Source organism: Ranitomeya imitator, chromosome 4, assembly GCF_032444005.1.
Source record: "Ranitomeya imitator isolate aRanImi1 chromosome 4, aRanImi1.pri, whole genome shotgun sequence".
Taxonomy (NCBI): domain Eukaryota; kingdom Metazoa; phylum Chordata; class Amphibia; order Anura; family Dendrobatidae; genus Ranitomeya; species Ranitomeya imitator.
In genome coordinates, this window is record NC_091285.1 from 505,413,707 (window position 1) to 505,535,602 (window position 121,896).

The following is a 121,896-nucleotide window of genomic DNA, read 5'->3' on the forward strand; positions in this document are numbered from 1 at the left end:
TCGCCATCACCACCTCCTCAGGCAAGCAATTCCAGATTCTCACTGCCCTAACAGTAAAGAATCCTCTTCTATGTTGGTGGAAAAACCTTTTCTCCTCCAGACGCAAAGAATGCCCCCTTGTGCCCGTCACCTTCCTTGGTATAAACAAATCCTCAGCGAGATATTTGTATTGTCCCCTTATATACTTATACATGGTTATTAGATCGCCCCTCAGTCATCTTTTTTCTAGACTAAATAATCCTAATTTCGCTAATCTATCTAGGTATTGTAGTTCTCCCATCCCCTTTATTAATTTTGTTGCCCTCCTTTGTACTCTCTCTAGTTCCATTATATCCTTCCTAAGCACCGGTGCCCAAAACTGGACACAGTACTCCATGTGCGGTCTAACTAGGGATTTGTACAGAGGCAGTATAATGCTCTCATCATGTGTATCCAGACCTATTTTAATGCACCCCATGATCCTGTTTGCCTTGGCAGCTGCTGCCTGGCACTGGCTGCTCCAGGTAAGTTTATCATTAACTAGGATCCCCAAGTCCTTCTCCCTGTCAGATTTACCCAGTGGTTTCCCGTTCAGTGTGTAATGGTGATATTGATTCCTACTTCCCATGTGCATAACCTTACATTTATCATTGTTAAACCTCATCTGCCACCATTCAGCCCAAGTTTCCAACCTATCCAGATCCATCTGTAGCAGAATACTATCTTCTCTTGTATTAACTGATTTACATAGTTTTGTATCATCTGCAAATATCGATATTTTACTGTGTAAACCTTCTACCAGATCATTAATGAATATGTTGAAGAGAACAGGTCCCAATACCGACCCCTGCGGTACCCCACTGGTCACAGCGACCCAGTTAGAGACTATACCATTTATAACCACCCTCTGCTTTCTATCACTAAGCCAGTTACTAACCCATTTACACACATTTTCCCCCAGGCCAAGCATTCTCATTTTGTGTACCAACCTCTTGTGCGGCACGGTATCAAACGCTTTGGAAAAATCGAGATATACCACGTCCAATGACTCACCGTTGTCCAGTCTATAGCTTACCTCTTCATAAAAACTGATTAGATTGGTTTGACAGGAGCGATTTCTCATAAACCCATGCTGATATGGAGTTAAACAGTTATTCTCATTGAGATAATCCAGAATAACATCCCTCAGAAACCCTTCAAATATTTTACCAACAATAGAGGTTAGACTTACTGGCCTATAATTTCCAGGTTCACTTTTAGAGCCCTTTTTTTAATATTGGCACCACATTTGCTATGCGCCAGTCCTGCGGAACAGACCCCGTCGCTATAGAGTCCCTAAAAATAAGAAATAATGGTTTATCTATTACATTACTTAGTTCTCTTAGTACTCGTGGGTGTATGCCATCCGGAGCCGGAGATTTATCTATTTTGATCTTATTTAGCTGGTTTCGCACCTCTTCTTGGGTTAGATTGGTGACCCTTAATATAGGGTTTTCATTGTTTCTTGGGATTTCACCTAGCATTTCATTTTCCACCGTGAATACCGTGGAGAAAAAGGTGTTTAATATGTTAGCTTTTTCCTCGTCATCTACTACCATTCTTTCCTCACTATTTTTTAAGGGGCCTACATTTTCAGTTTTTATTCTTTTACTATTGATATAGTTGAAGAACAGTTTGGGATTAGTTTTACTCTCCTTAGCAATGTGCTTCTCTGTTTCCTTTTTGGCAGCTTTAATTAGTTTTTAGATAAAGTATTTTTCTCCCTATAGTTTTTTAGAGCTTCAATGGTGCCATCCTGCTTTAGTAGTGCAAATGCTTTCTTTTTACTGTTAATTGCCTGTCTTACTTCTTTGTTTAGCCACATTGGGTTTTTCCTATTTCTAGTCCTTTTACTCCCACAAGGTATAAACCGCTTACAGTGCCTATTTAGGATGTTCTTAAACATTTTCCATTTAATATCTGTATTCTTATTTCTGAGGATATTGTCCCAGTCTACCAGATTAAGGGCATCTCTAAGCTGGTCAAACTTTGCCTTCCTAAAGTTCAGTGTTTTTGTGACTCCCTGACAAGTCCCCCTAGTGAAAGACAGGTGAAACTGTACAATATTGTGGTCGCTATTTCCTAGATGCCCGACCACCTGCACATTTGTTATTCTGTCAGGTCTATTAGATAGTATTAGGTTTAAAAGTGCTGCTCCTCTGGTTGGATTCTGCACCAATTGTGAAAGATAATTTTTCTTGGTTATTAGCAGAAACCTGTTGCCTTTATGGGTTTCACAGGTTTCTGTTTCCCAGTTAATATCCGGGTAGTTAAAGTCCCCCATAACCAGGACCTCATTATGGGTTGCAGCTTCATCTATCTGCTTTAGAAGTAGACTTTCCATGATTTCTGTTATATTTGGGGGTTTGTAACAGACCCCAATGAGAATTTTGTTACCATTTTTCCCTCCATGAATTTCAACCCATATGGACTCGACATCCTCATTCCCTTCGCTAATATCCTCCCTTAAAGTGGACTTTAGACAAGACTTTACATAGAGACAAACCCCTCCTCTCCGATTTTTACGATCCTTTCTAAACAGACTGTAACCCTGTAAGTTAACTGCCCAGTCATAGCTTTCATCTAACCATGTCTCGGTTATTGCCACTATGTCAAAGTTACCTGTAGATATTTCTGCTTCTAGTTCTTCCATCTTGTTTGTCAGGCTTCTGGCGTTTGCGAGCATGCAGTTTAGAGGATTTTGTTTTGTTCCAATCTCCTCACTGTGGATTGTTTTAGAAATGTTCTTACCTCCCTTCTGAGTATGTTTTCCTGGGTCTTCTTTGTTCGAGTCTAATGTTTTTCTTCCCGTCCCCTCTTCTTCTAGGAAAAACGCAAGCGTTTTTTTGTGCAAAAAACGCTGGAGGCAAAAACGCAAGTGTGAAACCACCCTCAGTAGCCCATTTTCGTAGCCCCTTGGTGCCATTGCCCATTATTGAGGATTTGTTTGATCGAATAGCTATGGATCTAGTGGGACCCCTGGTCAAGTCTGCAGAGGGCATCAGTACATCCTGGTGATACTGGACTATGCTACGTGATACCCAGGGGCCATTCCACTACATAACTCCGCCAAGTGTATCGCCTGAGATGGTCCAGGTCTTCTCTAGAACGGGGTTGCCGAAAGAGATCCTGACGGACCAAGGGACCCCGTTTATGTCAAAGGTGATGAAGGAGTTATCCAAAACCCTGCAAATCACACAACTCCAGACCTCAGTCTATCATCCACAGACAGATGGCTTGGTAGAAAGGTTAAACAAAACCATAAAGGCCATGTTGAAAAAGGTAATGTAGAAGGACGGTCAGGACTGGGACTGTCTTCCACTGCACCTTCTATTCTCCATCAGAGAAGTCCCGCAGGCCTCTATGGGGTTCTCTCCTTTTGAACTGTTGTATGGCCAACACCCATGTGGACTTCTCGATGTAGCAAAACATACTTGGGAGATGGAGTCTACACCCCACCGGAGTGTGATCGAACATGTGGCCCAGATGCAAGAGAGGATTGCTAAGGTGTCCTTAGTGAGAGAACACCTCCTTAAAGCACAAGAGGCTCAGTTGAGGATGAACAATAGGTTGGCAAGGGTGAGACAGTTCAACCCAAGGGATCGAGTACTGGTGCTGGTGCCCACAGTGGAGACCAAATTCCTGGCCAAGTGGCAGGGTTCCTATGAGGTAGTAGAGAAAATTGGGGAGGTCAACTACAAAATCCACTAACTGGGGAAGCGGAAGCCCTACCAGGTATACCATGTGAACCTAATCAAACCGTGGCAGGACAAAGAACCTGAGGAAACCCTTTGTTTGCTGGCCGAGTCCAAGGTCAGTGCAGAGGATGTCAAGGTGGCAGACACCTTATCCCGCTCGCAGAAGCAGCAGTGCCGGGAGTTACTGCAGTGGAACAGAGACCTGTTCTCAGAACTCCCGAGTTGTACGAATAATATAGAACATGAGGTTCTGATGGAGCCTCATGTCTGGGTCAGCATAAAACCATATCGGATTCCTGAAGCTCGTCAAGAGGTAATCTCGAAGGAGGTAAAGCAGATGCTGTGCCTGGGAGCCATCGAAGAGTCCAAAAGTGGCTGGTCCAGTCCAATAGTCTTGGTGCCAAAACCAGATAGGGAATGGCAGTTTTGAAATGACTATAGGAAGCTGAATGAAGTCTCTAAGGGTGATACTTACCCAATGCCCTGGGTTAATGAACTAATTGAGAGGTATTGGCAAATCCCTATGTCCCAAGATGCCAAGGAGAAGACTGCCTTCTCAATGCCAGATAAGTGCTTCCATTACACAAGGATGCTGTTTGGGTTACAAGTCGCTCCAGCTACATTCCAGAGAGCCATGGACCGGATCCTGGCCCCCCACAAAAGGTACGTGGTGGCCTACCTGGACAACATTGTGATCTTCAGCCAGGATTGGGGGAGCCATCTGAGCAAAGTCCAGGTGGTACTGGATACTCAACAAAAGGTGGGGTTTTCGATAAACCCGAAAAATGTGCCTTGGAAATGGGGGAAGGCATCAAATAGGCTTTGGACTCTTTAAGGTACTACCTCTTGGGCAGGATGTTCAGACTGGTGTCAGACTATGCCCCACTGAAATGGATGAGGGAAAAAAAGGGAACAATGCCCTAGTGACCAGGTGGTTCCTAGCACTTCAGGATTTTAACTTCCACGTGGAGCATAGGTTAGGGAACGTGCATGGCAATGCGAACACTCTGTCGAGAGTTCACTGTCTATTGGCAGAAGGTGCCAAGCCCCCCGGCTTTGGGTAGAGGGGGAGGGTATGTAAGACGGCCGCTGGTCAAGTCCTGGAGGGGAGATATGTGTCATTGTGGCTGTTAGCTGCGGTGATGTGAGCTTGGATGTATGCTCCCGCACCTATAGTGCGTCGAGAGTTGTTTTGGGGCCATTCCAGGGCCAGGTTTTACGAGCATATATGAATAATCAGGATCACTTTGCACTCAATACAAGTAGGTGCTTAGGAGGAAAAAAATAAAGTCAATAGAATAGAACAACCTCCAGCACACATAAAAAAGGTGAGAAAAGTCTTGTCTTCAATTCACAATGATGCAATTTTATTCATTAATTCTGGGGGTTCACAGCCATGAAACAAAGTATAATGAGAGATTTTCCCAACGTTTCGACCGTGAAAAGGTCTTTATCAAGGGTACAATCTATACAAATAAAAACAAAAAATACAACATAAATAAATTGTATACTATGAAAATACAGATAATAAATCAAGAACTGTTATTACATAACATCAACAAAAATACTGGTAGTCCATATATGTATCTGAACTCTCAAAATCAACACCATGGAAAAAAGTAAATATGATATCCATTTATCAAATTAATCATAAAACCAGGTGTTCACATAATATAGGCCTTGAAGGCAGGACAATAAATGATGCATGGTTCCAAATGAACCTAAAGAGAAAATAATGGGTAAATAAATCAATAAATAACTAAATGTCTATAATCACCCCAATAGAGGTCAGAGCCGTGAAAAAATAAGAATGGGGAGGTACAAATGTATATAGTCGCTCTATAATATACAAATCCTGCACAAAATGTATAGCACATAAGCTATAAGGATATAAATAAACACACGAAAGTTAGTAGCGATGTATCCCCATAATGAGCCAGAGGTCCCCGGGAGAAAAAAAGAAAAAGACCACCAACAATGAACAAATAAACAAGCCTCAGCGTGCTGTGAAAGATAAATACCTTTAGTGGTGAACAAGATAAGAAAAGGCCTCCCCGAGCAGTAATGGAGCAGTGTGTAGAAGGACCTTATATAGGGCACTGATGTAATCTCCGGTCAGTCACATGTGGTGAAGCCGAGTCATCCCGGAAAAAGCCGAACAAGAGAGAGGAGAAGTACTCATGTGTCGTAACCATGGCACCGGGAGAAGCCGAGTGATATAGTAAAGCAGAAGGGAGAGAAAGCCACGCAGGCACAGACATATAAAGCGTCGCTCATATAGTACCGGAATCAAAAGAACTAGGAGAATAAAAGATAAAATGCTGACGCTAAGTAGTGCAAAACTATATGAGAGGAAAGGAAACAAAGAATATTAACAGGAAAATAAAAAGAGAAGAAGGGAAGAAAAAAACCAAAGAAGAGGAGATAAGCGCTCATTTAGGGGATACATACCTATACATCAAGGAACCTATGAAAAAGAAAAGATAAAAAAGAAAAAATAAATGACTCAAATATATATACATATACATACAGCCTACTTATTAAACACTGTGACGTATAATCAAAATATATTCAATAACTGATCTCATACTCCCTATTCAGTCCCCACGGTTCCAGTGTTTGTAATGTGAAAATCCAAAAAGATTCCCTGGATTTAAGTCTCTTGATCCTATCACCTCCCCGTCTAGGTAATGCTACACTCTCTATGACCTGATATTTAAGTTGAGACACATTATGTCCAGCAGCAGCAAAGTGTGCTGGAATAGGTAGCATTAGCTTTTGACACCTGATGGTAGACTTGTGTTGGGATATGCGGTCCCGGATATGCTGGGAAGTCTCCCCAACATACCCGAGACCGCATGGACACTTAATCAAATATATGACATAAGAGGAATTGCATGTGAAAAAGCCATTTATATTGAAAATTTTTCCGGATCGGGGGTGTGAGAAGGTCTCTCCCTTCGTGATGTTAGAACATTGAAAACAATGAAGACAAGGAAACGTACCTCGCTTCTGTGTAGAAAGAGTCCTTTGTGTGTAATGGGGTTTATCGGACCCAATGTCAGCCTTAACCAAAAGATTTCTGAGATTCGAGGGTTTTTTGTAACACATGATGGGAGTGTCATTAAATTCCGGGATGCCCGGATATGCTTTACCCAACAAATCCCAGTGACGTAAGACACAGTTTTTTATCTTATAAAGATATGGATGAAACGTGCTGACAAAAGGTATTCTTTGTCTCCCCAAATTCACCCTGTTGTTCCTAATATTATTTGTCGCCTTTTGAAGTGTTCTTAAAGGATACCCACGCTGTAGGAATTTAACTGACATTTCATGATGTCGTATCGCCTGCTTCTCCTCATTAGAGACAATCCGTGATAACCGATGATATTGAGAAATAGGTAAAGACTGCTTGACATGTCGAGGGTGACAGCTACTATAATGCAACAAACTGTTCTTATCAGTTGGTTTACAGTACAGGTCCACATCAAGATTTCCGTCAGCTTCTAATGTAATCATTGTGTCCAAAAAATTAATGGATACATTACTTTTTTGCATGGAAAATGACAAATTAGGAACACAGGTGTTAATGTCACTTACGAACCGAAGGAGAAGATCCTCTCCCCCCCTCCAAATCATAAAAACATCATCTATATACCGTTTCCAGTATACAGAATGTGTTTGAAATAACGGATGTGTATAAACATAAGTTTCCTCAAAAGCTGCCATAAAAATGTTTGCATATGGCGGTGCCATGTTCGAACCCATGGCTGTCCCAGTTCTTTGTATGTAATACTGATCGCCAAACATAAAGAAGTTTTTGTGTAACACAAAGGATAGTAAATCCACACAAAACTGAAGCTGATCAGGGGAAAAATCAGTATGTTCTGTCAAAAACCATTGAACCGCTGCAATACCTCTTTGATGATCGATACACGTATATAAACTGTTCACGTCTAACGTGACGAGTGTGCACCCAGAAACCACGGGAGTGATGGCGTGCAATTTAGATAGAAAATCTGTTGTGTCTTTGAGATATGAAGAAATATTATGTAACAGGGGAGTAAGAATACGATCCAATGTGATGGCCAGGGGAGAAAGAAGGGAATTAGTTGACGCCACAATAGGTCGTCCTGGTGGATTCATTAAGTCCTTATGCACCTTTGGCAATACGTAAAATACAGGTATCATCGGTTGGGTATTGATGAGATATTGACTTAATTTGGCGTCAATCGTACCTTTTTCTTTATATGTTTTTATAATCAAACGTATCTCCCTTGCTACATCAAAAGTAGGATCTCGATCAATTGACTGATATGTGGTTCTATCATTCAACTGTGACTGTATGATAGATGTGTAATGTGATTTATCCATGACCACTATGGACCCCCCCTTATCGGCGGGTTTAATCACTATCCGCTTGTTCTCTTTCAAATTTCTCAATGCATCTTTTTCTATAACAGACAAATTTCTATGTATACGTATGGAGCCTTTTTGAATGGATTTCAGGTCTGCTTCAACATCCCTCTTAACTAGTGAAATATAGGTCTCAACAGGATGATAAGTGCGTGGTGGATTGTAATTGCTAGAGACTCTGAGGCCTAATTGTTTAAGTTGAAATGATGTTACAGACTGACTCGAGTTGTTAACATCAGCAGTCCTTTCCTCAGTAGGATTGCTATTAAAATGTACTTTTAATCTTAAAGACCTAAAAAAACGATGTAGCTCTTGATCTAGTATGAAGCCGTTGAAGGAGGGGGTGGGGCAAAACGATAGTCCCTTTTGTAGGACGTTGTATTCAGTGGGTGAGAGATTATAGGATGATATGTTGTAGACAATCTGGTTGTCCCTACCTGAGATCGTGTGCGTATCCGTGAACTCTCGAGCACTGTGTTGTCTACGGCCCCTCCTCGTCGGCCTTTTGTACTTCTCCCCCACTGAATACAACGTCCTACAAAAGGGACTATCGTTTTGCCCCACCCCCTCCTTCAACGGCTTCATACTAGATCAAGAGCTACATCGTTTTTTTAGGTCTTTAAGATTAAAAGTACATTTTAATAGCAATCCTACTGAGGAAAGGACTGCTGATGTTAACAACTCGAGTCAGTCTGTAACATCATTTCAACTTAAACAATTAGGCCTCAGAGTCTCTAGCAATTACAATCCACCACGCACTTATCATCCTGTTGAGACCTATATTTCACTAGTTAAGAGGGATGTTGAAGCAGACCTGAAATCCATTCAAAAAGGCTCCATACGTATACATAGAAATTTGTCTGTTATAGAAAAAGATGCATTGAGAAATTTGAAAGAGAACAAGCGGATAGTGATTAAACCCGCCGATAAGGGGGGGTCCATAGTGGTCATGGATAAATCACATTACACATCTATCATACAGTCACAGTTGAATGATAGAACCACATATCAGTCAATTGATCGAGATCCTACTTTTGATGTAGCAAGGGAGATACGTTTGATTATAAAAACATATAAAGAAAAAGGTACGATTGACGCCAAATTAAGTCAATATCTCATCAATACCCAACCGATGATACCTGTATTTTACGTATTGCCAAAGGTGCATAAGGACTTAATGAATCCACCAGGACGACCTATTGTGGCGTCAACTAATTCCCTTCTTTCTCCCCTGGCCATCACATTGGATCGTATTCTTACTCCCCTGTTACATAATATTTCTTCATATCTCAAAGACACAACAGATTTTCTATCTAAATTGCACGCCATCACTCCCGTGGTTTCTGGGTGCACACTCGTCACGTTAGACGTGAACAGTTTATATACGTGTATCGATCATCAAAGAGGTATTGCAGCGGTTCAATGGTTTTTGACAGAACATACTGATTTTTCCCCTGATCAGCTTCAGTTTTGTGTGGATTTACTATCCTTTGTGTTACACAAAAACTTCTTTATGTTTGGCGATCAGTATTACATACAAAGAACTGGGACAGCCATGGGTTCGAACATGGCACCGCCATATGCAAACATTTTTATGGCAGCTTTTGAGGAAACTTATGTTTATACACATCCGTTATTTCAAACACATTCTGTATACTGGAAACGGTATATAGATGATGTTTTTATGATTTGGAGGGGGGGAGAGGATCTTCTCCTTCGGTTCGTAAGTGACATTAACACCTGTGTTCCTAATTTGTCATTTTCCATGCAAAAAAGTAATGTATCCATTAATTTTTTGGACACAATGATTACATTAGAAGCTGACGGAAATCTTGATGTGGACCTGTACTGTAAACCAACTGATAAGAACAGTTTGTTGCATTATAGTAGCTGTCACCCTCGACATGTCAAGCAGTCTTTACCTATTTCTCAATATCATCGGTTATCACGGATTGTCTCTAATGAGGAGAAGCAGGCGATACGACATCATGAAATGTCAGTTAAATTCCTACAGCGTGGGTATCCTTTAAGAACACTTCAAAAGGCGACAAATAATATTAGGAACAACAGGGTGAATTTGGGGAGACAAAGAATACCTTTTGTCAGCACGTTTCATCCATATCTTTATAAGATAAAAAACTGTGTCTTACGTCACTGGGATTTGTTGGGTAAAGCATATCCGGGCATCCCGGAATTTAATGACACTCCCATCATGTGTTACAAAAAACCCTCGAATCTCAGAAATCTTTTGGTTAAGGCTGACATTGGGTCCGATAAACCCCATTACACACAAAGGACTCTTTCTACACAGAAGCGAGGTACGTTTCCTTGTCTTCATTGTTTTCAATGTTCTAACATCACGAAGGGAGAGACCTTCTCACACCCCCGATCCGGAAAAATTTTCAATATAAATGGCTTTTTCACATGCAATTCCTCTTATGTCATATATTTGATTAAGTGTCCATGCGGTCTCGGGTATGTTGGGGAGACTTCCCAGCATATCCGGGACCGCATATCCCAACACAAGTCTACCATCAGGTGTCAAAAGCTAATGCTACCTATTCCAGCACACTTTGCTGCTGCTGGACATAATGTGTCTCAACTTAAATATCAGGTCATAGAGAGTGTAGCATTACCTAGACGGGGAGGTGATAGGATCAAGAGACTTAAATCCAGGGAATCTTTTTGGATTTTCACATTACAAACACTGGAACCGTGGGGACTGAATAGGGAGTATGAGATCAGTTATTGAATATATTTTGATTATACGTCACAGTGTTTAATAAGTAGGCTGTATGTATATGTATATATATTTGAGTCATTTATTTTTTCTTTTTTATCTTTTCTTTTTCATAGGTTCCTTGATGTATAGGTATGTATCCCCTAAATGAGCGCTTATCTCCTCTTCTTTGGTTTTTTTCTTCCCTTCTTCTCTTTTTATTTTCCTGTTAATATTCTTTGTTTCCTTTCCTCTCATATAGTTTTGCACTACTTAGCGTCAGCATTTTATCTTTTATTCTCCTAGTTCTTTTGATTCCGGTACTATATGAGCGACGCTTTATATGTCTGTGCCTGCGTGGCTTTCTCTCCCTTCTGCTTTACTATATCACTCGGCTTCTCCCGGTGCCATGGTTACGACACATGAGTACTTCTCCTCTCTCTTGTTCGGCTTTTTCCGGGATGACTCGGCTTCACCACATGTGACTGACCGGAGATTACATCAGTGCCCTATATAAGGTCCTTCTACACACTGCTCCATTACTGCTCGGGGAGGCCTTTTCTTATCTTGTTCACCACTAAAGGTATTTATCTTTCACAGCACGCTGAGGCTTGTTTATTTGTTCATTGTTGGTGGTCTTTTTCTTTTTTTCTCCCGGGGACCTCTGGCTCATTATGGGGATACATCGCTACTAACTTTCGTGTGTTTATTTATATCCTTATAGCTTATGTGCTATACATTTTGTGCAGGATTTGTATATTATAGAGCGACTATATACATTTGTACCTCCCCATTCTTATTTTTTCACGGCTCTGACCTCTATTGGGGTGATTATAGACATTTAGTTATTTATTGATTTATTTACCCATTATTTTCTCTTTAGGTTCATTTGGAACCATGCATCATTTATTGTCCTGCCTTCAAGGCCTATATTATGTGAACACCTGGTTTTATGATTAATTTGATAAATGGATATCATATTTACTTTTTTCCATGGTGTTGATTTTGAGAGTTCAGATACATATATGGACTACCAGTATTTTTGTTGATGTTATGTAATAACAGTTCTTGATTTATTATCTGTATTTTCATAGTATACAATTTATTTATGTTGTATTTTTTGTTTTTATTTGTATAGATTGTACCCTTGATAAAGACCTTTTCACGGTCGAAACGTTGGGAAAATCTCTCATTATACTTTGTTTCATGGCTGTGAACCCCCAGAATTAATGAATAAAATTGCATCATTGTGAATTGAAGACAAGACTTTTCTCACCTTTTTTATGTGTGCTGGAGGTTGTTCTATTCTACAGGTTTTACGAGCAGTCATAAGAGATGGGTGGGAATGACCGCTCAACATATCCCAACCCCAGGGGTGTGGTTTGGCAGATAAAATGGAGGCCGAGTCTCTCATTCAGGGTCTGTGGCTGGAGATGAGGAGACCTCCAGTGTGTGTTGCTAAAGGCACTGACCTGAGCGGGCGGACCCGCAATACTACATGGACTATCTGTTTTCAATTTCGGTTTCACTTTGTGCCAGAAAAGGCTCTGTTTTGTTTTGCCTCACGGAAGTGAAATAAACTTGCCTGGACTATTGCATGAAAAACCGTCTCCTCTGCCTACCTCAAGAGCTGAGCGATTACAGATCCCTACAAGGGATAGATACCATTAAAATCTTTCCAAGAACATGTAAAACATGCAAAACTCTGGATGAGCAATATAATACGGATACATTTTTTTAAATTTTTTTTTAAAAGGTAGATGCCACTGAAATATACCCAAGAACATGGATAATTCTACAGATGAGCAATATAATACTGAGAAAAAATGTGAACAATTTTTGGAGGGTTAGATACCACCGAAATTAACCCAAGAACTCACTTGCAATACTCTATGTAAGAGCAATATAATATCAATACATTTTTATACAATTTTTTGGAGGGTAAGATACCACCAAAATGCACCCAAGAACATGTAATGCTCTATGGATGAGCAATATAATACTGAAAAAATTTGTAACAATTTTTTGGAAGATTAGATATCACCATAATGTAGCCAAGAACACCTATATGTTCTTGGGTACATTTTGGTGATATCTAATCCTCCAAATATAATACCAATACATTTCTGAACAATTTTTTGAGGGTTATATAACATCAAGATGTACCCAAGAAAACGTAATACTGTATGGATGGGCAATATAATACTGATACATTTATGAACATTTTTTTGGAGGGTTAGATAGCACCAACATGTACCAAGGAACACGTAATACTGTGTGGATGAGCAATATAATACCGATACACTTTTAAACCATTTTTTGGAAGGTTAGATACCACCTAAATGTACCCAAGAACACATAATGCTCTATGGGTGAACAATATTACATATATATATATATATATATATATATATATATACAGTGGGGCAAAAAAGTATTTAGTCAGTCAGCAATAGTGCAAGTTCCACCACTTAAAAAGATGAGAGGCATCTGTAATTTACATCATAGGTAGACCTCAACTATGGGAGACAAACTGAGAAAAAAAAATCCAGAAAATCACATTGTCTGTTTTTTTAACATTTTTTTTGCATATTATGGTGGAAAATAAGTATTTGGTCAGAAACAAACAATCAAGATTTCTGGCTCTCACAGACCTGTAACTTCTTCTTTAAGAGTCTCCTCTTTCCTCCACTCATTACCTGTAGTAATGGCACCTGTTTAAACTTGTTATCAGTATAAAAAGACACCTGTGCACACCCTCAAACAGTCTGACTCCAAACTCCACTATGGTGAAGACCAAAGAGCTGTCAAAGGACACCAGAAACAAAATTGTAGCCCTGCACCAGGCTGGGAAGACTGAATCTGCAATAGCCAACCAGCTTGGAGTGAAGAAATCAACAGTGGGAGCAATAATTAGAAAATGGAAGACATACAAGACCACTGATAATCTCCCTCGATCTGGGGCTCCACGCAAAATCCCACCCCATGGGGTCAGAATGATCACAAGAGCGGTGAGCAAAAATCCCAGAACCACGCGGGGGGACCTAGTGAATGAACTGCAGAGAGCTGGGACCAATGTAACAAGGCCTACCATAAGTAACACACTACGCCACCATGGACTCAGATCCTGCAGTGCCAGACGTGTCCCACTGCTTAAGCCAGTACATGTCCGGGCCTGTCTGAAGTTTGCTAGAGAGCATTTGGATGATCCAGAGGAGTTTTGGGGGAATGTCCTATGGTCTGATGAAACCAAACTGGAACTGTTTGGTAGAAACACAACTTGTCGTGTTTGGAGGAAAAAGAATACTGAGTTGCATCCATCAAACACCATACCTACTGTAAAGCATGGTGGTGGAAACATCATGCTTTGGGGCTTTTTCTCTGTAAAGGGGCCAGGACGACTGATCCGGGTACATGAAAGAATGAATGGGGCCATGTATCGTGAGATTTTGAGTGCAAACCTCCTTCCATCAGCAAGGGCATTGAAGATGAAACGTGGCTGGGTCTTTCAACATGACAATGATCCAAAGCACACCGCCAGGGCAACGAAGGAGTGGCTTCGTAAGAAGCATTTCAAGGTCCTGGAGTGGCCTAGCCAGTCTCCAGATCTCAACCCTATAGAAAACCTTTGGAGGGAGTTGAAAGTCCGTGTTGCCAAGCGAAAAGCCAAAAACATCACTGCTCTAGAGGAGATCTGCATGGAGGAATGGGCCAACATACCAACAACAGTGTGTGGCAACCTTGTGAAGACTTACAGAAAACGTTTGACCTCTGTCATTGCCAACAAAGGATATATTACAAAGTATTGAGATGAAATTTTGTTTCTGACCAAATACTTATTTTCCACCATAATATGCAAATAAAATGTTAAAAAAACAGACAATGTGATTTTCTGGATTTTTTTTTCTCAGTTTGTCTCCCATAGTTGAGGTCTACCTATGATGTAAATTACAGACGACTCTCATCTTTTTAAGTGGTGGAACTTGCACTATTGCTGACTGACTAAATACTTTTTTGCCCCACTGTATATATATCACTTTTTTTGGAGGGCTACATGCCAATGAAATGTACCCCAGAACGTGTTATACTCTATGGAAGACAAATTTAAGCCACATGCATTTTTGAACACTTTTTTGGAGTGTTAGATATCACAAAAATTTACCCCAGACTATGGAATAGTGTATGAGTGAAAAATTTAACCCAGCCACATTTTTGAGATTCACATACCACTGTAATGTACCAATAACCATGTTAAACTGTATGGATGACTGAATCCAAAAATAAATTTTGAACATAAATATTTTTAAAGTGTAGTCTTCTTCTCCTTCCTCAAGAGGTTGAGGTGACTGCCTCAACATGCTTCCTGGAACCAAATCCCTTTGATTGGGCTGTAAGTGACGCAGTTTCCAGTAGTGCCAGAGCACCCGACATATAGAAATGGGCAACAATCCTGTGTCACCTGCACCATCGGCTGGGGAACCCCAAAGACAGTACCCTCTCTAGGGGGTGGTAGTCCTGTCTCAAGACACCTCAAGAAATCTCTCCCAGGCCCTTTCATTCCTCAAGAAGGGTTCCTTCTGGGATCATACCCACTGCCTGCCAGCGATGTTGCCCCTCCATTTTGAGGAACGTGACCCTGGTTCCAGCCATCAGCTTTTACATCCTTTGAGGCAAGTGTTCAGTTTCTATTGTCTGATGGTTGAACGAGATGTGATGATGGGTTCCAAACTCTTCAATGGACCCCTATCCCTGCTGACGTTTGTAAGTAACGACCACATCCCAAGATGCCAATTCTTGGTATCTTACTGATATCGGGCCTGATAACATTTCTCCAGACCTGATCCTGGCTTGCCTCCTTATCTCTTGTGACCAGCCTAAACCCCGCAGTCCACTGACCAATTCCTGGAACCTCGCGCTCCTGTCCGCAGTCCACAAGAACCTCAGCAGTAAAAAATATGGCCTGGGTTCGGGCCTTGGTGGTTCTTGGTATTTGCCCGGATCCGGACCATAGGCTCCTTCCACCTCTGCTCTTGCGACAGCTTCCTCTGGCTCCAATATTTCTCCGGTCACTCCCTTGGGCATCTCGCGTGGTTCTGCCATCCTTGTTGCCCACTAAGCACGTGTGGATGACTAATTGAATACAGCAAAAAAAATGTTAACACTTTTTTTTGGAGTGCTTTGTAGCGCAGAAATCTACTCCAGATCATTGAATAGTGTATGGCTGAGAAATTTCACCCAGAAAAATTTAAAAATGCATTTTTGGAGTGATAGATATCACAGTAAAGTTCCCCAGATCACAGAATACTGTATGGGTGAGAAATTTAACCCAGCAAATTTTTTGAACACTTTTTTGGAGTGACAGATATTACAGTAATGTACCCCAGACAGTGGTGGGAAATGTACGTTAACCCAACAAAATTTTTAATCGTTTTTTTTTTTGAGTGATACTGTATATATCACAAAAATATACCCCAGACCACGGAATACTGTATGGGTGAGAAATGTAAACCAGTAAAATTTTTGAATACTTTTTTGGATTATAGATATCACAGTAATGAACACCAGACCACGGAACACTGTATGGGTGTGCAATTTAACCCAGAAAAAAAAATTAAAATGAATTGTGAAAGTGTTAGACATCACATAAATGTGCCCCAGACCACGGAATACTGTATGGCTGAGAAATTTAAACCAGCAAAAAAAATTATGCTTTTTATGAATGTTATAGATCATAAAAATGTACCCTATACCACAGAATACTTTATGGGTAAGAAATTTAACCCAAGAAAATATTTAAACACTTTATTTGGAGTGCTATATATCACAGAAATGTACTTCAGATCACAGAATACCGCACGGCTTAAGGCCCCTTCACATTAAGCGACGCTGCAGCGATACCGACAACGATCCGGATCGCTGCAGCGTCGCTGTTTGGTCGCTGGAGAGCTGTCACACAGACCGCTCCCCAGCGACCAACGATGCCGGTAACCAGGGCAAACATCGGGTAACTAAGCGCAGGGCCGCGCTTAGTAACCCGATGTTTACCCTGGTTACCATGCTAAAAGTAAAAAAAAACAAACACTACATACTTACCTACAGCCGTCTGTCCTCCAGCGCTGCGCTCTCTGCTTCTCTGCTCTCCTCCTGTACTGTCTGTGAGCCGGAAAGCAGAGCGGTGACGTCACCGCTCTGCTTTCCGGCTCACAGACAGTACAGGAGGAGAGCAGAGCACAGCGCTGGAGGACAGACAGCAGTAGGTAAGTATGTAGTGTTTGTTTTTTTTTACTTTTAGCATGGTAACCAGGGTAAACATCGGGTTACTAAGCGCGGCCCTGCGCTTAGTTACCCGATGTTTACCCTGGTTACCAGTGAAGACATCGCTGGATCGGTGTCACACACGCCGATCCAGCGATGTCTCCAGGGAGTCCAGCGCCGAAATAAAGTTCTGGACTTTATTCAGCGACCTCCCAGCAGGGGCCTGATCGTTGGTCGCTGTCACACATAACGATTTCATTAACGATATCGTTGCTACGTCACAAATAGCAACGATATCGTTAACAATATCGTTATGTGTGAAGGTACCTTTAGAAATGTAACCCAGCCACATTTTTGTAATGCTTTTTGGAGTGATAGATATCACAGTACTGTACCTCAAACAATGGAATACTGTATGGGTGAGAAATATAACCCAACAACATTTTTAAATGCTTTTTTTGGAGTGTTAGATATCACAAAAATGTACCCCAGGTAATGGAATACCCTATGGGTCAGTAATTCAATCCAGAAATAACTTCAACACTTTTTTGGAGTGTTGCATAACACAAAAATGTACCACAAAGCACGTAATACTCAATGGAACGCACAATATATTCAATTTTTTCACAAAAAAAGCCTCAGCTATATGATGTTCATCCTTCATTTTCGAAGATGACCATGACTTCAGGGTTGAAACAGAATTAGTAGTTATGGGTCCGGAGGTGGCTGATGAGTCCAATCCGGGCCCTGAAGGTTCGCCCACATACTTGACATAAGGAAGCAGATGTGGTCAGTACACCAGATTCTACTTGTGCCTTGCGTACAGCGCGCTTTCTTTTTGCATCAAAGATTTTCCTATCTTCAGCTGCACGTGCTCCTGAGATGATCCTGCCCCGCCAACCTGGACAATCCAGGGCAAGCTCTTCCCATTCATTGGTGTTGTCTTCCAGGTTTTTGAGAGACACCTTAAGGCAGTCTTTATAGCGCTTCTTCTGCCCCCCCAACTGCTCTCTTTCCTTGGCACAGTTCTCCATACAGCAGTTGTTTCGGTAGTCGGCTGTTAGGCATTCTGACCACATGTCCAGCCCACCTGGCTTGGACTTTCAGCAGGAGAGTCTAAACGCTGCAGAGCCCAGTTTGTTCCAGAATTGCCGTGTCCGGGACATTGTCTTGCCACCTGATGTGGAGGAGTCTGCGGAGGCAACTCATGTGGAAATGATTAAGCTGTTTAGCATGTCGGCTGTACACTGTCCAGGTCTCGCTAGCATAGAGAAGTGTGGTGAGGACCACCGTGCAGTAGACCTTCAGCTTGGTGGTAAGGCTGAGTCCCCTTCGTTCCCAGACGTTCTTACGCAGTCTCCCGAAGGCGGCACTGGCTTTGGCGATTCTGTTATTAACCTCAACGTCTATGTTTACTTCACGGGAAAGTGTGCTGCCTAAGTAGGTGAAGTTATCGACTGCTTTGAGGTTTTGCTCCTTCACCGTGATACGTGGCTCCTTGTACAGTTTTTCTGGAACCGGTTGATACATGACTTCGGTTTTTCTAATGTTGATCTCGAGACCAAAACTGTTGCAAGCTTGCGAAAAACAGTCCATTTCATGCTGCATCTGCTGTTCCGTGCTAGCGTTAAGGGCACAGTCATCAGCAAATAATAATTAACGGATAACAGTCTCATGCACTTTCGTAACCGCCATCAGGCGTTTTGGGTTGAATAGCTTGCCATCAGTCCTGTACCTAACCTGGATTCCACCTTCACAGTTGTTAAAGGCATCACTTAACATTGCAGAGAACAGCATACTGAACAGGGTTGGAGCAAGCACACAGCCTTGTTTTACGCAGTTTGTTACTGGGAAAGCCTCAGATACGTCTCCATCGTTCAGAACCTTCACCATCATGCCATCATGGAACTGCCGGATGACTGAGATGAACTTGCTCGGGCAGCCGAATTTTGCAATGAGCTTCCACAGGCCGTCTATACTGACTGTGTCGAAAGCCTTGGTCAAATCAACAAAAGTTACATAAAGGTCACGGTGTTGCTCCTGGCATTTTTCCTGAAGTTGACGTACTGAAAAGACCATATCTACTGTTCCACGTTTAGCACGGAAACCACACTGGCTTTCGGGTAATAGTCCTTGCTCAAGGTGATGTAAGAGGCGGTTGAGCAAGAGCCGAGCCAATATCTTGCCTGCAGTGGACAGAAGGGAGATGCCTCGATGGTTGTCACAAGATTGGCGATTACCTTTCCTCTTGTATATATGAATTATGCTGGCATCTTTCATCTGTTGTGGAACCTGTTCCTTTGTCCACATATATTTGAATAGTTTGGTCACTGTTTGCATCAGAACAGGGCTGCCAGCTTTATATACCTCAGCAGGTATAGCATCATTTCCGGGTGCTTTTCCACAAGAAAGTTGTTTTACCACTTTCCTGACTTCATCTCCACTTGGAAGAACATCAAGCTCCTTGTTGATTTCTACCTGGGGCAGGCGAGCAATAGCCTCATCATTGATATTGTCAGGGCGATTAAGAATATTATTAAAGTGCTCAGCCCACCGTTCCAGAATTTGTTTCTTTTCTGTCAGCAGCTTAGTTCCATCTGCGTTAAGCAGAGATGAAGAGCTTGATGACTGGGGTCCATATACAGCTTTGAGCGCATCGTAGAAGCGTTTCTGGTCATGGATATCTGCATAGCCCTGAATTTCGTCGGCCTTCTTGCTAAACCAGATATCCTGCATCTCGCGTAGCTTGATTTGTACCTTTCTTTTTATGTTGGTAAAGGCACCTTTCTTAGCTAACGACGTGGGGTCATTTTGATACACCTTATACCGCTGATGTTTCTCTTCTAGGAGTGTCTTTATTTCCTTGTCGTTTTCATCGAACCAGTCTTCATTATTTCTGGCTGCTGATCCGAGATGCTCCAGAGCAGTATTATAAACAGCATCTCTCAGAATTGTCCACTGTTCCTCAACGCCAATCTCCTCTGCCTGTAGTATATTTAACAGTCTGCCACCAAGGTCATTGGCAAATTCCCTTGCAATTCTTTTATTTTGCAGCTTATAGATATTCAGCCTCTTTGTCGTTTTCTGCCCTTGGGGTCTCCTCGCAGGCAGGATGCGGAGCCTGCACTTAGACACAATGAGACGATCATCAGTCCAGCAGTCTGCACCGCACATGGCCCTTGTCACTCTAAAGTCCATCACATCCCTTTTCCTGGCAATGATGTAATCAATGAGATGCCAATGCCTCGAGCGTGGGTGCATCCATGATGTCTTCTTGCGTGTGGGTAAGCGGAATAGTGTTGGTGATGACAAGGTCATGTGTGGCACACATCTTGAGGAGCAGCAGGCCACTACTGTTACACTTGCCAGTGCCGTGTCTCCCAATGACCCCTTCCCAGTTTTGATGGTCTGTTCCCACTCTGGCATTAAAGTCTCCAAGTATAATGAGCTTGTCTGCCTGTGGGATTGCTGAAATAAGTGTGTCAAGTTCATCGTAGAACTTATCTTTAATGTCATCCGGATTAGTCATCGTGGGAGCATAGGCACTGATCAGAGTCGCGTGTTTCTTGTTTGTAAGTGGGAGCTGAAATGTCATCAGACGGACATTGATGCCCTCCGGTAGCCAGGTAAGTTTACGAGCAAGATGAGTTTTGATAGCAAATCCCATACCTGCTTTTCGTTTTTCAGTGCTGCCTCGACCACTCCAGAAGAATGTATATCCACCACTATGCTCTGTCAATTGACCCTTGTCTGACAGGCGTGTTTCGCTGAGAGCTGCTGTATCAACCTTGTAACGAGCTAGCTCCCGAGCAACCAATGCCGTTCTTCTAAGGTTGTTTTTTCACCAAGAAGTGGAGTGTTGCTGCTTTTTTCTTGTTTTATTGGACAATGCCGTTCTTCTCTCTGGTCTGTCTGCCTTGGTATTATCCAGCAGAGTTCTCACATTCCATGTGCCAAGGTGGAGTACCATCATTTTCTTTTTCTTTATTGTGTGTCGACCGCTGTATGGGAAACCCGCCAGCTGCGGTAGGCTGGCCAGGTGAAATGAAGCAGACTATGTTTGAGGCACCTTTTCTAGCCCCGTCCTCGATTGAGGTGAGCAGAGTGATCCTGAACAGGACTGCTCAGACACCCAGGAGGCTGTCGAACTCCACTGCTGCTTCGGTCCAGTGGAGAGCGACCATATGGCCTGGGCCGCCTGCGTGCAGGTTCGTGACTACAGCTTCCAGTGACTCCACACCTGCTGCTTTGCCACTCTCCCATCGCCACAGGACTTTAGATATGCAGTGGTTGAAGTCATGACTTGCGCTTGACTTGGATTAAAGTGATGAAGAGTTGCGCAGTCATCAACCTCACTCTCTCACCCGTACCTATCGAGTCCCAGTGGCAAGAACTAGGCGAGACAACTGGAGATAGGTCAGGGTGCAGTGAATGGCCAGCAGTGTCCTATATGTGCCTCGCTTATCCCTCTCAGCGCTCCACAACGCTGTGCTGGAAATCGCTTGTCTGTCCGTTGAATCTTGGTTTCTTCCACACAGTCTGCCATATCCAGTCTTCACATGCAAGTGTAGGCAAACCCTTGAAAATCACTGTAGGTCTCAAAGAAACCCAACAGCTACCCTCACCTGGTTTGGCCCGCCTGCCGAGGCGATGTTCCGGGGTGTACCCGCTGCCGCATGCTAGCAGCTACTTGGAGGTACAGGTGAGAGTTGAGCATCAGATGAGGACCAAAGATGGAAGAGCTGTCCAAAAAGGACACGGCAAGCACTCCACCAGAGGTGCTACCTCTATCTAGATACCCCATATACCCCAATACTCAATGGAACGCACAATGTATTCAATTTTTTCACAAAAAAAGCCTCAGCTATATATTTTGCAAAGGACTGCACAGCCGTAGTCCTGGTCTACAGACTGTATTCTACGACTGTACCTGCTCCTGCAACTCTCCCTCCATAGACTAAATACAAATGATTAGCCCTTAACGACCAGAGGTATTTTGGATTTTTCACTTTCATTTTTTGCTCCCCTTCCTCCCAGGGCCATAACTTTTATTTTTGTCCAAAATGACCATGTGAGGGTTTGTTTTTGCGGGACGAGTTGTACTTTTGAATGACACCATTGGTTTTAACATATCGTGTACTGGAAAATGGGAAAAAAATTCCAAGTGCTGTGAAATTGTAAAAAAAAGTGCAGTCCCACAATTGGTATTTTTTTTACCATGTTCACTAAATGCTAAAACTGACCCGCCATTATGATTCTCCAGATCATTACGAGTTCATAGACACCAAACATGTCTAGGTTCTTCTTCATTTAAGTGGTAAAAAAAAATTCGAAAGTTTGATAAAAAATGACCCATTTTCCGATACCCGTAGCGTCTCCAATTTTCATGATCTCGGGATGGGTGAAGGCTTGTTTTTTGCCCGCCGAGCTGATGTTTTTAGAGATACCATTTTGGTGCAGATATGATCTGTTCATCACCCGTTATTGCATTTTAATGCAATGTTGCGGCAACTAAAAAAATGTAATTCTGGCGCTTTTGCTTTTTTTTTCTCCTTACGCCGTTTAACGATCGGGTTAATTTTTTTTTATATTGATAGATCGGGCAGTTTTGAAAGCGGCAATACCAAATACGTGTATGTTTGATTTTTTAAAATTGTTTTATTTTGAATGGGGCAAAAGGGGGGTGATTTGAACTTTTATATATATATATTTATTTATTTATTTTTTTTAAATACATTTTTTTTTTTATAACTTTTTGCATGATTCAATAGTCTAGAAGCTGCCATAACCCGATCGGCTCTGCTACATATAGGCGATGATCATGTCGCCTGTATGTAGAAGAAATGCTCACTTGCTATGAGTGCTGACCACCGGGCGGTGCTCATAGCAATCTGGCTATGATAACCATAGAGGTCTGCTGGAGACCTCTGGTTGCCATGCCAACCCATCGGTGACCCGCGATCACGTGATGGGTCACCGATGGGCAGGATTTCCGGCGCGCTTGCCGAAGATTGAGAGATTGACAGCGGCATTAAACAGGTTAACATCCGCGGGTGGATCATGATTCCACCCGTGGCTGTTAGAGGCTCATGTCAGTTGTGTAAAACAGCTGACATGAGCCGAGAAAGATGTGGGCTCAGTGCCAGAGCCCACATCAAAAGGAGGGAGTCCGACATCGGTGTACTATTACGCTCGATATCGGAAAGGGGTTAAAAAGGACTGTTACTATGATGGTTCAGCTACAGCACTAGTATCACTACAGGCCTCTGATTTGTTTTACCTTCAACACAGGCCTGGACAAGCACTCTCCCTCTCCAATATGAACTGTCACAGAGCTGTGCAATGGCATCATGGTGCACAGACGGGCAGCGCCTGTCCTTTTATTATCCCTGATTATATCATACTGCCAGCTAATCACAGTAATTCCACAACCAAGATGGCTACGGCATTACAGTGACGCGCAAGCAATCTCTGTATGCTTATTGGCTGTGTAACAGGTGCCAAACATGCGGGGCTGGAATTAGAATTTTACATCGAGGACCACCCAATGCTTGCTAAGTAACTAGTACAATCGAGCACCTAGATGCTCAAGTGATATCCGAGGATCACCGAGCACGTTCGCTTATCCCTAGTGATAAGCACTGTAAATGGCATAAATAAAGAGTCATTTGCATGGGGCACAGCAATAACCAGTACTCCTATTCATGCACACTGTTAACTTGATTGTGTGAATGTGTGAATGAGTAGGACGTCAAAGTAAAGAGGTACCTACTCACGATCCTGTGCCCCAGCTACGGTGGTCCCTACTGAGTCTGTAAATTATGATTTGAAAACATATCTTCTACCAGGGCAAGGACCACCAGACACATGATGCTGGAGCGACAGGAGATTTTTAGGGGTGAGGAATGCAGTGGCAGGAGATTTAAGGGGTGAGGAATGCTTTGTATATTTTCAACATCCCTCATCCTATGGCAGTATTATTAAAATCTTGGAAACCCTTTTAAGTATTTAAGAAAAATAATATTCTAGCTTTTTAGTGGTTTATTTGGCTATACATAACATCTTATATTTGACACTCTGCGTTGTCCCCACGAGTGTAACACCCCAGGTAACCGGTTGTTACAGTGGTATTGCCTTCCTCACGGGGAGGGTGATGCCATGCTTGGAAGCGAGGATGATCCCTTTAGCAGGTAAGCAGTACATGCACACTGTTCTGCCTCCATTGCAGAAGGGGGAGCTCGAGACCCAGATTCAGGGGAACTTCCCTATATATTCTGGCTGGAGGAGGAGTTAGAGTCAGTCTGTGAGAGGAGTCAGACAGAGAGCAGAGAGAAAGCTGGGGCCGAGAGGAACAGACCAGTCTGTAGGAGACTGATGGGGAAGAGAAGCGAAGGAGAGGAAAGAGCTGGAAGGGAGCGGCAACTGAGCTTCCTCCACACTGATGCGCAGAATACCAGAGGCTGGAAGTCCGAGGTTGTGGGGGTAACTGTATGCCCCACAGCAGAAACCGGCGGGCAGGAGATTTAAAGTCACCTGTCCACCATTAACACCCGAAGGCACAGCAGCACATAGAGCCCGGAGTCATAATTAGAGACACCTGTAAAAAGGCTCAAGTTGCTTGCCATGCGGGTAGTGTCCTACTTAAAGGGACAGAGAGAAAGTGAGGACCTTGTGTGAAGCCTAAGGCAGCAAGGGACTACAACACAGCGCAGTGAGGAAGGCTTCCAACCCCACCTGGCTAGGGGGATTTCGAAATTGCTTCCAAGCTGGTTGGATCTCACCATCACCTGTGATCCGTACTCTGGACTGTGGCTGATTCCTACAGTAAAAGGTAAAGAAACTGCAACTTTGTGTCCTCTGATTCTTTCTGTCACCACACCATCTTTGCCTATTACACCGGGAGCCCTGGGGATTCAGCTTCACCTGTGGGAAGCCATACCATCCCTTCTGCAGTGCCATCATTCCCAGTGGACCCCTTTAAGCAGCGTCGGTGATCCCTGACCGAATGCCACAGGTGGCATCACAAACATTCATTCCAAATAATCCCTTTAAAGACCTTCCCTTTTACTTAGACGCCCAGGGCCACGGACCGGGTCACTGCCACCGTGACCACCCCTTTAACGTCCACTGGACCTGATGCCGAGTACCCCAGGGCCCTAGCGGGCACTCCAAGAGCTATCGGTAACAGTGGTACTGCTGTACAGACACCCTTCTCTTGTGTACACTCGGTATGATACAGATCAGAATATGAAGTTACCTAGAGTACTACTACTGATCACCCGAACTCAACGTTTTTCCTCCTGGCACCAAGGGAAATACATTGAGCTACAGATAATGTCATAACTGGCTTGAAGACATGACAAACGCTGGTTTAGAATGTGCGACCCGTATAATCAAAAGTTGCAATTAGGATTGACTTTGACCACATTGCCTGGTTTTAATCAACAAAATTATTTCGGGTGTGTTATAGGTAGCAATAAATTTGCCAAAAGGGAATGGAAATAAAATGACATTTCAGCATAACATTTGGTAAACCAGAGGCTGATGCTTACAGTGAAGGACTAAGTGTTCAGGAAAGTGTTTCGACCTCATACTCAGCAGGAGAAAACCCAGATAGTCATGAGTCATGCTGCAAGACTAACTTTTTTCAGCAGTTCACGGTAACGGTGCCAAAAAATAGTGTAAAATATGCAATAAGTATTTTGGACTTTCTGTAATAAACAGACATGCAAATTAAAAGGATTGAAAACTCAACAATTCCACACACACAAGATGGAAGACTGTAACAACTTATTATACTTTTATTTTATTTTTTTGCCATGTTGCCAGTTCTCATAAAGAACATTATCATTTACAGAACAAAGTAGAACACTGCAGAATGTTGCCCTTCAGGGGGATTAAGAACATAGCAACAGAAGTGGCTGAGCAAAATGACACTGGAGACCAGGACAGAAAAGCCTGGGAAAAACGGCTGCTGGAAAATTCTGATTTCAGTTTTCTGGCTGTACTACAATGTTATGTCTTTGGCAGATCTTTTGTCTAAACCTCCAGTGAGGCCCGTTTCAAATGCAGTCTGTCTCACCTTAAATTGTAAAATCCTTTATAACTACAATATTTTGGAAAAAAAAAAAAAAAACAGACAATTTACGGCAACCTGTCATCTTGGAAAATGCCATTTACCTGCAGGTATCAGGTTAATCTGAAGTTAAATAATATTACAATGCTCTCTGGCCACCTTACTGAAAGTGTGAAGAAAATGAATTTATGCCCTCCTGTGAGAATGCAATTTTCAGTCATGGGAGTGTGCACAGAGCGGCTACGGTCGCCGCTGACAGCACCATTCACTATACAGGTCCTTCTCAAAAAATTAGCATATAGTGTTAAATTTCATTATTTACCATAATGTAATGATTACAATTAAACTTTCATATATTATAGATTCATTATCCACCAACTGAAATTTGTCAGGTCTTTTATTGTTTTAATACTGATGATTTTGGCATACAACTCCTGATAACCCAAAAAACCTGTCTCAATAAATTAGCATATCAAGAAAAGGTTCTCTAAACGACCTATTACCCTAATCTTCTGAATCAACTAATTAACTCTAAACATATGCAAAAGATACCTGAGGCTTTTATAAACTCCCTGCCTGGTTCATTACTCAAAACCCCCATCATGGGTAAGACTAGCGACCTGACAGATGTCAAGAAGGCCATCATTGACACCCTCAAGCAAGAGGGTAAGACCCAGAAAGAAATTTCTCAACAAATAGGCTGTTCCCAGAGTGCTGTATCAAGGCACCTCAATGGTAAGTCTGTTGGAAGGAAACAATGTGGCAGAAAACGCTGTACAACGAGAAGAGGAGACCGGACCCTGAGGAAGATTGTGGAGAAGGACCGATTCCAGACCTTGGGGAACCTGAGGAAGCAGTGGACTGAGTCTGGTGTGGAAACATCCAGAGCCACCGTGCACAGGCGTGTGCAGGAAATGGGCTACAGGTGCCGCATTCCCCAGGTAAAGCCACTTTTGAACCATAAACAGCGGCAGAGGCGCCTGACCTGGGCTACAGAGAAGCAGCACTGGACTGTTGCTAAGTGGTCCCAAGTACTTTTTTCTGATGAAAGCAAATTTTGCATGTCATTCGGAAATCAAGGTGCCAGAGTCTGGAGGAAGACTGGGGAGAAGGAAATGCCAAAATGCCTGAAGTCCAGTGTCAAGTACCCACAGTCAGCGATGGTGTGGGGTGCCATGTCAGCTGCTGGTGTTGGTCCACTGTGTTTCATCAAGGGCAGGGTCAATGCAGCTAGCTATCAGGAGATTTTGGAGCACTTCATGCTTCCATCGGCTGAAATGCTTTATGGAGATGAAGATTTCATTTTTCAGCACGACCTGGCACCTGCTCACAGTGCCAAAACCACTGGTAAATGGTTTACTGACCATGGTATTACTGTGCTCAATTGGCCTGCCAACTCTCCTGACCTGAACCCCATAGAGAATCTGTGGGATATTGTGAAGAGAAAGTTGAGAGACGCAAGACCCAACACTCTGGATGAGCTTAAGGCCGCTATTGAAGCATCCTGGGCCTCCATAACATCTCAGCAGTGTCACAGGCTGATTGCCTCCATGCCACGCCGCATTGAAGCAGTCATTTCTGCCAAAGGATTCCCGACCAAGTATTGAGTACATAACTGAACATTATTATTTGATGGTTTTTTTGTTTGTTATTAAAAAACACTTTTATTTGATTGGATGGGTGAAATATGCTAATTTATTGAGACAGGTTTTTTGGGTTATCAGGAGTTGTATGCCAAAATCATCAGTATTAAAACAATAAAAGACCTGACAAATTTCAGTTGGTGGATAATGAATCTATAATATATGAAAGTTTAATTGTAATCATTACATTATGGTAAATAATGAAATTTAACACTATATGCTAATTTTTTGAGAAGGACCTGTACAATGAGTTGTGACTGTAAGCACACCCCCGCCACACTGTGATTGACAGCCAGCTCTACATCACAACTGAGCACAGACAGCTGTCAATAAGAGTGCCGGGGTGTGCATACGGCCGCCACTCACTATATGGTGCTGTGAAAAAGGACTGTAGTCGCTTCATGCACTTCCCCATGACTAAAAACTGGCAGCTTCTGGGAGGAAAGAAGTTCATTTTCTCCCAGTAGCTGCACTTTCAGTAAGACAACCAGGCAGCATTGTAATGCTATTTACCTGCAAATTAACCCTATATCTGTATTTTCCAAGGTAACAAGTTGCCTATAAGTCATCTATACAACTGCTGTAAAAGGATGGAGTCAATAGTTCCAAAGTTTATTATGTTATACAAAAACAGGCATAAAAATATACATAACAATAAAAAGTCTCGAGCAGAGATTCAGGTATTTGCTGTGTGTGGGCCACATGCGAGTAACGTGGAAGGGCAGAGTGGATCCTCTATATATTCTGTTGCTCCCACAGCACAATGTTCCACACAGGGAGATATAGGTAGGAGATGTTTGTCTATTGATGAAGATTAGTGAATGTGCTCGGATAAGGTGCAAACAGAGTGTCTTTGGCGTGCTCGAATAATATGTTCGAGTCCCCACGGCTGCATGTCTCATGGGTGTTCAACAGCTGCAACACATGCAGGGATTCCTAACAAACAACTAACAAACCATTGTCTTCATCAGTGGCAACAGCAAACATTTTTATCTAATTCTATTTTAAAACCCTTTCCACACCAGATAATAATACCTATATATGTTGCCCTACTAACTATTCAAAAAGTAGATTTTGTAATACCGTACCTCTTAAACACATTAGAAATTTGTTAGTTAAGTGCTATTCCCAAAATCACAAAGTGTTCCGTATCTATGGATAACTCTGATATGGATAGAGGTTAATTTGCTGAACACTGGTGGTCTGACTGTTGGGGCCCCTGTAGTCCTAAGATAAGGGCTCTGGAGCCACTGCCTAAAATCAAGTGGAGGTGCACATGCTCTATGTGAGTCCTGGAAAAAGCTGTACATGGTCTCATTGACAAGGAATGGAGTGGAGGCATGTGCACCTCTGCTGTATTCAAAATGGGCTGTACAGCCCTGATTTCTGGTTCGCTGGAGGTGGAAGTGGTTAGACCCCCAACTTTCACCAAGCTAGCCAGTATCATATGTATTAGGAATAATTTATGATGGAAATAACCTTAACAAATGAAAGATCACCTTGAAGCATCTTCGATTTTGGCATGTTATTAAGAATGGGGGACAGTGCAGTACATTATAGGCCTACTGCAGTGAATGCAACATGTTGCGTTCGACGCAGTTCAGCGCAGTGTCAAAATGACAAATGCGGAGGTATCCGCATACATCCACAAGGCCTGCATACCCAATGTTAAAGATAGGGTACGCAGGATGCATAGAGACGTAGGCGGAGCTGAAGGAAGAGGTGCAGCAGTGGGCAGGGCTTACCGGAGGAAGAAGGCTGCCATCCGCAGCCATGCTGAGCGCTAGTGTGAAACCAGCGACACACACAAACAAGGATATAAATCAGACAGAACAATAAAACCAATAAAAATTATATTAAAAACAGGAAGTAGAAAACATTATTCAGCCAATTACAAGAGCACCTGTCCAGGAGGTATACACCATTAAAGGGAGTTTGTCACCCTCAAAAAAGTATTTCAGCAAAGAATAACTGTTCAATCCAAGTACAGGCGCTCGGGACATCCTTGGCGTAGCCAAATATGTAAATACATATTCTCACCTGCTTATTTTCCCTCTATTTCCACATTTATCTGGTTCTATACAGCTAGAGCTATCAATCAAAAAAGATGGGGTGCGTGGAAATAAATGTTTACCTTCAAAGTAAGAAGATGCACTTAAATGTTTGGTACTTTGCTTACAGTCATTCTGTGCCGATAGATTCCCTTTAAATCCTATTCACCTGCAGACGTAGGGTTAATCTGCAGATTAATCGGGTTATAAAGCTGCCCGGCCGCTTTACTGAAAATGCAGCTACCTGGGGCAAAATTCGTTTTATTCCTCCTGGGAGCCACCAGCTTTCAGTCATAGATGTGCACAGAGCAGATACAGTCATGCTCCAGCACTTACATTGACAGTTTTCTCAGCACAGATGCGCAGGAGCGTGGTTACAGCCACCACTTACAATGCTGTTAGCGGTGACTGGGCGAAGGGGAGCGGGTGACTGGAACCGCACCTCTATGACTGAAAGCCGACAGTTCCCAGGACGAATAAAAGTAAATTTTCTCTCGATGCCATAGTTTCAGGAAGGCGGATGGACTTCTTTCTAAGGCCGGCGTCACACTACTGTAGAATACGGACGAGTGCTATGCGATAAAACATCACATACCACTCGGCCCAGTATTCTCTATGGGGCAGCCCACATCAACCGTATTTTTTTTTTGCATACGATTGTATGCGTATATCGCCCGAGTCTAACAATGCAAGCCTATGGGTGCAAGAAAAACTCGGACACCACACGGACCATCCATGTAGCTTGCGACAAACACCCATACATTTTCCTCATTTCATCCCATTGAGACATTTAATTCAATGGGGAAAAAATTGTTGAGAAAAGTAAAGCCATACGGATGTCATACGGATACATAGGTGCGAGAAAATCGCATGATCGCATTGCAAACGCATTACACACGGATGACCATATGGAGAACACTTGTGCGACTCTCGGTAGGGAGACTTGGACAGATTTTCCATAAGTTTAGTGTGACTCCTACCTAACACTACAGATCATATAGAAAGATGGTGCAAGAAAACCATAATACAAAAAATTGTTTAAAAAGTAGAAATCTTTATTAACAAACAACATATAAATGTATTAACAAGTAAAAATTGGCCAGACCAAGATGAGAAGGCACAAGTCACAGTATAGGGTATACAAATAGATGTAGTGACATTGCTTCCATAAATGTGTACTTAGCACAAAGAATAAGTAATATTAGCTAATGACAGCTTTCATAAGTGTGCATTTAACACAAAGGATAAGTAATACCAGCTAATAGACAGAAAGGTAAGTAAGGTGCAAGTGCAATAGATGCAGGTTTAAGTGAGAGATGTATAATTAACCAAGCTGAGAGAGTGTGCCGGGTCCCCTGCGCATGTTTCGGCACTTGCCTTCTTCCGGGGGGAGTGGTTATAATGAAACAAGCATATATCTTTTATATGTAAGGATGACCAATAGTATCGGACCTATGAAGGTGTACATAAATGACGCTGACATTCATTGGCGCATGCGATGGATGGTTAAAACCCACTGATTACATCCCCAGAAGAGTCACGGTGACGAGTGAGCACCTGATCCAGAAGCACCGCCCACGTGGGTCACATGAGTGGAGCAGCGGGTCACATGCGCAGGGCAGCAAGTGGGGTAGACGTGACCAAGGATGCGAGCAGAGAGGAAATCAGCCCCCATGAGCACTGTTAGCGTGTGCGATCTCCATAGTAATCAAGGCACTGTATGTGATTTTAATGACATATATATTTAAAACCTATAGGTAGATGCATGACTATATATTGGAGTAATTCTTTGTAACACTATTAACCTGCAGATTAATCTTGTGTTTCCAGGGTAAAAATGTTTGGGGACATGACAGGTTGCCTTTAAGGTAAACCATTTCAACATTAATATAGAACAATTAGCCCCTCTAAAAATCATACTTTTATTTTACTTAAAAATAATTTTATTAGATAAGTAATTGAGGGGTCCTCTATGCATCCTTTGCGTGGCCCATGCAAAGTGCTGCCCTGTCAAAATTTCTAAAGGCACTTGCGCTGGCGTCAGTTAGGTGAAGGGAGTTCATTGGCTGTGAACTCCTAGGACCTTTCTGACGGCACCACGAGCAGGAGAACTTTCTCAAGCTCGTGGTGAAGTCACACAGGTTGTAGGAGTTCACTGCGAGACACCGAGTAGCAGCAGCAGACACTACTCTGTGTCTCTGCTAGATGGTAGGCTGTATTGTCGTATCAGAGAACAATGCAGCCTGCCATCTAGATGTAGCAGAGCTAGACCCGTCGTGGGACAAATGTATTATCTTCTCAGCAGACAGGTGAGGAATATTGTGGTTTGTTATTTTAACTCTCTTGCAGGGGACAATTGCATAACTGGAATGGGCAATGTGATAAGTATGGTTTTATTAAGATGAATTAAAAAAAAGGAGTCTGTCATTCTTTCAACTAAAGGACTTTATTCTGTGTGTGATTTTATACAATATGACTATGGGGTTAGTAATAGGAGCGTCTTATAGACGCCTCACCGTTACTAACCTCTGGGCTTGATGTCACCTAACAATACAATGGTGACATCAACCTTCCCAAATATCACCCCACTTGCCACCGCATCAGGGCAAGTGGGAAGAGAGAGGCTAAGGGCCAGAATTGGCACATCTTATAAATGTGCTTTTTTTGATGGCAGCTGAGAGCTGATGTTTTTAGCCTGGGGGGGCAATATCCATGGCCCCGTTCTAGGCTATTAATATCAGTCTGCAGCTTTTGCTGGCTATTAATTATAGAGGGACACTACGTAATTTTTTTGGGTCCCTCATTTTAACAGCCATTAATAGCTAAGTATACAGCTGTGAGCTGATAAATAGTCTGGGAAGCTCCATGGGTATTACCTCCTTCCCAGGCTATAAACATCTGCCCCCAGCTGTAGGCTTTCCCTCTGCTGGTAAAGAAAATCACGTGGGAGCCAGCGCCATTTCAGAAAGATAATCTTTTAATAATTACATGTACAGTAATCTGCACACTCTACTAATTATATAGGTCACTGACATCTTTATACCTATCTATTCTTTGTGTATTTACTATACGTAATCTATCTATACTTTCCTGTCGGGTCCCACTGTGATTTTACTGTATATGGCTGCTTTTCATCCATCTATCTATACATATGTTATGAAGAATATTTCCTTTGAAAACTGTGTTTAAGAGAGAGAGAATTGTTCTATGTAAAAGCTCGTGTTGCATTGCAATCGGATGTTAATCGAATGCTTGGTGTTAAAAATCGGATTGTACTTGCATGAAAAACACATGACACTTGTCCCACTTTGCAGGACCAAAATCGGTCCGATTTTAAAATCACTAGTGTGTCTTCAGCCTAACACTGCAGGGCCCAAACATCCTCTCATCCCGCTCACCTGTCAACATTTGCTGCCCACCACTGTGTGATCCTGTGTGCAGCAAGCAGCCACTGTACACAGGAGATAGGACTCACCTACCCACACTGGTTAATTTTCAAAGTCTCAACTGAAGTGGAAACATGATCGACTGTGTTTTTTGTCTTCTTGCAGTAGCATTTTAAAAAAAATTTTTTTTACATTGAACGTTCATGGGCTTGTTTTGCGTGTGACAAGTTGAAGTTTTCATTGAGATCATTCATTTTTATCATACAATGTAATAATAAATGGTGAAAAAAATGCCACCATTATTTCTTGGGGTTTTGCTTTTACAGCATTCTGTGTGTGGTAAAAATTACTTTCCAAAATTATTTTCTGGTCAGGGTTATAGCAGTGATAATAAATTTATCAAAATGTATTATAAAATTAGAAAAAAAGGCAAGTCTGGCATTTTTATGTAATTTCCTTTTTGGTCTTTGGCAAATGATTTATTTACGGTACATTTATATTTTGATAGACTGGACTTTAACAAATTCAATGACACCAATGGTTTTTTTTTTAGGGGAACTTGAAAAAAAATGGGAGAAATTTAAATGTTTACATATTTTATGAAAACTTTTTTTTTTTACCCCTTTCTCCCCAAGAAGACTAGAACCTACAATCATTTTACTCTAATCTTCAATACTTCCGTACAATTAAATTTACGTTCTATTGATGGGCTCCGTAGGTGAACCAACATGGCAGAGATAAAGACCTTCCTTGGGACAGGTTATCATTTTCAGATTAGAGGGGTCCAACAACTGGCCTACCCAGCACCGGAAGCTACACATTGAACAGAGGTGCAATTCACATATGAATTTACATTTAGTTGCCACTGTAGATTAGAACAGCTGTCAGTGGGTTGCCATGTGTCGGATACCCACCAATCTGATAATGATGACCAGTCCCAAGAGAACGTCATCAATATATTTTGACTGCACAACTGCTTAAAACCCACTAAAATGCTATAGAGTTGTGTTCCTAAAAAAAGTTGAGTGAAGAAGTATTGTAACTTACCCTTGATAGAAGAAAAAAAAAATGTATGCATTCATATAAGCTGATGCTCAGAGTGGAATGTTGGAAGGATTGACGACACCTCAGTTTACACTACGCACACAAGCTCCAAAGAGGCAGATTTCAGCAAAAGAGGTCACTCCAATATCATATTTAGAACAATTAAGCATGTTAATAACATCATAAAAACCTATATTCATCCACTGCCATTACCTTGTTTGACCCAGACTACTCCCTATCACAAAGGAGGAACAATATATAGCCCTATTCTACATGAATTCCTAACATGTGAAGACATTAAATGAAAACATTGCAATCCAGACTATAAATTGACAGAGTACTACCCCTATGGGTATGTTGCCACCATAGAGAAAGTCTGCACAACAAAATCGGGCTCGTGGGCCCCATGCATCCCGCGGAGGTATGTTGTGCGGTCCACGGAGAATCGGTTCTAATCCTCCTGTATTGAGATGTATACACGAATACGGTTGAGCACTTCGGCGCAGGGCACCACTCACCAGCTCCACCCTGACGTGAACCAGCAGCGTGATGATGTGCTGTGACCTCATCACACTGCTGTCGGCGCCGCAGTGCAGAGGTGCAAGGATGCGGCAGGAGACCGTAAACGTTGCAGGAGAAGCCAAAAGGTTAAATATACTCTTATAGGAGGGATTGGTGTTATTTTTGCTACGAGTGCTCCCTTATGCAGCAAAGGGAGGGAGGGAATTATGAAGGGGCACTGTATACAGAGGGGCAATGTGGGAGACATTTTGGAGAGGGTTAATGTGTAGGAGACATTACAGATAGAAGGGGGGACATACCAGAGAGGGGCAGCGTGTGGGAGACATTATGGACAGGTGCAGCATGCAGGGACATTACAGAGGGGCAACGTGTGGGTGACATTATGGACAAATGCAGCATGCAGGGACATTACAGAGAGGGGCAGCGTGTGGGTGACATTATGGACAGGTGCAGCATGCAGGGATATTACAGAGAGGGGCAGCGTGTGGGTGACATTATGGACAAATGCAGCATGCAGGGACATTACAGAGAGGGGCAGCGTGTGGGTGACATTATGGACAGGTGCAGCATGCAGGGATATTACAGAGAGGGGCAGCGTGTGGGTGACATTATGGACAGGTGCAGCATGCAGGGACATTACAGAGAGGGGCAGCGTGTGGGTGACATTATGGACAGGTGCAGCATGCAGGGACATTACAGAGAGGGGCAGCGTGTGGGTGACATTATGGACAGGTGCAGCATGCAGGGACATTACAGAGAGGGGCAGCGTGTGGGTGACATTATGGACAGGTGCAGCATGCAGGGACGTTACAAAGAGGGGCAGCGTGTGGGTGACATTATGGACAGGTGCAGCATACAGGGACATTACAGAGAGGGGCAGCGTGTGAGTGACATTATGGACAGGTGCAGCATGCAGGGACATTACAGAGAGGGGCAGTGTGTGGGTGACATTATGGACAGGTGCAGCCTGCAGGGACATTACAGAGAGGGGCAGCATGGGGGGAATATTATGGAAAGAGTGTGTGGCGGACATTACAGAGAGGGGCAGCGTGTGGGTGACATTATGGACAGGTGCAGCATGCAGGGAGATTACAATGTGAACACATGCAAGCTGCAAGCTGTATCATATGGATGATGGGCACACATGAATTGGCCAGTTTATGCGCTAAGAATCTTCATTTTATCTATAACTAAGTTTTATGAAAAAACATTTTTTGAAAAATTTATGAAAAAATATTTTTGAGAAGTATGATTCATATCGGACATTGGTCTGTGTTTTCACATGGCCTAGATTCATGTACATGTGCTGCTGTGTTCTTTTATAGCTATATGATACAGCTTGCATGTGTTCACATTGGGAATATATATATCTTCTCCAGACATACCTAGGACAGATATAAGGTGTTTGGAATTAAGATTAATGAATGGGATTGTCCAACACAGTGCCTTATTAAACAACTTGGGGAGCTAACAGGAGCGAAAAAAAAAAAAAAAAAAAAAGAAGCTCAGTGCTGAACCAATGACGTTCCTCTGGCATCAACATCTAGGAAGGGCGTCATGTGATCATTGCAGACAATCGCCAACTGCTGATCGGCTGCAGTGTATACTTTTCACTCAAGAAGCCTTCATGTGGTGCCGACGCTGGTTGTTGATCACAGGAAACCAGTGGAGGATGCAGTTCTGTAAACGAAGTAGTGGCATGGATCCAGTAGGCGACTTCTAATTTTTTTCCTTACCTCCCTCAACCCATTAACAATGGGATTCGTTAGTAGTGGGCAACTTCTTTAAAAGTCCACGCTTGTAGATACAACTCATCAAAAAGCTCTTCATGTCAGCATTTTTGAACAACTGGGTAGGTTTATTCATAAATACATTCTAATAACACCAAAATTCCCAGCATACCGTATATCATATGTATGTTAAAAAAAGCAGGCTAAATAATAAAATGATCTTTATTTAAATAACATAATTATGCAAAACCAGGCACAAATATAAAAATAAGTCTTTTGACAAACAAACACACATATACAAAAATAAAGTATAAAAAAGGCACAAAACTATAGAGGAGCCAAAAAATAAATAAGTCAATTCATTCTGTAGTAACAATGTACACGGCTAAAGAAACGGACAAGAAGGAAAAGCCTTCTGAGCATTTTTCCTGATAAATTAAAACTGTTTAAGTAAGCAAAGGACTATCAAAGCCGCTGTCTTGCTTGGGGGATACAAAATCCAGCAATAATTTCCGTGAAAGAAGCTGGCTGCCTCGACCTACATCAGAGTATGGCTTAGATTCAACAGCTGCAGAGGGGTGACCCTCGGCTTTACTAGGATGCTGTGTACCAGGAGTCTGATCTCTCTTCTTTGCAATGTGTGCCGAGTGATTCTGACCTTCGTATCTGCTGCCAAAGCCATCATGACTTGCCTCCACGAAGGGAAATAAACCTGCTGCTGAAAAATTCCCAGGAATGTTCAGATTTTGAGACAAAGCCTTTAAATGGGTTACAGAGCTTTGTGTAGTCTGTGTTAAAAAAGGTCCTTTAATGTTCATACAGGTCCAGTCATTGCTTCCATTCTCATCCCGCACTGGAGTTTCATGGAGTTCAAACCTTTGTTTATCTGGTCTAGACTTCATATTTCCGTGATCTTGAAGCCCATGGAGAACAGACGGTTCACTCTGTTTATGAAATGTCACCTGGAGAGAATCTGCATTAACATTTGGACCATTGAAAGTGAGACAGTCATCCAAAGGTGTGCTCATAGACCGTGCTATATGCCCTGCAGCTTTATGCTCAATATTGTCCTTTCCACATTGCTTTGAGTCATCAAGTCTAATGGTGGTGGGATCTTCTGTATTAGTGAATCTTCCCCCGTCCCCCTTCTCTTTTGCATGCCTCCTGATGAGCTCGTTCAGGGTCTTCTGTTCTGCGTTTCCACCACTTGATCTGTTACTTGGGAAGCTTACAACATTCCTCATTGGTTCACTTGCTTCAGAGTCACTTTCATCTTGGCTCACGGCAAATCCTAATTAAAGATCGAAAAGATATATAAAAGATACAGTGTTTAAGCCCTTGCACTGTAATCTGCCATGTCAAGACTGGTAGTGGTTTGTCAAATGATGTATACAGAAAGAACGGCGACTGCGGAATTAGAGGGCTCGGGTACAGAAAAGTGCATTACGACTGTTCGTGTGAGGCTACTGTAAACTTAATATTTCTAATAAGTGAAGTCAAATAAAACTGCACAAGTCTAAAAGCAGAAGGAACTTGCTGGATAGTCCTCCATATTTCCCAGGAGAGAATATACTAACATTTTCTCCACTTTGTTAGGTTATGTTCCCACGGTCAGTAAACGCTGCGGGTTGGACGCTGCGTACATCCGCAGCGGCCAGATGTTACAGCATAGTGGATGGGATTTCAAGAAATGCCATGTCCACTATGCATGCACAGACTTCCCTGTGGAGAAGGACATGCAGCATGTCTTTCCAGACTGCAGCATGTGTATCTATCTTGCGGTTCCACTCAGTCTCTGCAAGATAAATATCAACAGTCCAATATATTGGGCACGGTGATTCCGCATGGTTCAATTAACACCTGCGGAATCACCTGCATTCAAAAGCCGGCAGCACTTTGGACGGAGCGGACATGTGCTGCGTCCAAAGCGCTGCCTAATACTGCCGGGGGGACGTAGACTCAGGGGTACCAGTATGTTAATGTCAGGAGTAAATAATTTTGCAACACAGGACTTAATATCTGTGCACACACATGTACTGGCTCTAAAAGCCTTAAACCTGTCATGTCCCAAAACTCTATTAACCTGCATGAGGTTTATTTGCAGGTCAATAGGGTTCTAAAGCTGTGTAGCCGCCACACTGTAAGCCCAGCTTCTGGGAGGAAATTAATTTTATTCCTCTGGCTTTCAGTCATTGAGGCGATGTTTCAGTCGATGCTCAGTACATAGTGAGTAGCTGCTGTATCCACGCCCCGCCACTGACGGACAGCCGGCTCTTTGTTGATGCATTGCTGAGCCTGCTGTCAGTCACTATGTATCGAGCAATTTGGTATACAAGATAGCTTGAATATTGGTTCAAAACAAGTACTTTTTTTTATCCTTGTGCCTTCTACAATTCCTCAAAGATTTTAAGCTCTTGTGAGGAGGGCCGTCACTTTTATTTTATTGAACTGTTGATCAGTTTGTCACCATGTAATGTCTGATCTCCATTTTACATACATCTTCTGAACTGGAAAAGGCTGCAGAACATGTTTGCTTTATAGAAATACAGAGTAGAAGTCATCCCAAAACCTGGCCTACCTTCAATGATCACCAGCTCCTAACACAAAGGGCAGGCTTGTGCCCTTTATCTTTGCGCCTGTCAATTATCTATCAAGCTCGTTAGCAATTTCGAGTGATTAATCTGACATACAGGGCTATGTGCCGAACTGAATTGAACATGGTTTACTTGTTTGCTTCTTTAAATCAAGTAGGTGTATGAATGATGGTAAATATTTGCGACATACTAACTTTTACATATTCTATAACACGTTTTACTGTATTTAATGCTAAATTTCGACATCTGTGATATACAGTCCATGTACAGACAATGATGTACGGACTTGCCGCTGGTTTCACAATTCAAACTTCTCAGCCTTATATATGTCAAGGACGCTGCTGAGTTTAGGTTGTGAGGCCCAGTGCACCTTCGCAACTTGGTTATCATCCATCTTTGCCTGTTTTTGCTTAATTGACAGCTCTGACTACCACAAAGAAAGCCCGGAATAGATGATAAATATAACAAGGAGTTGCTCGACCAAGCCAATGATTTACCGAGTGTCTGTGTTTGGTTCGATCCGTCATTCTGTGCTGACAAACTTGAACTACACCTATTTTCTAAGTTTGAAATCCAAAGTGTTGTAAATGTTGCCAAACCAAATTATTTTAGGCGCAAACAAATAATATCAGGAAAAAAAAAAAAAAAAAATTGACAAGAGAGGCAGGGCTCAGACCTAAGTAACAGATGCAAACATAATAAATGTGTCCCCAAAGTTTAGATACATACCTACATGAAAGTTTCTACTTTTCGTTTTTTGGGACACTGGGGTCTCCAACACTTTTGCCATAGTTGCAAGTTTGCTTGCAGCATTCATTATTTTCTTTTCGGCTCTAACAAATCAAAGACCATTAGTAGAATAATGAGATGTAAAACAGTTATTATCCACATATGTGTATTTATACTGTACATTAGTCAAATTAAATTTCACAGAGATCATCAATGAAACCGGTTGTTTCACAGTTTTGCACTACAGTGGCTTGCAAAAGTATTCACTCCCTTGGATTTTTCCCTATTTTTTTATATTACAACTTGTGTTTAAATATTTTTGCAATCAGATTTGTGTGTGATGCATCAGTACTAAATAGTCTAAAGTTCATGAAGTGAAGTGAGAAAAATATAGAAATAAATTGAATTTATGAAATACCTAAAAATTGACATGTGCATATGTATTCAGCCCTTTTTCAATGAAGCCCATAAAAATTTCTGGTGCATGCAATTACCTTCATAAGTCGCACGTGTAGTGAAAGGAAGTCCCCCTGTGTCACATGGTCTGTCAGTGTATACACTTTACCTTTTCTGAAAGGCCACAGAGGCTGCAACACTATTAAGCAAGAGGCACCACTAACCAAACAACACCATGAAGAGCAAGGAGATCTCCAAACAAGTCAGGGTTGGGTTATAAAAAAGTATCCCAATCTCTGATGATCCCCCAGAGCACCAATAAATTCATCATCATCAAATGGAAAGAACGTGGTACCACAACTAATCTGCCAAGAGAGGGGCCGGCCACCAAAACCCTCAGCCCGGGCAAGGAGAGCATTAATCAGAGAGGCAGCACAGAAACCAAAGGTAGCCCTGAAGGAGCTGGAGAGTTCCCAAGCAGAGACTGGAGTATCTGTCCCTGCACTGACATTCTACAATGGCAATGCAGTCTAAGCAGCGAGCACTAGACTGTGAAGCTGTGGTGGAAGAAGGCTACTGTCAGATACATCCAGACTTCCCTTAGGGCTCTTTCACATGTCCTGATAATTCCGGTACCGAAAAAACAGTACCAGATATATCTGTGTCCATGTGTTTAATACGTGTGGCATACGTTTTACAATTACATCAGTATCACAAATACCAGAGGGGCCCCTGAACTGCAATGACCTCAGCACCAGGAAAAAACATCTCACAGTGCAGCTCTCAGCTCAGCGAGTTCACAATTAGAACTGTGGTGAAGTCACTGAGCTGAGCGCTGCAGCGTGAGACGTTTTCCTCACTCTACTAGCAGTGATTTTTCATTGAGGTCCCCGCAGTTCAGGGACTCGGCTGGGAACGCAGCCTCAGTGACCTGCGGTAACCTTGAGGTCACCGCTGGTCACTGATGCTGCGCTCACAGCAATTCATTCTTCCAGTTGTTCTCAGCCTGGACAGTCGCATCTTGGCACCGTCCAGGTTGAAAACTATTTTTCGCAGACATGGATTACGGCGTGGGACAGAACGACGAACAGGTGAGGGATATTGTTGCTTTTTATTTTTGTTTTATTACAGGAGATGAGGACTTCAAAGGAATGGGCGTTAGGGGAGTATAACGGTTTTTTATTTTTAAATAAAAAAGTTAAAGTCTGTTTTGTTTTTATTTCAAATACAGGACTTTATTCCTGCTGTGTGCTTATTTACAATATAACTATAGGATTAGCAATCAATAGGCGTCTTATAGATGCCTCTCCATTACTAACTCGTGGGCTTCATGTCAACTGACACTACAAAGGTGACATCAACCCCACAAATATGAACCCCTCTTGCCACTACCACAGGTCAAGTGGGAAGAACCGGGCAAAGAGCCAAAATTGGAGCAAATGCGCCTTTTCTAAGTCGGCTGCGGGCTGCTATTTTTAGCTGGAGGGAGTCAATATCCATGGCCCCTTACCAGTCTGAAAATAGCAGTCTCCAGCTATTTGCTTTAGCTTGGCTGGTTGTCAAAAATGGGGGGGGGGGAGGGAGCCCATGCTGGGTTTTTTTTGTTATTACTTTTTAAAATAATTTTTAAAAAACAGGGTGGGGACCCTTCTATTCTTGATAACCAGCCTTGCTAAAGCTGACAGCTGAGGGTTGCTGCTCTCAGGTGTCAGTTTCGCCTGGCTGGTGATAAAAAATACAGGGGAACCCACGTCAATGCTTTTTTTTCATTTATTAATAGCGCAGGCTGACGAATACTGAAACCAGCTGCCACCCGTTCGTGCTGTCATCAGTTGAATACAACGGTCCCCTGCTCGTGCTGATTGCTGCAAGTGTGCGGACGTTTTGCGGCCTGTGCTGCAGCTAAAAAACGGGCAAGTCAGCATGTTTTGCCAACGGACACATGGTCCGTGGAAACACACTAACATGAACAGACCCATTCAGTTTAATGAGTCTACATGTGTAAGTCTCTGTGGCACGTGTGAGAACTGTCACTACACGTACTGGAATCACAGACCTGTGAAAGAGGCCTTAGAGAAGATAGACATGGTTAATTACCAAGTATACCATCTCCATTTCTGTGTACACAGCACTGAACCAGCGCTCCTCTGGACTCAGCAACTATGTGATCACTGGGTGTAGGGAGAGAACAGGGCAAGTAATACAGACAGCTCTGCTTTGCGGGCAGGAGGCTGAAATCTCATCAGCAAAAACAAAAAGAAGAATAAAAATATATGGATGTTAAAATCACTCCCTCCCCACAAAGGTGTTTTAAGACCTTATGGGGAATAGAAGTAAAATAAACAAAAAAAAAAATAGCAAAAATAAATTTAAAACTAAAGAATGAAGACAGAAACAGCTGAAATCGCTGAGAAAAGGAATTGGAAAAATTGAATTAAATCGAGAAAGGGAAAAATAGACACTTTTTTTTTACATTTTCCCTTGATAAGATAAAAAGAAAAAGGACTGTAAAAAGCTCGTCAGGAAGGGGGAAATAAGTCTTGGTCCTGAACTGGTCAATGCTGGTTATAAATGTGCCAAAACTGTACTCATTTACGAAACAATCTAAGGGTGGTCATAGGGAAGAATTAATTTGTCTATGCTCCAATATCCCACAAAATTCTCCGATAAAAATCGCAGGGACACCTTGAAAAACATAAAATAAACAGCGCCAACTTTAAGAAGCACTTGTTATATTCCCACATAAAAAAAAGAGATTGCCTTTTGTCTGAATGTACAAATCCAATGACATATTTCAGAGCCTAGAATTGGCCAGTAGAACATTTTATAAGCTGCTGATTTACACTCACCCCATATTCTTTCCATCATCCTTTAGTAATTGTTGCATACAGGTCAAGTAATATTTGCGCATTTTCCTAGCCGTTTCTTGCCGTTCTCTTAGAACTTCATTTTTCAACATTTCAGCAGCTCTTCCCTTACTATCATGTATATAACGAAGCATGTCATCTGTTTAATCAATAGGGAAGAAAACTCTAGTGCATGGTCGCAGTAATGCTGGTGTAATGTCCATTAACAAGACGAATAGTAATCATTGTGCCTACAACTCCTAGAATCCTCAGTACGTCTGGGGAAAATGTACTCTATTTTTAAGTGATAACTAAATATAAAAAGGAAACTTACCATTTACAATGACTATTGACAAGCGAGCGTGCTTGCCGGTGCTCGATCGAGTACTGAGTAGTGCTCAGTAACGCATGGAGCTTGAGTCCCTCATTTTAATCGGAGTCACACAGCACTGAACCTGAGGAAAAATCTCTCTCCTTCCTTCGCTGCACTAATATTAGCAATTACCCCCAATTAGAAATGTACTACAGTTCTACTGATTCGCTATATCGCTTACCCTATGTACAGGGCATTACAGTAGCTTAGGTATCCATAGTTACGACCACTCATAGTGACAGTCAGCTGTTAGTGGTCGTAACCATGGACACCTAAGCAACTGCAATGATAACAGATCTCAGTTTACTCTCAGCAACCCCTCAGCCTTTCTATCCATAGCATCTCGGAGACACGAGTCTTCAAAAGGAAATTGAGGTCTTCTTTGCCACTTTGGCAATAGAAATGTCATTTTTTGGGGATCTCTTCCCAAACCTTGACTTCCTCTGGATCAAAGGGGAGACTAGCTTTGAAATCTCTGGGAATGAGATGCCTCTTTTCTGCATCTTCCCTTTCTTCCATAATCATGGCCTTTATATGTTTGTTGATTTGATGAATTTGAGTTGTCAACTTACTTTTTATTTTGTCCACAGCTTTGATATACTGAGCACGCATCTCGTCTAGAGCATTTCCTCTACAAAGGGAGCAGCCCTTCTCTGAACCCTCGTCTTGTTGGTTACTGCAATAAAGAAAGTTAACGAATAAAATGTTAAGTAATGGCTTTACTATCCAAACAGCCTAGATGCCATCTCCTTACTACCCTGCATCTGGTCACAAAATTAAGACCCCATGCACGAATCCAAGGCTGTCTGAACCCATGATCTAATGTGAATGGGGAGACTCCCAAATCTCACCCAACAAATAATGTTGGGGAAGATGAAGATCTGTCATATCCGATTTCGGACTGTTGATCTTTTTGTTCTCTAGGAGATAAGACATAAGAGATGTCTGGCAGTGGCTCTCAAAAGCATCTAGACGCACCTGGCAATTTGAGCGCTTCTATGTAAGGCCGGGGTCACACTTGTGAGTGGAGTGCGAGAAACTTGCACGAGTCTCTTGCCTCAGTACCCGGCACTGCCACCGGCACTCGGGACCAGAGCGCTCAGCTGCATAGAAACACATGCAGCCGCACACTCCGGTCCGAGTGCTGGCGGCAGTGCCGGGTATTGAGGCAAGAGACTCGTGCAAGTTTCTCGCACTCCACTCACAAGTGTGACACCGGCCTAAGGGAGAGTTTTGGGGGAGATAGGTGCCAGCCGAACAATTGGCTGAAGCACTGTATGGCAGACAGCCATCTACAGTGTATGGGAGGGCTTTAGATGAGGCAAGTAGTACTGATAAAAGAGGTTTTTGAGTCCAGGTTCTGTAAAAAAGCATGGGATTCACCATAGAACCTAACAAAGTGTAGCAATTCTAAGTTAGAGTTAAAATGCTAAATGTCTGCTGATAGACATGGGCATCAGAAATAAAATATTAAAAAAACAAACAAAAACAAAACAAAAAAAAAAACTACCTAGATCCTCACCTTTGTGACGTGCGGTTACTGTTCACTTCTTCAAGAGTTTTATGAAGTTCAGCATTTTCTTGCCTTAGATTTTGGGTAACAATTTCATTGCCTGGAATTAAACTATAACTGGTCAGGAATTACTTATACAGCGCCATCCTGAAACAGAATATGGTAACACTCACAGACATCATTTTATAAATTCTATTATTATGATATCCATCATTAACGAGAACCCATCATGTCCCCCGTGCCCTCCAACCCAGCAGCATTAGTATATGTATTTCCTGCCTAACCAGCCCTGTATAATGTTAGTCACTTAAATCCATGTTTAAAAATGTATCTATAACCTCAGCTTTTTAAAAAGAATTATGCCTTTGACTCGTCAATGTGGCGTTAGTTTCCCCAGATTAGTCGGCTCTCTCCACATGTTATCACGCCCTTAAAGGCGATTTGCAAGAGTCGGCATCATCACCGGCTCCCTGCAAATCTCACGTATGTGTGCGGCTCTATTCAACAGCGTCATTGCGGCTCTGAAGTCGAGAGTATGCTTCCTGGCTTCAAAGGCGCACTACGCATGAGCGAAAATGCAGAAGATGTACGTGAGCCATTTCTGACAGATCCTTTACTAAAGAGCAGAGCATGGTGGAAGTGGAGATGACACATCTATAGCTATATCTAAGGAGGAGATACAAACATCATAGTTTACCGCTTGGACCCTCCTCTATTAACTAAAGTAGGTATCCCCAGAAAGAGCCGCTACCGGACTGGAGGATTCCATGTAGCCTCGTATTACAGTATACACATTTGAATGGGTGGATCCACGGTGTAGGGACGCAACACCATACAGTCTCCATACAAGATGAAGTCAACAAACCCTGAGGGGCAGTTAGCAAATGCTGTATTAGCGGGGGGTGAGGAATCTCGCGTGCTAGTCATAATATATGCTCAATAAAGAACCCATCTCAAGCTGTCGCTACAGGTAAGGCATCATGTACCAAATATATGTGTTCTGCCATTTTATAATGTGGAACTACTTGGGAAAATGAGAAGACCTTTTATCTTACCCTACATTTCACTCTAGAAGTACTGAAAAGAAGGGCTCCGAAAGGAAGAGCACATAGTCCAAAGTATTTCACCAAATGGACTGCACATTAACCCTTTAATGACCATGACAATTTTGTTTTTAATCCTCCCCTTCTTCCAGGAGGCATAGTGTTTATCCTTTTGTCGACATAGACGTATGATGGTTTGTCCTCTACAGCCTGTGATGGGGCTTCACAGGAGGACCAACATGGCAGTTACGTGGCCTCTATCAGGCCCCCCCCCCGGCTCCCATAGTAACCCATTGTTTCCCCACAAGCACATCATATGTGGCCAACAGGTGCCAGTGTATACACACCCCGGCCATGAAGTAATTTAAAGGGGTATTCCCATCTCCAAAATCCTATCGCAATATGTAGTAGGTGTAATAATATTAGAAGATACCTCCAATTAGAAATGTAGTTAGTTCTTTTTATTCACTATGTCGCTTTCCTCATGTGCACACATTGCAGGACCTTAGGTATCCATGGTTACTAATAAAGCGACAGCTAGCTAGTTTCTAGTGGTCCTAAGCATGGATGCTGCAGGTCCTGCAATGCCTTCACATGAGGAAAGCGATATAGTGAATAAAAAAACTATACTACATTTCTAATTGGAGGAATTCGCTAATATTATTATTATTATTGTTAATATTATTACACCTACTACATATTTGAGTAGGTTCTTGGAGATGGGAATACCCCTTTAAATGCTGCTGTCATTTAGCAGCATTTAAATGGTTAAACTGCAGCGATCGGAGCTGGTCGCTGCACTTACAGGCAGAGGATGGCTACCTAACACAGCCGGCATATGCCTGGTAAGAAGCAGGCTCCGCTTCTGAGCCCACTTCATACCTTGCCTCGCAGCCTATTGCGAAAATGCACATCATAGGTTGTTAGGCAGTGAAAAAGAAAAAAAAAAAAAGCACAGCTCTAAATCTCGATCCCATCTCTGCCTCTCGCTCATGTTGTTCCCTCTCTTTAGGAGTGAGCTTACAATGCTGTGCACGCCTCTACGGAAATGCATTACCACCATCTTCAGGATCTGTGGAATACTGGCTCTGAGTAAGAAGCATGCGTGAGCTTTATTGGGCCATGTTGTCACTTAGTAAGAATGGCATTAAAATACCTTTCAGAGTCACTTCCCTGTGGAAGACAGAGGTCATTACAGTTTATCTAGGCAAATCTACTAATATTTCAGTTCTTCATCATTTTTATTGTTAAATAATCTACATATTGGTCATTCACATCAATTCTTGGACACAGTTTTGTAACTAGTATTCACCAGGACTGAGATCTGCAGAACTCAGCGCTAGCTAAGGCCGGGACTACGTGGTGACTTTGGCCACATGACCTGCGTCAAGGCCAAAGATTGCTCTATGCCACTGCAGTACCGCAGCGTAATGCAGGAGAATGCACTGTGACCGGCATGTACCGTGACGGTAAGTAGCAAAAAGCCAGAAACAGTTGGATTTTTTAGAAGTTGCTCATCAAGGTTGCTGTATCTTGCGTGTTGAGATACAGCCCCATTCACCTGCAGTTAGCTATGATGATGTAGTGGTATACAGTGATCTTTCGCTGCTGGATAGGTGTTGTGGCCAAAGTGGCCACATAGCCTCAACCCAACGCTGGCACCTCTACAGAAGAGGTGGAAAAGGATTCAGGTTACCTATCGATGTTATGATTGATTGTTTGTTATTTATCAACAGCATAGAATATAGAAAATAAAATTGCCATATCACAGATGATGCGACATTTAAGAGAAAAACACAATTTTTAAAAGTCAGGGAACCAAGCCGTATGAGAGACTAGTCAGGTGGGCAGGGAAAAGTTGCCAGGGTCCCACCTACCACCCTGGAGTGACAGGTCTCTCCATATACATGCACGCAAGGAGCAATAGGATAGCACTAGGTGTCAGTAGGGAGAAGGAGCCGAGGAGCCACCTGTCCTACTATTTTCACCCTTCAACTTGGTCCCCAGCAGCTTTTAAGCCAGTATCTGATACATGCTGACCCTGGATCAGTCCGCAAGTATCCGCTTCCAGGTTCCCTTTAACATTACTGATCTAATCAGATCACAGAGAACAAAATGAAAAGGATGCAAATGTAGCAAATTCTGAGAAGGGGAAAGAATTAGGTCTGAGTAGAACAGTACCTTGTACTTGCAGTACTACATGATGTGAATCACGGGATCTTCAGGGGTTAAAATACTCATGCCCCACAACTTTGGCATTTTTGGCTGCCACAGAGACGCTGGAGGCTAAGAAATGAGGCCTAAGTGCGATTTCAGGAACTATTACTCACTTTTGAACTGCTCTGCTTTCAATTTCTGGTCTTTCACGGCTTGTTGGAGATGGCGACACGCTTTATCCAGTTTGCTTCGTAGTTCTTGACAGTCTTTCTTGTATTTCTCAAGGTGCTGCAAGCAGTTTTCACAGCAGCAGAATGCTGAATTATCAGTTTTCCGTTTCAACTGTTCACCTACAGGAAGAAAATACAAAGCAACGATTTGGAGGTTATTATTAACTTTCACAAAGACGTCTACATGCAAAGCATCGAGCCGATACACTTATGTTTTATTTATGTGTAATACAAGACAGATCACACGCTCCTCAAAGCGGAAAGGATCCTGACTATCTGCCATTGTCAGAGGCATTTCCTGCTCAAACATTCAAGTACACACAATTTTGGCAAGAATGGGATAAACAATACACCGTCGTAAAAGAATAAAAAAAGCTTGGAGATGAAGCCTTTGTGAATGTGAATTATCTTTACATTATAGGTAATTAAAATGGGTACAAAAAACAATCAATACATCACTGCTAGACGTAAGGGCACAACATAATTAGGCCACACGCACAGCACAGTCTGTTAGGTTCCATATGGAAGGAGTCAGCTTCCTTAGAAGTAATGCTTTCAGGAAAAAAACCTCTAAATCCAAAACTTTGTACAGCATGCCATGACTTACTGTCTAGAAGATTTGTATATTGTCGTACAGAAAAAACTCCAAATGAAACCAAGCACACAGAACTAGTGCTGCCCCTATTACTGCCGAATACACGGAGCCCTCTGTCCTATTCTTGGCTGGGAGGCAGGAGGAGCACATTCGGCCTCAATAGCGAAGACAAAAATTGTCGACCGAAACATTCATACTTAATAGTAACATAGTTAGTAAGGCCGAAAAAAGACATTTGTCCATCCAGTTCAGCCTATATTCCATCATAATAAATCCCCAGATCTACGTCCTTCTACAGAACCTAATTGTATGATACAATATTGTTCTGCTCCAGGAAGACATCCAGGCCTCTCTTGAACCCCTCGACTGAGTTCACCATCACCACCTCCTCAGGCAAGCAATTCCAGATTCACCTCTGCGAATGCTCATCCTGCTGTCCAGGAGAAAAAAAACAAAACAAACAACTAAAGGGTCCCTTGTTCTCGGCAACAGTCATCCCAGAAATTAAAATCCATAATTCTACAGGATCTATATTACCAAAGCAGGAAAAGAAAGGGAATTATCACATACTCAAAACCTAGCAACAGTCACAGATAAATCCACTAAACACCTTCTCCAATAATAACCACCAACAACCTCCAGCCATGCAGCATAAGCTGGCTCTGACAAGGAGTGGTAGCCAGGACCCGGATTATATAGGAGATGGGAGTGGCTAACAGTGCACAGCTGAGAGCCTTAAGGCAGGAAAGCTTCCAGGAGCTCTCAATTGAGCAGGTTAACTCCTGCACTGCTAAAATAAATTTACACCATTTAAAAGGAAGGTGAAGTGCTTCTAATCACTTCTAACGACTTCTCTAGTCCTCTCACAGTTCTCAACCTCAAACACACAAAGACGGTAACACCCTTGACCTGGTCTTTGTCCGCCTCTGTTCAATCTCCTACCTAGATAACTCACCACTTCCCCTCTCTGACCACAACATTCTCTCTTTTAGGCCGGGATCTCGTATGGTAATACCCGGCATTGCCACCGTCATTCAGGAGCGGAGCGTCGGCCGCATAGCAATACATGCAGCCGCACGCTCCGCTCCTGAGTGATGGCGGCAATGCCAGGTATTACCATGCAAGACTCGGACGTATTTCTCACATGTGTGATCCCGGCCTTACATTCACAATTCCTCGTCCACCCCAGCACACTCCTACCTGCCACACATTCAGAGATCTCGATGCTATTAACCCTCATACATTTTCAGACTCCCTACACTCATCATTGTCCCCAATCTCCTCTTTTTCTTGTCCTGATCTGGCTGCACGCCACTACAACGACGCTCTTAGAAGCACCCTTGACCAAGTAGCTCCCCTCACTCTCAGAACCTCTAAACACAAAGTAAAACAGCCCTGGCTCACATCGCAAACCCGATTTCTCCAGCAATGCTCTAGGTGTGCTGAACGCTTATGGAGGAAAACTCGCACACCAGAAGACTTCATAGACTTCAAATATATTAAGAATCTATAATTCTGCCCTTCACCTCGCCAAACAGACCTACTTCACCACCCTGATCTCCTCACTATCCAACAACCCCAAGAAACTTTTTGACACATTTCAGTCCCTCCTCAGGCCAAAAGCACAAGCCCCTATCACAGACATTTGTGCTGATGACCTGGCCTCCCACTTTAGAGAAAATAGATAATATCCATCAGGAAATCCGCTCCCAGCCACCAAGTGCAGTGACTCTCATCCCTCCCTGGATTTCCCCAGGCTCACTCTCCACATTCGATCCCATCACAGAAGAAGTCTCCAAGCTCCTCTCTTCTTCTCGTCTGACTACATGCACTACTGGCCCCATTCCCTCTCATCTCCTCCAGTCTCTCTCTCCAGTCTTCACAACTCACCTAACTACAATCTTAAATCTCTCCTCTGGCATTTTCCCCTCCTCCTTCAAACACTATCATTACTCCATTACTAAAGAAACCAGCCCTCGACCGACCCTGCACAAACAACTACAGACCAGTCTCCAATCTCCCATTCATCTCTAAACTCTTGGAGTTGATCTACTCCCGCCTTACCCATTACCTCTCCACTCATTCCCTCCTAGACCCTTCACAGTCCGGTTTCCGCCCCCTACATTCGACAGAAACTGCACTCATCAAGGTGACCAAAGACCTTCTGACATCAAAATGTAACGGTGACCACTCTCTGCTCATTCTTCTCAACCTTTCTGCAGCTTTCCACACTGTTGACCACCCTCTCCTACTCACTAGGCTCCTGTCACTAGGCATTAAGGATACTGATCTCTCCTGGTTCTCTTCCTATCTTTCTAACCGCTCCTTCAGTGTTCTGTTCGCTGGCTCCACTTCATCTCCTCTTTCTCTCACTGTTGGGGTACTTCAGGGCTCAGTCCTTGGCCCCCTTCTCTTCTCCCTCTACACGGCCCCAAATGGACAGATTATCATCAGATTTGGCTTTCAGTACCATCTGTATGCCGATGACACATAACTATACAAGTCATTTTCCCTGACCTTAACCCCGCTGTACTACAGAACGCCAGTGACTGACTGTCCGCAGTCTCCAACATCATGTCTGCTCTCTATCTGAAACTCAACCTCTCCAAAACTGAACTTCTTCTGCTCCCGCCATCTACTAACCTAAATCTGACATTTCCCTCTCCGTGGGTGGCACCATAATAACACCCTGGGTGTTAAGTTTGACACCAATCTCTCCTTCACGTCCCATATACAATCTCTTGCCCACTCTTGCCACTTACACCTAAAGAACATCTCTTAAATCTGCCCTTTTCTCACCATGGAAACAAAAACCCTCACTGTCGCCTTGATCCACTCCCGCGTGTACTACTGCAATGTTCTATTAATTGGCCTCCCCCTTACTCGACTTTCCCCTCTCCAGTCTATCCTTAATGCAGCAGCCAGGGTTGTCCATCTAGCTAATCAGTATTCAGACGTGTCCGCTCTTCGCCAGTCATTACACTAGCTGCCCATTCATTATAGGATCCAATTCAAAGTACCTGCTCTCACCCACAAAGCTCTCAACAGTACGGCACCCTCTTACATCTCCTCCCTCATTTCGGTCTATCGACCTTACCGACCACCGCGCTCTGCAAACGACTTTGGACTAACCTCTGTACTAATCAATACCTCCCACTCCCGACTCAAAGACTTCTCTCGTGCTGCGCCAATCCTCTGGAATGCTCTACCCCAAGATATTAGGACCATCCACAATTTGCATAGTTTTAGGCACTCACTCAAAACACATCTGTTCAGAGTGGCCTATAACGTTCACTAATCAAAGTCTTTTATATTAGCTTTATAAGTGTTTTTCATAAAAGCAATAACACAGTGTTATATCATATATAGTGGTTTCTGAAAGTATAGTAATCTGGGTAGAACTGGATAGAAAGGAATTTGACAGAATCAATAATTTACGATTTTGTTTTTCCCAACTTAAATATTTTCTGTCTTAGGTGGTTGTAATAAAAACTTGTGACTGGGCATCTCAGAGCGATCATCCCTCTGATTTGATCAAAAGTGGCAAACGTGTGAAACCTTTTGAAATGCGGAAACCTTTCCAAATATGGTAGGTTTCCACATCATGGGGTACATCAAAAGCAAAAGAAATGTTAAAAGATGCTGTAACATTTTTACAGGATGAAAAGGGTGAAATGGTAAAAAAAATGATGTTGAGCAGGCCGAACTTTTAAATTCCTTTTTTGTATCTGTGTTCTCTAAGGCTACGTTCACATTTGCTTTGTTGTGTGTTGCGTCGGCGACGCAACTCACAACGCATGCAAAAACGCATTGTTTTGTGACGCATGCATCCATTTTTGGCTTGATTTTGGACTAAAAAAAATGCAACTTGCTGCGTCCTCTGCACCCTGACGCTTGCGCCAAAAATGCCGCATGCGTCACAAAACGCAAGACAACGCATGTCCATGCGCCCCCATGTTAAATATAGGGGCGCATGACGCATGCGTCGCCGCGGCTGCGCCCGACGCAACGCTAATGTGAACGTAGCCTAAGAACGCAAATGTAACCAACTGATCTTCACTGTACTAGTGAAGGAATAGAATAATCCACACCATCTATAAATAGAGATGGTGATGGAACACTTAACTAATTTAAATGAATAAAAATTGTTAGGATTGCCACTTCCAATAGGTGGCAGTAGAGTTCTAGTACTCTTCCTCTCTGAAGAGATAATTTGCATAGTATCCTAGGATGTAATTCATCTGGACCAGGAAACTTTAACAGTTCTAGTATGTACTAAGAGAAGCAGAGTCTTGATCACGTGAAGTAATTCTCTCCCTCTATTCCTCCTTGGTCAGACCTCATCTGGAAAACTGTATCCAGTTCTGGGCACCACATTTCAGGGTGGATAAAAATCAATGTTTTTAAAAATAAAAAATCGGATTTTTTTTATTTAAATCGGATTTTTTTCAATAAACTGCTTTTTGAGGAAAATATTTTACCATCCAAAGGTTCTTCCATCATGAGATAAAGCTGAGTTGTTTAACTCAGTAGAATAAAGGCTGTATATGTGTAACATTCACAATGCCATGCTCTTCCAGAGGTTTCTGTAGGGGCAGTTTCTCTCCTATATTATCACAGACGCTCGCTTTACTTACGCAGTTCTCAAAACTGAATTTGACTCCGCAGAGGTCCCAGCCTCTTCTTCACGGTAAAAATGTTACAACATGAACAGAGTTGAGAAAAAGACCTTAATCCTATTGTTCTACAAACCTATGAATACAGAATCAACCCCTTCAGTGCCAAGTCCAAGAAGTTAGACAATATGTTTCTGATTGTTTGGAGTGGAATAGATCTGCACAACACAAGAAGAATGTGAATCTAAGTGTGAGGAGGAAGGGCAAGCAGACAAGAAAATGAAGGTGAAACTTTGAGCACAATACTGCAGCATAGCCACAGACAGACAAGTCTGGATCTGTTTGTGTGTACGATCTGAGGTTTATTACATTCTTTCCTTATAATGGCAGCAGGCCGTAAAAGAGACCCAGTTTGGGAATATTTTAATGAAGCTCCTTCGCCTATCGGTAAGGCAGGCAAGCGTGCAAAATGCAAACGATGCAACAAAGAGATGCAAGGCCTGGTGGCGCGAATGAGGCAACATCATGAGAAGTGCGGTGATGAAGATGACCAAAGAAACGCTTCTGAACAGGCAGGATCTTCAGGTTGGTAAACATTTTTATTGAATCCTATTTCTAAAGACTGAACTGTCATGTGTGAGAAAAAATTATATTTCTTATTATTACTGCATGTTACTGTCATTTGGTACAGTTATGAAGAAAAACAAATATTCTTTTTGGGGCAGGGGCAGTGATGTGTTGTGTACAATAAGCAGAAATTGTATAAACAATAAAATAACAGCATTGACTTTTTTTGTTTAGGGGAATTCATGGATTCTGGAAACTATCCACCTCCAAGATCACCATCATCCTGTTCTACAGTTTCAGAGTTATCCATCCAGAATAGTGCTTCATTAGCAGCAGCATCATCATCAGACACCCACAGCCACATATCACCATCACCCAAAAGGAAGAAAAAACCTTTACCTCCTGGAACCACCATAGATAGGTTTGTGATAAGAACTAGCAGATTAGAAAAAGAGTTGATTGATGAAAAAATTGCCCAGTTTATTTATGCAGCGAACTCTTCTTTCCGTCTGACTGAACCCACATTTCATTAATATGGTTCAGTCACTGAGACCAGGATACAGTCCACCCAGCAGAGCTGATGTTGCAGGGAAACTGCTGGATCAAGTGTATGACAGAGAAATGGAGCAATGTGCAACAGCTCTGGAGGGTAAAATTGTTAACCTAAGTATTGATGGGTGGAGTAATGTCCACAATGATCCTATTGTATGTGCTTGTATAACAACAGAAGAAGGTAAAGTCTTCCTTGCACAAACAACTGATACGTCAGGAAATGCACACACAGCAGAATACTTACAAGAAGTGGCAGTAAAAGCTATAACGACATGTGAACAAAAATTCAAATGTCTAGTACGCAGTTTGGTCACTGACAATGCTGCAAACGTATCCAAGATGAGAAGAGATTTAGAAGAGCAGGGAGGGAATACAAAGCTGCTAATAACATATGGTTGCAGTGCTCATTTGCTGCACCTCTTAGCCAAAGACTTAAGTGTTCCAGAAATAAAGGCTAATGTTGTTGAAATTGCTAAATACTTCCGTAATAATCATTTTGCTGCAGCAGCTCTGAAAAGGATGGGTGGAACCAAGCTAACGCTCCCACAAGATGTTAGATGGAACTCTGTGGTGGACTGTTTTGAGCAGTATATCAAAAACTGGCCTATTCTGATGACACTTTGTGAAGAAAATCGAGATAAAATAGATGGCACTGTCACGGCCAAAATCCTCAACATTGGGCTTAAGAGAAATGTTGAACATATGCTGAGCTTCCTGAAACCCATCTCTCAAGCTTTAAACAAAATACAGAAAAATAGCTGTTTTATTGCGGATGCTGTTGAAATTTGGAAGGAACTGAGTGAACACTTAAAAACAGAACTACACATGGACAGAATTAAATTACAAGCAGTAAACAAACGAATGGGACAAGCACTAACTCCAGCTAATTTTTTGGCAAATATTGTCAATATCCAATATCAGGGTCAAAACCTAAGAGCTGAGGAAGAGGAGTTAGCTATGACATGGGTATCCAGCAATCATCCATCTTTAATGCCAACTATAATAAACTTCAGAGCTAAGGGGGAACCATTCAAGAAATATATGTTTGCTGAAGATATTTTAAGGAAGGTCACACCAGTAAACTGGTGGAAGTCACTTAAGCGCTTGGATTTAGAGACTGTTCAAGTAATGATTTCACTTTTAACAGCAGTAGCTTCTTCTGCAGGCGTTGAAAGAATATTCTCTTCCTTTGGACTCATTCATTCTAAATTGAGAAATCGGTTGGGACCCAATAAAGCAGGAAAGCTTGTTTTTCTTTTCCAGATTATGAATAGGAACAAAGAAGAAGATGATGATGATGAAGATGACGACAAGTGAACTACAGAGGACAGCAGGGACAGTAGTATTTAAGTTTTTCATGTGTCGGCTGGGCTGACAGTCTAAGTTTCTTATAATATATATATATTTTGTTTAGCCAAATTAGTTAACAAACATGGATGTTTGTTTAAGCAAATAACTTATGCTGTAATGTTGTTATTGTTTCAGTTGAATAAATCTATTTAAATTGTTATTAAGGTCAGGATTATTTTTCTCCTTCCTAAGTACAACAGAACAGTGGTGTCCAAATATGAATGATTAACCCATTAAACTGGGGAGAAAAAAGTAATAAAAAAAGTGATTCTAAAAATCTTCATCTACTTGCATGTTAAAGTAGCAAGAACTAGTTTAGGTAGAAACTTTGATTTAAATCACTGATTTAAATCAAGCCTTACTGACTAGTGATTTAAATCGTGATTTAAATCGTGATTTAAATCAGTTAGATTTAAATCAAATCCACCGTGCCACATTTTAAAAAAGACAATTGAAAAACTGAAGCAAGTTCAGAGAAGAGCGACCAAGATGATGAGCGGACTGCAAACTATGTCCTATGAGGAACGGGTAAAGGAGCTTCAAATGTTTAGCTTGCAAAAAAGAAGGCTAAGAGGAGACTTAATAGCGGTCTACAAATATCTGAAGGGATGTCACAGTGTACAGAGATCATCCTGATTCTCATTTGCACATGGAAACACGAGAAGCAGTGAAAAGGGAGAAGATACAGATTAGATATTAGGAAAAACTTTTTGACAGTGAAGGTGACCAATGAGTGGAACTGGCTGCCATGATGTCAAGCTGTGACGGTCTTCGGTAAGGAAGGGGGCCTCAACCTGTCCCTGGTACCCCAACGATCCCTGTCCCGGGAGTACTCTTGAAGATAGAGAGGACTGAGTCTCTGACTTGGAGATCCCTTACAACGCTAACATTCTATGATTTAAAAAAAAAAAATAATAATAATACCATTTGACTGCTTCTCTGAAAGGTGGTGGTTCTTTGCAAAATTCTCATCAAGGTTCTGAAAAACATCAAGAATAAGCTTCGTCTTTATGCTGACTAACCAACTGTATATTCATCATTTACAGATTGAAATAACATACAAATAATTACCTGCTTCCACTCAGATTTTGCATTGGAAATAACCTGGTAAGCAATCCCCATGACAGACTTCTGTAAGCAAGATCGAAGCTTATCTAAAAACTGGGCATCTAAATTGCTTGATGTTTTGGAGAAACGCTCTGGAACACGTTTTTCAACCAGATTGTCATGAATGTCGGACATAAGCAGCTCGATTTCACATAAAATTTCTTCATTGTAATCTTGGATTTTCCGCGTTTCTTCACAAGTCCGTTGCTTGAGTTGCTGGTTAAATATTTCCGTCAATTCTGCCTCTTTCTGAGAAACCAGTTCATTTCTTTGCTTTTCAAAATCAGCTTTTGCTGTGGAAAGAACTTCGATGACCTTAGTCCTGTGTTCATTCAAAAATGTGCGGTAATCCTTTTCATTTTGTGCCCGAATCTGCTGAATCTCCTCCTGTCGCTCTTTGTTCCACAGCGTACGCGCCTCCCCGAGTTCTACTTTCATTCGTGCCTCACACTCATCATTCTTTCGCTCCAACTCCCTTTTCATGGAGGACACCTGCTCCAACTCTTTTTCTTTCTTGCTGCAGTCACATTTTCCAGTTTCTAACCTCCAATTTGCTTTAGCTGCAGCAACAGCATCGGATATCTACAAGGCAAATATTGATACGTTTTACAGATAATTGATGGCCAAAGGCATCTGGAAGGGGGGGGGATTAGGTGCTGTTTGGCCAGATCCCTCTCAATATAACCCTTTAAAAACAAAAGTCATACGATTAATAAAGGAGATCGTAAATGCCCTTTACTTACCTGCTTTTTCACGTTAACATCATGAAGTCTCTCCCATTTTTCTCTCTCAAGCCTCAAGTTTGCTTTGTATTCTGATAAACTTGTAAGCTCTTCTAACCACCTTTTGTGAGCTTTTGTTAACGACGCTTCCACCTGTCAAAGCAAAAACAACCCAATAAGAATTGTAGTAAAAAGATTGCTTTTTGGTAGTGTCAACAAACTCCTTAAAAAGGAGTATAACGTCCACAAGAACTGCTGACAGGTCGTTTTGGGACAAGTGCCTTAATTTTCATGTACACCTCTACGATTTGTGGAGTGAGAAAAATGTTACTGATCCTGAGAACAAAGGAGAAACCCCAAACCACCCGCTGTGCAGGGGAACAGCCAAGGTGGCCGGAGAATGATGGTATAGGGTGATGAAATAAATAACAGTGAATGAGCTGCAGCAACGATCAGCACTGAGGTCACATCACTGTCATAAATCGGTGTTGGGCACGCCATTAAAAAGGTGTCCATGAAAACAGGATTTTGTGTTACTCCCCATAAAATCTGTTTCTCAGAGCCTTCATTTGGGGACACAGGAAACCATGGGTATATGCTGCTGCCACTAAGAGGCTGACACCATGCAGAAAAAAACTGAACTCCTCCCCAGCAGTGTACAGCCCACAACTGGCACCAAGTTATTCAGTTATTGAGAAAGCAGTAGGAGAAGCAACATGTAAAAGTAGAACACACAAACCAAACTGTTAACCATGGGAGGGTGCTGTGTTCGTGTCCCCCAATAAAGGCTCCGAGAAATAGATTTTACGGTGAGTAACCTAAAATCCTGTTTTCTCTATTGCTTCAATGGGGGACAGAGGAAACCATGTGAATGGAAGTCCAGGTCGCCGCTTTACAAAGCTGTAGGGCGGATGCCCAATGACGAACTACTCAGGAGGCTCCCACCGTTCAGGTAGATTGGGCCTTAATCCCAGGGGGAGGCATTCTGTTCTGAATCGGTACAGCACCAAGATTGCTGTTCGGATCCAGTGAGCAATCACAGCCTTAGAAGCCAGAAAGATTCTACGCACACACTCGGGAATAACAAAAAGAGAATCTGTCCTCCGGAAGGGGGAGTTCCTAGCTAGGTAAATGCAAATAGCCCTAACCAGGTCGGAGTAGGAGATGGGCAAATGGAGGGGAGGACAATGTCCTCATTGAGATGAAAGGCAGCGACAAGCTTTGTGAAGACTCTGGGAGCGGTTGTGAGACCATAGGGCAGGAAAACAAAAGTAGGCACAGGTTGCAAAACCACCTTATCCTGGTGGAGAACCAGGAAGGGCGAGTGACAAGAAAGAGCGCCTGATGGAAACGATGGCCACGATAAGACCACTTTCCATGAAAGAAAAGTTAGCGAGACTTAGCGTAGCGATTCGAAGGGGGAACTCCTAAGGGCCCCCAGAACTAGGCTGAGATTGCAAATATCCACTGGTGTTCGGTACAGAAGGGCTGCATGAGCCATTCCCAGAAGAAAAGTTCTGATTTGAGAACGAGAGGCAAGACTCCTTTGGAAAAGAATCTATAGTGCAGAAATATAGCCTTTGAAAGAACAGAGGGCTAGGCCTGCATCAATCCCTGCTGAAGGAAGAAAAAATAAACAGAAGGGAGAAAACTATTAGGTGTGGCGTGATTAGCTTTACACCAACGTAAGAAAGCTTTCCAAGTCCAGTAATAAACTGGAGACGAGGCCGGCTTCCAGGCCAGGATCATGGTCTGAATCACCAACCCTGAGAACCCAGACGCTCTTACAACCACGGACTCAACAGCCACGACGTCAAATTGAGTGACAGAATTCTGGTGGAAGATTGGACCCTGCGAAAGCAGATCGTGTCTGCTGGGAGCCTCCAAGGGGCGTCTGCAAGCAGATTGACGACCTCTGCATACAAGTCCCTCCTGGGCCAATCTGGTGTTATCAGGATAACTGGTACCCCTACTGCCTTGATTTTCAACACTCTGGGCAGTAGGGGAAGAGCATGAAACAGATTGGTCACAGTTCGCTCTGCCCTGATTATCGTCGGCCCCCACCGCGAGGGGATGGATGGGCCTGGAAACGAACTGCAAGACCTTTCTGTTCAACCGGAACGCCATGAGATCTACTGTAGGCAAATCTGACGGAAGAAGTCCTGATGCAGGGACCATTCTCCTGCCGCGATACCCTCGCAAGAGAAAGTCGTTGTTTTAATGGTTTACGTCGGAATATTACCGGGACGGACCTCTCTGCCCAGAGGAGAATCTTGGAGACTTCGGTCAAGGCCAAAGGACTCCGGATTCCTCCCTGGTGGTTGACATAAGCCAATGCCGTGGCGCTGTGTGTCTGAACGTGGACTGGAAAACCTGTGAGGATGTTCTGCCAATGCAGAAGAGACAAAAGGATGGCTCAGATCTAGAGTATGTTGATTGGAAGAGACTTCCCTGCCAGTGAGAAAATCGGCCATGGACCTTGAGGTGTCGGAAAACTGCTCCCCAGCCGAGGAGACTGGCGTCCGTTGTAATCACCTGCCAGTGAATTGGAAGGAAGGACCAACCCTGAAGAATGAGAGATACGAACTGGACAGTCCAGGGAAAGAAGGGATCTGTTCCACTGGGGCAAGATGGTCTGCAGAAGTGACCTGGTGCAGAACTGTGCAAAGGTGATTGCCTCCACAACCGCCACCATCCTGCCCAGAAACACCATGACCTAGTAAAGGGAGAGAGACAGTGGGGCCTGAAAAGACCAAACCCCCGTCAAAATGCTACTTTCTTTTCCTTGGGAAGGAACACCCTTGCTTGAAGGGTGTCAAAAACCATGGCCAAGAATATAAGCCTCAGAGCAGGGACTAGACAGGACTTTGACCTGTTGATTAACCAGCCGAGTCAAAACTGGGTATCGAAAGTGATGGACAGACTTTCCTGAGCCAGGGAAAGGGACGGAGCCTTGATGAGGATATCATCAAGATAGCGGGTGACTAAAAAACCTCTGATCCAAAAGAATGGCCATCTCCGCTACCATTATCTCTGTGAAGACTCTGGGAGCGGTTGTGAGACCATAGGGCAGGGAAACAAATTGAAAGTGGTCTTGCCGGACGGCAAAAGGCAGGAATGACTGATAACCTGGAAAATCGGAACATGGAGATATAAGTCTTGGATATCCACAGAGTACAGGAACTCCTGTGGTTCCTTAGACGCTCTTATAGAGCGTAGGGATTCTATCCTGAAGTGATGTAGATAAACCCTTTTGTTCCGTATTTTGAGCTCCAGGATGAGCCAAACTGACACATCCTTTTTTGGAATCGCAAAGAGGTTGGAATAGAAACCAGAAAAGTGTTCCTGTTGTAAAATGGGGATGATGACGCCTGATCTGAGAAGACAGGTGATGGATGCGAATAAAAATTGGAACCAGAAAGGGGTCTCTGGAGGACAAGTTTGGAAGAACCGATTTGGGGGTTAAGAAATTATTTCTATTTTCTATCTTAAAGATATGACCTTTCCGACCCAGGCGTCCTCGACAGACAGGAGCCAAGCAACCTTGAAAAACAGGAGACGACTGCCCACTCTGGGAGAACTCTTGGGCTGCGGAGAAGTCATGTGGAGGAGAATCTGCCAGGTCTGTTCCTGGAAGATCTACACTGCCTGCTGAGGGGAAGCCAGGAGGGAGTCTGTTTAAAGGACGCCATTTTCCTAGCCTGTCGTGCTTGCGGCCTCTTCTGGCAAGACAACGTTAACGTGAAGTGCCAAAAGGCCTAAACCTATGCTTCAGGGGAGGACGTCGAGACTTTGCCTGAGGAAGGAGAGAACTCGTCCCACCATTAGAGTCCTTTATAATTTGGTCCATCCTGGTAGAAAACAGTCATGATCATTGAACAGTCAACTTGGTAAGAGTTTTTAGAAGACAAATCCGACTGCCAAGCATTTACCCAGATGGTTCTGCGGATGGCCACTATAATACTTGGCGCCTGAGCAGCACATGAGACAGCGTTGAGGGAGGCCGCTACTACATACTTTCCTGCATGAGAGATGTGGTGGTCTAGATCAGCTAACTCGGCAGAAGGAGATCCAGCAACGATGTCTTGCCAGAGTTGCTTAAACCATGGAGATACAGACTTTGACACCCATGTGGTGGCGAAGGCAGGGCATAAAGTGGAGCCCACTTCTTCAAAAGCTGACTTTGCAAACGAAACTATGAGTGTTATTAAGAGTCCTTGAGAGATGCCCCGTTTGTGAGAGGTGAACTGTGTTGGTGGATAGTCTGGAAACCGAGGGGTCCGCCTTAGGAGAAACTGTCCAGTTTTCAGCCAGATCAGAGGAGAAGGGATACAAGATACTGAGTCGTTTCCCTCTCTGAAAACATCTGATATTAATTTTACCGCTCTCTGGAGAGGACCTCCTGAAATTCCTTATGGGGAGCAAATACCCTAGGAGTTGGTCTTGAGCATCTGAAGGACACCAACTGTTCTGCGGGCTCTGTAGGCGAATGCTTAATATTAAAAGTCTAGTTGATCACGACAATAAGACTCTGGACCATGTCTCTCATGTTGGAGGCTTGATCATTGTCCAGATCAGAATCAGACTCAGAAACCATGTCCAAATCCGGTCTGAAAGCGAGTTTAGAGAGGACGAACGTGATGAAGCTGGCCCCCAAGAGGGACCCGGAGGGGACAGAGCGAGAAGAGGACCTGGAGCAACTCCCCTGCCTAATCATCTTACGACCATTAATGGTACACTTAGAGAGTATATCTTGAGATACAGCAGCCGCTACTGGGGAGGGGGGAATAGGCAACTTGTCCAGCACGAATACCAGAGACCAGGACACCTTGGTTGGTAAGATCCGAAATGGATTGCGACAGAGAAGTCGCCCATGCTGGGACGGGGGTGGGGGGGGCACTCTTGAGAGAAGCGGAAAAGGACTCCTGGGTAGTAAGAACAGGTGAATTATTACAGTCCTGACAGAGGGAAGAAGCTTGACCTGAGGGGGTCTGCATTTATAAGAGGAGTAAACAGTGTTTGACAAGTGTAGTAGAGGGCGGAGGGCGAAAGTGCTCTCCTTTAGGATTAGACATGACAGAGGTTGAGCAGACTCACTAATGCCAGAGCTTAGGGGACAGCAAGGAGATCCGCTGGGGAGAGTGTCAGTCTGCAGAGCACAGCTTACCCACAGGAGAGGAGGTCCTGAAAATTGTGCCAAGAGATCATGTAGAAGAGGATTCAGGTTGGCTGATTGGAGACACTCCTGGTCTTGAGAGGATCCCGTTTTGCAGCAGTATCCAGACACCAGCAAACGGCGATTGCAGAGCGGAAGAGGCGCAGAGCTCGTGCCAGTAGAGGAGAAACAAGGGGCGTGTCCACGCTGGGAGGGAGAAAGGCACGCTAGATGAGGTTGAAGAGGCGGGTGGAGTTAAGCGCCAGAGACTAGGCCAGGCTGAAGCCGGGGACTAAATTTTCAAATGAAGCTAGCAAAGGAAAGGTGAGCGGTGCGGAGCTCAAAGAACAGCCGGAAGAAAGATACTGAGATGTTTCCCTAACACACAAGCCCTCACACATAACATACTGCCCCCAGATATATGTAGATCTACAGGGATAGTGTATATGACAAACATTAAATAATGTATTTCATCCTCATCTTATCCTCATTTTTTCTTCTTCATCTTCTTCGCTCTTGCTCATGATTGAATGGGAAAAAAAAACACCGAACCTGTACAATCCTTTATACTTGTGAAGGGCCATCGGATGTCCAAGCTTCCTTGGACTGTGTGATGTCCGTTCCTCCTGAAAAACAGTCAGGCTCTGGTGGGAGAGCGGGCAGGAGAGGGGAGCCAGGACCATTCTTCGGATCACCTAAACACTTCATGTGTTAGGGGTTAGGGTCCTGCTGGCTAGACAGAAGAGGATACGGGGTTCACACCGTCTCTACGTAGGAGAACAGGGTGATTATTCACATTGTTTCCCTGCAGAGGTATGGAGAGAAGAAGCTTTTGAAAAATAAAAAAGGGAAAACACAAAACTGGAAAATAGGGATTTTTGTGTACTCACCGTAAAATCCTTTTCTCCGAGCCATTCATTGGGGGACACAGACCATGGGTGTATGCTGCTGCCACCAGGAAGCTGACACTAAGTGATACAAAGAAAGTTAGATCCTCCCCTGCAGTATACACCCTCCCAGCTAACCAGTTCGGTGCAAAAGCAGTAGGAGATCAATAACAACATATAAGCGTGTCACATTATATATGAGAGTATAACATATCAAGTGATAAAAACAAGCACAAACTAATAATAGGGAGGGAGCTGTGTCTCCCAATGAATGGCTCGGAGAAAAGGATTTTACGGCGAGTACACAAAAATCTCTATTTCTCCTTCGCCTCATTGGGGGACACAGACCATGGGACGTCCCAAAGCAGTCCCTGGGTGTGGACATCAGATCAGGCCATGTAGCCGCTACTTACAAGTGCGCCACCGCGGCCTGCAAAGTCCACCTGCCCAGACTCACATCTGTGGAAGTGTGTGAATTATAGTGCTTCAAGAATGCATGCGGACTGGAGGAATTCGCAAGCTTGCGGCCGTGCTTGCTGACGTCTGGTGCCTAGAGCCCTAAGACAGGGAGATAGGCTGACATCTAGCACGGAAGGACTCCTGGATGGAGAAAAGAATCCACCAGGCTAACATGGCCGATGAAACGGCTAAACCCTTCCTGTGACCGTCAGGAAGCCTACTTACCATCGAGAAGCCCAAGTAAAGTGTCCAACCTTCGGAAGGACGCCGTCCTCGATACGTACCCACTCGGAGCACTCACTTCTTCTAGATTATGGAGAACCCATTCCGTTTTGTGGACTGGAGCCGAAAGAGATGAGAGGACGATGCCTCTGCAACAGTGGGAATACACTACCCCATTGGCAACGAGGGAAGGGGATGGCTTGAGGGCAACCTTGCCTTGATGGTAATAATGAAAAAAGTCTGAAAGAACAGAGTGGCGAGCTCTGAAGACTCATTTTTTTTTTTTTCTGCTTTTTTGTCATCCTAATATAGTTCTTACCGATAACGGTATTTCTCTGAGCCCATGACGGCACCACGGAGAGAGGGGATCCGCCCACCAAGGACAGGAAACCTACGGATAAAAAGGCGGTACCACTCTCCTGCATCAGTTTGTTTACATATATAACGATGGGAGACTACTAAGACATTTGTAAAATTTTTAACTGTTTAGCATAAGATACCGCGTGACTTTAAACTATAAAAGGACTATGGCACTATTTCAATGTGTGCACCCATAAGTGAAGGGAGGGAATGTACGGGTGCCGTCATGGGCTCAGAGAAATACCGTTATCGGTAAGAACTATATTTTTCTCTGATCGCCCATGACGGCACCACGGAGAGAATTGCATAGATAGCACATTCAGGGGGGGACCACCGCCTCCAGAACCCTTTTACCAAAAGTAAGGTCTGAAGAGGAGATTAGGTCCAATCTATAGTGCCTATAGAATGTGGATGGTGAAGACCAGGTAGCAGCTCTACATATCTGGTCTATGGAAGCTCCAGCCTTCTCCGCCCAGGAAGTTGCTACTGCCCTCGTTGAGTGAGCCTTAACCTCCCCGGGAACGGACATCCCACTTGCTGAATATGATAGACTGATGGCGTCTGTGATCCATCTTGCTATGGTGGCTTTAGATGCTTTTTTCCCCTTCCGGGGACCCTGGAAACACACAAACAGAGAGGAATCCTCCATACTCTCTCTAGTCACTTCTAGGTAGTGTAAGAGACATCTTCTTACATCTAGTGTATGTAGTGTTTGTTCCTCCTTGTTCTTAGGGTTAGGGCAGAAGGAGGGGAGAGATATCTCTTGAGACCTGTGAAATTTTGAAGCCACTTTCGGGAGATATGCTGGGTCTGTTTTTAGGACAACCCTGTCCTCTAGAAATTGTGTGTGAGGAGGGTTGGCTGAAAGAGCCTGTAAGTCGCTGACCCTACGGGCAGAAGTGAGGGCGACTAATAGAGCTGTTTTGAGGGATAGCGTTTTTATTGTAGATTCATGTAATGGTTCGAATGGAGGACTGGTCAGGGCTTTAAGGACCAAGTTTAAGTCCCATTGAGGAACCACTTTTACTGGCAGAGGCCTTGATCTTCCTGCTGCCCTAATGAATCTAGAGACCCACCTATTTGAAGCTAGGTCAAAATTAAATAGGGCTCCTAATGCTGCCACGTGAACTTTTAGGGTACTGGTGGCTAAACCCATATCCAACCCGTTTTGTAGGAACTCTAATATGGAATTGATGGGAATCTCTTTCCCTATTTTTGCACCTGAAAATGACAGAAACTTTTTCCATATTTTGCCGTACTGTTTTGTTGTAACCGGCTTCCTACTTTTTAACAGAGTTGAGATTAACCTCGAAGAAAACCCTCTGCTTTCTAACATTTTCCTCTCAAGAGCCAGGCTGTCAAGTGCAAGTTCTTTACTTGTGGATGACAGATTGGGCCCTGTGACAACAGATTCTGGAGGTCTGGTAATACCCAAGGGTCGGATATTGACATTTTCCTCATCCATGAGAACCAAGGTCTCTTCGGCCAGAACGGGGCAATAAGAATGACCAGCGCCCCGTCCTCCCGAATCTTCCTCAGCACTGCTGGAATCAGAATGAGGGGAGGAAAGGCATAGATGGTGACCCCAAGGAATCAGGAACGCGTCCACAGCTACCGGGTTCCCCAGGGGAGATAGGGAGCAAAAGGAGGCTACTTTTTTGTTTAAATGGCTCACGAAGAGATCTATTTTGGGAACACCCCATTTTTGTGTGATCTGGGTAAATATCTCTGGATTTAGTTCCCATTCCCCCTGTTTTAGGCTGGATCGACTGAGGAAGTCTGCCTTGTAATTGTCTACCCCCTTTATGTGTAGGCTTGTCAGGGATAGAAAGTTGCTCTCGGCTAATTGAAGGATCGAGTTGGTCACTTCCATTAGGCTTTTGGAACGGGTACCCCCCTGATGGTTTATGTAGGACACTACCACCCGATTGTCCGACATCACCCTTACATGGTGAGATTGAAGGACTCCCGAGAATTCCTGAAGGGCAAATTTTACAGCCAGGAGTTCCTTCATATTGGAGGAATTGTTTACAAGGGAAGGAGACCAAATGCCCTGAGCTACCAAGTCGCCCAGATGAGCTCCCCACCCTGAGGGGCTTGCGTCCGTGGTTAGGACCTTTGATATCGGGATTACCCATGGGACTCCCTGGGAAAGATTTTCCTGCAACGTCCACCAAATCAGAGAGTGATTGGTGCGAGGAGATAATGTTAACCGCCCGTCTAAATGCTCTCCTAGGAGGATTTGCTCTGAAAGTAGCTGCCATTGGAGATCTCTTGAGTGTAGTTGGGCCCACTGGACCGCAGGAATGCAAGAGGTCATAGAGCCTAACAGGGACATGCCCTGACGGAGAGTTATAGAGGGGAGAGATTGTACTCTTAACGTTAAGCTCATTATCTTTTGTATTTTGCTCTCTGGGAGCCGGCATTCCATTTTCCTGGAGTCTAGAGTGAGACCTAGGTACTCCTGAACCTGAGAAGGCACCAATCTGGATTTCTCTAGGTTTATTAGCCAGCCCAGGTCTTTTAGAGAATGAATCACTAAATTTAGCTGATTCTTGCAATGTTGCGGGGAGGAGCCTATCACCAGAAAATCGTCCAGATATGGTACGATCAGGGTGTTTTCTTCCCTGAGGTGAGCCATTACCTCCGCGACCAGCTTTGCAAAGACCCTTGGAGCTATTGCTAGGCCAAATGGTAGGGCTGTGAATTGGAAGTGGCTTAGGACTCCCTTGATGTGAATTGCCATTCTGAGGAATCTTTGGTGATCCTTGTGTATTGGGACGTGATAATATGCGTCCTTCAGGTCCAGGACCACCATGAAGCATTGAGGAAACAGCATTTTGATTGATGATTTTATCGTTTCCATCTTGAATGCCTGAACCTCTAGGTAATTGTTTAGGTTCCTCAAATTGATAATAGTCCTGAAGGAACCGTCTGGTTTCTTTCTCAGGAACAGAGGGGAATAGTACCCTTGCCCTCTTTCTTGAGGGGGAACTTCCAGGAGTACTCCTTTTTTTACTAACCCCACAATCTCGTTCTCTAGTGTTAACTGCTCTTCTGCCGAGGATCTTATAGATGTTATCCTGAAAGAGGGACGGGGGTACCTCTTGAATGTTAATCTCAGTCCTGATTTTATGATGTTTAAGATCCATTGACTGGAGGTAATCTTTTCCCAGGCTGGGAGAAAGAGAGATAATCTCCCTCCCACCTGGGGCGAACCTTCATTGTGGAGGTTTCTTGCTGTCATTGAGGTTTTTGTTGAAGATAAACCCTTTATTCTTGTTCTTCTTATCTTCCCACTTCCCCTGGCCTCTCCCTGGGTTCTTACGGAAAAACCTCTTGTTCCGAAAGGGCTTCCTATAAGAGGGGAGACCCAGAGAGGGGAAGGACTTTTTCTTGTCCCCTGCTTTCTCCAGGATGTCGTCTAGAGTCGACCCGAACAGAAACTCTCCTTCGCAAGGGATGGTACACAGTTTCGTTTTCGTCTGCAGGTCACCTGGCCAATTCTTAAGCCAGAGGGCGCGCCTAGCCGCATTAGCAAACACTGCTGCTCTGGCGGACAGCCTGATGGAGTCGGCCGAGGCGTCAGCTAGGAAAGCCGCGGCCCCTCTCATTACGGGTAATGTGTTCAGAATTGAGTCCCGGGAAGTTTTCCCCTTTAATTGACTCTCTAGTTGGTTCAGCTAGATCATCAGCGAGCGTGAAGTGCATGCTGCTGCAACTGCCGGCTTCGGGCCTCCTCCTGCTGCCTCCCAGGACCCCTTGAGAAAGGCATCTGCCTTCTTGTCCATGGGGTCTTTTAGAACCCCCATGTCCTCAAACGGGAGGGCGAATTTCTTTGAGGCTTTAGCAATTGCTACATCTAATTTGGGGGCCTTCTCCCAAAAGGAGCACGATTCCTCCTCAAAGGGGTATTTCCTTTTTGGCGTTAAGAGAGTCTTCCTCATGGGCTTCTTCCATTCCTTCTTAATCAAGGCCGCGATTGCTTCATTAAGCGGAAAAGATCTTCTCTTTTTCTGTTCTAGGCCCCCAAACATGATGTCTTGTACTGTTTTTTTAGGATGGGAGTCTACCAACCCCATGGTACTTCTGACTGCCTTTATGAGGCCATCAGTATCCTCTAGAGGGAAACAGTTATGTCCCCCTGAGGAAGAAGTAGATGATGCAGATGAATCGGAGGAGACTGATGACATTGAACTCTCACTATCACTTTCGGATTTTGAGACTGGAGATGGGGACCTGTGTTTGGTCTTTCTCCTTTTTTTTCCACTTTTTAGTGACCTAAAGGTGTCCTCTACTTGCTCCTTAATTAGGCTTTTAAGATCTGTTGCAAACCCTGGAAGGTTTTCAGATACAGTCTGCTGAATGCAAGTATTGCATAGTCTCTTATCCCATGTAGGTGGAAGATCCTCTCTACAGATGGCGCAACTTTTGTGCTTAGTTTTAGCTACGCTTTTCCTCCCCTAAAAAGAGACAAATAACACTCTTACTGTCTCTGACATTCACGAAGATCCACTTACCACCTCCAGGACCCATAAATACCGGTTGGGGGTTCTCTGCCTCTGGCTTTCTCCCCGACGCCGTACTGGACTCCTTACTGTGTTGAGACCTTTGGCGTTCCTTGCTGGTGTCCTGGTGCCCTTTCTGCTGTCGCCTTTTTTGCTGCTGCTGCTGCTGCTGTGGCGATGCTGCAGGTGGAGGTGATTCGGGCAAAGGTGATGCCGGGTCGCTCATACTGCTGCTGGTCTGCGGATGCTGCCTCGAGCTTGGCTTAGCTGGCGCTCCTATTCTCTTGAGGCTCCTGCTTATTACTGCAGAGCCACTGGGAGGATATGGATTCTGCTATTTGAATCCTCACGCCGCTCCCCCGACCTGCGCAGTAGCGACCGCTGAACGCCGGCACATTAATCTTACATGGTGCCAAGACGCTCTAACAGCCGACCCACCGGCGCCTGCGCAGACCGCGCCAAGCGCCCGGCCGAAGTCACGCCGGCGCCTGCGCAGAGCGCACCAGGCGCCCGGCCGGAAGACACGCCGGCGCCTGCGCAAAGCTCACCAAGCGCCCGGCCGGAAGGCCCGCCGGCCAGGGGAAACACGCCGGCGCCTGCATGAAGCGCCCGGCGCATACCGGCGCACGAGCGCACCGCGAGACCAGCCTAGATCCCGGCATGCGCCGAACGGGAAGCAGAATGGCGCTGCTGACCGGCGCCCCCGGTCCTATGCAGACCCTGTAGCGCTTTCTCTGCACGCCCGGTGGCGGTGCAGCGTGCAGACTTATGCTTGCTTTAGGGAGGGTCGCGCTGCACCTCCCGCAACCACAGAGGGACACCCTGGATGTTGCCGCTGCTGCATCTTACCTGGGGAGGTGACCGCGAACTCCTTGTCACCTCCCCCGCACACCCTGTCGGCTCACTGGCTCCCAGTGGTGGCGCTTCGGGTCACCACCCTAGCCGAGGCAGAGGGACCCCAGCTGCCTGAATCGGACTGGTTGGTCCCGGAATTCCAACGACGACTGGTAAGTCCGTAGGTCTCCCATCAAGGACAGGAAACCAACTGATGCAGGAGAGTGGTACCGCCTTTTTATCCGTAGGTTTCCTGTCCTTGGTGGGCGGATCCCCTCTCTCCGTGGTGCCGTCATGGGCGATCAGAGAAAAAGGGGAGTGACCTTCCCTGATCGTAAAGTCTGTCCGGATCAAAAAAGGAGTCTACTGTAAGATCCCCAGGACCATTAAGGTCCAACAGATCTAACGGTACGCGGAAGGGAAGAACTACAGGTGAAGGGTCCCTGCGAGAAAGTCCAAAAATACTAGTACCGCAAGTGAGAAAACCTGACATGGTCAGCGCGGGTCTCCCGGGATCACTGGGGCCCTTCCTGCTTCCAAAGAGATCTCAGACATAGTGGAAGAGTTATGGGAATTGGTACCATGGAAGAACAGAGCATGCACTGCGATGGTCTTGGATCTCGAGGCCAAACCATGAACTGGAGTACATTGGCGTTCAGCTTGGACGCCATCCGCCTACATCTGGAGTACTCCAGTGAAGGCAGATCTGATGGAAGACTTCCGAGTGAAGTTCCCACTCACTCGAGGAGAAACCCTGACGGCTGAATATGTCAGCCGCCCAGTGTTCTACTCCAGGGATATGTACGGTTGAGATCACCGAATGATAGATCTCGGCCCATCAGAGAGTGCGAGGTACCTTGGCCATGGCGCTTGACTGTGGGTACTTGCTAGATGGTTGAAGTATGGCACAGCCATGGCATTATCCAATTGAAGACGGATGGTTGACCCGCCTAAAGGCAGTGGACCTGCTGTAGGATTAGCCGTACCGTTCGGATCCCCAGAGCAATGATCGGGAGAAGAAGACTGGCATTGGTATTCCCTAATAACCATTGGACCAGGAGAAGGCTCTGGATGAGGAAGGAGCTCAGAGACTACCCTTTGAAAGCCTGATTGGCTTGCTGAAAACGAGCGGAGCGAAAGAAACTGCGTCCATTGACGTCTTTTCCCTCAGAACCCTCCTAGGGAATTGAATGAATCGAGGGAATGAGTGATCAAGTGCACGAGCTCCCTGTCGAAGGGCCACGACCTTGACTCGAGAGAGAATTACCATCCTTCTTGTGTAGATCATCCTCTAAAAAGGATCTGCTGGGCTGGGAATGAGGAAAAAACTTGTCTAAGTTTAGCTGCTAGCCAAAGTGTGCAAGTGATATAGATGACTCAGCGTAGTCCTTGAAGAGCGGCTAGAAAGTCGACCAAATAGGGCAGGACGACCATGCTTCTAGGGTGCAAGAAGCACATGACAACCGCCATGACCCTTGCGACCACTCTGGTGCGGTAGCCAGGCCGAAGGGCAAGGTCGTGACTTGAGAATGCTGTTCGCGAATGGAAAGGCGAAGAGATTATTGTAGAGGGGAAAAATAGGAATGTGAGGTCTGTTGAAGTAATGGCTGAGCGGAGGAACTCCATCTGAAAAAGGAGGACCTTGTCAAAGGTTGTTAGAAGTTTGAGGTCCAGGAATGGTCTTACTTTTCATACCCTCCTTTTTGGAACCAAGATCCCTTAGATCTAGACTGTCCTGGACAACGCTTCCACTGCTGGTTGGGTCTCTAGAAAAGATATGATCCCTTGTTAGTCTCCCGCTCAGAAGATTTGATTGGCCAGCTATACTGTCTTCGGGGAAAGGCTACTTCTGTGAATCGAAGTAGTTAAGGTCTCTGACCAGGAGACTATTGGTCAAGCAACCCATGTGGCGGCTAAGGAAGAGTAGGGCGCTGAATCCGAAACCACAAGACGGAACGAACCAGATTTGCTATCCGACCGTCTGTGGTATTTTAATTGATGATACATCGGGCAGGGATACTGGTAGGTATACCACAAGAAATTCTATCCGGTTAATCTGCCAAGTGGCAGAATGCGGGGCTGCAACCAGCAGGTCTCTTGCCATCGTCGTGCAGAGAAGAAAATTAGGAGCCCTCGATCCACCATCCTCTTAACAGGGACGTGGAGAGGAATCGTCCGCTTTCTTGCATCATCCGCTAAATAGTGGTGATACAAAGGGGGGTGCTCGGATGCCAAAAATGTGTGCTTCTGTACATCCCCAGAGTTGAGGTCCCCGGGAGGACAGGGCAGGTTGTCTGGCGTTAAGCCTGGATGCAGAAGAGGATACATGGAGGCGACACTGCATGTGCTCGTCTGTTGAAGGTGTGGGGGAGAATCAGTGCCCTTTAAGGGACCCGTCGCCCATAAAAATCAGACCATGTATGGCATCCCACTTAGAGGCTTCTGTCCAGTGAATCGCTCGTCAATTTGTTGATGGTATAAATAGGAGAGTCCCTCTTTTTTCTGAAGCTCTGACAATCCAAGGCACTATCCGATCCATATTCAGTGTTGTTCTCAACAAATCATAGGGGAGAGATCAGGAAATGAAAACTTCCGTTTTCTAGACGCCTGTACGTTTTTCTAGAGTACTTGCGGCCCCTGCTAGCCGACGGCTCCCATGTAGTAGAGGGACCATGTATATCGGTCCTGTGAGCACTCCGAGCCACAGAGGGTTCACAGAGGGATTCAATCTCTTGGTCAGGGAAACCATGGGTTGCGGTTAGTGACAAAGTCCACTGAGGGGACTAGGTACTCCGAGATAAACTGGGATCAGCGGCGGAAGGCTCCAGAGCTCAGTTAGGGTGACCAGCTTCTGATTGATGATGTGCTCTTAAGACCAGTAAATAATGGTCATGCGCCTTTAAGACTAGGGAATACTGGTCGTGTGACTTTAGGAGGAGGGCATACTGTTCATGTGCCTTTAAAAGCAGGGCATACTGGTCATGTGTCTTTAAGAACCAGGGCCTACTGGTCACGTGCCTTTAAAGGGACACTGTCACCTGAATTTGGAGGGAACAATCTTCAGCCATGGAGGCGGGGTTTTTGGGTGTTTGATTCACCCTTTCCTTACCCGCTGGCTGCATGCTGGCTGCAATATTGGATTGAAGTTCATTCTCTGTCCTCCGTAGTACATGCCTGCACAAGGCAGTCTTGCCTTGCGCAGACGGGTACTATGGAGGACAGAGAATGAACTTCAATCCAATATTGCAGCCAGCAGGTAAGGAAAGGGTGAATCAAACACCCAAAAACCCTGCCTCCATGGCTGAAGATTGTTCCGTCCAAATTCAGGTGACAGTGTCCCTTTAAGAGCGGGGCATACTGGTCATGTGCCTTTAAGAGCGGGGCATACTGGTCATGTGCCTTTACGACCAGAGCATACTGGTCACGTGCCTTTAAGACCAGGGCATACTGGTCATGCGCCTTTAAGACCAGGTAAAACTGGTCATGTGCCCTTAAGACCAGGAACACTGATCATGTGCCTTTAAGACCAGGAATACTGGTCATGTGCCTTTAAGACCGGGGCATTTTTCAAGGATTACGCCAGAGGTGAAGCCCCTTCAGGGGAACTAGGTACTCTGGGAAGAGCCGGGAGCGGCGGCTCCTGAGCTCATTTGTTACGTACTCTGGGAAAGGTGACCGGCTTCTGGCAGAGCAGAGAATGCTGGTAATGTGCCCCTTTTAAACTAGGGAACCTTTAAGACCAGGGAATGCTGGTCATGTGTTTTAACAAAGCCAGGCAAAGCTGGGTGCGAGCGGGGGAGGGGTGCAGAGGGAGGATTCTCCTTACCGAGATTCTGAGTCCCCACGTCTGGAATAGCGCTGTCTTCAGCGCTGAATACCGCCGATGCGATGCAGCAGCCACTTCAGGATGAGCTTGTGTCTGGAGATGGCAGGAGGATGAAGATGGCCGCCGAGAATAGAGTTCTCGTCCTGAATGAGAGGCGCCTGAATGGGGGGGCAGAGCCTGCAGCGTGGCCTAGCATGGGCAGAGTTCCGGGTTGCGGCCTACACAAACCCGAAGCCTGGGGCTAAATTTTTGAAGGCAGCCGGCAGCGAAGGGAAAAAGCCGCCGGATGCGCAGAGCCCTCCAACCGCTCGAGTCCCGGCACTTACCCCAGTATGCAGCTTTGTTCAGCAGGTCAGAAAGGTAGAGAAAGGATCCTGTGCTGTTGCTGCTGTTTGGACGGTGCAGGGATAAGAAAAGTCCTCAATCCATCGTCCCTTTGGAGGTGGAGAGGAACCGTCCGCCTCCTTGTACCATCCGCTCTTAATAGTGGTGGTGCAGTGGGGGCTGATCGGACGCCACGCTGGAAGGTGCCTCTGTACAGCCGAGGGTAAAACCTGGTGGGCAGGGCTGAATGTCCGGCATTAGGCCTGGCTGCAGAAGAGGATACTGGAGGAGACACTACAGTGCTCGTCTGATAAGGGAGGGGGGAGATCGGTGCCCTTGAAGGGGCCCGTCGCCCCTAGAATCAGCTCAGGCAGTGGCTTCCCACGTCGCAGGAGAGGATACGGAGAGGTAAAACTCCCGTGCTCGCCTGTTGTTGATTCGGGAAGATCGGAACATGAAAGAATCCGTCGCCCCCTTCATCCGTTGTAAAAGGTAAAAAAGGTAAAAAGAGTTCTTTGGGTCTGAATAGCAGACCCGTCCGTGTGCCTCCTACGGACACTAAGCAAGAACTGGTTAGCTGGGAGCCAGCAGGAGGGTTTATACTGCAGGGGAGGAGCGAACTTTCTTTGTATCACTTAGTGTCAGCCTCCTGGTGACAGCAGCAGCATACACCCACGGTCTGTGTCCCCCAATGAGGCGAAGGAGAAATTATGAAAACTGAGGTAGCTATGGGTCTAGTGAAAGACATATGTCCACCTCCTACTGACACTAAGCTAAACTGGGTAACTTAGTGGCAGTTGGTGGGGTGTACACTGCTGGGGAGGAGTTCATTTTATTCTGCAAAGTGTTAGCCTGCTAGTGGCAGCAGCTTACACCCATGGATTCCTGTGTCCCCCAATGAAGCGATAGAAAAAAGCTAAATTATCAATGGATAAGTAATAAATGTTTAAGGCCAGAACAAAACTTTAAGGTTCCTGGAGGTACTAGTTGTACATGAGCCAATCCAACTAATCCCATTCACAATAGTGCACCCTATGTTCTCAAGCCTACATTTTAATCTTCCACATGAGCAAAGCAAAACCAACCAAGGAGTAATAAAAATACATTACCAGTATGTGAGGTTTTTAAAAGGTAAAAATATATTAGAGTAAAAAAAGCTGAATTTATTTGGTATAATCATCCCAAATCTACATAAATTGTGGCTACAAAGCATATTTCTATGGTCAACCTCTCTGAATAATCAATTAAAGTAATTCTGCCCCAGATATTGACTGGCAATTCATGTGCTTCAACCTAGACGGAGTAAGTCTGCCTGCAAGTGTTAACACTAAAGAAACCACACATCTTACTTGCTTTGCAATATCCTCTCGATGCTGTGCTTCTAGATCATTTTGGACGTTCCGGACAGCCCTCTCTTTGTCTTGCACGGCCTTCTGAAGTTGAAGTTTTACTTCATTTAGCGTCTCAGTTCCACACGCAGATTGTGAGAGGTGCGGCTCATCTGTCTGCACGGCATGATCTTCCAAGGTCTGCAGCGACTTTGCACTGGCATCCTGCACTGCTCGGTCTAGTTTATGTCTCCACTGGTTTTCCATATCCTGAATCCTTAACTCCGTTTTCTAATAAATGAGAACAAGATTTCCACTAACTAATGAAGCTGGGCGCATTTTTAAAACAAAAAAGGGAAGACAACAATCTTGTATCTTTATTTAAACATGTGCCTGTTCAGGTAATGAGCATTATAGTCCTTACATCACTGACCGCACTGCTTACTTGTACAGCAAGTATGCCCCATCAGTTTGATTGATAGTTTGCTGCAGAAAGTACCATCATGAAAATGCCGGGGTGTGTGCTTACAGCCATCACTCACAATATGGACTCTTCGTATACCCCATAACTGAAAGCTGGCTGATACCAGGAGGAAACAAGTTGATTTTCCTCCAGTAGCCAAACTTTCATTAGGCTAGCCAACCAGCATTCAAATGCTATTTACCTGCCGATAGATAGCGTTTTCCGAAGTGACAAGTTCGCTTTAACTTCTCCTTTGGTAGTACAAAAGGAAAAAACATAATGACTGGCAAATTTCCCCATAAATTTCCCCATAAATCACAGCCCGAGCAAGGAGGGTATTAATCATAGAGGCAGCACAGAGACTAAAATGTAACCCTGAAAGAGTTGCAGAGTTCCCAAGCACAGACTGGAGTAAATGTCCATATGATCACAATAAGCCGTAAACTCCATAGTGGTGGCCTTAATGGAAGAGAGGGCAGGAAAAAGCCTTTACATACACATAAAAATTGTAAGGCTCATTTTGACTTTGCCAAAAGACATGTGGGGGACTCCCCGAATATATGAAGGAAGGTGTTGTGGTCAGGTGAGACCAAAATTGAACTTTTTGGCCACTAAGGTAAACACCATATCTGGCACCAAACCAACACAGCTCATCCTCCCAAGCACACAAGCATACTCGGATAACACCTTATCCGAGCATGCTCGATCTTCACAAATGGAAATCTCATAGAGACTTTTCCAAAGCGACTTGCAGCTGTAAGTGGAACAATAGGAGGCTCTACAAAGTACTGACTTTAGGGGCTGAACAGTTATGCACACACTAGCTTTCAGTTATTTTATCCTATTTGTTGTTTGCGTCACAATAAAAAGAAAACCAAATATTTACAGTTGTAGGCATGTTCTTTACATGAACTGGTGCAAGCCCTCAAAAACAAAACAAAAAAAAACCAGCTATAACAAAGTTAGCTCATAATATCAGAATATTCCCTATATCTACAGGGCTGAATTTGGTCCACATACCTTCTGGTGCTCCTTTATCCAGCTGTCTTTTGCCAGTGTTATCTGTGCATCCAGTTGTTGCTTTATCATGCATTCCTTTTCCTTTTCCCACTGAGCCTTCGCATCAGAGAGAGACGACTGGTACTTAAACTCTAGCTCTGTTTTTAGAGCTTGCAAAGTCATTTCTTTGTCTTGCATCAGTTTTTCTCTCCACTTGCAAAAATAAAAATAAAATAAATCAAGCATCTTTTGTCATAACACATTTTATATTGAACAGATCAAAATATCCCATGTACCTTTTCTTCATTCAGCTGAAACTCTTTCTTCAGACTGTCTCGGACATTATCTTCTAGAGTATCCTTCTCTTTACAAACTGCTATATAACATTCCTGCACTGCCGTCATCTCATTGGTCAACTCAGCGATTTGGGATCTGCATGGAATTATGAAAAATGGTATGATTTAATTATTGAACACACATATTGGAGTAAAGCTAAAGTCCTATACACCGACAACCCATTAATAAGGCAAATACAGAGTCTTACTGTAAATTAGCTATTTTAGTGTCGTACGCCTGACTTAGCTGTCCCTTCTCTGCTTCAAAATTTGCACTCAGCTCCATCCTCATGTGGTTCTTAATGTCCACGTGATGCTGCTCATACATGCGCTCACACCTGGGAAGACAACGATTTATTAGTCCACATCCAATTTGAAAATGTGTCCAATAATTACAGCGCTGCACAGTTAATTTAAACCCTTTAAATTTGAACTTTCTTCCCATTCTTCCAAGACATCGTAACTTTTTTTTTTTTATTCCCTTAAGTCCCACTATTCCATTCAAAAAACTGAAATATTTGCGATTCAACTATATACAAGCTGATCAGCGGTCGTTTACTACTTTGATTAGAGAGTCTGACAAATATTCTGTGCGTACAGAACAATTGTTAATACGATCGTTCTTTGCCCGTTGATTTTTAAGCCTGCTGAAAAATCATTACACCCGATGAATGAGCATTTTGCTCGTTTGTTGTGCGACTGCCAGCCTGTTTAAAAGGGCCGATAGTTGAGAACGAGTGTTCCTACAAATGCTCGCTCCCCCATTATTGCCAAGTCTAAATAGGCCATTACAGCTGAATGTATATTTATCTCCTCAAATTAGGACAGAAGCACAATACACCAAGATTCGGCAGGCACCTTTCAATAGATTCCTTCTTATCCTTATCAAAGTCTTCCAGCATTTGTCTCATTTCACTGCAGAGTTGCTGGTTCGCAGCCTTCAATTTTGCCTCATTTGCGGTCAGTTCATTGATACACAGCAAATGTTTCTGCAGAAAATAAATGGAAACAATATTATTATTACAGTGCCTTTTATTCCATGGCGCTTTACATGTGAGGGGGGTAAACATAATAAAAAACAAGTACAATAATCTTAAACAACACAAGTCACGACTGGTACTGGAGGAGAGAGGACCCTGCCCGCGAGGGCTCACAATCTACAAGGGATGGGTGAGGATACAGTACAGTTTTTGAAGGTTTCGATGGTAGGCGAGAGTCTGATGTGCTGTGGAGTGGAGTGTTCCAGAGTAGGGGTGATACGCGGGAGAAATCTAGCATGCGATTGTGGGAAGAGGAGATAAGAGGGGACTAGAGAAGGAGATCTTGTGAGGATCGGAGGTTGCGTGTAGCAAAGTACTGGGAGACGAGGTCACAGATGTATGGAGGAGACAGGTTGTGGATGGCTTTGTAGGTTTATGGTTAGGGTTTTGAACTGGAGTCTCTGGGTAATGGGGAGCCAGTGAAGGGATTGACAGAGGGGAGAAGACGGGGAATAGCGGGGGGGGGGTATGAGAGGATTAGTCAGGCAACAGAGTTTAGAATAGATTGGAAGGGTGCAGAGTGTTAAGGCCCCGTCACACATAGCGAGATCGCTAGCGAGATCGCTGCTGAGTCACAAGTTTTGTGACGCAACAGCGATCTCAGTAGCGATCTCGCTATGTGTGACACGTACCAGCGATCAGGCCCCTGCTGTGAGATCGCTGGTCGTGTCAGAATGGCCTGGGCCATTTTTTGATCGTTGAGGTCCCGCTGACATCGCTGAATCGGCGTGTGTGACGCCGATTCAGCGATGTCTTCGCTGGTAACCAGGGTAAACATCGGGTAACTAAGCGCAGGGCCGCGCTTAGTAATCCGATGTTTACCCTGGTTACCATCCTAAAAGTAAAAAAACAAACGCTACATACTTACCTATCGCTGTCTGTCCTCGGCGCTTTGCTTCTCTGGTCTGGCTGTGAGCGCCGGTCAGCCGGAAAGCAGAGCGGTGACGTCACCGCTCTGCTTTCCGGCCGCTGTGCTCACAGCCAGACCAGAGAAGCAGAGCACTGAGGACAGACAGCGATAGGTAAGTATGTAGCGTTTGTTTTTTATTACTTTAACGATGGTAACCAGGGTAAACATCGGGTTACTAAGCGCGGCCCTGCGCTTAGTTACCCGATGTTTACCCTGGTTACCGGGGACCTCGGGATCGTTGGTCGCTGGAGAGCTGTCTGTGTGACAGCTCTCCAGTGACCAAACAGCGACGCTGCAGCGATCCGGATCGTTGTCGGTATCGCTGCAGCGTCGCTATGTGTGACGGGGCCTTTAGAAGGGTGGTCACAGAGCAGGAGGTTGCAGTAGTCAAGGCAGGAGATGATGAGGGCATGGACTAGGGTTTTTGCAGATTCATGATTGAGGAATGTACGGATCCAGGAAATATTTTTGAGTTGAAGTTGGCAGGAAGAGGAAAGGGCTTGGATATATGGTTTGAAGGAGAGATCAGAGTCAAATATTACCCCGAGGCAGCGAGCTTGTGGGACTAGGGGCGAGTGAGCAGCCATTTACTTTAATGGATAGGTCTGTTGGGGGAGTCGAGTGAGATGGGGGAAAGATGATGAGTTCGGTTTTGTCCATGTTAGAATAGACAATAAAAAAAAATTAAAAAATTCATTAGCTAGCCAGTGTGTGTTGTATTAGTTACAGACAAAAATATTTTTTCATTTATTGAGACAAATTCAAGTTTCTTCTGTATTAAAGAGGTACACTAGAAAAATTAAACATTTTTTTTTTTAATCCACATTACATCAAACACTATAAAGGCTCATATCCATATTTCTGTTTTGATTGCCACGTCAATAGCTTTTTTAGAACTACTCACTGTGAAGCTGATGCTGTTTCTGAGCGCTCCCCTCCCTTTTTTGGATGCTACTTTACTGATCAGGGGCGCAATTTTCTTCTTGCGCTTTATGGAAGATAGCCTCCTGACAACACCTCATCTCCAGTGGGTGCCTGTTTCTTTGTACAGTCATGGTTTGTTCAGCTCTGAAGCCACACTCACACTGTGCTCCCTGCTGGTTCTTCATAACTTAATATTTCACATACAAGCAGTGAAGGTGCGGGTAGGGAGCGCAGAACGCACCATGACAGTTCACAGAATGTAATGGCTTGTTCTGTGCTTCCTGGCTAAACATTCACAGCCATCTTGTATGTGATACGTAAATGTGCATATTACAAGCTAGGAAATGTCACATACAAGCTGTGAAAGAGCAGGCAGGGAGCACACGGAGAATGAAACAAGCCATGACATCAGGCTTTGTCAAGAGCGGTCTTCCATAAGGTGCAAGAATCAATCCAAGCACTCTGATCCGTGAAAGCAGGGAAGTTGGGGAGCAGCATCAGTATTACAGTAAGTAGCTCTAAAATAGGGATTTTTGTGTACTCACCGTAAAATCCTTTTCTCCGAGCCATTCATTGGGGGACACAGACCATGGGTGTATGCTGCTGCCACCAGGAGGCTGACACCAAGTAATACAAAGAAAAAGTTAGCTCCTCCCCTGCAGTATACATCCTCCTGCTGGCTCCCAGCTAACCAGTTCGGTGCAAAAGCAGTAGGAGATCAATAACGACATATAAGCGTAAAGCATGTCACATTATATATAAGAGTATAACATATCAAAAGATAAAAACAAAGCATAAGCTAATAACAGGGTGGGAGCTGTGTCCCCCAATGAATGGCTCGGAGAAAAGGATTTTACGGTGAGTACACAAAAATCCCTATTTCTCCTTCGCCTCATTGGGGGACACAGACCATGGGACGTCCCAAAGCAGTCCCTGGGTGGGGACAACATCACTTCAGGCCGTGTAGCCGCTACTTACAAGTGCGCCACCGCGGCCTGCAAAGTCCACCTGCCCAGACTCACATCTGTGGAAGTGAGTGAATTATAGTGCTTCAAGAATGCATGCGGCCTGGAGGAATTCGCAAGCCTGCGGTCGTGCTTGCCGACGTCTGGCGCCTAGAGCCCTCAGACAGGGAGATAGGCTGGCATCTAGCGCGAAAGGACTCCTGGATGGAGAAAAGAATCCAACAGGATAACGTGCCCGAAGAAAAACGGCTAAACCCTTCCTGCGACCGTCAGGAAGCCTACTTACCATCGAAAAACCCGAGTAAAATGTCCAACCTTTGGAAGGACGTCGTCCTCGATACGTACCCACTCGGAGCACTCGCTTCTTCCAGATTATGGAGAACCCATTCCGCTTTGTGGACTAGAGCCGAAGGAGATGAGAGGACGATGCCCCTGCAACAGTGGAGATATAATACCCCTTGGCAACGAGGGAAGGGGATGGCTAGAGGGCAACCTTGCCTTGAAGGTAATAAGGAAAAAAGATAAAGAACAGAGCGTCGAGATCTGAAGACTCATCAGGAGGACAAGAACGCAAAGAAAGAAGGGGAGAGACCCTCCCTGATAGAAAAGTCTATCCGGATCAGAAAAGGAGTCCACTGTAAGATGCCCAGGATCATTAAGGTCCCACGGATTTAACGGTACGCGGTAGGGAAGAACTACAGGTTAGGGCCTGCAAGAAAGACCATATTTCCAGCTTGAGACAATAAGCCGGAAAAATACTAGTACCGCAAGCGAGAAAAAAAAAAAAAAAACCTGACATGGTCAGTGCGGGTCTCCCGGGATCACTGGGGCCCTACCCGCTTCCAAAAAGGATTCAGACGTAGTGGAAGAGGGGTTATGGAAATTGGTACCATGGAAGAATAGATCATGCACTGCAATGGTCTTGGATCGCGAGGCCAAACCATGAACTGGAGTACATTGGCATTCAGTTTGGACGCCATCCGAACTACCTCTGGAGTACTCCAGTGAAGGCAGGTCCGATGGAAGATTTCCGAGTGAAGTTCCCACTCACTTGAAGAAAAGCCCGGACGGCTGAATATGTCTGCCGCCCCCAGTGTTCTACTCCAGGGAATGTACTGTTGAGATCACCGAAGATAGAACTCGGCCCATCAGAGAGTGCGAGGTACCTTAGCCATGGCACTTGACTGAGGGTACTTGCTAGATGGCTAACTTGGGGCACAGCCGAGGCATTATCCAACTGAAGACCCGCCAGAAGGCAGAGGGCCTGCTGAAGGAATAGCCGTACCGTTAGGATCTACAGAGAGATGATCGGGAGAAGAAAACTGGCAATGGTATCTCCCAATAGCCCTTGGGCCAGGAGAAGGCTCTGGAAGAGAAAGGAGCTCAGAGACTACCCTTTGAGAGCCTGATTGACTTGCAGAAAACGAGCGCAGCGAAGGAAACTGCTTCCGTAGATGTCCTTTCCCTCAGAACCCTCCTAGCGAATTGAAAGAACCGAGGGAATGAGAGATCAAGTGCGCAAGCTCCCTGTAGAAGGGCCACGACCTAGACCCGAGAGAGAATAACCATCCTTCTTGGGCAGGATCATCCTCAAAGAGGATCTGCTGGGCTGAGAATGAGGGAAAAAAAAAACTTGTCTAAGTTTAGCTGCTAGCCCAATAGAGAGGTAATTGCAAGTGATATGGACGACTCAGCGTAGTCCTAGGAGAGCGGCTACAAAGTCGACCAAATAGGGCAGGACGACCATGCTTCTAAGGTGCAAGAAGAACATGACAACCGCCATGACCCTTGCGACCACTCTGGTGTGGTAGCCAGGCAGAAGGGCCAGGTCGTGAAAATACTGTTCGCGAATGGAAAGGCGAAGAGATTATAGTAGAGAGGAGAAATAGGTATGTGAGGGTAAGAATCCCGAATGACGATGGATGCCAGAAAACAACCACGTTTCTCTGTTGAAGAAGTGGCTGAGCGGAGGAACTCCATCCGAAAAAAGAAAGGGCCCTGTCAAAGGTTGTTAGAAGTTTGGGGTCCAAGAATGGAGATACTTTTCATTCCCTCCATTTTGGAACCAAGATCCCTTAGATCTAGACTGTCCTGGCCAATGCTTCCACTGCTGGTTGAGCCTGAAGAAGAGATACGATCCCTTGCTAGTCTCCCGCTCAGAAGATTTGATTGGCCAGCTATACTGTGGAACGAAGTAGATAAGGTCTGGGACCAGGAGACTTTCATTCTCTCCCTTTGGTCAAGCAACCCATGTGGCGGCTAAGGAAGGGTAGAGCGCTGAACCCGAAACCACAAGACGGAACGAACTAGATTTGCTATCCGACCGTCTGTGGAATCTTAATTGATGATACACCGGCCAGGATACTGGTAGGAATACCGCAAGAAATTCTGCCCGGCGAGTCTGCCAAGTGACAGAATGCGGGACTGTAACCAGCAGGTCTCTGCCATCGTCGTGCAGAAAAGAAAATAAGGAAAAACCTCGATCCACCATCTTCTTAACAGGGAAGTGGAGAGGAATCGTCCACTTTCTTGCATCTGATACAAAGGGGGGAAAAACCTCCCTGTTGGGATGCCACAAATGTGGACGCCACATCCCCAGAATTGAGGTTTCCGAGTGGACAGGGCAGGTTGTGGCGATAGACCTGGATGCAGAAGAAGATACATGGAGGCGACACTCCGTGTGTTCGTCTGTTGAAGGTGTGGGGGGAAATCGGAGCCAGGGACCCGTCGCCCATAAAATTCCGACCAGGTATGGTATCCTACTTAGAGGTCTTCCAGTGCATCACCGTCAAATGTTGATGGAGATTTTCTAGAACCTGTACGTTTTTCTAGAATACTTGCGGCCCCTGCTAGCCGACGGCTCCCATTGTAGGAGAGGGAGCATGTGAGTGCTCCAGAGCTCAGTTAGGGTGACCAGCTTAGGATAGATGATGTGCCCTTAAGACCAGTAAATACTGGTCATGCGCCTTTAAGGCTAGGGGTTACTGGCCATGAGCCTTTAAGACCAGGGAATACTGGTCTTGTGCCTTTTGTAAGATGACATACTGTTCATGTGCCTTTAAAAGCAGGGCATGCTGAAATCCAGGAGATAATGGTCATGTGCCCTTAAAACCAGGGTATGCTGGTCATTTGCGTTTAAGACCAGGGTGTACTGGTCCTGAGCCTTTAAGTCCAGGGCATAATGGTCACGTGCCTTAAAGACCAGGGCATACTGGTCGTGTGCCTTTAAAAGCCAGGGCATACTGGACATGAGCCTTTAAGACCAGGGCATACTGGTCATGTGCCTTGAAAACCAGGACGTACTAGTCATGTGCCTTTAAGACCAGGGCATACTGGCTATTGCGTTTAAGACCAGGGGATACTGGTCACGTGCCTTTAAGACCAGGGCATACTGGTCATGTGCCTTGAAAACCAGGACGTACTAGTCATGTGCCTTTAAGACCAGGGCATACTGGTTATTGCGTTTAAGACCAGGGGATACTGGTCACGTGCCTTTAAGACCAGGGCATACTGGTCATGGCCTTGAAAAACCAGGACGTACTAGTCATGTGCCTTTAAGACCAGGGCATACTGGTTATAGCCTTTAAGACCAGGGCATACTGGTCATGTGCCTTTAAGACCAGGAAATACTGGTCACGTGCCTTTAAGACAAGGGCATACTGGTCACGTGCCTTTAAGACCAGGAATACTGGTCATGAAAGGAATGTTGGAACAAGTGCCTTAAAGACCAGCAAAGCTGGTAATGTGCCTTTAAGAACAAGTATGCTGGTCATGCTCCTTTAAGACCAGGGATGCTGGTCATGTGCCTTTAAGACGAGGGCATACTTGCCATGTGCCTTTAAGACCAGTGCCTACTGGCCCTGTGCCTTTAAGACCAGGGCATACTGGCCTGATTTAGTACTAAGGAAAAGGAGACCGGCTTCTGGCAGAGCAGAGAATGCTGGGGATGTGACCCTTTTAAAACTAGGGGACCCTTAAGACCAGGGAATGCTGGTCCTGGGTTTAATAAAAAGGCATGGAAAGCTGGGGATGCACCTATGGGCCCAGCGACTACCGGGCAGAGTATTAAATACCAGGGAATGAGTCACCAGGGAATGAGTCACCAGGGAATGAGTCATGAGAGCTTCATTGCTGGGAACTCACAGCTCTGTTTGCAAGCCTGCACACTGTACTATACATTCTGTAGTGTGCAGGAGCACCAGAGATTGCAGCCTTAAGTATATAAAAAACAGGGAAAGCTAGTCCCTTAATGCTGCCGGGATGCGTGCCGGGGGGGAGGGGAGATATTGGGGCGATTCACCTTACTCAGGTTCTGAGTCCCCCGTCTGGAATAGCGCTGACTTCAGCGCTGAAAAACCGCCGGCCGCAGCCCCCTCCAGAAGAAATAGTGACCGCAATGGAGGAGGAAGAAGATGGCCGCCGAGATCTCGTCTGGAACGAGAAGCGCCTGAATAGGGGGGCGGAGCCGCTAGAAGGAAGCAAGCGGTGGGCGGGGCTTCCCGGGATGCGGCCTAAACAGGGCCGAAGCCGGGGACTAAATTTATGGCTTCGGCCGGCGCGCACCCGCAGACTGAGGAGAAAAGTGCCGCGAAGCTCTGTGGGGACCCAGCCGCTATGAAGCCCTCCTCTGACCGCCGGAAAACCCAAATCTCACGGAGCACTTACCCCAATATGGAGGGGGTGGCAGATGCTGCAGGTAGGAGCTGTGCCCGGGTAGATAGGACGGTGCAGGGTTGGGGAGCCTCCATCCACCATCCCTGCAGAAGAGGGGTGGAGAGGAACCGTCTGCCTCCTTCCATCATCCGCTTTTTCAGTGGTGATGCAGTGGGGGCTGCTCGGACGCCACGCTGGAAGGTGCCTCTGTACAGCCGAGGGTAAAACCTGGTGGACAGGGCTGAATGTCCGGCAATAGGCCTGGCTGCAGAAGAGGATACTGAAGGTGAAACTCCAGTGATCGTCTGATAAGGGAGGGGGGAGATCGGTGCCCTTGAAGGGGCCCGTCGCCCCTAAAATCAGCTCAGGCAGTGGCTTCCCACGTCGCAGGAGAGGATACGGAGAGGTAAAACTCCCGTGCTCGCCTGTTGATGGTTCGAGGAGATCGGAACATGAAAGAATCCGTCGCCCCATTCGACCGTAGTAAAAAGTAAAAAACGGTAAAAAAGAGTTCTTTGGGTCTGAATAGCAGACCCGTCCGTGTGCCTCCTACGGACACTAAGCAAGAACTGGTTAGCTGGGAGCCAGCAGGAGGGTGTATACTGCAGGGGAGGAGCTAACTTTTTCTTTGTATTACTTAGTGTCAGCCTCCTGGTGGCAGCAGCAGCATACACCCATGGTCTGTGTCCCCCAATGAGGCGAAGGAGAAAAAAGCCCATGAAGTGGCAATTTAAAACAGTAAAATGGATACAAGACTTTATAGGTTTTTCTGTAACATGGATGCAAATACATCTCCCAGAACTTAACAAATATACATCTACTGCTTGATATTCAACCTCAATTTCTTGCTGAAGCTTTTCCACTTGCAGTCTATGAATCTCCTGCTTTGTTTCCGCTCCTCGACTATGTAAAGTTGCAGATTCCAAATGACTATCATAGTTCCTTGAATTGGCCTAGTGACCGGAATAAAATAAAAAAAAAAAAAAAAAAAAAGTACAATCAAAAGAAGGTCCTTCATTGCCATCTAAACATGTACTGTGCAGTATGACAGTGGTTAGCACAGCAGCCTTTCAGCTCTGGAGTCCTGGGTTCAAACCCCACCAAGGACACCATCTGCAAGGAGTTTGTATGTTCTCCCCATGTTTGCGTGGGTTTCCTCCGGGTTCTCCGATTTCCTCAAACACTCCAAAGACATACTGATAGGGAATTTAGTTTTTGAGCCCCATTGGGGACAGTGATGATAATGTCCGTAAAGTGCTGTGGAATGTTAGCGCTATATGAAAATAAAGATTACTTATTTATGACATACAAAGCTTCCATCCAGAGAGAGATACCAAGCACTAGGAATAGACAATCACCTTGCATTCCTTGGCCTCTTTTTCAGCACTTTCAAGTAGCTTTTTCAGTTCCTCAGTTTTTGATTGATACGCTTTCAGATCTGATTGCAGCTGAGAAATCTGCTGTCGCTTTGTTTTATTACTGTTCAAGCAGCGTTCAAGCTCAGCTTTCAGCTCTGTAGCAATGTCATCAGAAGAAAGGTCCTTTCGGAGACCAGCATGCATCATCCTTCACATATATAACACAAGATTAAAAAAAAAAAACATCAAATACTGGAAAACACTAACAAAAGTAGTGCTGGAAAACATACAAAAACACACGTGTAGCAATTCCAAATATGTGCACCAAGACGAGGAAGCAGTCCTGACCAATAGGACCAACAACTGTATTTTTAGTCCTACCAAGTTCTACATGATGACTTCTCCATGACATGCATTGACAATAGTCAATAAGTTTTTTTTGTTGTTTTTTTTTTTTTAAATGACGCAGATTGAGCTTTTTTTTGTTCTCAAACATGGCTTTAGACATTCATTCAGATGGCACTTCTTGCAGGAAGAACAGCTAAAAGCTATACATAATTTAAAACATAAGAAATCACCTGTTGAATTGGGATTTCTGCCAATTAACTTTCCTAATGCCCAGATCCACATAGGAGTCAGATAGTTCTTGTTCCTCTTCACCGCTGATGAAAACGCCCATCTTGGCAGCAGACTCATACATGGTAATTTGCTCTTTTAATTCATTTATTTCTGCCTAAATCATAAAGATATTACTTTTACTATGTAGGCATCTTTCAAATGTGAAAAACTAGACAAATACAAACATCTTTTTCTAAGAAATAAGTACTAACCTGCAAAGCCTTATTCATGCCATCACCCAATAATTTGGAAGACTGCAGCTGTTGAAGCTGAATCCGTAACTGAGTGGCCTCCTGAATCGAGCCTAAAAATGGATGAACAAGAAAATGATCAAGAAATTCTACTCAGATAAATAAATATGTAAAATATATTCCTACACTGGATGCATTATTTAGCCGTACAGATAAATATGAAAGCACAAGTACCTTCAGGGCAAAATATAATCATCTCCTTATATAATGCAACTATATAAAGCCTCGACCAGCAGGAACTTGTTATGGTCTACATGTGCTGCAGACATGGCGGGGTGGCAGCCTTCTCATCAGTCATGATTCCTGCTTGGTCTCCAGCTCATATTATACATGGCTTCAATTAGTGTTTCTGCTGCTGTTATCACAGGGCAGTATCAATCTACAAGTTCACTCTATAGAAGACATGTGATTGGAGTCTGGGTATATTAAACATAATGTCTCCAGCACTGGTGGAAATGATGAAGTAAAGAGTTGTTCTAGTCTTCTGACTCTACAGCAAGGTGCATATTCTAAAATGGTTTTATGTGGCCCGCTGTAGGCACACAACAGCAATTCGGTTTATTCCAAACAAGGATCCATTACAGCTTCGTCTGCTATACATGTTCTCACTAGTGACAAGTGTGCGTGCTCGGACAGGGTGTTAGCCAAGCACGCTCGTGTGCTAACAAAGTGTCTCCGGCGTGCTCGAAAACTATGTTTGGGTCGCCGTGGCTGATTGACAGCTGCAACACATGTAGGGATTCCCTGTTTGTTAGGCAACTCCTGTATGTGTGGCGGCTGTTGTACAGCCAGGAGACATGCAGCCACGACGATTGGAACATAGTATTCGAGCACGCCGTAGACACTGTTAGCACACGAGCATGCTTGGTTAACACCTTATCCGAGGACGCTCCCTAATCATAAGTTCTCACACATTCCTGGTTTACACACACAGAAAAGAAAATAGCAAAACTAATACGGTATAACTTTGCACATAAACCGATAGTAAAGGCTATCCTCACCCGTATGTAAGAGATTAGCACATTGCTTTTGACTTTCTTCCAGGCTCTTGGTCAGACGGTTTATAATCTCCGTTTTTTCCACCTTGATTTGTTCTTGGTTTCTCTCGGAAATTTTCACTTGTTGCTCCAGGCGATTACAGATTTCTTTCTATTGATACATAAGTATTATGAAAAATCATTAACAAGCCAGATAAGAGAATACTACAGGTCAAGTACATAGAACTTTAGAAGTATGGCACCATTAACATGGCACCAGTCATGAGACCAAGCGCGTCATGTATTAACACGTGACTCACAGATTATACCTGCTCGGTAAGTGCGCCATTAACCTCATCCAGCGCCTGCTGCAGGGAAAGCAATTGCTCCTCGTTCTTCTTTTTAAGCATGGATACGACAGCCTCGTGCTGTTCTCTAGCTCTGAGGATCGAGTCGGAACGTCGCAGGTCCATGACTTGCTGCTGCATACTGTCCATTGCGAGCTTGGCAACTTTCAGCTCCTTCCTTAACTACATAAATGAATGAAGAATTCAGCACAATTAGGTTGGAAGCAATTTTGCGTCTTTTTTTTTTACCAAGTGCACCACAATGCTAATATTAATTATAACATGTCATAGCCTAAAATAATTAGCAACATCATTATACAAACAGGTTCCGTCACATGCAGCTACTTGTATAAGGGTGCCGTCACACTGCGTTCAGGCACATGTTCAGTGACTGTCGGGGCGTACATCCGAACCCCACACAAAAGCATGCTCTGTCGGGCATCGTTTTTGGATATATATGCCTACTGGAGATGGATACACCGACTGGTAGAGGGAGGGAGGTCATAGAAAGCTTCACTATTCTGTAGTCTTAGGCCACATTTACGTGCCAAGCATGTCCACCACCATGGTAGATATAACCTGAACACTGTACTCAAAAGTAAGCAAAAATCAGCATATCAAATATTTTACTGGATAAAAACAGGGCAATACATATGAAGTAACAGGTGGGTATACCTGGAAATGTATATGATCAATTGGGATTTCATTACACTAAGTGTGTGAGCTGCAGCTGATTAATATATGTAACAATACTCAGGGGTTAAACAAGGAATTTATACAACATATAACGTATGAAAATACGTTCCATTACATATTATCTTCATATATGTTGTATATATTTTTTGATTAATCCCTGAGTATTGTTACACATATAATTCAGCTGCAGCGCACACATATATGATCAATTGGGATTTTATTATAATATTCTCCAGGTATAACTTTTATCTCATCTAGATTTACCAATTTTTATATATATATTTTTCCATTCGCGCACACACTTCCCCCTCCCCTATTTTATATCTTTTTTTAATCAGGTCTCGTGTTGCATGTTGTTCTTAATTTTGTCTTTCAGAATTATTTAACTCAATGAAACATGTGATGAACTGATTTTTGGCTACTTTTGAATACAATGTTTAGGTTATATATTTCCTCCGAATATACCTCAAAGGTTGAAATCAATAAGTGAACACGGCATACCCTTAGACAAGTATGTTAACAGATCAATGATGGAAACATTTCTCGCCAATCTGTGCAGCCTAATACTTGAAAGCATCAGAGTCCAAAAATAACCCAACTGAGTCCAAAAATAATTTTTCTGACAGGAATTAAAAATGTATGCTCCAAGAGAGGGGAAAAATACAAAAGAAAAAACACAACTCCTACTCACAACCCCATTAGAAAGGGTCCACATTACTCTCTCTATGAAGCAGTCAATCCAGGGGTTATGTAAGGCTTCTTTCACACTAGCGTCGGGCCCGGCCCGTCGCAGTGCATCGGGCCGAGGTTACCGACGCTAGCATTGCCTCCGCCGCACAACGGGTGCAGCGGATGCTGCTTTTCAGCGCATCCGCTGCCCCATTGTGAGGTGCAGGGAGGTGGGGGAGGAGTTCCGGCCGCGCATGCGCGGTCGGAAAAGACGGTCCGTCGGCTGCAAAAAATGTTACATGGAACGTTTTTTGCGGCCGACGGTCGGCCGAAACACGGCGCGATGGTTGCGACGTGTGATAATCCGTCGCAATGCGTCGCGTAATGTTAGTCAATGGAGAAAAAAACGCATCCTGCAAACACTTTTGCAGGATGCGTTTTTTCTGCAAAACGACGCATTGTGACGGACTGCAGTTAACGCTAGTGTGAAAGTAGCCTAAGGAAACCAGAGTACTGTATTCAAAATTACCCCTGGACGGTCAGCAAAATTAAAACTTGGACTCAATGTCACTCTCTTTTTCTTTGTGCCAGTCTTTTCTTATTGAAATTAACATGCAGTGACCTACCCTACTGTTGCTAACAGAAAAAAAATAAAAAATAAGAACTGCCATCATACCCAAATATAACCCTCAGACGGAATGATCAAAGAACATAACGTGATGTGAACTCTCCCCTAACGGGGTCAAGCCTCGGTTGGTGATGCCAGTACTCCCTGTGACTACTAAGGCTAATGATTTTAATCGCCATATATGTTAGAGAACCCTTTAATTCACAATAATTGCAAAATTGGTATGCCTGATTAAAAGGTGCAAACAAAAAGAATAAATAAAAAAACAGCTAGTAAAGTTACTATCAAAGAAATTAGTATTAAAAAATTGCTAAAGTATGTTCTGCAGGAAATATTATAGAACCAAGTCCAACTAGCTTTTGGTCTATGTCGTGCATAGATGGACAGATTTCTCCAGAGGGAGAGCAACTCAGTGGAGTTGGAAAAAAACACAAGGAATCGATCCGCCATATCTTGTAGAAATTGGAAATGCCTTTTAGTTTAATTAGATTTTATTGGTTATACATAACAAAACCTAACATAAAAAACAAATTTTCATTTGGGCCACTCAGGGCCTCATGGCATACAATAACCAGAGAATTATAATACCGCTCTTGCATATCCAAGTTGATCACAGATGCATTTAAGATAATTTATACGCCATACTCTTTTCTCTGTATGACGTTAAAGATATATCAAGAAGAAAAAAGACAAACAAACGAGAAACATACCACGACATTGGTGAATATCGCTACCTAAGAAAAATATGTAAATACTATCTAATATATAATTGCCTAAAATACTACTTCCTGCAATTTGTGCCAACTTCCGTGGCTTTGTCCGGAGCTACTGTCCGGAGATAAGTGACGTCAACAGTGTCCAGTGTCTGATTGGTTGCCGCCTGCTGCGAGCGACCAATCAGAAACGTGCCGTACTGTGACACACTCCGCCCGCCATTTTGGTGTGATTTTTGAATTTTTACCTCACAGCAAGTTTCTACTGCGTGGAGGCGGGCCCAGTGACGTTGCTCTTCAAGCTCCTGCCGAATTTCGTCAAAAAAATGATAATACCATTTACCAAAACTATATATATTTAGTTGTGAAGTGGTTCAGTGACATTTTCACACCAATTTTGAACTTTTGTTTGGTGTTTTCTCCATATACTGCCTATTATTTTTGTTCTTTCTTACTATTATTTATTAATTGTATTATTCTTACATTTGAATAAATAAAGTATATATGGATTCTAGACTCCCGATTCTTTAGAATCGGGCTGCCATCTAGTTAGATATAAAAGTAGAAGAAGGAGAAGGAGTAAAAGGAGAAGATCATACAAGGGATATGACAAAGGGAGGACAGGGTGGAGGGGAGTAAGGAAGGGGGGTGTGGAAATTTTTAGTCCATATTTTCCCTATTTGGGAGGATAAATAGTGGGGATCAAACAAGTGTTTAAGAGGGGTGACCAAATCAATTATTTAACAGTATTGTGAAGTCTTTTGTCTTCAGGAAAATAAGGAAAACAATTCGGGTGAGTTCCTAAAGAGAATCCAGGGTTGCCACAACCAAACAAACTTTATGTTGTCACCCGTGGCTTCTGCTGATAGATCTTCCATATGACAAACAAAATTTCATCCTGCCATTCTGACATAGATGGAGTGACTGATGTCCGCCAGTGTCTGGGTATTATTGTACATGCTGCCGCCAAGCAGAATCTCAAAAGAATACGTTTCTGTGTACCTATAGGGCCTGGGAGCATAGATAAGAGGGCAATCTGGGGGGAGGGAGTGATTCTTTCCCCTTACAATATGCGTTAAATACCTCATCCTAAAAAGGTCTGATTTGGTCACAATCCCACCAAATGTTCAAATCGTGCCCCTCTCTGTTCCACAACGCCATCTAGCATAGAAGGGAAGATCACATGTAACTTTGTTGGGACCCGATACCATCTTGTCAAGATCTTGTAATTCCTCTCCTGAACGTAACCGGGCCCCAAGATCTTGTGCGCAAGCAAAAATGCTTTCTGCATATCCTCTTTCGAAAAGGTAGTCTCCAGTTTGGTTTCCCATGAGTGCACAAATCCAGGATCCACTGAACAGAGTGAATGGATTAATAGTCTACATACAAGGAAAATCAAATGAGAGGGAGGTGAGCTCTGAAGGAATAGGTTCTCAAATGGCGCTGGTGACACCGGTAAGGAGTGCCGTCCCCTCTTCTTCCAAAGATTTATAAACGATTTCAACTGCTCGTATTCTAGCCAAGAGAATTTTTCAGTAGGAAAATTATTTTGAAGTTCTGAGAAGGGAGGAACGACTAATGCGAACATCGCCATGACTATTCCAACAGAGGAATTTGTCTTTCGTACAACCCGGCAGAAATTCAGGATTTAAGAAAATGGGGGTAAGCGGACCGTATGGTCTTGTCAAAAAGCTTTTGCATCTCAACTGATCCCATATCCGCAGGGCTGCTTTGAGTAAGATCCCCTGGTTTGCTAATGATATTTTACTATTAGCTTCCATCCACGGAAGGCATGAAGGCATTGTAGGGTGATAGATGAATACTCCTGTTCTATTATGACCCACTGTTTGGAATCTTTATGAAAATGCCAGTCACATAGATGTATTAGTACTGAGGCCTGGTGATACCTCTTAAGATCCGGTAGACCCCCCGATCCTTAGATCGAGTGAGTCTGGAACTTTATTCTTGGTCTCGTATGCTTCCATACAAATCTAATCAATGCTGATTTAAGAGTTCTGAAAAAGCTTGCCGGTGGGATAATAGGAACTGATTGAAATATATAGAGGAATCTGGGGGGATGATATCCATTTTGAATGTACTGTATTTATGCGACCAAACCATGATAATGGCTTTTTATCATAGCTAGCAAAATCTTTAAGGGTTTTCTCTAGGAGTGTGTGGTAGTTTAGAGAATATAACTTACTAAGATTGGAAGGGATCTGAATACCTAAATATTTCATTGCATCAGATTGCCAGCGGAAGGGAATGTTAGTTTTCACACCCTGAATATCTATTGATGCCTCAGTCTTAGAGTAGGTAACTTTGAAGTTACTTAGCAATCCAAACTGTTCAAATTCTTTCGTTAAGGAAGGGAAAGTAATGAAGGGTTGTGATATGTATAATAAAAGATCGTTTGCATATAGAAAAGTTTTATACGGAATATGGCCCATGGATATACAGTGCACACTGGGGTTGTTCCTAACCGCGATTGCCAAGTGCTCCATCACTATTACATATATTAAAGGGGACAGAGGGCACCCGTGTCTTGTCCCACTGTGAATTACAAATGGATTAGAAAGAGTGCCATTAGCTCTAACACAGGCAGATGGACGTGTGTATAAAGACATTATTTTAATCAAGGAAACCCTGTCTGGAAATGAATTTTTAGATTACAGCATGAAATCTAACAGCCCTGTGGATACCACTCACGTACACACTTCAGGTCTTCACGGACCCATAATCATAGAATATTCCTAGGATACTCCTCTTACATCTTATGCCAGTCATGTAGACTTGAACTTCCCGGCCCAGACAGGAAGTGAACAGATCCTCAGTAATATTACTTACCTGCTCGTCATTTGTGGTCAGACCATTAACGGTCTTCTCCAGGGCAGTAATCTGGCCTCGTAACTGAAGCTCTACTTCTTTGGTATTCTGAAGCAAATTCTGGGATTCTTGAAGACTCATTGCCATTCCATCTTTTTCATCTTAATATTGGAAAATTGTAAGAAGCATTTAAAAGAAAATTATAAATGATTTTATAAGTAAAGTTTCCCAGAATTCCCATTGCTCCCCCCCTCCCAAGATATTATTAGCGTATGTCACCTTTCACTATAGTAAGCTGGTGATTGAGGTATCTCATGTCTCGCTCACTTTCTTCCAACTTGGCACTTAATTCTTCTAGTTGTCTCCCTCTCGCCTTGTACAGAACTTGTAACTGCACAAATTGTATATTATTTGATGTACCTAAAACGACATAAGATGCCATTACACAGGTCTGCGACTAAAAGGTTGTTTGACCATTTTCATATAGTTTCCATGTATTTTGTGTTTTGACAATGAAAAAAAAATATTGAAAAAAAAAATCCTAAAAGCCGCTTATTTTCTTTTCCCTTTAACATCAATAGGAACTGCGTGATTGGCTGGCGGCAAAAAAAAAAAAAAAAAAAAACAGGCACTCTCCACATGTATTCAAGCTGTCTAGCAGCCGCAAATCATGCAGCTGCGTCGACACAAACTAAATCTCCGAGCACGCCAAAATACTCGGAGACACCCCGAGCGTGCTCGGAAAAACTCGAGTAACAAGCATACTCGGAGAAACTCAAATAACGAGCATACTCGCTAATCACTAGTTATAGAGAAAGTTTTAGGCGACAAAAAAAAAAAAAAAAGTCATTGGATGAATGCTGAAAGCATTTCAAGCTTTAGGTTGCCTCATGAGTTTGAAAGTGCACTTCCTCCATTCCCACCTTGATTACTCTACAAAAAATTTGGGAGCTGTGAGTGAAGAGCAAGTGGAACGATTCCACAAGGACACCAAAGAGAAGAAAAGAAGATACCAGGGAAGATGGAGCATTACAATGATGGCAGACTACTGTTGGACGCTTCAGAGAGACATTCCAGATGCTACTTCACAGGCGTAAAGGTACCAAGAGAAGCCTCATGGGGAGGGAAGAAGAATCGATTTTAGTGTGTGTTAGTGAGCTCATTGCAGTTAAAAAATTATTTTCATGAAACATTTGTAATAAAAAAATGTTAGAAGTCTATTCTCATTTATTTTGCGGTGTTGCCTTATTTAACATAGTTACTAGTGATGAGCGAGTGTACTCGTTGCTCGGGTGGTGCCCGAGTATTTATGACTGCTCGTAGATTACATTTTCATCGCCTCAACTGCATGATTTACAGCTATTAGACAGCTTGATCACATGTGGGGATTCCCTAGCAACCAGGCAACCCCCACATGTACTCAGCCTGGCTAGTAGCTGTAAATCATTCAGCTGCTGCGATGAAAACTAAACCGCCGAGCACTAAAATACTCGGAGACCACCCGAGCGCGCTTGGGAAAACTCGAGCAACGAGTATACTCGCTCATCACTATACATAAATTGTCAGGAAATGTGATGTCCTATGACAAAACGGAGGTCATTTTCGGATTCAGCGCAGCAAAAAAAAAAACAAAAAACAAAGATTACATGGAAAGACCAAAACATCTAACAAAGCAAAAGTGGAAAAAATAAAACGTAACTTTTATTATAACTAAAGCCACACAAAAACTAAACCAAACACCCAAGTGAATAAAAACACTGGGGCAAAGTCTCAGACAAATGGTGTGGTGACCACAGAGACTAATTATCCCTAGATAGGACTAAATGAAATCCTCCACAACATGTTGAGGATATCATAATAAACTAGATTACGACATATGAAGCTGGAGTAAAATAACATCCACAGCACTCAGCGTCAAGCTAGTTACATGAACAACCAGTAAAATGCCATCAAATAGTAGCATGTAGGCAATGCCACTGATGGCTATATAAATAGTAAAAAAGGAACACTCTCACCGGTTCCAGGATGAGGGCACAGGAGCACCGGAAAAATTGATGAGACGACAGTCCCTATGTCAGTCCCTATGGGGCTATCGATAAACTATCCCCAAGACCAAAACATCTCTTGAAATTTTATTTTTTGCAGACCTGTATTATCAATGTTCATAAATCCAGACTGATTCTTTACCAGGAAACTTACATTCACCAGTGTCCAGGAACTCTCTCTGCAGGTCCCCATACTTGTCATCTCGTCTTATAGGGTCCTGGCTGGCGGCTACATCTTTCCGGGTCACATTTAGTTGGTATGGATTGTATTTCAGCTGAATGCTCTCCGACGTGTGATGGCCATTTCGCTCTGCAGCAGGGAATATCTATAGAAGTGGCAAAAATATTAAATCCACTCTAAAGTATGACATTACACTAAAATCTTGCAAAACATGTCAGCATTGGCATAACTACACATAATACACAAGTAATAGATTTTCCATTTCAGAGGGATATCCGCCGACAGCTTCCCTCTTACTGACCCGGTATAAAGACTCAAAGGGGTATTCCCATCTCCAAGATCCTATCCCAGTATGTAGCAGGTGTAATAATAATATCAGCAAATACCTCCAATTAGAAATGTAGTATAGTTTTTCTAATTCGCTTTGCCTCTTTCCTTATGTGCAGGACCTTCGGTATCCATTGTTACGACCACTAGCAACTAGCTACCGTATATACTCAAGTATAAGCCGAGATTTTCAGCCCATTTTTTAAGGCTGAAAGTCCTCCTCTCTGCTTATACTCGAGTCATTGTCCCAGGGGGGGTCAATGGAGCATCTTATGGGGCCATCAACCTTTGTGCAGCATTATATGGAGCATCTTATGGGGCCATGAACCTTTGTGCAGCATTATATGGGGCATAATATTCTATGGAGCATCTTAAGAGGCCATCATTAACCTTTTGTGCAGCATTATATGGGGCATATTTTAATATGGTGAATAAAACTAGTAAACACCGGCGCTGCGCCGACAAACAATGCAAACAGGGAGAAGAAAAAAACTAAATGAGCATGGAAAAGGAAAAGGGGAGGCGGAAAAAGAAATAAGCTGCTGGTGAGGTGACAGAGTCTGCGCTATACTCTGACTAAGATAAAACAATGTAGAATAGATTAGATAAATCACCTGCGCTATCGATTTTACCTTATAAGCGCAGGTGATTTATCTAATATATTTTAATATGGAGAATTGTGTGGGGCTCATCATGAACCGTATGGAGCATTATATGGGGCTCCTGATTCAATATTGATATTCAAAAACACTTAACCTACTGATATCTCAATCAATTTTACTTTTATTAGTATCTATTTTTATTTTTTTAATTTACCAGTAGCTGCTGCATTTCCCACCCTAGGCTTATACGCGAGTCATTAAGTTTTCCCAGTTTCTTTGTGGAAAAATTAGGGGTCTTGGCTTATACTCAGGTAGGCTTATACTCAAGTATATACGGTACCTAAGGTCAGGGTCAGACTTGCAAGTGTGATGCGAGAAACTCGCACATCATTACCCGGCACTGCCGCCGGCACATGTATTTCTATGCAGCTGAACGCTCCGGTCCAAACTGCCGGCAGAGTTTCTCGCATCACACTTGCAAGTATGACCCCGGCCTAACTGTCACTATATCAGTGGTCATAACCATGGATATCCTAAGGTACTACAATGCATGCACGTGAGGAAAGGTGCGAAGCGAATCAAAAAACTATACAGCATTTCTTATTGGAGGTATTATTATTACACCTACTACATATTGGGATAGGATCGCTCAAATGGGAATATCCCTTTAAGTCAGATTATTAAATGAGAATTACATAGATTTGTACTGTACATACTGTATAGATTTCATTTGATGCACCATTCAAAAGGTTTTTTTTTTTTTTCTTATGATGATTTCAGAGCTGGAGTGGTCTCACTAATTCATGTTGCCTGCCCATAATACCATACTTACCAGCCACTGTCTTCAGTTGTTTCCAGTTCCAATCTGGTCCTGTGCCGCCATCTTGTGACCGCAGCTCCTGACTGACTGGAGGTCACTGGTACCAGTCACAAGCTCTCAGTGTAAGTCTATGACAGCCTTGTTCTGGCTCTCATAGATTCATGGATTGTGACATCCGGCTCACCCAGCAAACACTGAAGCGATCTGGCAGGTCATGACCTGAAGAAGACGACCGGGGTTGCACAGGGAGCAGATGAAGACGACGGCTGGTGAGTATAATACTAGGGGCCGGGAACTTACATTTGTGGGTTTTTTTTTAAAGTGAAATGCAGCTGAATCGATCTCCTTATATTTATTGGCTGGAAGATCAGTGCAATCCTTGAGTTCTGTCCACTAAAATCCAAGACAGATTGCAGTCCTATATATCCACTGTCAGAATTAAGATAGAGAGACAGCAAACTTAACAGAACACCAAACAACTCTTTAAAGGCATAGAAAAAGCTGCCCTGCCTAGTAAGCCATCTTAGTTCAGCTTTAATTTTTGAAGGTACCGTATTTTTCGGACTATAAGACGCACCCACGTTTTAGAGGTGAAAAATAGGGAAAAAAAATATTTGAAGCAAAAAAAAAAAAAAAAAAAAAAATTTAAAATTTAATAACATACTATTATATGTGGTGTTATTATATATAATAGTATGCTATTATGTTGGAAGCTACAAGTAGAAGATGGTGCAGCTGGACCAGTGTGGTGTCTGTAAAGTACTATATGAAGACACTGGAGGGTGAGTATAAGAAAGGGGGCACAGGGCTTATATTTAACCCCTTCATGACCCAGCCTATTTTGACCTTAAAGACCTTGCCGTTTTTTGCAATTCTGACCAGTGTCCCTTTATGAGGTAATAACTCAGGAACGCTTCAACGGATCCTAGCGGTTCTGAGATTGTTTTTTCGTGACATATTGGGCTTCATGTTAGTGGTAAATTTAGGTCAATAAATTCTGCGTTTATTTGTGATAAAAACGGAAATTTGGCGAAAATTTTGAAAATTTTGCAATTTTCACATTTTGAATTTTTATTCTGTTAAACCAGAGAGATATGTGACACAAAATAGTTAATAAATAACATTTCCCACATGTTTACTTTACATCAGCACAATTTTGGAAACAAAATTTTTTTTTGTTAGGAAGTTATAAGGGTTAAAATTTGACCAGCGATTTGTCATTTTTACAACGAAATTTACAAAACCATTTTTTTTAGGGACCACCTCACATTTGAAGTCAGTTTGAGGGGTCTATATGGCTGAAAATACCCAAAAGTGACACCATTCTAAAAACTGCACCCCTCAAGGTACTCAAAACCACATTCAAGAAGTTTATTAACCCTTCAGGTGCTTCACAGCAGCAGAAGCAACATGGAAGGAAAAAATGAACATTTAACTTTTTAGTCACAAAAATTATCTTTTAGCAACAATTTTTTTATTTTCCCAATGGTAAAAGGAGAAACTGAACCACGAAAGTTGTTGTCCAATTTGTCCTGAGTACGCTGATACCTCATATGTGGGGGTAAACCACTGTTTGGGCGCACGGCAGGGCTTGGAAGGGAAGGAGCGCCATTTGACTTTTTGAATCAAAAATTGGCTCCACTCTTTAGCGGACACCATGTCACGTTTGGAAAGCCCCCGTGTGCCTAAAAATTGGAGCTCCCCCACAAGTGACCCCATTTTGGAAACTAGACATCCCAAGGAACTTATCTAGATGCATAGTGAGCACTTTGAACCCCCAGGTGCTTCACAAATTGATCCGTAAAAATGAAAAAGTACTTTTTTTTCACAAAAAAATTCTTTTAGCCTCAATTTTTTCATTTTCACATGGGCAACAGGATAAAATGGATCCTAAAATGTGTTGGGCAATTTCTCCTGAGTACACCAATACCTCACATGTGGGGGTAAACCACTGTTTGGGCACATGGTAAGGCTCGGAAGGGAAGGAGCGCCATTTGACTTTTTGAATGAAAAATTATTTCCATCGTTAGCGGACACCATGTCGCGTTTGGATAGCTCCTGTGTGCCTAAACATTGGCGCTCCCCCACAAGTGACCCCATTTTGGAAACTAGACCCCCCAAGGAACTTATTTAGATGCCTAGTGAGCACTTTAAACCCTCAGGTGCTTCACAAATTGATCTGTAAAAATGAAAAAGTACTTTTTTTTCACAAAAAAATTATTTTCGCCTCAATTTTTTCATTTTCACATGGGCAGTAGGATAAAATGGATCATAAAATTTGTTGGGCAATTTCTCCCGAGTACGCCGATACCTCATATGTGGGGGTAAACCACTGTTTGGGCACTCGGCAGGGCTCGGAAGGGAAGGCGCGCCATTTGACTTTTTGAATGGAAAATTAGCTCCAATTGTTAGCGGACACCATGTCGCGTTTGGAGAGCCCCTGTGTGCCTAAACATTGGAGCTCCCCCACAAGTGACCCCATTTTGGAAACTAGACCCCCCAAGGAACTTATCTAGATGCATATTGAGCACTTTAAACCCCCAGGTGCTTCACAGAAGTTTATAACGCAGAGCCATGAAAATAAAAAATAATTTTTCTTTCCTCAAAAATGATTTTTTAGCCTGGAATTTCCTATTTTGCCAAGGATAATAGGAGAAATTGGACCCCAAATATTGTTGTCCAGTTTGTCCTGAGTATGCTGATACCCCATATGAGGGGGTAAACCACTGTTTGGGCGCACGGCAGGGCTCGGAAGGGATGGCACGCCATTTGGCTTTTTAAATGGAAAATTAGCTCCAATCATTAGCGGACACCATGTCACGTTTGGAGAGCCCCTGTGTGCCTAAACATTGGACATCCCCCAGAAATGACACCATTTTGGAAACTAGACCCCCAAAGGAACTAATCTAGATGTGTGGTGAGGACTTTGAACCCCCAAGTGCGTCACAGAAGTTTATAACGCAGAGCCATGAAAATAAAAAAAAAAATTATTTTCTCAAAAATGATCTTTTAGCCTGCAATTTTTTATTTTCCCAAGGGTAACAGGAGAAATTTGACCCCAAAAGTTGTTGTCCAGTTTCTCCTGAGTACGCTGATACCCCATATGTGGGGGTAAATCACTGTTTGGGCACATGCCGGGGCTCGGAAGTGAAGTAGTGACGTTTTGAAATGCAGACTTTGATGGAATGCTCTGTGGGCGTCACGTTGCGTTTGCAGAGCCCCTGATGTGGCTTAACAGTAGAAACCCCCCACAAGTGACACCATTTTGGAAACTAGACCCCCAAAGGAACTTATCTAGATGTGTGGTGAGCACTTTGAACCCCCAAGTGCTTCATAGAAGTTTATAATGCAGAGCCGTGAAAATAATAAATACGTTTTCTTTCCTCAAAAATAATTATTTAGCCCAGAATTTTTTATTTTCCCAAGGGTTACAGAAGAAATTGGACCCCAAAAGTTGTTGTCCAGTTTCTCCTTAGAACGCTGATACCCCATATGTGGGGGTAAACCACTGTTTGGGCACATGACGAGGCTCGGAAGTGAAGTAGTGACGTTTTGAAATGCAGACTTTGATGGAATGCTCTGTGGGCGTCACGTTGCGTTTGCAGAGCCCCTGATGTGGCTTAACAGTAGAAACCCCCCGCAAGTGACCCCATTTTGGAAACTAGACCCCGAAAGGAACTTATCTAGATGTGTGGTGAGCACTTTGAACCCCCAAGCGCTTCATAGAAGTTTATAATGCAGAGCCGTGAAAATAATAAATACGTTTTCTTTCCTCAAAAATAATTATTTAGCCCAGAATTTTTTATTTTCCCAAGGGTTACAGGAGAAATTGGACCACAAAATTTGTTGTCCAGTTTCTCCTGAATACGCTGATACCCCATGTGTGGAGGTAAACCACTGTTTGGGCACACGTCGGGGCTCAGAAGGGAAGTAGTGACTTTTGAAATGCAGACTTTGATGGAATGGTCTACGGGTGTCACGTTGCGTTTGCAGAGCCCCTGGTGTGCCTAAACAGTAGAAACCCCCACAAGTGACCCCATTTTAGAAACTAGACCCCCCAAGGAACTTATCTAGATATGTGGTGAGCACTTTGAACCCCCAAGTGCTTCACAGACGTTTACAACGCAGAGCCGTGAAAATAAAAAATCATTTTTCTTTCCTCAAAAATTATGTTTTAGCAAGCATTTTTTTAGATTCACAAGGGTAACAGGAGAAATTGGACCCCAGTAATTGTTGCGCAGTTTGTCCTGAGTATGCTGGTACCCCATATGTGGGGGTAAACCACTGTTTGGGCACACGTCGGGGCTCAGAAGTGAGGGAGCACCATTTGACTTTTTGAATACGAGATTGGCTGGAATCAATGGTGGCGCCATGTTGCGTTTGGAGACCCCTGATGTGCCTAAACAGTGGTAACCCCTCAATTCTACCTCCAACACTAACCCCAACACACCCCTAACTCTAATCCCAACTGTAGCCATAACCCTAATCACAACCCTAACCGCAACACACCCCTAACCACAACCCTAACCCCAACACACCCCTAACCCTAACCACAACCCTAATTCCAACCCTAACCCTAAGGCTATGTGCCCACGTTGCGGATTCGTGTGAGATATTTCCGCACCATTTTTGAAAAATCCGCGGGTAAAAGGCACTGCGTTTTACCTGCGGATTTTCCGCGGATTTCCAGTGTTTTTTGTGCGGATTTCACCTGCGGATTCCTATTGAGGAACAGGTGTAAAACGCTGCGGAATCCGCACAAAGAATTGACATGCTGCGGAAAATACAACGCAGCGTTTCCGCGCGGTATTTTCCGCACCATGGGCACAGCGGATTTGGTTTTTCATATGTTTACATGGTACTGTAAACCTGATGGAACACTGCTGCGAATCCGCAGCCAAATCCGCACCGTGTGCACATAGCCTAATTCTAAAGGTATGTGCACACGCTGCGGAAAACGCTGCGGATCCGCAGCAGTTTCCCATGAGTTTACAGTTCAATGTAAACCTACGGGAAACAAAAATCGCTGTACACATGCTGCGGAAAAACTGCACGGAAACGCAGCGGTTTACATTCCGCAGCATGTCACTTCTTTTGTGCGGATTCCGCAGCGGTTTTACAACTGCTCCAATAGAAAATCGCAGTTGTAAAACCGCAGTGAAATGCGCAGAAAAAAACGCGGTAAATCCGACATAAATCCGCAGCGGTTTAGCACTGCGGATTTATCAAATCCGCAGCGGAAAAATCCGCAGAGGACCAGAATACGTGTGCACATACCGAAGCCCTAACCCTAGCCCTAACCCTAGCCCTAACTCTAACCCTAGCCCTAACCCTAACCCTAGCCCTAACCCTAACCCTACCCCTAACCCTACCCCTACCCCTAACCCTACCCCTACCCCTACCCCTAGCCCTAACCCTACCCCTAACCCTACCCCTAAACCCTACCCCTAACCCTATTCTAACATTAGTGGAAAAAAAAAATTTCTTTATTTTTTTTTATTGTCCCTACCTATGGGGGTGACAAAGGGGGGGGTCATTTATTATTTTTTTTATTTTGATCACTGAGATAGATTATATCTCAGTGATCAAAATGCACTTTGGAACGAATCTGCCGCCCGGCAGATTCGGCGGGCGCACTGCACATGCGCCCGCCATTTTGGAAGATGGCGGCGCCCAGGGAGAAGACGGACGGGACCCCGGCTGGATCGGTAAGTATGATGGGGTGGGGGGGGGGACCACGGGGAGGGGGGGGACCACGGGGGGGGGGGGGATCTGAGCACGGGGGGGGGGAATCGGAGCGCGGGAGGGGTGGAACGGAGCACGGGGGGGCTGGAATGGAGCACGGGGGGGCTGGAATGGAGCACGGGGGGGTGGAACGGAGCACCGGGGGGGTGTGGATCGGAGTGCAGGGGGGGGTGATTGGAGCACGGGGGGGTGATTGGAGCACGGGGGGAGCGGACAAGAGCACGGGGGGGAGCGGAGCACTGGACGTAGGGGAGCCGGAGCAGTGTACCTGCCAGATCGGGGGGCTGCGGGGGCGATCGGTGGGGTGGGGTGGGGGCACATTAGTATTTCCAGCCATGGCCGATGATATTTCAGCATCGGCCATGGCTGGATTGTAATATTTCACCCGTTATAATAGGTGAAATATTACAAATCGCTCTAATTGGCTGTTGAAAGTGAAACTGCCAATCAGAGCGATCGTAGCCACGAGGGGGTGAAGCCACCCCCCCTGGGCTAAACTACCACTCCCCCTGTCCCTGCAGATGGGAGTTAACCCTTTCACCCGATCTGCAGGGACGCGATCTTTCCATGACGCCGCATAGGCGTCATGGGTCGGAATGGCACCGACTTTCATGACGCCTACGTGGCGTCATGGGTCGGGAAGGGGTTAAAGCACCACTCCAGAACTGAAAAATAACACTGGAGTGCTGCTTTAAGATCCCATTGGGAGAACTATAACTCCCAGCATGTCCTATGGCATGCTGGGAGTTATAGTTCACCACGGGAGTGGCAGAGTGCTTTATTGTGTGTTGTAAAGACTAACCTTTTAATTGTAGCAGGCAGCCAGTCAGCCACTGACTGCACACACAGAGCCCTCCCTCTTGTTGCCTTTCCACAGCACAGGTCATATGCAAAATGTCTCTTCAGACATGTTAAGCATGTCGAGGTGAGGAGACTTAAAGCCGCAATGCTCCTCTGGGAAATATGCAAATTGTCTCTTCAGAGAGGTGTCACTCTCCGCAAGGAGAAATGATACTTCATGGATCCCGGTCTGACGCCTCTCAATCAGCCAAACCAGATCTCCACTTTGCACTGACGAGGGGCAGTACCCCGAAACACAGTGTCTGGAAATTGAGACTCTGGTTTGGCTATTATCCTAAGCCATGTGACAAGGCTCGTTAAAGGGTCGACATTGACTGTTAGGATTGCTACTTCCAATAGGTGGCACTAGAGTTCTAGTCCTCTTCCTCTCTGAAGAGACAATTTGCATATTTCCCAGAGGAGCATTGCGGCTTTAAGTCTCTTCAACTCGACATGCTTATCATGTCACTCTCTGCAAGGTGAAATGATACTTCTTGGACCACAGCACAGGTCATAAGAGGAAGCCAGCAGATTCTAGTGCGGGTCTGAAGGACCTGTGATGACATCAGAAGAGGGAGGGCTCTGTGCTGCCATGTGATGCTCCAGCCCGCCCACTTCATGACATCACAGAGGTCCTTATGCCTCAGCATCCAGCACAGCCAGGCAGGTATGCAGTGATCTTGTCCCCTCTGGCCCCTGCTGATGCCCCCTCCTCCACCGGACACACCGATCTCCCCAGCCGCTGCAGGAATCCAATGCTGAAAACCATGCGTGTTCCTGTTTAAGTGAAGGAGTATTCATGTGCTGCTCCCAGCTCACTGCTCAGCTGACAGGTGGGTGCGGAAGCGGCTAATGAATATTCACTGCACTTTTAAATCAGTTAAATTTTTATTAAGGAAAACAATTATAACATATGACATCAAGCTATAATTCACATATAATCATATATTTTATGAACAAAACTCCCCCCCTTCCTTCGAGACCCCCTTAATGCCTTCCTCATTTCCCATCCAATATTCCTTCCCCAAGCCAAATACGTTTCAAAACCGGCGCCTGCGCAGTGTACTGCTGTGCTGCGCAGACGCAGTAAGCTCTGGCCATCTGACGTCCCAGCCAGGCTTGCAGACTGCGCGGGCATTGCGGCCAGCCACCTTTGGAATCCCCGCCCCGCACTGTGCATAATGCATAACACAGGGCGGGGATTCCAAAGGTGTCTGGCCGCAATGCCCGCGCAGGCGCAGTCTGCAAGCCTGGCTGGGATGTCAGACGGCCAGAGCTTACTGCGTCTGCGCAGCACAGCAGTACACTGCGCAGGGGCCGGTTTTGAAACGTACACAGCGCTGAGGGGGCGGCGCCGAAAGCGCAGGAAGATTGGAGTGACAGCAGAGGAGCGGTTAGAGCTGGGGAGTGAGGACCCGCCTCCCTGGCTAGAGACAGGAATTGTGGCCAAGTATAAAAATGCTTTATTTGGGGTATACTTGAACCTAAAACTAAAAGAGCCACCTTGTTAGAATGCAGCATTACTGTTGCACAAGGTGGCTCTTTTAGTTTATAACGGCTGGAGGGGGGTGACAGTGGCCCTTTAAGTTCTTCAAACCTCGTCAGAGGAAGGGTGATTTGTATCCCCAAATATTTAAATTTCAAAACTACCTTCAATTTTGATGACATTTCCACCTCCCCAGTACCCCTCTCTACCTCATCAATGGGCATAATGCACGATTTGTCCCAATTTATTTTGAGTCCCGAAAATTCCCCGAATTCCTCAATTAATGCCACCGCGTTATCCAGACTCTCCCCTGAGTCCCCCAAGAATAACAAAATATCGTCGGCATACAAAGACACCTTCTCCTCCTCAATTCTATAGACAAACCCTTTTATCTCTCGTGCATCCCTTATTTTAGCGGCCAAGGGCTCCACGGCTAGGGCAAACAGCAACGGAGACAATAGGCACCCCTGCCTTGTACCCCTGTGCAATGAGAGACCATCAGATAATTTATTATTTACTCTAATTTTTGCCATTAGAGAGGAGTATAGCAACCCCACCCAAGATATAAACTTAGGCCCGAACCCAAGGCACAACAAAACCGATTCCATTCTACACAATCAAAGGCCTTATGGGCATCCAAAGACACTACTACTCTCTTTCCAGCATTTTCGGCTGGAATTTGCATATTTAAATATAGTCTCTTTAAATTGATTGCTGTAGATTTTTTGGGCATAAATCCAGATTGATCTGGGTGAATCACTTTATCAATCACATGGGTTAGTCTGTTGGCCAAAGCCTTTGCCAAAATCTTTATATCCGTCGTAAGGAGTGAGATTGGTCTGTAGGACTCTGGATTCAACGGATCCTTATCAGCTTTAGGAATGACCACAACAATGGCCTCTCTCATAGCTGTAGGTAATACTCCACTCTCCAACGACTCATTAAATACCTTCTCCAATTTAGTGATTATTCCTTCACTAAAGGTTTTATACACCTCTGCCGGAATGCCATCCGCCCCCGGGGCCTTATTACCCGCCATATCCGCCAGTGCCACCCTCAGTTCCTCTGCCGCCATCGGCCTATCGATCCATTCTCTGTCTTCATTACCTAATCTAGGAAGCCTAATCGCACTCATATACCTGTCCATCTCCTCTTGACCTTTATATATCTTAGAGGAGTATAGCTCACTGTAAAATTGTTTAAATACATCCAAAATTTGATCCCCTTGTGTAACCACATTACCTTCCTTTGTTTTAATTGCGTACACATGCGAGGATTCCCGTTGTGCCGAAGCTACCACAGAGCAGGTGCCCCACTTTCTCACCCTCCGCATAGAATGCCTCGTTCTGAAATGCCCGCAGTCTCTCTGCCTTGCGGATGTGAAGTTTATTAACCTCCAACTGGGCCACTCTCATGCGGGTCTGCGTAGCTTTTGAACACTGCGCACCCAATGCCTCCTTCGCTGCCCTTAATTCCTCCATCACTGCTTTGTCTAGATTTTGAGACCTAGTCTTATATCGAGATACTTCTCTGAATAAAATCCCTCTCAAAAACGCCTTCATAGTATTCCAAACTATATGACCCTCTGCACTACCTTCGTTTATCCTAAAGAATTCTCCCAGTTCCTCTCCCATCTTTCCCATATCCAGCAACCGTAACCAAAAGGGGTGAATTTTCCATTCCATACCTGCCAACCGCCCCTGTTGTCCCAATTGTAGAGATACCATCAGAGGACAATGATCCGATAGAACTCTGGGCAATTATTCCACTTCCCGCACCAAGTTATCCATCCCTTCATTTCCCAAAGCCACATCAATGCGAGACAAGGAACCATACGTCGCCGAGTAGCACGAGTAAGTGTAGTTCTCCATATTTCGAACTCTCCACAAGTCTATCCATTCAATTTCCCTCATGTAGATTCCAAAAGGTGTTACATTCCCTTCCTCTCTGTTCCCTGTATGTTTGCCCCTATTCCAATGATCATTTGCAATATTATTCACGTCTCCTATTACAAACAACGGGACCCCAGTCCATTTCCCCGATATGTCCAGAATTTCCTGTATCTTTTTTCCCGAAAACGGTGGAGGGATATATAAAGACACTATACATAATAATCTATGCAATATCTTACATACAATAAACACGTATTGCCCGTCTTTGTCTATTATAACCTCCACTTCTTCATATGGAGAAGTGTGGATTAATACCGACACTCCCCTAGCATAGGCTGAGTACGTCGAGTGATAAGCCTTCCTCACCCATCTTTTTTGTAACATAGCTACTTTGTCTTCTACTAGGTGTGTTTCTTGAAGGCAAATCACTGGGGGCCTCAGCTTCAGCAGATATTGTAAAATTGCGGCCCGCTTTGAGACATTGGCGAGACCCCTAACGTTCCAGCTTAGAATTTTAATTCTACCCCCCATGATATATCACAATACCAAACGTTTGACTCATTATAAATGAGGTCTCGTGTATGGGTAATTTTGATCCATTAGTCCAATCGCAAACAGATTTTTTTTTGGGTTGTACCCCTTGCAGACAGCCTCTTTTCTAATTACCTATCCTCCCCTCCGGTGGCAGCGCAGTTGCAGGCATGGGGCGGCACTGGCTCTCCCAGGGATCACATTACATTGTTATGTCACGCGACCCCTGTAGCCAATCAGCGCTGGCTTCACTTTCCTCTCATAGGCTATGTGCACACGTTCAGGATTTCTTGCAGAAAATTCCTGAGAAAAACCTGAAATTTTCTGCAAGAAATCTGCATGCGGTTTTTTCCAGACATTTCCCAATGCATTATATAGTGGGAAACCCGCAAAAAAAAATTGCAAAATTAATGAACATGCGGCGTTTTTAGCGCAGACTCCTGCGGCGACCAACGGCCCTGAACCGTCAGGTGGCGAAAAACCGCACCCCAGCCGATCAGGCTGGCATCCGTTGTCACCACCTGCCAGTGAACCGGAAGGAAGGACCTGCCCTGGGAGATGAGAGGAGACGTCAGCCACCAGTTGAGAGACCGCTTGAACCGAAAGGAGAGTCTGATCGGCCGATCCAGGGAGAAGACCGACCTGTCCCACTGAGACAGAATGGCTTGCTGAAGGGGTCGAGAATGGAATTGGGCGAAGGGAATCGCTTCCAAGGTAGCTACCATCCTCCCCAGAACCCTCATGGCCGATCGGAGGGAGGGAGGCCGAGGACCCTGGAGCAAGAGTATGTCCCGACAAAGGGTGGATCTCTTGTCCTTGGGAAGGAAGACTCTGGACTGACGAGTGTCGAAGAGCATGCCCAGAAAGATGATGCGCTGAGAAGGAATAAGGCAGGACTTCTTCCGGTTGACCAGCCACCCGAAACGGGCTAAGGTGTCGAGAACAATGGACAGGCTTTCGTGGGCCTGAGCAAAGGACGGAGCCTTGATGAGAATGACGTCGAGATATGGAAATAGGACCAAGCCTCTGACTCTCAAGATGGCCATCAGCGCCGCCATGATCTTTGTCAACACCCTTGGCGCGGTTGCGAGACAGAACGGCAGGGCGACGAACTGAAAATGGTCTTGTTGCACTGCGAAGCGCAGGAAACGGTGATGTCCGGGAAATATTGGAACATGTAGGTAGGCGTCCTGGATATCTATAGAGCATAGAAATTCCTGAGCCTCCATGGAAGCAATTACTGAACGAAGGGATTCCATCCTGAAGTGTCTCAGGCGAACCCTCCTGTTCAGCAATTTGAGGTCCAGAATGGGACGAACCTTGCCGTCTTTTTTCGGTACCACAAAGAGGTTTGAGTAGAAACCCGTGAACCGTTCCTTTTCTGGGACAGGAACGATTACCCCGGATTTGAGCAGAGAAGCGATGGCTGCGAAGAAGCCCGGAACCAGAGCGGGATCTTTTGGAGGACGGGATTGGAAGAAGCGATCCCTGGGTCGGGAGGCGAACTCTATTTTGTATCCCGAGGATACAACTTCCCTGACCCATGCATCCTCTACTGCGGAAATCCAGATGTCCCTGAAACGGAGAAGACGGCCGCCCAAACTGGGAGTTGGGCTGGAGTCTTGCAGAGAGTCATGCGGAGGTGGATCTTCCAGTCCTGGGCCTGGACGATCTACCCTGGGAATAGCGAGGACGCCAGGACGGAGTGGGCCTGAAGGACACCGCCTTCTTCTCTTGACGTGCCTGTGGCCTCTGTTGCTGCTGGGAAAAGGCGTTTGATGCAGCGAAGCGACGAAAAGGCCGAAACGAGCGAAACTGTCGTCTAGGAGGGGGGCGACGAGGTTTAGCCTGGGGAAGAAGGGAACTTGTGCCCCCAGTGGCGTCCTTAATGATCTGGTCCAGCTGGGAACCAAAGAGACGAGAGCCCTGGAAGGGCAGACTAGTGAGGGACTTTTTGGAGGACAAGTCCGCCTGCCAGGCCTTGAGCCAAACGGTCCGGCGGATGGCAACGGCATTGCTGGAAGCCTGAGCCGCACAAGAGGCGACATCCAGGGAGGCGGAAACCAGGTATTCACCAGCGTGGGAAATCTGGTTGGCAAGTTCCGCTAATTGCGCTGGAGGAGCCCCGTCCAGGATACCTCGCCGTAGATCCTTGGCCCATTTTGAGATGGATTTTGAAGCCCAAGTGGAAGCAAAGGCTGGGCATAGCGCTGCTGAAGCCGCTTCAAAGGCAGATTTCGCGAAGGATTCTATAACTCTGTCGTTAGAATCCTTCAGAGACGCTCCACCGGACAGTGGAAGTACCGTGTTGGTGGACAGCCTGGAAACAGGGGGATCCACCAAGGGAGAGACCGTCCAATTGGCGGTAAGATCTGGTGAAAAAGGATATAACACCCCCAGGCGTTTTCCCCTCTGAAAACGTCTGGTCGGATTCTCTCTCTCTCTGGCCAGGATTTCCTCGAATTCAGGATGAGGAGCAAAAAATTTTGAAGGTGGTTTGGCCCGTCTAAACGAAACCGCCTGATCTGCGGGTTCCGTAGAGGGATCCTTAATGCCACATGTTTGGTTTATAGCCCGAATGAGGTTCTGGACCGACTCACTCATGGTGGCGATTTGGCTAGGATCCAGCTCTGAAATCTCCTCTGAGGGCGCATCAGATAAGGCCTCGCCTGACTCAGGGGAGGAGGAATGGTGCGACACCAACCGCGGGGGAGGACCGGGCGGCGAGATGGAACGCGAAGAGGACTCAGACCGACGTTCCTGTCTGGACCTTTTGTAGCTTGGCAAGGAGGTCTCGGGTGGCGGTTCCTGCGACCCGCTGGCCACGGCAGGGGTCTGCAGGGGTAACCGATCCAGCGCAGACACCAAGGTTTGAGATACCCGTGTTAAATCGGCCACCGATTGTGACAGAGAGGCGGCCCAGCCTGGGATGGGGGGATCACTCTCGGGCGGAACAGTCGGGGGGTCCTGGGCGGTGGGAACAATCGGGTTGCTGCAGGACTGACACAGCGGAGAGGACTGACCTGAGGGAAGTTTGCTGTTACAGGACGAACATGCAAAGTACGTGACTAGGGCAGAAGATGAAGAGGTAGGGGGGCGAGCGCGGCCCCCTTTAGAAGACATTTTGAGAGATCCCTGAAGATGCCAGTGGGTTAGGGGACAGTGGGGCAGAGAAGGGTGTCAGTCTGCAGTGCAGCTACTCACGGACCCGGTCCTGGAAAATGTCCCACTTGTCAGCTGAGAACTCCTGTCCTGAGGGGCCGTATTCTGTGCAGATCGCTGAGCTCACAGGAAAAAACACGTGCGGGGCTGAGCTGGTGCTGCTGCTGCGGAGTGCACGCCAGAAGAGTGACTCATTCCCTGGAGGAAGTGGGAGGAGCCAGCCACGGAGGCGCCGGTGGGCAGGACAAAAATATGTCGGGCGGGAAAAAAGCCCGCCCGCAGACCGGAAGAGAGGGAGCGCGCAAACCGGAAGTAGGCCCCGGGAAAAGCCGGGGCCTATAATAGAAGCCGGTGCCCGCTGCGAACCCCCGCGGCGCAGACGCTGCCCGGCAGAGCGGCGCGGCAGCCGCCGCATGAAGAGAGCGCTGCAGCCGGTTAAGAGTCGCCGGAGTAGGCCCCGGAAAAACCAGGGCCTAAATTAGGAGCCGGTGACCGCTGAGAAGAACCCCTGCGGCGCAGACGCTGCCCGGCAGAGCGGCGTGGCAGCCGCCGCATGAAAGAGTGCTGCCACCGGAGAAGAGTCGCCGGAGTAGGCCCCGGAAAAGCCGGGGCCTAAATTGGGAGCCAGTGACCGCCGGAAGCAACGGTGCTGGCTGTGGAGGTGAGCGACGCCTGTGAGGCCGCTGTATATAACGCTGAGGAGGGTAGGAGGTACGCCGCAAGTAGGCCCCGGGGCCTAAATTAGGAGCCAGGGACCGCAAGCAGGCCCCGGGAGGCCGGGGCGCTGGAGGAACGCGGTGGGGCATGGAAAAGTTACCCCGCCACGTCAGAAAGAGCCACCGCGCAGGGAACAGAGAAAGCGCTGCGTCCTGGGAACCCCTTTAGAATACTCACCTAGTAAAATCCCATGTCGTCTGCTACTAACCTTGAGAAGGTATCAGACGTCCATAGGAGCTGCTGATGGACGTCCTCGTCTCCTCCGACCGACAGGCTCTGGTGGGCGAGTGGGTGGGGGACGGAGCCAGGACCAGACTTCTGAGCACGCTTGTGTGCTAGGATCTTGGTCCTGGTGAGGGATCTGTGAGGATACGGGGTGGCAGTACACACCGTACTCATAGTCCGAATTGTGGGACTACAGGTGTGACTGTTCACCCTGTATCCCTCCGGAAAACCTGAAAAGAAAACGCATATTGAGGTAGATAAGGGTCTAATGAAAGACCCATGTCCACCTCCTACTGACACTAAGCTAAACTGAAGAGTTTAATGCCAGTCGGTGGGGTGTACACTGCAGAGGAGGAGCTAACTTTTTTATTTGCATAGTGTCAGCCTCCTAGTGGCAGCAGCATACACCCATGGTTCCTGTGTCCCCCAATGAGAGGCGATAAAGAAAAAAAAACCGCAAAAAATCAGCAACGTGTGCACACAGCCTTACAGATGTAATTGACATCATGAGGTGGTGACAGGGCAGCAGCGGCTCTCACGTCATCCAGATGTCTTGTTTGTCTGAAAGAAGGGAAGCATGAAGTCAGCACTGACTGGCCTCAGGGATCGCGTGACATAATACCACACAATTCAAGGTAGAGTCAGTGCTGAAAAAGCTGGAACAGCGCAGACACCAGAGGTGAGCATAGGTGTTATTTTACTGGGGGCAAACACAGGGAGTCGGAAGGAGTTGTCGAAGTAGTGGGCAACCCCTTTAACACTTGTCTGAGCAATGTTACTGTCTGAGACTTTTATGGCATATAGCACAGCAACACTGGCACCGTAACTTCCAGGACCCCTTTAAATCTAGAAAAAAAGGATCTCAAGAGAAAATAAATGTGGCACTCCCAGTAGTAGTTTATGTGGCTTACTGAGAATACTGACTGTTTCATTACACCCCCAAGCTAAATAGAAGATAGCCGCCAACATGCTTGGTCACCTCTCCATCATATTGGGTAAGGAGACCACCATCCTGCCTATATGTAAGAGGTTCCCAGAGAAGGCCGCACAGTGCATCATTAGTACTTACTAGTCCTCGATATGTCGGAGCAGCAACCAGACATAGACAAGCATCAAAGAGGTTTGGGTTTGGAAATCAGCAGAGGATTGAGTTCTTGGGGTTCCACCAGCATCATCCTCAGACACATGATGACTTTAGATGGATGTTCATTACTCACCTGAAACTTCTCATGTTTATCCTCCGGAAAGCCTTCATCCATCTGATGTGCACTATTGGTATAAGGCTGAAAGTCCTCTGGCAGATGATATAACTCACTGGTTGAACAATGGTCAGGGCCATCATAATGATTGTCACTGTGAAAGGTTCCTAAATTCGATTCCTCATTTGCCGATTCTTTGGGGTAGATATAATTATTAGGTAAGAGAGTTTCATCTTTGTCTCTGCCAGGAGCTCCCCACCCGGTGGGCTTTATTTCTTCCACATCTTGGCTTCTCGGAGGTCCATTTTGTAGGCCCATATACTGAGCAGACTTTGTTCGGTCACTATAACCATTTTGACACTGATAAGCAAGAACACAATCCATAAGAACAAGAAATCAGAAAGCTGGAAAAAAAAAAAAAAAAAAGTCTCGATTGTACCTACATTTTGATGATCAGATCTTTCTTCATCATTTTCCCAGTGTTCCTCAGGATTCCAATGAGGTTGCCTTGAAATGGAAAATGCAATTGTCAGAAAGCAACTGTGAAAATGATATGACAGTGACAAAGCAAGAAAGACGTTACTTACTGTTCAGATAAGTCATGGTCACTACAGTCACTGAAGTTTGGCTCTGAAGATGAGCAGAGGCTGTCATCAAGCATATCATGAGGAAGGTCTGTTAATAGCTGCTGCAGCTGTAGGGAGAAAAGGCATCAATCTAAAAAAAATGACATCGCTTAGGGCACCAGATGTGAAAAGTAGATTTCATACACTAATATCTGGTGACTGCGCGCTGCATACAGAACATCACCTGAAGGACGCAAAATCATACCTGACTGGTGAGGGGTTCAACTGCTGGGAACGCCACCGATACGGAAATGCCCCATCTGAATGGAGTGGTGTCCAGACATGCGACACCATCGCTCTAGTCATTCTCTATGGGATAGTGGTGGTACAGTACTCTGCTTTCATGGCATTCCCATAGGGGAAAAATGGTACATATGCTTGACCAGTGCTCCATTCAGACAGGGCTCTACCCAGCGGGCGGACCGCACTGATCGCACGTTATCATGGATAGATAATAACCCTTTAGATAACGATGTGGCATTTCGTGTACAGCACTTTTACAGTCATTATACTACCCAGAACTGGAGGTTAAAAGGTATTGTAAATCAAAGGGAATCCTTAACTAACCCAGACCCGCAAATGAAGATCACTGTACATCGGACTGCAAGCAGGGTACCACAGAGTACAGTAAAGTCCCAGGGATGGCATGGGATCAGGATTTGTGCCCATGCCATTCAGTAGGAGCCGGCCATCATACACAGCAGAGCTCCTGCTGCATGTGCTGGGATTGGGGCATTTTAACCGCTCGGATAGTAACAGCAGCATGTGAGGAGTTTGACAGAAGAAGGTCCCTCCCTTTATCAACCCATCAGCACAGCAAGATAACGATGTGCCCATGGTTGCTATTGCAACAAAAAGCTCCAAAAAAAGGCCTCTGTGTCTGCCATATACCGCAACCTATCAGATCCCGGCAGAGCCTGTTTATCAAATACACTGACATGCTAGAAAATGCCCTGCACTACATATGTAGTAAAGTGTATCATCAATGTATCATCACATGTCCAAGTCCCCATGTGGGACTTCTAAATATTGTAGGGAAAAAAAAGCAGCACACCATCATTCTAGTGCAAAAAAAAAGCTAGTTTAATAGCCCATTTGTGTGCGACGTTTCGGCTCTGTGTGTGAGCCTTTTTCAAGCTACATATATCAGGTTTTCAGGTACATGGAAAATATAAATACACAATATCGCATAGCTGATATTGTTGCGTCCTTATTGACCAGTCCTAAAAAAACTTTTATGTATCCACAAGGTTAATGTCATAAAAAAAAAGTTTTAAAACTATGCCAGAACTGCTGCTTTTGTTCATCTCTCCTCAAAAATCTAAAAAAGTAATCAAAACATATGAATCCCAAAATGTTGACAATAAAAACAAGAGCTCTTTACACACAAAAAAAAAAAACCAAGCCCTCATACCAAGCTGTACCCAGAAAAGGAAGAAACAGTTAAAGCTCTCACAATAAAACACTACAGATTGTCCACAAAAAACAAGTCCTCACCGAACTCCGTCTATAGAAAAATAAAAAGTTATAGCTATCAAAATTTGGTGACCCCCCTCCCAAAAAAGATTTTTTTTAAATAAAATACAAATTATTTGTGCGCAAACGTAGGAAAAACATTAAAAAAAATATATCAATTTGGTATTGCTGTCATTGTCAGAACCAACAGAATAAAGATACCAATGGTACTTTACCGTGAATAATGTAAAAACATATAAAGTTAGAATTTATGCTTTCGTTCGTTTTGCCTCTTGAAAAGTGTAATAAAAAGTGATAAAAAATTGCCTGCATCATAAAAATGCACTGATGAAAATTACAGTTTATCATGCAAAAAATAAGCCCTCAAACAGCTTTGCTAAAGAAAAATGCTCAGAATATGGTGACACAAGTATAGTACAAAAAAAAAAACAAGTCCTTAAATAAGAACGTCGCAGAAAAAAAATTACTGTAACAAAAAAAAGTTATGGGTCCTGGAACGTGACAATAGTTTGTCATAAAAGCCAAAACGGAGTTAAAGACTATAAACAACTCCTACATGTATTCCATAAAAAATAAAGAAATGAATGAATGAATCAAAAAAAATTTAATATTGCGCCACTTTTAGGGGAAAACCTGTAATACTAATAAAATTATTTCAGAAATGAAATACTTTGCCTAACGCTCGTGATGCTGGGATCACTGACTATTTAATACTTAAGCCAGACAAGAAATAAGAAGAATTACGGAGTAATACGGAGAAGAAGGAGTACGGTACAGAGGTAATTACTGCGGAGAGCAGACGGGGTCAGGTAATTGATTCCCAGGGGAATTGTAGGTGTACGGTACAGGGAGCAGATAATGAATGGTGCGCTGTGTATACACATTCTACCGCTAATCCACCTCCTTATTCCAGATCAGAAGGCTGCGGTGCCATCCGGGGCTGCCGTCCTCACCTCCTGCTCTCGGGCGTAATCCTCCTTATCATACTCCTCCTCATCATCATGCTGGGTCTGCAACGCTCCACTGTCAAAGTCCAGAGACATTGTGATTCGGAGCGGTCAGATACGGAGACGCTGGGGGAGAGAAGCAGAAGCATTAGCGACATGACAACGCATACTGTGTACAGGGGGCTCATCCGCATCTATAAAAGGGAATGTTCCCAAGCGCACACTGCGGGCAGCAGAAGTACGGTCCTCGCTCAGCTCCTGAGTGACGCATTGTGCGACTGTGGTGGTCGGAGATGTAGACTTCAGTCTCTATTCACACATCAGTATTGGCCACAAGCAGGTGTCAGTCAGACAGACATCCCCTCCTGGCTCTGACGTGAGGCCCTAGGTGGTGGTGCCGCCGCCCTCTAGGAAAGTCGCCATCGTTTACCCCGATTCTTTCTATTCTCCAGACTGATGAATAAGCCGCCTGTCTTGTGAAATCTGCTCCAAGGTCCCAGGCGGAGCTGTACAGTCACATTACAGTCTACGGCCCCCCGAGACCCCTGTCCTCAGCCCTATAAGGGTCCCACAGAACATGGTGCATGAGGCAGTGACTGGAGAGGAGACAGCGGGCATCAGGCACTGCTGGTGACATCGGGGGTCTGACACCCAGCACAGCCGGGGACATCGGGGGTCTGACACCCAGGACAGCCGGGGACATCGGGGGTCTAACACCCAGCACAGCCGGGGACATCGGGGGTCTGACACCCAGCACAGCCGGGGACATCGGGGGTCTGACACCCAGCACAGCCGGGGACATCGGGGGTCTGACACCCAGGACAGCCGGGGACATCGGGGGTCTGACACCCAGCACAGCCGGGGACATCGGGGGTCTGACACCCAGCACAGCCGGGGACATCGGGGGTCTGACACCCAGCACAGCCGGGGACATCGGGGGTCTGACACCCAGCACAGCCGGGGACATCGGGGGTCTGACACCCGCCACAGCCGGGAACATCGGGGGTCTGACACCCAGCACAGCCGGGAACATCGGGGGTCTGACACCCAGCACAGCCGGGAACATCGGGGGTCTGACACCCAGCACAGCCGGGAACATCGGGGGTCTGACACCCAGCACAGCCGGGAACATCGGGGGTCTGACACCCAGCACAGCCGGGGACATCGGGGGTCTGACACCCACCACAGCCGGGGACATCGGGGGTCTGACACCCACCACAGCCGGGGACATCGGGGGTCTGACACCCACCACAGCCGGGGACATCGGGGGTCTGACACCCAGCACAGCCGGGGACATCGGGGGTCTGACACCCAGCACAGCCGGGAACATCGGGGGTCTGACACCCGCCACAGCCGGGAACATCGGGGGTCTGACACCCAGCACAGCCGGGGACATCGGGGGTCTGACACCCAGCACAGCCGGGAACATCGGGGGTCTGACACCCGCCACAGCCGGGGACATCGGGGGTCTGACACCCACCACAGCCGGGGACATCGGGGGTCTGACACCCACCACAGCCGGGGACATCGGGGGTCTGACACCCAGCACAGCCGGGGACATCGGGGGTCTGACACCCAGCACAGCCGGGAACATCGGGGGTCTGACACCCGCCACAGCCGGGAACATCGGGGGTCTGACACCCAGCACAGCCGGGGACATCGGGGGTCTGACACCCAGCACAGCCGGGAACATCGGGGGTCTGACACCCGCCACAGCCGGGAACATCGGGGGTCTGACACCCAGCACAGCCGGGGACATCGGGGGTCTGACACCCAGCACAGCCGGGAACATCGGGGGTCTGACACCCAGCACAGCCGGGGACATCGGGGGTCTGACACCCAGCACAGCCGGGGACATCGGGGGTCTGACACCCAGCACAGCCCCTCATCACTGGCTTCCGGCTCTGGCAGTTGTCGGATGTGATCACCTTATCTCCCATCCACCTGAGTGGCCCTAACCCCGGGGCCCCAGTGCTCCATCTACTGGGAAGGACTACCCCGAGCCCAGCATGACAGGACACGAATGATGGACGCACAGCCCTCAGCAATAGGCATCCTGGTACCTGTAGTCCTACACCGGCGATCACCTATGCACAAGCTAAGCAGACACCCCGGATGCAGCTGACAGCGCAGCCACAGAACACTTACTGCCCTCAGCGCCCGGCGGCTTCATGGGCTCCCGGCACCGTAACCACAGCAGCGGCACAACACCTGCAGCTCCCACTTCCCTCTCAACAGTCAAAATGGGAGCCAAGTCACTGATTCGCCAAGCACGGCTCTAAGTGACAGCCGAAACCACCAATCCAGAACCAGCTCCGGAATATTGTCATTCTATAGGGGCGTGGTAAACAGACGGAACTTCCAGCAAAGTAGTGTTAGTAGAGTTAGGCTGAGCGGTACAGTCAACAGTCTCAAGCGGATAATGTGGTGGGCGGGACAGTGGCGCGACAGGCAGCGGGAAGGTTGTTAGGTCACGTGATGAGCTGGTAGTTGCGCAGCTTTGTAGGCGGGTATCAGCAGCCAGTGAGGCGGCCGCCGCCGGGCGGAGATAGAGCTCTGCCGGCGCCTCCGATAGTCTCCGGTTCATCCATGCGCACGGTTTTCTCCATTCGTCTTATTTACGCTGGGTTTATTAGGGACTGTTACTTTACAGGCAGCTAATGTTTGGGTATTTTTCACACATGATGTGTTTTTTTGAAGTTTTTCTAATTCTGAAGATGCACGTCTAGGGACCTGATAGGAATAAGCTCCGTGCCTCGGTGTGTGGTGCTTCCTAAAACGTGGACTGCGAAAGCTGCTTGTGCTGCACGAAATACTTGTATATGCCACTATTCGCTTTCATTCTTTCTCTCGAGAGGAGCACCGTTTTGCTGCTGGTTTACAGTCTGAGGAGCCTAGAAGTGTCTGCTCACAAGATGCAAATTGTCTCTTCAGAACGAGGCTGAAGTTGGTTTCTTATTCGTCAGTTTCTAGCTACTTTCACACTTCCGTTGTTTTGTATCCGTCACAATCCGTCGTTTTGGGCAAAAAAACGCATCCTGCAAATGTGCCCGCAGGATGCGTTTTTTTTTCCCATAGACTTGTATTGCTGACAGATCGCGACATACGACCACACGTCGCGTCCGTCGTGCAATGGTTGCGTTGGATTTTGGCGGACCGTCGTCTGGAAAAAAACGTTCAAGGGAACGTTTTTCTGTACGTTGCATCCAGTTTTTAACCCCTTTACCCCCAAGGGTGGTTTGCACGTTAATGACCGGGCCAATTTTTACAATTCTGACCACTGTCCCTTTATGAGGTTATAACTCTGGAACGCTTCAATGGATCCTGGTGATTCTGACATTGTTTTCTCGTGACATATTGTACTTCATGACAATGGTAAAAATTATTTGATAGTACCTGCGTTTATTTGTGAAAAAAACGGAAATTTGGCGAAAATTATGAAAATTTCGCAATTTTCCAACTTTGAATTTTTATGCAATTAAATCACAGAGATATGTCACACAAAATACTTAATAAGTAACATTTCCCACATGTCTACTTTACATCAGCACAATTTTGGAACCAAAATTTTTTTTTGTTAGGGAGTTATAAGGGTTAAAAGTTGACCAGCAATTTCTCATTTCTACAACACCATTTTATTTTAGGGACCACATCTCATTTGAAGTCATTTTGAGGGGTCTATATGATAGAAAATACCCAAGTGTGACACCATTCTAAAAACTACACCCCTCAAGGTGCTCAAAACCATATTCAAGAAGTTTATTAACCCTTCTGGTGCTTCACAGGAATTTTTTGAATGTTTAAATAAAAATGAACATTTAACTTTTTTTCACAAAAAATTTAATTCAGCTC

The 121,896-nt window shown here is 44.8% G+C and overlaps 3 protein-coding genes across 6 annotated transcripts; 1 reads left to right on the forward strand and 2 right to left on the reverse strand.

Moving 5' to 3' along the window:
• Positions 1–5,066: 5,066 nt before the first annotated feature.
• Positions 5,067–8,648, reverse strand: LOC138676577 (uncharacterized). 3 transcript variants are annotated; one of them, XR_011320796.1, is made up of 3 exons: positions 8,570–8,648; positions 5,738–6,183; positions 5,067–5,182 (listed from the first exon to the last, which is right to left on the reverse strand). XR_011320796.1 is itself a non-coding variant. In XM_069766030.1 (2 exons), the coding sequence occupies exon 1, from the start codon at positions 7,860–7,862 to the stop codon at positions 6,288–6,290; it is 1,575 nt and encodes a 524-aa protein (XP_069622131.1). In that variant the 5' UTR covers positions 7,863–7,903; the 3' UTR covers positions 5,067–5,182; positions 5,738–6,287. The 3 variants fall into 3 exon arrangements, 2 of the variants coding, with proteins under 2 accessions (XP_069622131.1, XP_069622132.1); XM_069766030.1 differs by lacking the exon at positions 8,570–8,648 and having other exon boundaries at positions 5,738–7,903; XM_069766031.1 differs by lacking the exons at positions 5,067–5,182; positions 8,570–8,648 and adding an exon at positions 5,200–5,437 and having other exon boundaries at positions 5,738–7,903.
• Positions 8,649–9,268: 620 nt separating this feature from the next.
• LOC138676578 (uncharacterized) lies at positions 9,269–12,105 on the forward strand. 2 transcript variants are annotated; one of them, XM_069766032.1, is made up of 2 exons: positions 9,269–11,434; positions 11,990–12,105. In XM_069766032.1, exon 1 carries the CDS (start codon positions 9,310–9,312, stop codon positions 10,882–10,884), a length of 1,575 nt encoding a protein of 524 aa, XP_069622133.1. In that variant the 5' UTR covers positions 9,269–9,309; the 3' UTR covers positions 10,885–11,434; positions 11,990–12,105. The 2 variants fall into 2 exon arrangements, with proteins under 2 accessions (XP_069622133.1, XP_069622134.1); XM_069766033.1 differs by lacking the exon at positions 11,990–12,105 and adding an exon at positions 11,735–11,972.
• A 24,562-nt stretch (positions 12,106–36,667) lies between these two features.
• On the reverse strand, positions 36,668–120,297 carry CEP152 (centrosomal protein 152). Its single transcript, XM_069766034.1, has 28 exons — positions 120,193–120,297; positions 118,051–118,170; positions 115,583–115,689; positions 115,439–115,502; positions 115,014–115,355; positions 97,423–97,594; positions 95,503–95,643; positions 95,245–95,384; positions 89,674–89,874; positions 89,369–89,516; positions 88,329–88,420; positions 88,077–88,231; positions 87,499–87,706; positions 86,977–87,093; positions 78,507–78,637; positions 77,858–77,986; positions 77,610–77,745; positions 77,335–77,526; positions 75,873–76,142; positions 57,970–58,101; positions 57,191–57,808; positions 57,044–57,098; positions 48,383–48,559; positions 45,019–45,109; positions 44,069–44,172; positions 43,127–43,283; positions 39,882–39,985; positions 36,668–37,849 (listed from the first exon to the last, which is right to left on the reverse strand). The coding sequence occupies exons 2-28, from the start codon at positions 118,138–118,140 to the stop codon at positions 37,005–37,007; spliced, it is 5,118 nt and encodes a 1,705-aa protein (XP_069622135.1). The 5' UTR covers positions 118,141–118,170; positions 120,193–120,297; the 3' UTR covers positions 36,668–37,004.
• Positions 120,298–121,896: the final 1,599 nt, after the last annotated feature.

Coding starts and splice junctions, on each gene's coding strand:
- CEP152 (XM_069766034.1), bottom strand. CDS start 118,140: ATGTCTCTGGACTTTGACAGTGGAGCGTTGCAGACCCAGCATGATGAT. Junction 95,385..95,502: donor CCAGCTTACTATAGTGAAAG/GTGACATACGCT, acceptor TCCAATATTAAG/ATGAAAAAGATGGAATGGCA. Junction 87,707..88,076: donor CAGAAATCCCAATTCAACAG/GTGATTTCTTAT, acceptor ATATATGTGAAG/GATGATGCATGCTGGTCTCC.
- LOC138676578 (XM_069766032.1), top strand. CDS start 9,310: ATGAATCCACCAGGACGACCTATTGTGGCGTCAACTAATTCCCTTCTT.
- LOC138676577 (XM_069766030.1), bottom strand. CDS start 7,862: ATGAATCCACCAGGACGACCTATTGTGGCGTCAACTAATTCCCTTCTT.